The following is a 125501-nucleotide window of genomic DNA, read 5'->3' as shown; positions in this document are numbered from 1 at the left end:
CCCTTTAAAAGATTAGTGACTACATGTTCCACGCCTAGTGTGTCCAGTATTCCCCACAATTCCTCTTGAACCACGCTATCGTACACTCCCTTGATATCCAAAAATGCTAGCCACAGGGGCCTGTGTTCCTTTTCTGCTATTTCTATGCACTGCGTCAGTGAGAACAGATTGTCTTCCAACCTCCTGTGTTTCCGAAACCCATTCTGCAGTTCCCCCAGCACCCCCTCATCCTCTATCCATGCCTGCAGTCTTTCCTTTATAATCTGCATCGCCAGCCTGTAGACCACTGATGTCACTGTTATAGGACGGTAGTTGTTTATGTCAGCTTTGTCCCCCTTTCCTTTATAGATCATGCTCATCCTGCTAAGTTTCCATCCATCGGGAACGTCACCATCGATTATTAGTTTGCTCACTGCCTCTCTCAAAGCCTGCTTAGACTTCGGACCTAATGTCTTTATCAGCCTAATTGGAATGCCATCTGGGCCTGTTGATGTACTACTAGGAACCCTTTTCTCAGCCCTTACCCACTCTTGTTGTGAAAATGGAGCCATTGCACCACTTGATTCGTCCTTGTCTATTGTGGTGCATAAATTACTTCTTTGTTGAAATTTTTCTGTCACTTTTGTTCTTATATATTCAATAGCTTCGTCCCCTTCTAGCCTAGCACCTTGGGCTGTAGTTATAAATCTCTGCTCTAGGCTCGTCTCATTTCTTAGGGAGTTTAGATGGTTCCAAAATTTCGCAGCTGCCTTTCTATCTTTTTTATGTACTTCTGCCAGCCACTGAGCTCCCTTCCTTCTAATCTTTTCATTGATCAGAAGGGATGCATCCCTTCTACAGCTTAGAAAGGTTGCCCATTTTCTTTCAACATCATCTGTCGGTTCACCCCGATGCTTAGCATGTCTGTGTTCCCTAGAGGCTTCCTGACGCGTGCGTGGACAAGTAGCGGCCTCCCGTGGCGATCTCTGTAACGAGTGAACGCGCCATGTTAAAATTAGCCAATGGCTGATGGATGGGCTCGCTACGTGTGATTTTTGGGTATATTACATGATTTGTCGAGAGAAGAGAAAGCAACTTTCAGCTGAATTAGATAATTTATAGGAAATTCCAAGTCACGTGCTGCGCTATAATATTTGGCTCGCGTGTTGTCGCTACTACTACCGAACGGCAGCGTTTTCTTACTACCGAACGGCAGCGTTTTCTCAGCATGCTCAAAAAGTATTGCAGGGCCCCCTTAAAGGGCCAGTAAACAGGCTCCGACTTTTTTTTAGACCCCCGTACAAGCTCGGCAATTCGTAAACTATATATGTGGCCATTCGTAAATTATATATTCGTATTATATATGTCAAAATGCGCAGTAGTTCGATTTCAAAAGGGAGTTTCTTAACTCGTACAAAAGCTTCACAGCAGAGGGCAGCAGTCCGGTCATATCTAGGGTAGCTCTGGTAAACGAGGCTGGTTGTTGCGCCCGGGATAGCGTAACCGCGTAGTGGGTGCAGAGCAAGGTCAAGAAGATTTCACGTACATAACTGCTCATTTTTTTTTCTCTTTAAAGCATGGCAACCATTACACAGAACGCAGCCATATGCGAAAACTTCGCTGACACGAGGCACTTTAACTTTATTAATTGCAGTGTACTAATCCACAATTCAAAATTCTCGAGCAACATCTTACAATATAAGTGTGCACACGGTGGTTGAAGTACACTTTTTTGGGGGCGAAGCTCCTCATGGCGTGGCTTGTGCGTCTCTCGTAGTACGTAACCACCAGTGGCACATACCCGAAATAGCGGTGCTTACGATTTTGACCTCCAAGGTGGTTCCGGTGAGAGATTTCTTCTGTGCGTTGTTGAACAATAAAAGATAGTGCTCAATGCACATGTTAATGGCTGCTAAGGGGGAATGAGAGACAGGAGCATTCGGCCTTTAGGCAACGCACACGCTGCGATCCCCATTAGCAGCTATTGGCATGTACATTGAGCACGATCTGACAAGAAATGGTTGCCACGTTTTACTCGCTGGGTGTAACCTCCTTGGTTTTAGGGAGGTTTAGCGAGCGTTGGGCCGCATAGCCATGAATACAGTGAACTAGTATATACCATGAACTCGAGGTGGTTAAAGGCGGGAAGTAAACCTGAAGCGCAAGCCGTAAGAAAGTGTGCATGTGCCACCTCCCGTTTAGTCCTTGAAATGTCCGCTGGATGGCGGTGCTTCTATATGGAGAATATATGATGAAAAGATGCGAGATGGTGGTACTTGGAGTGCTGAATAGATGGACTAACGGACACACAGACAGATGCATGGATGGACGCATGAATGGACGCAGGCGCGGATGCATGGACGAACGCACGAACAGACGCACGCACGGACGGGTGGATGGACGCATGGACGTTTACACTGACGTACGCAGGAACGGACGGAAGCAAGAACGAATGGACGAACGAATGCTTCGCCCCACTCCCCATCATTCACTCCGTGGATATGCTGCCATTTTTTTTTTTTAGTCATCGTGTCTTGGCACGCCGTTAGCCTCGATCAGCTTTTCTAAGTGTGGTTCTACTGCCTTTCTCACCGTATTCACCAATACTATATACGCATGATTTAGCAGCACCAGCTCGATGTTGGCCAATCAGTGCATGCCCCTCGTCCAAAGTTACGAGCCCCATCGCAGTGTTATGTTAACTTTGCTCGACCGGGGGCGAAGCGTATTGGTATGCAGTGCGTCTTACACCTTTTCTGTGCACGTATTAACATCTGTAATGCCTTTCACCGGACTTACGTCGTCCGATCAGTACCGTGCCACGGCAGTCTGTGGCAACAACCGGTGAAAACGAAAGGTCATCGGTGATACATTGAGCGGAAACACGCCGTTAGATGGAGCGATTCACAGAGGGCTAGAAAGGTCTACGAACCACGTGAGGGCGTGACCAAAAACCTTCTTCGCAACGTTCGCGCTACGTCAGCGGCGATAGACAGCACCGCTAAGCTGAAGACGCATCCATTTAGCGATTAACCGCATATTTTATCACTGGTCAGAAATAATTCTCATCTTTCGCTTTTTCAACGCCCTCTTCGCCAGCCGTGGCTAGGTGCAACGCTACGGGCAATGAGGGAAGTCTGTCAGCGAAACTGTTATCGGTCGCAGACTTTCGCACTCGATGGTTTCTTTCTAACCGCACCCCGTTTCAGGCATATATGCCGACAGCTGCGATTCGACTACCAAAGTAGAAGTGTTGCGGTCACACCGTGCACGGGCACTTGGCGTGAAAACACCCAAATGAAGATGCGCTGCTCGGCAGTATAAAAATTACACGCCGAAGAATAACCCCCGCATTCTAGAACGTCTCTTCACTCAACGCCTCACCTTCACCTGAAGAAGCCGATGGGAGCGCCGTCTCTAAGCGCGGCAAGTCACTGCATATCAGCGATAATCTACGGCGATTCTTCAGTAGCGCAGCGTCATCTTCAGCCGAGCGGGGGCGCAGTGCTCAACTCTTGTCAAGAGAAGGATGGAAGTCGAGTCGAAGAGCGTTTGCGAATACTAAGGTAAGGCTCATATCCGGCGCGCTAGCTCCGCGGTCGACGGTAGATGGCGCGATGTTATGACGTGGACCCGCAGTCTGGCGTGCGTAGATTTGTGAGATTCACTGCACACTTCCTGAGCACTTTCACATGCACCGATCGTCCGCAAATGTCGACGGGTGTCGGCGAGATTGGCTGATATACCAGAAAAAAACTTTGCGCTAAGCAGGAATTCCTGTGTGTGCGTGTTCTGTGCATTTCGTCGATCGAAAACGCATGGAACAGTGTCCACCAGTGATGGCGCCCTGGAGTTAACGTTTGCGAAAGGTGAGAAAACGCTATATTTTCAACCGGTACTTCGGCAGTTCGAAAAGAACCACATTTGTAGTATAAGTAGTACCGTAAGTGTTCCATTGGGGACTTTCGAGCTATGGTGAAAAAGCTAAAAAGATTGTATCGGACTCTGTCCCTAGGACTTTGCCGAACCTGAATGGGGTGCGTGGACGCCTTGATATCGTGGGTGATATTTGGTACGGTTGTGTTGCTCCGACAACTTTGTGGTTGAGCCCAGGTTTCATTCGTGCTAGCGGTGCAGAAGGCACGATCACAGACGTGTTCAGAGTTCCCTTTTAGGGACAGCGTTGAGGAAAAGGTAGTTGGAATGGCTCGGAACAACACTAGAGCAGCACTGCTCTTAGCTGTGCACTTAACTCTCATAATTCTTTGCACTGCACCTAACAAGTGTGTGTGCCGTGGCTGGAGAGTTCTCTTGAGCACTAGTAGCGAAACCCCAGGCACATGGCAAAATGAACACCCAGGCACTCTGTCTGCGTTACGACCGCTAAAAGATGCAAACGCTTCTCTATAATCAGTCCAGTTTCATTACGACAATAATATTACCCGCTAACAAAGCTTTTGGCCTATGCATCTGACAACATAGAAATGATTTGCCTCATTAAGCACAGCCGGAACGCACAGATAAGTTGTCCCGGATGTCGTACGGTCCCCCCCCCCCTTTTTTTTTTTCGTCAAGTTTCAACGAACATTCTGTTCCATCACTGACAAGGAGCTGACAGCTAGGTGGTTTCGTTAACTTTTTCCTACATGCGCGCATATCTTCCCAGTGCGCCGCAACTGTGTGGTGACTGTCCCGGATGTCGTACAGTCTCCCCCCCTCCCCCCCCCCCCCTGTTCTTGTTTTTTTTCCCTTCTTTAATTCTTTAACGCACATTCTGTTCCTTCACTGACAAGGAGCCAATGCATATAATGAATATCGATGGTGGTTCCTCAATCACCGGCTTTTTCGTTCCTCCCGACGCCACCAGCACGCACTCCAAGCGCTTAAGCCCTGCCCATTAACTTGTCATACACTTCAAAGAGGAACGAGCCGCCAGCGGACTACACGGAAAGGTGAAATATAAGAATGGCGGCTGTCTGCCCACTTAGCGAAGAGTGGGTGCGGGGGAGGTATTGTTGACAATGATGACAATGCTCATGTACCTCTGCCCTACTCTGTTGAAATGCTGCCCCTTTCTAATTACGCCGTGTCGGTCTTGCTTCTTCTCCTAGATTTTCTATATTTTATTTATTGTTTGTCCTCCCGTTTCGCTGTTTTTCCCCTCTCTCTCTCCCTTTTGACCCCTTTCCTCCTGTCTCGACAGGCTATAAGAGGACACGGAACATGTGTAAATAGTATTATGCCTTGAAAAAGACGGGGTTCTCCTCGAAACGTCGGCACAATAAACAGTTGTTATGTGAAAGCGCATCTACTTTCACACACACACACACACACACACACACACACACACACACACACACACACACACACACACACACACACACACACACACACACACACACACACACACACACACACACACACACACACACACACACACACACACACACACACACACACACACACACACACACACACACACACACACACACACACACACACACACACACACACACACACACACACACACACACACACACACACACACACACACACACACACACACACACACACACACACACACACACACACACACACACACACACACACACATACATACATACATACATACATACATATATATATATATATATATATATATATATATATATATATATATATATATATATATAAATTAGTATAATATATGCTGAACATTTGATAATGTTCTGTAAAGGGTTCCACCTATGTATACAGAGGAAGATAATGGCGCCTAATTTTTCAAAGCATTGGGGTTTAGGGACAGTGAAGGCAAAATAGAGTTTAAACGGGTAGAAACAACCCGGAGGAGGCTAACTGATTGGTGACTGCAATCGAGGCGCGAGTGACATTCAATCCCTAAACACACAGTGATAGTACTTAACGTTATAGCTAGGTGGCGTGAGCTACCGCCCGAACTTAAGGGCACAGCCGGATACATCCATCCATTCATGTATCGGGAATGGTTTCCCGATCAAAAGGGTACAGCCACATCTATCCATCGGTGGTTTTAAGCCGCCTCAAGTAAAGCTACCTATACGGAAGATCACAATCCCAATACTTCATAGGTGCCGCGTACTTTATTCCCCCCGCCCCATGGGCTCGTGTATGAATTGACGCTGTTTTTACGTTGCGATATTCATTGTTTTATGAAATAACGTACAAATGAAATTCACTCCTGAATTCTTATCGACTATTGAAGATTCCTTAACCGCATAACGTTTCTATATCCATCTTGCACGTGCTAGCGTTTCTATAGCCACCGCGCACGTGCTAGGAACCGCCACAGTCGTGCGTAGAGTCACTCTATATGCTACCTTTAGATGGCATATCTAAAGGTCGCATATACAGTAGCTCTAGTCGTGTGCCGCCTGCAGCGCCGAAGCGGCATGATATTTTGGCAGGATTCGGGAGCACATGGCGCAGACGGCGGCATGCCACTGCGCCGCGCTTTGGTGCTTCGCTTAAGGCGTTTTTGTTCCTATTTGGCTTCAAAAGATGGTAATATTTTATCATCCGTGAGAGAAGCGTGGTGTTAGCGCCGTATGCTTTCTTTTTTGCATACTTCTTGCACTTTCATGACCCGCAGGTCACGGGATCGAATCCCGGCTTCGGCGGCTGCATTTCCGATGGAAGCGGAAATGTTGTACGCCCGTGTTTGCTCGGATTTGGGTGCACGTTAAAGAACTCCGGGTGGTCGAAATTTCCGCAGCCCTCCACTACGGCGTCTCTCATAATCATACGGTGGCTTTGGGACTTTAAACCCTACATGTCAATCGTTCTTGCACTTTCAAGCGAATTCTCGCCAAAGACGGCTACGGGAGGCGACGAGCCCGTTGAGGGAAACTGCACGCGCGAGGGCGTGTCGCTTCGCTCACCGAACGATTATCGACCCTCGGGAAAATTGCTTCGAAAGTTTATTAAAAAAAACTAGGAATATCACTTACTACTCCTAATATTTTGTCTTTTGGGGCCGCTTCATTAGGACACAGCGACAAGAACATCTGCGGGGCTCTCTGCGAATTCCTATGTAACACAGGAAGATGAGCCATTGATCAGCTCTCGATTTTTACTAACCAATCTAACACTTAATATTTAGCTGGTGCAATGTAATGATTTAATCTTCAGAAAAATTCCATATAACGATTACACCTCAAATATTCAGCCAATTCTATTATTTATCTTCTTTACCCCCCCCCCCCTTTTTACATTGTGCCAAATAACTTCGCAGTCAAAACAAGATAATCCTATTCCCTTAGCCTAGAAAACCTAAAGGTTTTGACTTGCATTAAACACCGGCTTTTTGGCCAATCGCCCTTAGTGGGTGAGAGCCTCAAAAGAAAGGATCAAGCAAGCAAGCAAGAATTAACCAGTTTCATTATCCTGACAGATCCACATAATTATATACGTATAAAATCAGATCATTGCTATATTGTAAGAATAAATTCGTTTATGTAAATATTTGTATGCATTACATTAAGCACCACACTTTCCTAGGCTATCGGTAATTTTTGTGTTAAACCTCCATCATTCCAAAGCTGAACAGTAAATTTTGAAACCACTCGATTCTTGGCCAATCCCCCACAGTGAATATGCGCCACTAACAATAGGAGAACAACAACAACAACAAAACCATCGGGTTGACGCGGCAGCAAACTGGCTGGCAGCTTGAAACGGACGACATCAGCGATGGCCCCGTCATGGCCGCTGCAGGGGCGCTATCGTGGAGTGATGCCTTATGTCATATGCTACGCTATTGTTATCGTTCATCACTTGCGGCTGGCTGATCGTGTAGCTTATGTGGACACCGTCGCTCTCTGACCACTGGCCGAGCACGAGAAGCATCGGCATCAGAAAAAGGCGTCGTCCCGCGATTGCTTCCCTGGGCGAGCGGTTGAGAACATCATTCCAAATTTGCGCTCGTTGCCGCTAGAGGCGCCCTCATGAGTTACGCATAAGCAGTTACGCATAAGCATGGGGACCTAGCGTTCATTCGCGCCTTATTGCGCTGGTCACTCAGTGTTGCTGTTTGTTACAGGCCTCGAAGAGGTTTGTAAAAAGGATTGTTATATAAGCCAGGGGTCTCAAAAACGTGAGCAAGCGTGCCGAATGGCTCTCGACAATCTTGGTTGGTTTGTTGGCCCCTAGATGCCTGGCTAAACACACCATGGGGGATAGGCCATGAAACGAACGGTACCTTATTTGAGAAATAAAATTGTTTAACAGCCGAATACGTTTAGATAGGGGCGTTTGAAAAAACAAATTGGTGGAGCACGGATAAAAAATGGAATAAAATAAAAGAAAACAAAGGCCAACAAGCTAATAGGGTCGCGAATAAATTGAGTTGATGCCTAAGTATAACGTTCTATTCGTTTTGATTCTCTCAGGAAATCAAATATGGCTTCGTGGCTAAAGCCCTTTTCAGATGCTTCGACGATTCTTTCAGATTGTTTGTTTTATTTTCACTCTCTACACAAACTTGAATGCTCGTGAACCTTTATTGTTGAAGCGAGAGGGACCTAAAAAGGTCACCGTGTGTTAAAACAAAACAGCGGAACAGAATTTTGGTATTTCAGACTCGCCTTCTATATTTGAGACACCCTGGAGATATATATTGATATTTTTCTCGATTGCGCGTCAAATACTCTTCATAAATAACCTTCATATTAGATAAGGGAGAGGCTTCTTTGCCAGTTTTGTTTAAGCCTTCTTCCTCGCCTCCCCCTCCCCCTTTGTGCCAGCTCTAACCTTCTTCAGTGTCCCTGCCCTTGTCGGAGGTAAGTTAGACGCCTCTGATGTACATGCTGTAAAGATGTTCTTGTTCAGTGTCACGGTCCTTACATGCAGACTGTCAGATGGGCATGTCGAACAAAACAAACACGCATTTCAGATAATTTTTTTAGAACATTGTTTATTCTTTCTGTTCGTTCCTTTTGCCTGGATAGATTCAATTTCCTCGCCAAAAATGGTGTTAGGTATTTCCTTCTTATTTATATAGGAGTACGCGAATATATTCTTTACAAGTAACCTGGCAAATTTGAGATGGCGCGCGAAAACCGCCCGTCGCTTATCATTGTACATAAGGCGTCTGTTCCAAGTTCTTCATAAGGTGTAAAAAGAACATGTAGTGGCCACAATAAATATACCCTACATACCGGCATTACGTTTATACCTAGACACGCGGGTCACATAAGGAAAAAAAAAAAACGTTTCCGCGATTGTTTATTGTGCTCGAATCGCAATCTTTATAGTTCGACCCTTTCAGTTCTTCTTATTTCTGTACGTGTTATATTTCTCTATCTCTTATCTCTCATGCAGACTGGTTAACAATATGAGCAATACTGTCTTGTGGTACGCCTGCGAGGTCAACGACATTATCGCCGTACGGAAACGATCAGTTCTTGAAACTTCAGGGAAACGTGACAACCCCTAGAAGTGATGCATGGGTGTCGCTATCGAAACCTTTATCAGCGATGTCGACTGCAGCTGTGACATTTCTTTTTTTTACGATGAACCGCGACGATAAGGAGAGGCGAACTTCTCGATTTCATGGGTGGTAACGTAACGTAAAACACAGGACAAACATCAGTCAATGCCCTTTCTAATCGTGAGTGCGAGTCGTTAACCACTGAGCCACCGAGGAGCACGTCATGCTCTTTTCTAATTCACTCGCAAACATCTTTCACACGCGTGTTTTGAAGTCCGGCTCTGTAGGAAGTGCTCTGCTTGTGGCCGACTGAGACGGGAAGCCAGGAGATCAGGGCGGGGTGCAGTCTCCCGAGGGAACTACGTAACTCTTGGCGAAGTTGAGGGTGTCCTTGTAGAGGTGAAGATTGGAGCCCACGAGTTCGTTCTGCCTGTCGTAGTTGTAGTCTCCGCACAGTCCGCACACCTTGCCCCGGTAGAAAGGCGCAACCTGAGAAATCGAGCGTGGTGCAAGGAAGCGCGAGTGTTTAAAACACGTAAATGTTAACAATGTTACAATGTAACCTCAGCATTAACGCGTAGCAAGAGTTTTTAGTGGAACTACTGACTCTCTGGACCAAGTTATTAAACAGAAAATGCTTTGAGCCCCCGTTGTAGGTCGCCTTCAAGTGACCTTGAGCTAGGTGCCAGCACCATCATTCGGGCACCGAAAGCGAGAAATCCAAGAACACGGACGATATCGTCCAGGCCGTCAGCCGAAAAGTTTTAAAGAAGGACAGTCTTTGGCTGTCGATCCTTCGTACATGACCGCATTAGATACCCTAGCTACGGTAAAAAAAAAAAGCTTAGTTGTAACGGAAATTCGCTTACAATTGTAAGTCCTGACACGACAAATATTTGGCGTTTCTCAATTACACAGAGCTCATACCATGCGCCTGCAGCATAGCGTCAATTCAATTTCGTGTTAAGGAACAAAAACGCACCAGCATCAACATCTCGCTGATGGTTTCATTCCAGCCTCGAGTAGTTCAAATATCCATTCGATGGCTTAACTCTGCTAAACTTAAGTATTCCAAATGAGTTCTACGGAAACCCACAAGGTGGCGGGAGGATTTTTGCTAAGCTTAAATACAAAAGAGAAAAAATGAAGAGGTCACGTTAACTATGGAAAGTAATATGTGAGGTGTGTCGCCGCCAACTTTATCGCTGTGCAGACGGATTAGACGACGCAATATGTCCGTGCAAGGAAATCATTGGTGTGTGTGTTCCTGCGTGATGTCATGACCAATGGTAGCCCGGGGGTGGGAAGTGCAAGAATTTTTTCGATATATGGCGATAAAGATTTGAGGGAGGCTCGGGAAGGTGGTTCAGCTTAGACGAAGGACAACGCAGCGTGCCATGGAACGGAAAATGTAAGGCGCAACCTTAAACAAGGAGAGAGCAGAGTGGATAAGAGAAAAAAAAGCGTTAAAAACATCGCAGTCAACATCGTGAAAAAATGAGCACAGGTAGGGCATGCAGTTCGAAGCCAATTAAGATAACATTTGGGCCACTAAGAGTAACAGAGGGAATTAGGTGAGTGCGCGAGGAGGAGATGAAAGGTAAGGCGGGAAGACGAGATTAAGGACCGTATTCACAAATCAACCTGAACCTTTCCTCGAGCTTTCCTCTTCGGCTTTAAGCCGTTATTCGCTTGCTGAACAAGTAGGCTACTATACATGAACGAATCTTGTTGCTATATTTTACCCTGTTACCATTTCTGTGCGCTTATAACGCACGTAGAGAGTACAGAAACTTGAGGAAAACGTGAGGAAAGCCCAAGGTTGCTTCGCGAATACGGGCCTAAGAAGTTTTCAGGTCGAGGGAAACGGTGCTTGAAGCAAGCATAATAATACCGGGACGATCGACGAAACTTGGCAGATGTCCTTGCCCTGTCAGCCTTATCGTGATGATAATGAAAGATCAGATAGCCGTTGATGCGAACAAAGCATTGACGCAGCAAAGTGTACCTCACCTGAATGAATAGGACTTTGCTGTTGAAGAAGACGTCGAGTCCGTAGGACTTGGAGAGCAGCTCGTACATGCCGATCTCCCTCGAGACCGTGAACAGTTCGGCGCCAGCGACTGTGTGAGCGTAGGTTTCGCCGTCGCTGACGGCTACCGCGGCTCCGTCGACTTTCACCATGGGCTGGACCCCGTCGCCCGCTGGCAGGACCTCGATTTCCGTGTTGTGTATGAATATCTTCAGAGCCTGTTGTGGTCGTTATGACAGAGGCTCGTTATTACATCACAAAAACTTTCTCAAGTTTTCATAGGCTATATCTATCCTAATATATCATTTTTTTTACCGACAGAAACATCTACTTTTTTATGAAATTTTGGTATCTCTCGCTGACACACGATAACACATTGTTCACACATTGTGAATATACACCAACTAGCCCAAAACTACATCCTCACATGTTTGCACACAGTAAATGACGAATAGTATATATAGTGCCGCCTTTGAGTTCAAGAATGTTTATCATATAGTAGCAGTGACGTGTCACGAACACTTCCTTTCTTCCTTTGTTCCAACTGCAACTTACTACTGAAGACTCACCCTCGAGAAAGAAGGATTGGACAGGGACCTTGCCAAGACGACGAACCTCCTATTGACAGAGCAGTCGCGGGCCACCACCTCGTAACAGTCAGTCTTGGGCAAGTCTACAAGGACGCCATCGAATGTCCTGGCGCTGTGACCTTGAACGTCGCAGTATCCTAAACAGGAGCGAACACACGGGTCGTTAATGTTTGATTGATTGATTTGATTGATTTGTGGGGTTTAACGTCCCAAAACCACGCTATGATTATGAAAGACGCCGTAGTGGAGGGCTCCGGAAATTTCGACCACCCGGGGTTCTTTAACGTGCACCCAAATCTGAGCACACGGGCCGACAACATTTCCGCCTCCATCGGAAATGCAGCCGCCGCAACCGGGATGCGAACCCGCGACCTGCGGTTCAGCAGCCGAGTACCTTAGCCACTAGACCACCGCGGCGGGGGTGAATGTTTGCCAGGCCGTACGCGATGACAATTTAGTACTGAGAAATAATGTCGTTGTGGTAGTGTTATAAAATAAAACCAGTGGCATGGTGGCGTATGGTTCAAACCTCCCTGCACAGGTAACCTTTTGAAATTCTATGATATTATATACACATATCAACATAGATAAAGCTTGATTAAACGCGTAGTCCCCCACTCTTACCACTGCATGCCCCGCGAAAAAATCTGACTAGGCCCCTGTTCTTGTAGATTGCCGAGCTTTTTACGTTAAAGAATGTTATGAACTGAGTGGCTGCTATTGCGTTTTCTCTCACTTAGAAAATTTATTCTTCTTTTGGTTTTTGGTATTTCAAGACTTTTTTCTTCGGTTAACTGATTATTCTTTAAGAAAATTGTAAAACGAAAATCACCAAGGAAAGTAGGTGAAGTGAGAGAGCTTGTGTTTATAGACGTTCTCTCGCCGGTGTTCATTGGTGGTTTTTCTTACGGTATCGGGAAGCTCGCGAGAAGTTCAAAAACTTGAAATGATTGAACTTTATATTCCTGCCGACGCCGCCTTTACAATGTCCACCCCAAAGTTGTCTGGGGAGAACCTTGGTGGACATCCGGTCATAGCCATCTGTCACGCGCGTTCACGGAGGTTTACCATGCGGTTAGGGGTGCCCTTATTGGACGGTGTTCTGCCCCAACCCACTTGACCACACGGAAAGCGTAAACACTGTAAGCAGCTTGTCCTCAACAGTGCACACTTCTCCTTGCCAGCTAGCTTTTACAGCTTGTGCACAAGATCATCGGCTGCTACGGAACGCTACGAACTGACCCAAACCGGCATACACTGTGCCTACACTTGCTGCTGTGCAGGCTTCGGCTGACGCACTGAAAAGAACTCACGGTGCCTGTAGTAGGGCGAGTACTCGGCCAGGTTGGTGTAGCGGAAGCCGTAGAAAATGTGCGGTTCCAGCAGGTGCGTTTTCAGGGGCACGTGTCCGTAGCGGTGCGAGTGGCCACTGGCGTCGGTGACCACCACGTCGGCGTGTGGCTTCCTCGCCGAGGCCGGCACTTGCGACTCCACGTGAAGCTCACCGGATGGTCCGGTCATGTGAGAAAAGACTATCTCGAAGAAGCCCGGCTTTACGCTGTGATGCCTTGTGTACGCCAAGTAGCGCGGTAGCACGTTCGAAAGTGCCTGCGCGAAGAAGCGTTTCTTTTGTTAAAGCCAAAATTTTAAAGTAAGAGTTCATTAAAGTAAGAGTCTAAGAGTGACGTGACCTGCTGTATTAATGGGAACTAACAGACAACAATGGCGAGGAAAGCGTGGGGGATGTTATTTGAAGTAACTGTAATTTAAATGTGAAGAAAGAAAAGTGGACGAAACAAAATGACTTGTCACCGGCAAGAACCGAACCGCCGACCTTCGAATAACGCGTCCGATGCTCTACCACTAAGCGATGGTGGTGGTCCTCGCCCCGTCCACTTTTTAGAGTATAAATGTGCAGTTAAATGTGGGATCGTCAGTCAGTGCCCCCTGTTGCCAAATTACGGCGACTGTGGAACACTCTTTTACGTCTGCTTTGCATCACGTAGTACGTGATCTTATTACGAGATGGCTGCTGACCAATTATTCCTCGAATACAACCTCAAGGAATCATGTCAGCCAGAACGAGACCCTCGCTACGAAATCATACCTTCAATTCAAGCTTCAATAACCAAGAGAGAGGCAGAGAGAGAGAAGGAAAGCGCTTCGCTGCATACAATAGCGTGCAGTACAGTCTCAGCGATGCTTAATGGATAACACTTGCCGGTTTCGGGTTCTTGTATTGCACATCGAGGACGAGCTTTCCCAGACGGCTGCTGCGGTACAGATAGTGGACGCAGTGGTGACCCAGCGGGATGCCTTGCTCCTTTTCCTTCGAGCACTTGGCGTGCAGTTCACGCAGCCTACTAACTCGCTTGGAAGTGAGCGCAACACCGGCTGCGTTGGCTTGTATGTCCTTGGCGTCTTCGTCGGTGTGCGTGTACTTTCCGTTGAAGTAAACCTGCAAAGAGAGCCGAATCGGTGCGAGTTTGGATGCGGTAACAGATGAGGTTAATCTCTTATTTGTCATCGCGCCTTGTTTAGCATATAAAAAAAACTAACGACAGTCTGACTAAAGTGCTGCCCTGTGCTCTGATCTGGACACATTCAATGTCTACCGTGGACGCCTTGAACTTTTACTACCAAGCGTTCACCGAGATTTGATTAGTTGCATGCTCTATCAGAACATCGCGCCAGTTGTCGTTTCTCGCGTTATTCTGTGTGGCATTGTCAGCGCCACTATAGATAATAGTGTGAAATTCGTCAAGCATCACGAATGGACTAACGAACGGATACAACCAGGACAGGTAAAGTGCCTTCGTGAGTTCTTCATCAGGGTCCTCGTTTCAACCACGTGCTGTTTGAATACGGTGCTTTCAACGCTCGGTACATTTCACGCGTGACACATTTAGAAGAGGTGTCCGATGATTTAGAGTACTTGGCACTCAACTGTGGGGGAGCATTGAGTCGTCCCTATAGAAAGCCAAAGCAACGCATGGTGACGTTGCGACTCTGGACAGGCAATGCCATCTTTGGCAGAAAAGTAGAAATCGGGGTTGTATATCGCGTGTTTTCCCTTCCCTCCAATGTGCTGTCGCTCGCTGACGGGCAGAGAGCGCGCGCTGATTTGGGTCACCTCACAATATACCGCCTGCAGTGCGGCTTCGTAAAGATCTCTGAGCTGGACAAGCACTTCCGACGAGCTAATCGAACAAAAGGAGTAAAACTCGTTAGTCAAGTTTATGATGTGGAGCAGACGACGGAAGAGGAAGACGCCCGAGTCACTGCGAAATGCATTTCTCGGGTCCTTCCTGATAATACCCTGTACGACGTACCTCGAGGTAAGTCTTATTCTGCCGAAATGAAGCCGTGTACTCTATTGATGTGCTGTGTTGACGATTATGGAAACCATATAATTGTGTTTTATGTGGTATCTAGCGGTAGATGCCGTGTACTGTCATGTGTAAACGTTTTCGGCGTGCTCAAAAAATAAATAAAAACTAAAATTTTATGGTCATGGCATTAAAATGTCCGAGAAGTTTTAGAGTCGTGTCCTCCGTGCCGCGCATGACCCGCTGACGTCGCCGCGAAGCAGCAAGCTAAGTTTAACCACAGCGAGTCAAGTTGAAGTTCTCTCTCTCTCTCTCTCTCTCTCTCTCTCGCTCTCTCTCTTCTTTTTTTTTTAAATGTGAAGCATTTCTTAGCGAACTTCGGCGAGTTTGAGCGTGTCTATATGTCTATCTAGCCGCCTACGACTTTTAGCTCTCCTGGACGTTTCGAAAATGGTATCGATACAAAACTTGGTATGGCCTAACATCACTGTATGATAAACATGTTTGACCAGTCATAGTATGAAAATCATGACATGTATGTCATCAGATTGCATTGGATAAACTTTTATTTGGTCCTCCAAAACACAGATCACTGTGTTGCGGGCAGCTCCCACGTGGGGACTGAGATGCCAAGCTCCTCAGCCGCCTCGTGGGCTTGGTGGACAGCCCAGAGCTGATCTGCCAAGGACGAGCTGCGGATATCCGCCTCCCATCTGGCAGAGGTGATGTTCGATATATGAGCGAATTTGGTGCAGCCAGAGCATGTGTTTTAATGAAGCTATTTCCCCACAATGTGGACAAAGATTACTTGGGTATAGGTCAAGGTACATGATGTGTAACATTTTCAAAGTAGGGTACATCCGCGTTTGCAAAAGCCTTAATGTAAGTGCTTGGGGCCGGGTTAGATTTTTGTGAGGTGGACATGTATGTCATGAATGTCATGATTTATATTTCATAGTCCTGCAGCTCTTGCGGTGGTTTCGTTCACAAAGCACGTTGCAAAACTGGTATGGTATGGCATGATTGTATGCCGAATGCAAGCGACCGACCCTAACATGAAAATCATGACATGCGTGTCATGTAAGAACCTGACTGCATGCCACGCTCGTGATGCGCTCGCGGCCGTTGCGCTAGCGTCACATATACCAAATTTGGTATTACGGTACGTGTATGGATGACGAATGTAAGTGACTGGTGCAAACATGATAATCATGAGATGCGTGTGATGTCACAACACGACTACATGCCACGCTCATGATGCGCTGGCGGTCGTTTCGCTAGCTTCACATGTAGAAAGCTCGGTATTACGTGACGCGAACGGACGACATAGGTAAATGACACATCCAAACATGATAATTTTGACACGCGTGTCATGTAACAACATGACTACATGCCACACTTATGATGCGCTCGCGGCCGTTTCGCTAGTTTCAGATATGCCAAATTTTCTATTACGTGACGTCAATGGATCACGAAGGTATGATACTTGTGCAAACATGATAAACATGAGATGCGTGTCATGTAACAACATGACTACATGATACGCTCATGATGCGCTTGCGGCCGTTTAGCTAGCTTCACATGTAGCAAACTCGGTATTACGTGACGCGAACGGACGACTAGACATGCGTGGCATGTAACAACTTGACTACATGCCACACTCATGATGCGCTCGCGGCCGTTTCGCTAGTTTCACATATGTCAAATTTTCTCTTACGTGTCGTAAATGGATCACGAAGGCATGTGGCTGGTGAAAAATGACAATCATGAGATGCGTGTCATGTGAGAACATGACTACATACCACAGTCAAGGCGCCAATACATTCCGACGTGACGCGGTGCGCGTGCTCGCCGGTGTTCATTTCGTCGCGTCACGCCGGCGTTGTCACGCCAGGTGCCGGTCTTGCCATTGTTAAGTTTGGCCTGGAAATTCGTCTGGGCAGACGCCATTGTGCGTAAGCCGGTCCACTGGAGAGGCTCTCAATCCCTTCGGCACCCAGTCTGCCAGACGCTGTCGAAGATTTGAGTAATTACCCAGACAATGCGGCAAGCAAAGGCGAGTTCCAGTCTTTCAAATGCGGACCCTTTTGTCGTCCCTTCAAGCAGCAGCGGTGCCTGATGACCCCGGTGATTCATCTGGCGACGGGAAAGCTGTTGTGACCGGTGCCAGAGCTGACAGGAGAGAGGCGCTCCTTTTAATCTCCAATCAAGTAGACGACCGGCCGGCTGCCTATGCCCGCCAGGCATTGTCCCTGCTAGCCAGAGGATGAGATGTCGTGTCGCCACGACGAGAGAGGACAACAAGGACAGCATCTTCCTGGAAGAGACCGCGGCGGCCACCGCAAATCACCCCGCCAGTTAGGTGAGCTGTGCGGCAGACCCTTTGATGTACGCTGTCAGGATCGTGGGAACTCTCGACTAGCGGCACACACACGACGAGGAAGAGCCCTGCTGGCGCCACCTTGCAGTGCAGTGTTCACGACTCAATATTGGACGTTCACGTGGACCGTGCATGCTCGTCCCCCTCACCTGTTGTGTGTGTGTGATTGGTGTACCAATCGGAGAGGAGGAGCCCGACAGGGCTTAAAACGACGCCGCAGAGTGATGGACGTCGCTCTGAACCATGTAACGGTTCAACCACCACGCTCATGGTTTGTGAAACCACTATTCTTTCTTTGCTGTAAATATGTGTAAATAGTGCCATAAACCTGTTCTGTTCCCGTATCCTCCTGCGATCCTTCCTTCGACCCATAACAACTAGTGGCAGCAGTGGGATGCCATCAGCGAACTTCCTCCAGTCGAAACTTTACACCATATACTCGCAGGCGCGCGTCAGCTGCGTTGCTTTGACGCATGCGCGTTTTAGCGCGTCTGGCGCCCCTCCGTCACGAAAAAGGAAGACGCAGTGCTGTCAGGGCATAGATGACGTGAATAGATGACGAATAGAAACGACACATCCCAACATGATAATTATGACACGTAAGTCATGTACGGCATCATTTACCTCCACCTCCAAACATTACGCCGATCTTAGAGTGACATATCAACCTTGCACATTCGTGCTTCGCATATCATAGATTCCCATTGTACGTGGGATCTGCCAATTTCTTTTTCGGCTATCGTGTCATGTTTACTCTATCGTTCGCGAACGAGGCGGTGTTCGTCGGCTGTGACCTGCTGGGAAACTGATACAGCTCTACGCGTGGAGAGCGTCCCTTGGTGTTGTCTGCATTGTTGTGGCAGCCCCAACACAACAATACTTCGGACATCGCCGACGCTTCCGTGGGGCCGTTACTGCGATCGCTGAAATGCAACTTCGCACAGCGAGCGTCTCGTTCTAGCGCGCCAACGTGACGGCGCGGCGCAGTGGTCGGTGTTCTCTGACGGCGTCGCACGCGCTCCCGTTTCGGCGAAACACACTCCCTCGCCTGCGACCTCTCCCGCGTCTCTCCTCAAGTGTTCCGGAGCTCGCCACCAGGGCCAGGCGCAGCGTTGTCGTCGCTCCGCAAACACGAGCTTCGGGTCCCTATCCAAAAGAACGAAGCCCGAACACGCAACGGCAGTGGAGCGAGGAAGAGCCAAGTGGTATTTAACAAAGTAAGGAGTTTTCGAATGGGGACCTCGAAAAGTTGGGTGCGGTGTGGTTTGGGGCCCCGAAGAAATAGCTTCGAGGCCACTTCGCATGCGCAAACCCAAACCGCGCTTGGGTTTTCTGTTGGGTACGCTATTTCTCGATTCTAGCGGGAGCCCCAAAGCCAGCCCCAAAAGCTTTGCGTCACATATACGTGATATCACCCGCTAAAGTGACGTGGCCGATCATTGGGTGAGTATCCAATGCGCCGCAGACCCTTTTGGAAAATTGTTCACTCCTGCTTGACCCAAATCGTGCATACGTAGAGCGCTTTGGGTAGATGGTTCTATTCTAGGTCACTCTACATTGGGGCCTCTATTCGAGAACTCCCTGATGTGCAACGATTTCATCATTATCATCATCAGCCTGACTACGCCCACTGCAGGGCAAAGTCCCTTCCCATGATCCGCCTTTCAACCCGGTCTTGTGCTTTCTGCTGCCACGTTTTAGAGTACTTTAAGAGTACTTTTAGAATACAACGACTGTACATTTAGATCAGTGTTTAACGATTACGAGTACTGCGTACTTGACTATGGGAGCGCTGTGAGCCGTCCCGTGAACAATTTATAGTACTCGGTATTCTACTATGGGAGAGCGTCACTCTGTTCCGTTGGCTTCACACATAGTGAGGTCTGTGTATTTAGAAAAAGAGGTTAACGATGAAGAGTACTTGATATACTCTACAATGAGAGAGTCAAAATCAGTCCCTGTAAATAATGTCATAAACAAGACCGCATAGCCGTCCAGATGCTATGTCTGTGAGGGCTTCCATACTAAACGCCTCGGCCAGGTCTTGTGTGTTTAGAAAAAGTAATTAACGATTTAGAGTACTCGGTACTCTACTATGGGAGAGCTGAAAGCCGTCCCGTGGGCCTTACATCATATCAGCAGAAGAATCATAATATCAGCAGAATATTTCGTCGAGTTGAATAGAGGCGTCAGTGCTGTCAAGACTACCGGAATGCGGCCCCCAAAGGTGCGCTGGTTATTTATGTATTCGTTTGCGCCATCTTTCAGTGATTGATGCTTTCTCGGTCGAGAACTTTTCGGTGATCAGCCACTTTTGATGCGGCCATCTGATCTTTTATCGGGCTGAGTTCTCATTTTACGTTCCAACATACCAAAGTTACTTAGATATGAACGCATGACCATTGTTGTGTGTAAGAACTGAAGCGTTATACGCTTCTGAGCGCCTGGTTAAAGGTCCTATTCCCGGCGTGTAGGAAGGAAGAAAAGTTGGGAAGGAGCATTGTGTAATGCGGTAGGAAAGCAAGGATGAAAGGAAGATAGTGCATCAGGCAGGCTAGCGCAATCCTTCGTCTGCTCCCAATTTTCAGATAGGTCATATGCTAGTGAATTTTTTTATTGCGATAGCAATTATAAATGCAGTCTCGACCTGTTTTTACCGCCGCCGTTATCCACGTATGTGTACATGTAGGTAAGTATACGGGGAAGGATGCCCTAGCCTTCCATTTCTGCGGAGTGAACGTCTCCTATCCGGCTGGGGTCGTCTGCCCGCGTGCTTATCTCGTGAGCGAACTAGGGAGAGGGGGGGGGGGGCTATGGTTGCCGCGCTATTGCGGGAACGATCAGCGCACGGCTCTTGCCCCCACAGCAGCAGGCACTGCGCCGTGCTCCCGACCGGGTTGCAGAAATTAGGTGCCTTTTCTCTTCTTCTAACCACTACCACCACCCCACAGCAGGTGGGAGCTTCTATGGTCGGCGCGCTCAACACGAAAAACCGGTGCCAAAAGTGTGTCTGCGGCGGCCGTCCACATATAGATGCGCTTTAAACCTAACGAACTGCCACCAGCGGCGACACACGACGCATAGCTTTTTGTACCAGCATGCGCTGCCCACGAGAGGCGCTTCTCATCAACGCTCTCGTTACGGACGAGCCTTGTTGTGGTCATCTACAATGGCCGCGCCGCAGGAAACTTGGTTACAGAGCAAGCGCATGTTTACTACAATTAATAATGCTCCTGAAAATGGTAGCCTTCCTTCGCAACACATTCGAATATGGTGCTATCGCATTCAAGACGAGCTGATAGGAGGGCTAGTTGGTATATATTCACATTAAAATATTGGTAACGCAAACTATTGCATTCATTGCATCGCTCTTTTGAAGAAACTGGGACGTTTTTTTTTTGTTTGTTTAACTTACCGGCATTGCGCGCGTTTTCGTGTATTAAGAGATGGGTATAAGTCGAACGCGAGCCTACAAACTGTACCAGAAGTGACGAGTATACACTGTAGACTAGTGGGCTAAGGTAGCTGAACTGCCTCTATTCACTGGCAGCTACATGCATTATAACTTCAAAGCAGCCTCTATTGGCAATGAATGGAAAGCGTCCCTACGTTATGATTATATATAAAAAAGCTAGGCAGCTAGTCGACTGTCTTTTTAAAATAATATGTGATTACAATATGTGAAAGCAAGCTTGACAACATGGACATGATTTAGTCAATGCATGAACAGGTACGGCCAAGTCGAACGCTTTTTTTTCCTATGGCTCGTTTCTCACCAAAGAGTCATCGCCGCAGCTGCTGCCGTAGTAGAGCTTCGCGAATGCCTGGACCTCTTTTCCCTGGTGGAAGGCCGCGGCTTCGGGAAGCCTCGTTGCGTCCGGTTTGGGGAATTTGGCGGAAGCTTCGAGGCATATCTGGAAGCAGTGGCGGAAGCAAAACAGCTCTAGCATCGCCGTCACTCAACCATCTGTCTCAGTTGACGTCCCCGAACACAGGTTTATCTTTAAGTCGAAAGCCTTGGATGGCCTCATCAAAAGCGACGAGTGGCCGTCGATATCAACACGAGTGGTGCAATGAACCACGATGCGATGACGTTGCCCCATGATGCTGTATTGATGGCTTATTTCTGCCAAGTTTGGGACACCTTGAGATCGCGTTGATCCGTGACGTCACATATCGCAAAAAAAAGTTTAATGGTGTTATTACGTCTCAGGGACGTCACATAACCTGAGCTCATACACTTGGCTACAGCCTCGCGTCTGCGCCTATTCACTAGCAAAATTATAACGTCACCACATGACATCGCCACTTGGTCAAAGTTCGATCAGGTCGGTACTGTAGATACTGTGAAACCGCGGGAAGTTTCCAAGGCTTTTAAGGCATTCGATCGCATATGCAGTGCAATTTGCAGAATGATTTCTGAGGGGGGGGGGGTATAGTTGTACAGTTGACTGTGAAGAAAGCATTCGCTCCCGAAGGCATTTAAAAACCACGTTTCACACTGAAAGGAGGTTGGCTACAGCTTAATATAATTTGTCTTCGAACCACCTAATTTTGGTTCATAATCTTCAATACCAGATACCGCGAATCCGAACGGGACAAAGAAGAAGCCAGGTGCATGTCCTGCGCATCTGTGTACCTACTTTGTCCTGGTTAGATTCGGTCTATCCAGTACTCTAGGACGAAGAAGCGAGTGAGGTAATACGTGCAATAGACTGACATGATGGTCTTCGTTTTCGAGTCTTCTTAGGCTAGTGAGACCGCGTGACATTATTATTTTGTTCTATCACTTTCTATAGCGGCGACCATCTTATTGGATACAAAGATTGATGAATTAGCATTTTTTTCTCGTTTGCTCGGCCTAAAGCAATGCTTAAAAACACTACCTTTGTGTGGTTATGTTCGGAAGGTGAGAATGGCTGCCTGTCGTAGTGGAAGAGCAACTTGTGTCGGAAGAGGTCCTTGCTGAACGAGTACCGCAGCTCCCACGAGAGCTTCTTCTGCCACTCGCTGCCCCTGTAGGCTATGTTTCCCAGCAGCGCGTGCGTGTACGGCCGCTCCCCGCCTTCCGAGGTGGGTGCATCCTCCAGTCCGAACTGCGTCAGCCTCTCCGTGTCTTCCGGCTTGTAGAAGTGGTGTGACAGGTCCATCTCCATCTGCGAAAAGGGCAGATTCAAAAATTACGCTCTAGCGTACTCGAATGCCCTCGAAAATCATCGAGCTTGCGTTGTTCTATTCTCACTGTGCAATTTCACAACTGATCATCATCTTGATTTCAACTGTCCGTCTTCTTCATCTTTAACTACGATGTCCTTAACACTCTCTTGTTCCCTGGCCCACTCTGTTCTCTTACTATTTCTTACATCATCATCATCAGCATCATCATCATCATCATCATCATTCGTTTGAGTACGCCCACTACAAGACAAGAACTTCTCCCACGTTCTGCCAATCAACCAGGTCCTGTGCTTTCTGATATCACGTAGTGCCTGCAAAGTTCTTACCTCATATTCCCACCTAATTTTCTGTCGCTTTGTCGCTTCAACTCAAACTTGTGTAAACGAAGTCAACAACGTTGGAAAAAATAAAAATAAAGAATATTTGTCCTCATTCACCAGATTCACGGGGTCGGGCTCGGCCGGAAGGATCCGTATGCGGAAAGTTCGCGGATTCCAACGCGGGTTGACCATTAAGTGCTCGAACTTCTCCCTGAAGTCCATGTCTTGAAAGAATTCTCGTATATTCGCCTTGAGGTCTTTCTTGAGCACGTATCCTTGGAAGTTCAGGGACGCTCCGATGGAGCCGTTCAGGTAGGTCCGGTCGAACTGCAACAAAGAAGAAAAAAATTCTTGGTGTTTTACAGGACTGAACGTCTATCTGTAGAAACACTAGCAAGAATCTCCAGTTATTCCTTACCACGCTCTTGTGGGATACTTCTAAACGCTATCGCAATATTCGGCCTCCGTGTGCTCCGAGTTGTTGAATCATTCGTCCTTGCTTGGCCGAAGGCTGGCCTTCTAGATAGCTCCATTGGTCAATCGACTGTCCCGCAAAGACACTGCTCGTGCTTTGTCTGAGATCTGAACTCGTAAACTTGTGGCGCTCAATACCAAGCCATCGCGGCAGTTGAGCAATCAGCCGTGCATTTGCACAGATGCGCCCGGTGTACTTGGGAATCCCAAAAATGCGGCTTCTCGCCGGCTGAGCGCACCGGTGGAAGTATTGCGCCAAGGTTGTGTCGTCTTTCTAGCAGGGGAGCCTAGTTTCCCTAGAATGCATGGTCTCCCAGATGGCGGGCCCGTGCGCTCGCCGTCTCGGGGGCCATGTATAATGCCTTATATGATTCCGCAATAGCACACTAGAGAGATATCTGGCGCTAGTGTCTATGCGAACCTCAGCGCCCTATGACAGCCTCAACACATGGCGCTTTAGCCCGCATGGGAATGACGAGTAGTACATGCATGTGCTTGCGCTTCGTTCTTTCGGATTCGTGCGGATCTGTGCGGCGTGCAGTCGCTTTGTGGCGAGACGAAGTTCCGCAAAAGTTCAACTGTCCCACTTCATCAACTTGATTCATTTAGACTCACGAGTTCAAATTAACTCGCGAAGTTCAACATAAGCTGTTTATCCGCAAAGTAAGTTACAAAAAACTAAAAGCTCAAACAATGAACGAAGCTACAAGACTGTTAGAAACCGCAAACACCAAGAGTAGGCAAGTCCATGTGCTGCCCTTCCATTTACACGGGGGCTAATCGATCGCAGCGCCACAGTTGTATTTAGTAAATACTGCGGAAGGCAGACAATTATGACGGCACCGACCAAGTAGATATCGTCGACACCGTGAAGCGCGATGCCGGGCAGTGCCATGGGCTGGTCGATGGAGCTGCGATCGTACGAGAGATGGAAGCTGAACGGCACGAAGTGGTAGTTGAACACGTCGACAGGGGGCGACACGGACCGCTTGACGCTCAGCTTGCGTTGCGCGGGGTCCAGGGTCAGTTGCAGGTCCAAGGGCACCGAACACAGCTGGCGCGAGTCGTATCCCGAGCCCAGCGACGACCGGTTGAAGGTGAGCGCAACACCGAGCATCTTGTACGACCGGACCTCGTGCCTGCCAGTAATATATAAAAAAAAGTATTTGAGGTGCACCGAATGAAAGGGAAATGGCGGTGACACGAAGAGATCACTTTATGCAAATGCCTCATTGAATGTGGTCATAAGACGTCTTCAACATCATGAAAACCGAATTGAAATGGTTGAGACTGATACATTATAGTCTAAATACCCTAATGACGGCGATAAAAATATGAAAACAGCGCTTAAACACATGACGAAGGAAGGAAATGACACACACGGCGCCGAACTTGCAAATGGTTGCAACGCCCTGTGCCTAAGCGCTGTTTCATATCTTTATCCCGTAAAACCATGCACTCGCCTAACGTACATGTTTTCTTGACTCTAATGACGTTAGTTTCAGCTTCATAGGCCTATTATTACCAAAGACAAGGCCAATGTACAGTGTTTAAACCTAGCACCGAAATCTCGGAATGTGGCGTCACAATTTTGATTTTTCAGTAATGGTATTGGAATGCAAGTGCAAAAATATTGCTCACACAAAGTTTCTCTTGAAGTCCACCACGAACTTGCCGTCCTCGGTGTGCTCAAAGTCCAGCTTGGCGCGGTTGCCGTAGGTGAACTCGGCCGTCTTGATGTCGAAATAAACGGGGAAGCCAACTTCGGTGGGCACGAGGACGATGAGGTCTTCGACGAGGTAGAAATGCTTCGAGTGTTCCTCCTCCCCGAGCACGTGGCCCAACGCAGCTGCCGGGGGCTCTGCGAAAATGACCGTGAGTCACGGCACTACACATGTAAAGTTAATTTACTTATGAGGAGTTGTACTTTGAGTTATATCCGTGCCACACGGGCAGAAAAAATGACATTTACCTCCTAACGCCTTCAGATTGAAGGTCCTTCGCGTGGTGCCACACGGATGAACGAAATAGCATTCGCCCGAATGCCATTCGTCACCTAATGCCATCGCCAGAACTCATTCGACTGAGAAATGAGTACTCTCGACGGCACAGCTGATGAAGTAATTGTATAAAACGACATTTGATTCGACTGGTAGTAAACTTTTTGCGTATTTCATTTACACTAATCACTTAAACAACTGCTTAAAAACGTCTCTTTGGCTGGTAGGCGCTGTAAAATAGATGAACTCGGCGCCGTTTTATTTTTACGCTGCGGATCGGACTAGCTTTGGCTTAAGTTGCTACACGGTCGGTTGCAACATCTTGAAACAAAGTAACGAACGAAATCTAACGGCAGCATAATATGGTTATTTATACTTTTAATTATTATCAAACGTGTACGAAGCTTGTAAACGCTTCTTTATTTTTTTTATCGCTACTCACCCGATGCTCACGAGGAAAGTGCTGCGATCGACATCATCAAGTCAAATGTCATTCGCTTTGGACGTGTAGCAGCGCCGCCGAAAAAAATGTCATTCGGGAACTGAATGCCTTCGCTACCGAATGTCATTTTCTATGCCCGTGTGGCACGGGTATTTCCTAATGATAATGAATGATAATCAGGCGTGAAAGTCCTAATAGTGACCTAATGAGTTACCCAATGATAATTAACGATAAAGAGGCGGGAAAGTGGTGGATTCTATCCTGGCCGCGTTGGTCGAATTTCGATTGAGGCAAAATGCTTAAGGTATGTGTTCTACGCGATGTTAGTGCACGTTAGGAAACACCAGACAGTCGAAATTCCCGAAGTTCACCTCTGAGGCGTGCCCCATCATGTCAACGGGATTTTAGCTGTATAACTTTGATTATTATTATTATTATTATTATTATTATTATTATTTTATATTATTATTATTATTATTATTATTATTATTATTATTATTATTATTATTATTATTATTATTATTATTATTATTATTATTATTATTATTATTATTATTATTATTATTATTAATTGTGTCCGACTATAGGGACAAATAAAGGTATTCATTCATTCAGATAGTGTCGTGAAAAACTGGCTTCTCCATTATAAGCTTCTTCTGAAGGAGAAGCACGCTTTAAAGGGGCACCAAGCGTTACGGCGGTTGTCAGCGCGTCACTTTTACACACACAAAAAAACAAAGCAGTCATTGGCCAGGTTGATTTACGAGACATGGGAGGCATGGCTACGCGAAACAACCTGGGTCCAAGAGCATCTGTTTTTGTTGTTGTTGTTGTTGTTGTTGTTGTTGTTGTTGTTGTTGTTGTTGTTGTTGTTGTTGTTGTTGTTGGGGTTGTGCCAAAAAATCACAGCATATCCGCGCAGTGAATAATGATGAGTGCGGCGAAGCGTCTCTCTGTCCATCCGTCCGTCCGCGCATGCGTCCAATCGCGTTCGAGAATTCAGACGGGGCGCGGGTAACACCGACGAGACGCGAGTCGAGGAAACCGAGCGCGAGCGTCTTCAACGCGCCCGCCGCTCTGCTTTGGCCACCTACTACCGCGACTATCCAGGAAACGGAGAGAGGCACTCATTCTCCGGGTACCCAAGCACAGCCTTCGCAGCAGCCAATTGGAGAGTAGCGAAACAGCGCCATCTACAATATCCTCACTCAACTGCAGTTTGTATCTACTTATAAGAGACAGCGCCGTCTGTTATATTGTTTGGGAGATACTGCCCTTTCTTTCTCGTCTCTTCTTCTTTCGGTTACGCGTGATGCATGACAAGGTTAGATTAAGAGGAGCTTCTCCCCTAAAACAACCCTAGCTCGTACCTGCGACGGTTATGTGTCATCTTGCGCTCACTAATGATGATAATCATGATTATTTTGTACGTCAGTGGCTGATGCCACACCCCGGTCGGCCAATTCTGTTCTCGCTTAGATGAAGAATCGCCAAGTTTTTGTTATTTATCTTCATATGCACCTTTTACTTAAAGTGTACTTATGAAATTCTGCTGAGCAGGTTTTTCTTGCAACGTTTCATGCCTATTTAAAAAATCCAAGCACATCTATGAAGTGAATGCCGATGATGCGCTGAAGCAGTGGGGATCATCAACCATAGCATTTTACTTTCTTTTCGTAATGACCGTTTTATTTTGTTTTCATAACCTTTTTCTTTTTTTTGTGCTTCGATCGATGCGAGGTTAAATATCAGTGTTGTTACGGTGCTGTGGTCTTTTTTGTTTGTTTGTTCTGGTTAACAACCTTTTCCTAACCTTACTAGTGTTCAGAGATGTTTCGGTTTATTCACATGCACCTGTGCTAGATCTGCTGTAGACGACGGCCACTTACGGACATTGTTGTGGTCTTGAGGTGCTTCGCCCGTAAAAAAAAATGTTCCCCTCACGGTATGGCTGTCTCGGATAGATGATGTATACATACGTGCACGTAAACACCAACTTTATAGTCAGTCGTGTTTGAGCTTGTGCCGTTATGTCGTTGACATTGGAAGCTTTTTCTGATGATGTGAAGCAAGAACAGTCCGTATTAAATGTTTTTTCTCACCGTTCGACTGTAGCGCTGCGAGAGCTGACTCGTCAAGATGCATCAGCTTCACAGTGTGGCCAAAGAGTTGGAGGTTGAGCCGTCCGTACACTGGCTCGTACTCGCGGTCGGCGATAGGAAGCTGAAATCAAGAATATAGAGGCACAACTGAAGCTCCTGTATAGTGACCTTGGATCGTCATATATATATATATTAGTGTTTGGTGGTACCATAGCTCTGAGGATAACGATAGTTATGGCGCGAGAACAGAACGACGACAAAGAGACAAGAAGGACATCAAGGACTCTCGTGTCCTTCGTGTCCTTCTTGTCTCTTTGTCGTCGTTCTGTTCTCGCGCTATAACTATCGTCATGTCGTACCAACTAGCCCAAGCTGCCACACTTCATAGCTCTGTGGTTGTGAGGACCACAGTAAGGACGAGAATGTGTGATTACGATCATGAACCCGATGAATCGAGAGCGCGGGAAAAAACTATGTGTTAAATGAACATTTCTTTTTCCTCTCTCTCTCTCTCTCTTTCTCTCTCTCTCTCTCTCTCTCTCTCTCTCTCTATATATATATATATATATATATATATATATATATATATATATATATATATATATATATATATATATAGTGTGTGTGTGTGTGTGTGTTTCCGGTGCCTTACCGCTTGCTCTACGTGCTTGCGGCTCGTCTCCGAGTCGCTCCGAGTGAAGCGTCGCCTGCCCAGAACGTTCCACAGGTTCCTGGTGGAGCCCGGACTCGGTCCCAACAGTGCGTTCACCAGCCTGTCCATTCCCCACTGCTCGAAGCTCAGCGCGAACACCTCGTACACGTTGCCGGCCGCGTACGCCTGTGTGCTGGCGTAGACGCTGTGCGGCAGGAAACTGTCCTCGGAGCGAATGATTGACAGCACGCTCAGGCTACCGGTGTCGTACTGGCCTGCAAGATGAAGCGGCGATATGAAGTTCGCCAGAAGTAGGAGTTTAGATGAGTCGGCGAAGCAAGACGTTTAAGCTATTTAAGTCAACTCAGACAGCGTAAAACGAGAAAAAAAATTGGCCCCGTATCTGCATGTTACACCGCAAATGTCGTCGATAGACGATAGTCTTGCGTCTTGAGAGAGCGAACAAAACGTTTATTCGATGTCCTGCGCAAGAAAATCGGTGAATCGTATTCTAGAGGTGGTGAATGGTATTCTGGATGCGTCATTTGTGCGTGTGAAACGCGTGGCACGTTTCGATCTGATTCCATTCTGCGCGTGATATTCCAATTTGTTGCTATCACAATCATTTCTTCGGCTTTGCGGCAAAGCTGTGACCTTTTTTGTCCTATTCTCAAGCATGGAGTAGTTTATCGGGCACTGCGTAGCTTATCCTCTCAGAACATCCGTCGTTTCTATCTCTCTCTGTCTGAATTAAGTGCAAAGTGACGTTATAATTGACACAAGAGCTTCATTGCAAGTATATGTGTTTAAGCATTGGCTTTAAATGCGTAATCCGTTAACAGTGACGCTGTTTAAGGTAGCCGTAGGCTGCATGCCTTATCACGATGCGTAAGCGGGTCTGTGCCAAAGAAACTTTGTACGTTCCGCCACAGAGTACTTGTCCACAAAGAAGGAAGGTGAGAGTTATTCAAGGAATAGTAAAACAAAAGGAAAGAACACAACCGCCTGTGTTGTAGCTCGACGTTTACGACGAAATCCGTACAGATTTCACAGAAATAAAAGCTTCCTAATTGCCAAAAATTCGGCCTAGTCCAGGGTTCGAATCCGAGACCGATGCCTTTCTGGGGTGGTTGCTCTACCCACGGCCGCTGGATCAAGTGCGCTTTGATCCAGCGGCCGTGCTCTACCAATAGAGCTACCCAGGAAGCTAAAGCAGTTGGCCACTAAAAATTTTCCGACAACTAAGAAGCTTGTATTTCTACGAAATCCGCACGGATTTCCTTGTGGCTTCCTGCTACAAAATAGGTGGTTGTCTTCTTTCGCTTCTTTAACCCTTCCGCCTCCTTGCGGGTTTTCAGAGCTCACTTACCAGGAATGGTGTTTAGGGCTCTTTGTAGCCTATCAGAAAGCTATCTTCATCATAATAAACGGGCATATGTCACAGATAGTGTACAAATTCCTCTACTCTCAACTCACATTGCAAAGGAAGAGGGAGACAGTATCCCCAAACAAATGGCTGTGAAGCGAGGGCGAATAGCCGAAAACACCGAGCACGTGCAACGAGAGAATGCTAGGGAACGGGAAAGGGATGGAAGGCATACGCCATCGAGCATGTGCCCGTATCGTGTTTGCGACTGTCTGCGGTTTGACGCGAACCTTTCCGCGCTGAGAATTAGCGTCGAAGCCACCTAGCGTCACGTAGCTAAAGCGTAGCAACGACCTACACGCAATCGAAAAACGACTCAAACGCAAACAGATGATTCTTCACAATCGTCAAGTTCTGCTGTTTTAAGGCTCGCGTGGTAAGCTTCGCCAGTTTTTTTTTTTTTTATCAGCTAATAGCGATCCCCGATCTGCACATAAATAATCTCAAACTCTGAAGTATCGAAACGGTCTACTCACGGTTGTATCCAGAACTAGCGTAAACGACCGACTTCATGATGTCCACTGGCTTGGAGAGCCGTGGTACGTTGTCCCACAGTGGAAGCACGTAGCGCAGCTTCTCGACCCTGCATGGCATTTCGGATCGTGTGAGTGAGTGAGTGAGTGAGTGAGTGAGTGAGTGAGTGAGTGAGTGGAGTGCTTAGCACGTCACGTGCACATCGTACAATTCAAGAGGAATCGTTTTTAAGGCCTCTTTCCTAGACGGAACCAAATGAATCCAAGAGAGAATTATCCAATGGTAGCATAGGGAACCAACTTTGTTGCATTTTTAACAGTAGTGTGATAATTATGACGCATACCGAATTTAACTGGAGGCGAACAATAAGCACCCTCTTTGTAAATTGATTCCCAACCCTCAACCATCGATAATGAATATTGTGGGCTCACTGTTGTGGGCCCCGTTGTAACGTTGATGAAATTAAAAAGTAACGTTAATGATCCGCTGGCAAACGTGCCCTCGTTACAGTGGAGACAATGCTAAAAATGGGTTTTGTTTAGTGCTTGCTTTTTTTTTCTTTTTGCACTATAAAATAACTACGATAATGTGTAGCTTTTCTTCCTATTTGAGGGACATTTTTTTTTCACTCGTCATTAAATATATTCTCAAGAATGAGAGAATTCAATACGTTCCCGCTTTTTTTTGGGGTGGGGAGTTGCTTTTTTGGTGATGAGTATTCGCTTATTTGCTCGGCAGCATCTGATAACACTGCAACCCACGTACACGCCCCCGTAAACCCAGAAGTGAAAGGCAGACCGTTTACAGAAACGTGTGGCTTCATTTTAATTTTTGGTGCCGGCCAGCCTGACGTGAAAGGGAGGAAGACAAAGCGTTCTGCTGCGCGAAAGCTCTCCCCCTCCCCCCTGGGGCCGAATTCTGCCATGGCTCATCGTTCTGCATGAGCTAGTTTGACAGCACCGTACTCACAGGTCTTGAAGGCAGGGGAACTTTGAGCCGGCGACGCTACGCAGGGCGCTGCTGACGTACGAGACAAGGTGGTCACTGGGTTCGTCGATCAGGCTTCGCGCCATGTGGCGCAGAATGAAAAGGTCCGGATTGCTCAGGATGATGTTGACGAAGGCCGACGCGCGCACAACGTGGGGCTCGCTCGTGTTCTCGTAGATGGGCAGCACGATTGAACGAACCTGCACAAGTGGGGAATCACTGCTTTAAGAGGACTCAAACTTGGGCTGGTTTGTTGAACTTCGCGCTGGACTGCAGGGCAGCCACACACAAACATACTCTGTGCGAACGATAAAGAAAGTTGAAGTCCGCTGTGCTTTCTTGTTTTTTTTTTCTGTCTATCTGTGGTTCTACTGCCGGTACATCATATATCGTTGCTTTACTGCATTTATCAGTAGTTTTTTTTTTACAGCACAGTCCTCTTTTTTCAATTTCTTTTGCTACCATCTGCTGTTTTAGTAGGGGCCGGAAGAGCTGGTATTGTCGAAACGAAAGCCTCCGAGATCAATATGTGTTTCGCAACTCTTCCGCTAGGGTAAAAATGCGTGCGCCGTGACATCGTGCAAAATTTGAATTATAAAAAAATCTGTGGTTGCGCGAAATGGCTCTTTCTTTGTTTAACGTGGATTACATTAGGACGTGTGCAGATGGCAGTGTTCAAGCAATAAACTGACATGTATGCAACTAAGTTTCTAGCGTCATTTGTTTACTGCTTTTGTGGTGAATCACTTGGTAAAGAAGCTCAACAGGGTATTCTAAACAGCCTTACCCTTTGTTGAACTAAGAGCGAGTAACTAGTTAAGCTGTGAGGCAACGTTATTTTACGCAGCGGAAGCCTCAGAGCCTCCCACAAATCTTAAATCATTGAATAACTGATGGCCCCCATGGATGCAATTGCACGTCTTGTGACGAGTAAGGATAAAATCTCTAGTTTATTCTTTACGTTTCTGTCTTCCTGTCTGCAATACTTCAGTTACATCAGAATTTTTAAGCACAGTAAACGTTTACCGTTCTGCTCAACAGCTGCGAATGTAACGAGGTGTTCATGTTATACTTTAAGGGACCCTGAAATTGTTTTGACGATTTATTAAACACATGGGTCCGATAGACCAAGTTCCAAGGGTAATTTAGAGACTAATTTGAGCTCTCTGCGTAAACTGTGTAATTTACTACAATGCTTTACAGCTGCGAATCGCTCCAGATCGCTGCAGATCGCTGCGACTCAGCCAAATGCATTTTCAACCAAGCGACACGCTCACCAAGCGACACGCTCTGCCCCACTGACGTCAATCTTTCCAGCTGATCTGATTGGCTGTAGAACGCGCAGCATAGACTGCCGGTATTGGATCGGCGGCGGGATTTACGCATATGTGGTTTCATGACACATCGTGACGCAGGTGCCGTGAAGGCGGAGCTTAGCCCAGAGTGCTCGAAGGAAGAGTTGAAGGCAGTTGTGGGCAAAAAGCGGAGCGGAGAAGGAGGGTAATTTTTAGTATTCGTAGCTACGGTAATAATGAGTGTTTCGATTGAACTCTGGTGCCAATGATTGTCTCCAGTAGTGGTGTAATCAAAAACGGGATGTGAGAAAACCGTTTCAGGGACCCTTCAAGTAACGCTGTTATGATTTTCATATCTCCTGAATAGTAACCGCTATTAATGACATATTGTTTCAACTACTTGTGCGCATAGTTGATTGCTGAAGTAGCTGGGACAGCTGGGCGAGTTGTTTCCGGCGCTTTTCTGAAACATGAATTTGACTACTAAGGTTTATTTTGCTTTAAACTTTAGTTTTTAGTGCATTTCACATGACACATAACTTCTTTCGATACAGCGACTTCATGATGCTGTGTAATTCACGAATTTCGTAACATTGTATAACACCGTACGATTGTGTGAATGTTATGGTGCAATTGCATTTGCCTCAAGCACTGAAAAGAGGTTTAGCTTTCGTCAGATGTATTGTCACAACTCCATGTTCTTCGGGCTTGCCGGCCTTGCCACGTGGAGGCATGCGACTTGAGGGGGAAGAGGGGGGTTCAAACACCTCCTAGTTCTTGTTAAATTTTCATATGCTTCATTCAAACATTACGTGCCTACGAAGACACATACATGTTACACAGTTTAAACCCCTCACCCCTTCAACATTGCTTAAAAAAACAAAACTTAAGAACGCCGCTAGTGCACATGACGAACCGAATGGAGTTCTTGTATTTAGAACGTCGTTAAAACCTACCGTATGAATGGCTTGCCCGTGATGTCATTGTCGCAACTTCATAACGTACTGCTTCACCAACATGGCGAGCTCGATAAGGTAACGGCAGAAAACCTTGTAGCGTTTAACCTGCTTCAATGTGATATCGATGTGGTCAGAATTTTTATTGGCCTCTGCGTGTCAATAAGATAACTTGCGAGTGATGTCATGGTAAAGTTTTCGTTTGATGTTCAAGACCTTTCGTATGCCATGCGGTGCACCAATCATAGAGTTTCCCAAAATTAACTAGAGGGCACTCTGGCGCTGCGATCATTCAGTGACCATGGGAATGATGGGTAGTACACACATTTGCCTAGTCTTCGTACTTGCGGGTGGCGAATCGTAGTTACGGCTTCATTTATTGATGTTTCAGTTTTGTTTTGAAAGAAAGATTCAACCCTTTTGAACTTCGGAACCCGATTTGGAAAGGTAAGTTTGAAAGAATAAGGTGGTGAAGCACAATTGCTGAACATTTGGTGATTTTTGTTTTGTGAGAAAGCAGCCCCAAGCCACACGAACACACACGGAGCCAAAAGCAGGCCAGAAGTACGAAGATTAGACAAATGTGTGTACTACCCATCATTCCCATGCTGCCTGAAGCGCCGGGCGTTGCAGCTCCCATAGACACTAGTGCCAGAGTTCCCTCTAGTGTATATTGGGAAACTCTATGGCACCAGTATGGCGGTTTTAGTGACGTCAGTGCAAGCCACCTATAGTGAGCCGTAGGCGCACACTCACGAGGCTCGGGTTCAGGGGCGCCGTCCGCGTCAGAGCCCACAGGGCGGCGACTCTGCGGGTGATGGGCTGGTTGTCTCGCGGGTCGGCGAAGCGCTGGAGGTAGCGCACGGCGCCCGACGTGGCCAGGTTTCCGGCCGCGTTGATGTAGTAAGACACCCGCTGCTCAGACCGGGACCTCACTTCCTCCGGCGTCACAGAGTACTGCAGGCGAGACGGCGCAAAGGAGATGCTTGTACCAAAATGGCAGCGGCATACACACTTTGTACTAGCGCTATTCTCCGTATTACCAAATAGAAAATGAAAAGAAAACCAGAATCGAGAAAAAAACGAGAGAGCAAAATATGGCGCTCTTCTACTATTTTTGAGACCAGTTATCTAGAAGAAAGAGCTGCAATAGTTCCGAAACCTCCTGCGCCGAAAACCTGCACACACATTTTGTACAACTACAATTTACAGTCGTATAAAAACCAATAACAGACCAATGACTAAATCGACAAACAAAAAGAAGCGGGTCAATGTTTGCGCCTTTCGCAACGTTTCAATTGAAGGTAAAGAAACGAATTTAAACTTGGCGTTGGTCTTAGCTCACGCAAAAAGAGTTTGCGCCCGTTTTCTTTCAATACTAGACACTCACGTTGAAGAAAAGCTCGACGATGTGTGGCGAGCACAGCCCGGAGTCAGCCTCGAGCAGATTGGTGGCCCGGTTGCACCTGGCGCCACCTGCCAGCGAACTCACCGCCAGGATGCACGTGGAACGCAGCGACTCGCTCGCAGTCACGAACTCCGAGTGGCACACGTTCTGATGAAGTCGAAAAGTTGGGCACTCTTATTATCACTCTATGGGTGCTCTATTATCACTCTATGGGTGTTCCAGTATAGCTATATGGGCGCTGTATCATCACTCTATTACGGTTGATAAGACACTTTGTAAGTTATTCCACCGTGCCCTCTTAGTATATGGAGAGCTGGCAGTCCTCACATAACGTGCGCATAACATAAGTGGCACAAGTATTTTGGTATTCTTGCTTTTCACTTTGTCTGTAGAAATAATAATGGGTGAATTTAGAATAATTTTGCCGAAACCTGTGCATAATCACAGTGATGTTTTCATCTCGCCTATTTCTTTCCTTCTAGGATTGCTTCTTCCGTGCACAACTAGACCGAAGAAGAAGAATTGCCCGTAAGGTATGTTCTTTTCTGTTAGATCTGTAGAAAACTAGAAGACTTTATACGAATCATGCGAAAGCATCTATTCGGTACTCTATAACACGTGGATTTATTGAAGCAGCTCACACTCGCAAATGCAGGCTCTCAGTGGCCTGCACGCATTATAAATGTACGCGTTCACACGCTCGTATATGCATATGTACTTCCACTGATTGCATGCTGTTAAGATATTGAAATCTAGCGTACTTACGGCTAGCTCGCTCACGACTGCCACACTGAATTCCTTGAGATTGTTAGACAGCTTCAGCAGCAAGCGGTCTGCTTCGTCCGTGCTGAGCTGGCCGGCGTTGATGAGCTTCAAAGCGAAGGAGATGTGGGGATTGTTGCCAGCGGCTGCCAGTAGGTCGAGGAATGCATTCCTGCGTAGAGAAAGTTAAAATGTCTTACAAGCGGCACTCTGAATCGTAAAGCAAGAAAGGGCAACTTAAAAAATTGCTATGCTTAAACATACAGGATCACTGTTTGTCATTATCGATTTTTTCGCGTGGTCTATAGATGAACAAAGGATATGCAACACTCTATTGTCGTGCTGGTTTTTTCTTTCGTTATGGTTCAAGATGCTCAACTCATACAATGTCGCTTAATGTTTTCCCCCATACTTAATGTCTTGCAGGAAAGGTGGGCGAACTATCTCAAACTGATACGTGCTATTAAATCTGTTGGTCGTCACGCTAACTAATTGTTCACCCATTTAACGCTAAATTGTCACGGAAGTACTTAACAGCGTCTCTACGACAGAAATGCATGACAAGTGAACTGACTGCAGAAGCGAAATGGGCCTGCCGGTACGTTGTAGCGAAGGATGATGAATATCGCAAGGGCGCAATGTGAAAACACGACCGAAATAGTACCACTACTAAACAGCCTTTACTAAGGCGAAAGCCTAGCATGTCACATCGAACGCGTAATATGGTCGTCGACGTCGGCATCAACACAATTGTTGTAAAAGGTCGCCATCCCGTGATGATGGAAAGTACTCGGCTACTTCACCCGAAAACAGCGGCACAAATCAGCCTCCAAATCGTCATCCTTTCCCACGTAGCTGTCCTTTAATGGCTGTCCTTGGCATTACACCGTCAGTGGTAAAAGCACCGTCCCGGAGCTTTTAAAATCATAGTTCAGGTACACTGGAGTACGCCTTCCGTCTACTGATGATATGACGTCCTAATGACGTAAAACATTGCCAAAGTTGGTGACGTCATCACGTCACCACGATTTCACGTGATGACGTCATCACATGACGTCGCTATGTCAAACGTGTGCTAATCACGGAGGCTGTGCAAAATGGCATTAGGTGCTGAGAGCTTTCAGAGCGGGGCAGTGGTGGGGTATCACTACATCGAGTAAAACGAAAAAGAAGACATATTTCGCCTTCGAGTCGTTTTATGCTAATACAAAGGGGACTCTGGGATTTTCCAGAAAACAACAGCTAATATGTATATAAGTGACCCCACGTGACAGCACAAATGTCCTTCTCCGCGGGATATCAATCTCCTTGTCATACAGCAGCAACGACACAGTCTGCCGGCCAAGACCTAAAATCCGATGTACCTCCTAAACTTTGCGCTTGAGCCGGCAACCATCATCCGGAAGAACAGCGCAGGTGTCAAAAGGAGGCTAGCAAACTTCATGGAGTGATGATGAAGGCGCGGGATATTTGAATTTTCGACACCTAATTCAGTTTAACTGATGCTAGGGGCTTTGAAATATTAAGCGACGAAATAATAATAATAATAATAATAATAATAATAATAATAATAATAATAATAATAATAATAATAATAATAATAATTGTTGGGTTTTGACGCTTCAAAACCACGGTATAACTACGAGAAAAGTGGAGGACTCTGGAAATTTAGACTATATATACGTGAGGTTCTTTGAGGGTCACCTAAATCTGAGCCCACGCGCCTCGAGCATGGCCGCCTGCATCTAAAATGCGGCCGGGATTCGATCACGTGACCTACGGGTCAGCAGTTGAGTGCCACTGGACTACCGTGGCGGATATACGCAAATAAACGATGGCGATTGCGATGAAACAAACCTGACGTGCTTCTTGGCCCCGTTGGGCGCGTTGAGAACGTGCTGGTTGTAGATGTCGGATATCTCGTCGTACGTCAGGGTGAGCATGTTCGAGAACAGCTGCAAGAAGAGCATGCTGGCGCTCGGCCTGTCACGCATGTTCTTGAAGTCCTCGTCGCTGTACTCGACGGCTGCCAGTCTCTTCAAGCCCTCGATGAACTGTTGCAAGTGGGGCAAGAAAGAGGTCAAGAAATTATGTTTCCTTTGGTCACATTAGTCAGGTTCATTACACAGTTCCTAGGCAGCTTCAGCTTAGGTTCGTTTTGTAAGGCGTAGTATTGTTCGGCGAGTCGATAGAAAACCTCCATGTGTCGTCAAATGGACACCCCTGTTTAAAGAACTCGAAATGAACACTCACAAAAGAAAATAAAAAAGACACAACGCAAGGCGTTAAGAAAGGGACAGAAAACGAAGAATATTCATCTCTGCGCAGTAGTTAAGACAACAAACGTATGTGTACGTATTTGACATAGGGGCAAGTTTTTGTTAATGTTTTTTTTATTTTTTTAGAGATACTGCCAACCTTTTGTAGGGGGTCACTGCAAACACGTGGTGTCTTCATTGTTGTTGCAATGCGATCACCACTTGTTCGTAATTGCAAAACAAAAAACAAAAACATGCAAACAACGCGTGTATCGTCTGGTATTATTGACGGTTTGCGTTCAGAGAGGTTCAGATTAATATTTTTTTTTATGCATAGATGCAATACTGTGAACAAAATGAGCAAAAATGACTATGAATGCTACAAGCACAACTTGAGAAGGTTTCTAATATTATCAGTGTTGCTCCGAGACAGCTATATTTTGGGCGGACGAAGTATTTTTTCCAATATAATTTTTAAAAAGATCATATGTGACATTATTTTTCACTAATTGTTCAGAAAGTATTCAGAAAAAAAATGACTGTCGGTACGATGACGTCTGTTTCTGCCGGGTGTGAGCTTCCTCTACGAGATTGATTGATTGATATTTGGGGTTACATATGAACATGAGAGACGCTGTAGGGGAGGGCTCCGAAAATCTTGACCACTCGGGGTTCTTTAACGTTACTCAAATCTGCATGAGCACACGGACCTACAGCATTTCCGCCTCCATTGAAAATGCAGCCGCTGCAGCCGGAATTGACCCCGCTACCCGCGGGTCAGCAGCCGAGTACCTTAGCCACTAGACTACGCGGCGGTGTCCCCTATAACACACGGAAACGTTTTTTGCCTAAATCCGTTCGCTTGAGCTGGACATGGTGGCCATTCCTGTAGATAGCAATAGTAGAAGCACAGCGTGTCATTGATGGTGCGGGATGCATTGTGCTTAACCTCGTTATTTTGTGGTCCAGCGCGCTTTTCCTCCAAATCACCCGACTCCAATAAAGCAAAGATCTTTAACCCTAGACAGATCAAAGTACCAACGAGGCTTTTGCACACGTATTCGTTGGTGTGATCTTTCGTCCAGTGGGTTGGTATATCCTTGAAGAAACTTTCAAGGTGTTGGTTCTGCTGCATGCGGCAGCTGCCACCGCATAATCCTACATTAGGCAAACCACAGTGCAGAAAAATGAAGACTGTATGGTTCAGGCATCGTAAACATGGAAACCTTGCGCAGACTTGGTAGTTCGTACTAATGCCTCATGCGTTTTGTGCCTGTGGAATCCTTGCTTTAAAAAAATAGCTCTTTTGCACACATGTTGGATGGAGTCGCAGGTACACACAGGGCGTCGTCAAGGGGGAGGCCCGCGGGATGGCTTCATGCTCTCCCATAGTAGAGTACCTAGTACTCTAAATTGTTACCCACTTTTTCTAAAGACACAGTCGTGGTGCTGAGCAGGTTAAAGTTATTAGAGAGTTTTAGTACTGCGTACGCTGCGTACGTGGCGGCATTGCGTACGTAAGGACGCCACGTTCTGCGTAGTGCGCATGCGCAGACCGCAACGCGCACGTATCGCATTACGTACGCAGCCGCTACGTACGCACGCATGAGATGCGTGCGTGCGTACGTATGAGGTGATCGCGCCGCTCTCGAACAAGTTCGCGACAGCGCGGGACTTCGTTTTGCAAAATGGCGGCATCGAAGGCAAGCACCACCACCGATCGGCTCTGTGGCTTAATATATGGCCATAATCTGGCTATAACACTTGGATTGGCTCGCATTGGCTGTCAACAACACGTGCTTCTATTTTGATCTACCAGATGGCGCAACACGCTTCGCGCTCGTTGCGTACGCGGGTACTACGGCGTACTAAAAGCCGATATAGTGGCAAAGGACGCCACATAACGCAAGGTGCTTGCGTGATGCGTACGTAGGACCATTCCGCAGTACTAAAACTCTTTATTTTCCCTCCCGTTATCCGCAATAATCGCCACTCAGGTCTTACGGTTTCTCTGCTTCCGGTGAGTCCGAAATCGTGAACGTAGTGGTTCGGTGCGTGCAGATCCAGGCCCGTGACTGCGTCTTCCGCCTTGGGAAAAGCGTGCGACAGCCGCTGGTGACTTTCGACCTCGGGCAGCGCTGTCTCTGCAGCATTGTCGTTTTCCTCGACAAGCGTAGCCGTGTTGCTGCGAAGAAATCGCTTTCGTTATCAAGGCGACAGCCTTAGATGCACAAGCGTGCGAAGGGTTCCCTTTCGGAAGGGGAGGTACGGTCGCAAATGTACCACGCAGCACCCCCTCCCCATTAATTCAGTGTAGCGGGCAGACTTTGCGCCACCTCTCAGGCGACCAGGAAAGGCATTGGCTCTCTCTCTCCTTCCCCTCCCTGTGTGCGCGACTACGCTTAGATGCACCAACAATGGTTGTTTGGGCATGTTGGTACGACATATTGAAGGGAAACAGCCGGAAAGATGAAAAGCCACACCAAATAGGACACATGCAACAACGCTGACTTGCAACAAAAGTTTATTCGTCCAACCATATATTATATACCTGCTCAGTTGAAACGAAAATGACAGTAGGAGAAGAATGAAATATGAACATCATAAAAAATTGGCAGATCCCACGTACAGATGATGGTAACGTTGATGCTCGAAATGTGTAAGCGGGCGTATTACATATCTAGCGGTGGATGCACGACAAGACGTGATATCACGAAGCTGACGACTCGAACTGACACGCTTAATTATTACACCTTCGCTGCCAGATGGTTTTTTTTCTACGCAGAGATGCATGAATTTTTTATTCATTATTATTGTTCTTTTATGAAGATTTTTCATCACCTCAGGATTCTGCATGTTCCCACTTATTACTGTTCTGTTTCGAAACGACTGACATGGTGAAGACGTGATGCAGATATACAGTCTCGTACTCGGCGTATAATCGGTGCGTAATCTACTTGGTATGTACATGTGTCACCAGGGCTGGTGATCGAGCACCATTAGTACTTAGCTTACGCCATCTCGTAGCAATGGCAGATGCGCGTTAACGCGGTCGTTAGTATGGGGTGTCCGAGGTGTCCCAGGTTGGCGTCGGGTAAGAGCGTCCCCGTGCCGTCTGAGAGAGATTCTCAACTTCAGTTGTAGCTGCACGCCATGCACGCTGGCAATGGCACGAGCTGGCTCTTGGATTTAGGGAGTCATCCCCCCCATCGCTTCAAAATACGTGTGTACCTCGCGCATTGTACGTAAACGTTGCGTACGTGGGCTCCTCGCGTTTCGTATATGGTGTGCCTGCGCAGCACCCCTGCTTAAGCGCCCCCTATACTGAGCGTGGCGTTCAGGTGTTTGCGTAGAGATAGACAGTAGCGTTTGGGAGCGATATAAATGAGACTGTCTGACGATTGGCGCTTCGAGCCATGGGATATAAGGTGTATGCTCCTGTCTCGGTATGCCGCTGGTGTACAATAGCAAGTCTCCTTTTCAACCAATTTAGTGAACGAAAAAGAACCTTTACTCTTCCTATTCAGGGAAATAATTTTTTTAGTCGTGGTTCTTGGCGTCAAAGAGCAAATGTTCGCTTTGTCGAAGATAGATAGATGCTATTTTATTCTTGTCTTAGTTTTTTTTCTTCCTGGAGGCTACACCTATGCATTTGTTGTTCCCTAACAATAAAATTTCACTTGAAAGTAGCGCTGTGTCCTTCGGTCGTCTTACGTAGTTGCCTTTAGCCCTTACAAAAGAGGTGTTTTTATCACGTTGATTGCGTGCGCAACTAGCGTGCTTGTGTTTTTTTTTTCATGATGGTGTTATCACTTTTATTTTTGACTGTCATTTCTGTTTCTTTTCGTTTTAAATGCGCAGATATATAATGCGTGTTCTGACGAATAAATTTTTGTTATAAGTCAGCGCTTTTGTATGTGTCCTCCTTTGCCAGGTCTTCCGTCTTTAGCGCTGTTTCCTTCCGAAAAACTTGGATGCACGCCTATGCCTAGATTCCTCGGCGCTCGAGAAAAGCTACCGTGCCGCGCCAGCACGAGCGATGTGAAAATCACCATCGCATGATCGCGTCACCATATAACGTCATTATTACGTGACACGTCGCCGGAATTTGTGACGTCACCATGTCGCACACCGTGACGTCATGGGATGATGACATTGCGTGTCGCTTGGTCAGGGGGGGAGGGGGGATCCTGGAGGCCCTGCAGGAGCTTTGTGTGCAGGAAGCTCTCCGGAAGCAAGGGGGGTATCATAAAATCGAATTATAAGGAGAAAGAAAAACATTGATTTCGTCTTCGATGGGTCTTAATCAAATGCATACAGGAAAATTTCTTTTATTTCATCGATCGTCTCAGTGCCCCTTCGGATGGATGCACTTTCTTTTTTCGCGTGAAATACGTGCCATCTTTATATGTAAGCGTCTGAGTGTACCTCTCAAATTGCCTTGAGCAGCCATGTAATGAAGGCTGCCACCAGTGCCTTATATGAACACACTTTACGAGCCACCTTTCGAGGAAGTTGTACCACTTCAGGAAGTTCCTGACCTCAATGTAAAAACTGATTTTGGATACCGTTTACGGCACGTTGGCTCTGTTCGCATTCCTTTTGCTTTGCCTTCTTACTTGTACCGTAGGCGTCTGCACAGTACGAAGGTGTGGGAGAGGGCAGCCACGCTCCCCCCTAATACCTTGTCTTTGCAGCATTCTGATCACAAGGGCCTGTGTAGGACGAGGTTGGAAAGAGAGGTTTGAGGGGAGGGGGTGTGGCTGCGGTCGTATTCGCCCTCCCCCCTCCTCAACGGAGAACCCTGGGATGCCTGAGTTACGTTGACAAATACTCCCTGTTTTTTTTCTTGGATACAATACGTCCCTGCCATTCCTCTTCTCCTCTTATTCCTCCTCCTCCTATTGGTATTTGTTCTAGTGGCTATGGCTACGAATAGACGATACCATTTGTTTCGGTAGGTAAACTGTGCGTCTATTCTGTTGTATATGGCCACAGTTTCGTTTACCGTTCTGTCCGTCTTTGTCTTGAGCAGCTCTTTCTTCTAAGCCGCCTCTGAAGCCTCTCCTGATTCGATGAAAAACCCTACATTTATGTGCGTTCCATCGTTTCCTCGTGCTCAAGCGAATGATGCGGTAAAAAAATTAACAAATTCGCAAGCAATGGCAACAAACAACGGCGGTTCTATTCAGTCTTAGCTTTCCACAATAAAACTGACATGCCCACAGTGTAGCTGTGTAACAAGCTTGGCATTGTTGCTAGCGCTGCTCCTCCTGATGCTTTTAGCACGAACGGCCACGCCAGGCAATACTTTGGTCGAAACACATGCGTACTTCAAATAACTTTCAAACACTACCCAATATGTGCTCTAATTTCACCGTCCGCGTCACTTCTTACTTGATTTGAACGTGGAATTTCTTGCCATCGCCGTAAGGCGCGAGTAGGTGGTCGGATGTTCCACAAGCACAACCGATGACGTATCGCTCTCTTGTGCCCTTCAGGCGGTACTTCACCTCTGACGTCGTTGTGAGTGGCAACTGCAGAGAGGCATGTTTAAACTGCATAATGCGCGCACACGTGAACAGACACCACAAGGACTAAAACGCAAACAAAGGCGCCTACGCGCGGCTACAGTGTATTGCAAAGAAAAGCATACACGTTCATATCGCTCGTCACATGACCTGGATGGAGAAACAGCAAAAGATACACTTGGCATACATGTGCCTGAGGTCGGACCTTTGGGCTGCATGCTTATTAAATATAAAAATTCGTTATCAGTGTGATGGAGGGTGCGCTTACGCCTTTTCCCCTACTTCTCCTAATGTAACCAAATATTCAACTGATACATAAACCGATACCAACTAGCCCAGTTAGCAGTGCTACTGCGAAGAGGCGGCGTTCACAGTGAATTAGAGCGGTTGATTGTGCAATGAATTCTGCGTGTGAGTGAGTGAATTTTAAATGAAAAGAAGATAAAAGTGAGCCCCGTAACTGTCTCTCAGGGGGAGGACACCTCAACGATAGCTCACGAAGGGTGGGGGTTAAGGAGGGATTAAAAGGTAGATAGGTAGATAGATAGATAGATAGATAGATAGATAGACAGACAGACAGACAGACAGACAGACAGACAGACAGACAGACAGACAGACAGACAGACAGACAGACAGACAGACAGACAGACAGACAGACAGACAGACAGACAGACAGACAGACAGATAGATAGATAGATAGATAGATAGATAGATAGATAGATAGATAGATAGATAGATAGATAGATAGATAGATAGATAGATAGATAGATAGATAGATAGATAGATAGATAGATAGATAGATAGATAGATAGATAGATAGATAGATAGATAGATAGATAGATAGATGACGGAGAGAGCGAGGCGCAGGGACAGCGACATCCAGAAGTAAGGAGAAGATAGGAAAGATGGACATGGTCGCAGGAGTCCGAGGACGGGGCACCACTCGGCGAGAGCTCTTGTCGGCGTCAGGGTATGGCGTAAGGCGAGCCCAGTCGGCCAGAGCTGCGCTGTCGTCGGAGATCGCGGGGGGGGGGGGGGGGGCACAACCGGTCGGCACGAAATCCAGCCAGCGAGTCTAATCAATGCTGCATTTCGCGTCAACGTTTGCCGTTTCATATATTTCTGAATTGGGTGCAGTGCTCGCCTCTGTTTCTTGTGCTATTTTAGTGGTCAATGGGATGAACCTCTGCCATTTTACTCGTCAGCCGGATGGCGTTCTTACCCATTTCCGAGACTTGCAGTCGGTGCACGGTTTTCCCTTGAGCGTTCCCGTGAAGTGGTACGGTCGCTGTTCGCACTTTTCGATGTCCTTGATCTTGGTCACCTCCAGACCTTCGCCTCCCTCCGACAGGACGTAAGTGGTCTGGCATTGACCGTTGAGGCCGTCCTGCCGTGGTACGTGCAACAAAGAAAGAAATAAGTCAGAGTTGGTTTATTTTATCGAATTGATATTATGGACACATAATCAACTTGCGTGGAACTTGTAAGTAAGGTTGTTTTAGTGCATTGTTTTTTTTTTTTTCGTCGCGAGTTTACGAACGCTTGATTGACGAGGAACGTTCACCGAGAAAGTTGGTAAGCGCACCGTGTCGCTTTCTTTAGTTCCTGACTTTCTTCTGTGTTTTAATAACGTTACATGTTCGTTGTTATTATATTACTATTATTATTATTATTACATGCAAACAAAGCATAACGAGAGCAAATATTGGAGGACGATTGAGCTTCGCATTCAAGCGTATAACGTGAAAGCGTAGTAGGTCCACCTTCGCATCACCTTCTCGATCGGCATTATGAAAGCGGCGAACGCACGAAGATTGGAAGACGAAGACGACACACAAAATACTTGTGTCGTCACATGCGGTCTGTGTGTCTTCTTGTTCTCGTCTTCGTGTGTGCTCTCATAATATCGCTGTACTACCTATAGCTGGGACCCAGCCTGTGTCTCAGTAGGTAGTCTCTCTTCGCTTTTCGGTCGACACCTCAACCATGTCGCAAGGAAAGAAGTGTCTGTGCGAATATGAAAGTATCCTAGAAGTAGCCCGTATACTGCAAGTACACTTGCAAAGCGCCCACTACGCTATGATTCCTTCTTTTGGGAATCGGCGAAGTACCCAATATACGCGTCCGCAAGGAAAAGCACGGACTTACGCAGCTGCTCCTTGTGCTGGTTTTCGCTGGCGATGAAGATCTGAGCGTTTTGTAATGGGTGGGTTTTTAAGACCCATCACTCCTTGTGCAATGCACGAGTCTCGACGCGTGACGCAATTCTACGCTTCTACCACTCAACATTACACGCGTTATAGACTCCTCTCGTCGCATGACATTCGTACAACATTTTTTTCACCCTCAATACCAATTAGTGGCGTGGCTCTGTGGTCGAGCACCTGCTCGTCACGTCGTAGACCTGGCTTCAAACAGCACTCGGTCACAGTCTTTTTATAGTGTATTTGCATTTTTCTCGAATTTTCGCATACGGACAATGCTGATTTCCCGATCATAGTCAACAACGCCCACACCGACGCCCACACTGACGCCCACACGACGCCTACACCGACGCCCACACCGGCATTTTCGCGAAACGAGCTCTTTAATGCTATCGCGTGAACGGTCATTGAGCAGGGGGACAAGTGCCCCCCCCTGTGAAGGGCTTACTCGAGAGAATATTGAATGTATTTGAGGATAGGAAAAGACAACGAAATGAGCATCTATAAATAGGCATCTATGAATAATGACAAGGGACAGAGTGCGACTATATTAATGAAAAAAATATACTTTATTATTGAAAGCAATAGCGCGAGGAATTGTGGTCAGCTTACAGGAAACCAAATGGTGAGATAGGTGGGAGTCGTATATCTTAGCTCACATAAGCCACATTTCTCTACGTAAACTTTACTGTACAGCACCGTATCGAGCCCTCTCATCAAAGAAGGTATCTTCAACGTGCAGTGCTCATGAGGACCTGAAATTCCCCCGGCTATTCAGGAGCGTGGTATCCATATTGATTAGCGCCAATCACGATAACTTTAACCGGGCGGACGGTATAAGGCTTGTTCAACTTAGTTCATTACAACTCTCAGTAGCTTTACGTTAATGAGATTCATCCGCTCTGAATTTACTAGCTCATAAGTCCAGTATAAACTTAAATTAATCTATGGTATCACCCCAGTAGGTTGTTAGTGTGCATCACTGTCGGGTCTGCTCCGATCTCATTTGTGTGACAAGAATTAACCTGCATATTAAGCAAGTTTTTCATTGTGAATTCGTTTTTTTTTTTGTAGTGTGCTTGCGGGTTATTACACTGCATGTAGGATGGTTCGGTGTTAACCAAACCTGAATTCTTTAGCACACATACCTCAGTCACGACGAACTCGTTTCCCAGTGGGTTAATCTGGCTTCGCTTGGACAGGTCCAGCTGGAACAAGCTGATGATGCCCTTTTTGACGTTGTGGGACCATATGGGCTCGTCCTTGCCCAGTTCGGCGTGCTGGAACTGCGTAAAGTGGTACCAGCGTAATGAACAGGCGCGTAGCGCCGATGCCTCCCACCGTCATCGCCAGAAACGTCTTTCGCAGTTTTATGGAACTTCTACGCGGAAGAGCATTCATAGTAAATGTGCCGTAATTTGTATTCAGGGCTATTAAAGCACAGAAACTTCATATATCATTCCTCCATTTGTCGTTTCACAAACCAGAGGACAAAAGAAAGCTTTTCGGCATATGCATTGGTGTGAGGCTTACTGAAAATAAATTGCATGCTAGAAGTGTGCGCGGCGCCCATGTTGTTGTTCTGTCCTCCGTTTTGTTCCCTCAGTTTGGTGAAATGGAGAAGTTGGCAATAGGCTGCGGAGCCTGTCTAAGTTCAGTGTCACGCAGTGGAAGTGCGCTCATTTCGTGCAATAACAAAACTGAAAACGTTGATTACGGGCTCATCCAGTCTTCGAGCGATGCTAGAAATAAACACTTACAAAAAATAGGACAGACGGGGGTAGCAGCTGGGCTGGTATCGTTCCTCTCCCTCTCACCTTTACGTGCCTATTCATTTATTTCTGCATTTCTCTCTCTTTTTCGCTCTTTCTATCTTTCTTTCTCGATATTTCGTTTCATTCTCTCTGTCTCCCTATTTCTCGCTTGCTCTTTCTGTCTCTTTCTCTCGGTCTCTACATCTTTCTTTGATTCTTTTCCTTTCTTCTTGCTCTTCCTGCCTTTCTTTCTCTCTGTTTCTAACCATCTTCTTATGGTATGCTTTGTTTTATTTATTTATTTTTTTGTTCAAGAATTACTCCGCATCGCCCTTGGGCGTTACAGCAGGGGGCTTTACAAGAGAGATACAAATAGATCTTCATTTACACAACATAGGTACTTGTTCTTCAGAAAGCTTGTTCCATTCGGCTACACACTTCGAAAAAAAAAAAGAATTCGCAAACATGCACGTCCTGGGCCGGTAGTCATGAATTTTGTGTTTATGATCATTACGCGTAGACACATAAAAAGTGTATTTAAATAATTATCTTTGTTTATGCCTACCTTGTTATATATTTGAAAAAAAAACAGTTTTAGCCTTTACTTCCGTCTTCGTGAAGACAACAATTCCCTATTCATTTCTTTTTTGCATCACTGCGACACTGTCCATTCTACGGTACTTGCCCAGTACGTACCTGGCTGCTCTGTTTTAGATACCTTCTATTTGAGAAATGAGACTGGCTTCCGATGGATCCCATAGTTGGCAGGCGTACTCTAACATAGGTCTAACACGTGTACTTCGTTTTTGCACTTCGTTTTAATTCAACTTCGTGACATCTTAGGTTTTGTTGAAGAAAGTTCAGCGTCCGTTCAGCCTTACCAACTGTCTCGCTGATGTGCTCATTCCATGAGCAGTCAGCAGAAAACACGACGCCTTGGTACTTAGAGACATGAACTGTGGTAAGAACCTCCTTATTTATAGAATAGTTATTTATCATTGGTTTACTCTCTCTTCCTTCCTTTCTTTCTCCCTCATATCGGTTCTCCTCTCTCACTTCCATTTCCCATACCCGGATATACGTACCGCGAGCTACGCATGGGCAGACGGACGTACGGACGGACGCACGGACGGACGGACTAGTGAGTGAGCTCACGTGAGCCCACTAGGGACATCTCACTCCAAGAGCTTCCACGTCTTCTCCGGCGCGCCAGCTGAGCGCCGTGTGACGTCACTGCTTTTCGGGCATGCGCAGCACGACCCTCGATAAGCTACGCGAAACAGCTCAACCTCGGCCAGTGTTGCATTACGCTAAAAAAGGGTTACACTCTGCTCCACTTAACTCTCGCCTGCGGATCGTGTGTACTTGGGTTATAATTCCCGCTCACGAAAATTTCTTGTTCTTGAATTTATCTCTTCTTTCTGTATTTATTTTTACCGCTGTACGTACTCAGGTTTTTTTTTTTTTTTTGGCTCGCCGCCATCGGTTCGCATTCATTTATCGGCGTAAATATTGCCTCCTTGATTGAGTAGTTGAATTTGCCCAATTTCTGAAGTACATGCACGTTCGTGATGATGAAGGTTTTCCGGTTACTGTAGACATTTTACGACTGGTTATAAAAACTTCGCCGTCAATACATCGTCATCGAAACCGCTTTACGTTTGAAATTTTGGGAAGGAGTCGTATGAGAACATAGTTTTAAGCTCATACCGATACTTATTTACTGATATCGTTTACGTTCACTTTGATGCTGTAGTAATGATGTTCAGAAGGGGACTTTGGATTGCGTGGACCAGAGTGCTTGTTCTTGCTTTTTAAAAATATCTATTTTCTTGTGAAGCAATCGTAAATTATGGCCACGATTTATTGTGAACCAATCGTTTAATATTGCCACTCAATTGCTGTGTCTGGTTCGCGGTCAAGAAAATTACACGGGGTTGAAAGAAAATGTCACACCACACAAAAAAATGCGAATGGAGACAACTTCATACTCAAGTCTCATGTTTAATGATGTTCTGTTCCTTTAACGTGGACCTAAACGTCGTTAAAACATCAGACACACTGTTGAGACCTAGCTGTAATGCTGCTGCGTTTCTTGACAACTCGTGATGTTGTTTTCGATGAAGAGAAAGCCGACTTGGTTAATCAGGTAAGTGGGTAAGTAACCGTTCCCAGCACGGAACGATGGAGTGCGCGTATACTTTTCTGAATGAATGCGTGCGACGTGCCTTACCCGGCCATCCTTGAAAGCAGCGGCGAAGGGCCGTTCGAGGTAGTTGGTCAGCTGCTCGTGCGGTTGAAAGTTGAAGGTGTGCGTCTTCAGGTCAATTGTTTCGGCGTGAAACGTGTCGACCACGAAGTCCGAAACCTAGTACGATCCACGTGGGTGTAAGAAAAAAAAAAGATATTAGTGGAGCAGGTGTTACGCGTCAGTGCAGTAATCGCTTAAAAATGTAGTCAAGAGTAGGCTTGGTCGAACGCGTGAGTTTTCAACTGTTCTTAATTGCTCAGCTTTGTTCAGTTAACCTAACACACGTATGTAAGAGATGAAAAAGCGATATGGAGTCTTTGTGATATTATTCTGGGAATAGTTTGGAAAACGAACGCGGTTAAATTTTTTTCGTAAGTGAGCAATGTTCATAAAGCTTTTTTTAATGTTAGCATTTATGCCCGTAGATCTTTAATATTTCTAGACTAACCCTGAAATTCTACACAAAATGTCTGCGGAAGAACCATTGAACACAGCAAGCTGTATCAAATTTGCTTCCTGACTATTGGCTGTATAGAATCCGCTTTATGGCTTCTTACCTCCCTGTGTCCACTCACAAGGGCATAAGCAAGCTTTCGTCGTCTTCTCTATCAAGTTCAGAGTGTTAAGCTTAAAGATACGAGGTAACTAGAAAGTAGATCCACACAAAATTTTATAGTCCGAATGTGTAATCATTTTCTTAAACCTTTAGTTAGCGAGAAAAACCGGTGCTTAGTGTCAGACGTGTTGTTGCATCCTCATTGAAAAGGGGGAGGCAACGATGTTATAAACTTTAATTGCTGCTGCCGGGTGACGCGGCAACCCAGGATGAGAAAGCAAAGTGAAGAAATGGATTGTGATGTTAAAACAGGGACCAGTATGCTTACGTAACTAAATATGTCTTTTTTTATCTTAACGAACTGGAGGAGTCAGCTTTACAAAGAGCTCTACAATAATCTATCAAACCTACTAATATAAACTCGTTTTCATAGAATGTAATCATGCTAGAAGTTTCCTTTAAAATCACAACATTCTAGTTGGTCGTGACAACCGACGTTAAAAGTCCTATATGTAGCCTTTTGTTGGAGCTGAAAAGAATATAGCCAAGAATAAAGGTGACGGGTGTGTTAAGACAAATCTATCTACAACAAATACACATAGAATCTATGAAGCATAAGTAATCTCATTACGGGTCCAAATATTTTCGTAGAAACGATTAGAGCAATGCAAAATGCTAATCCGCTGCCTAACTGACATGCAACTTCCTGAAAAGCCTGCACTTAGCGCAATTCATTAGAGGCTAAGCTCTTTAGCGTGTGGTTTGTTCCCTTGTAGTAGTAGTATGTTGAAGCAGTAGCCACTTCTAGTTCATTTTCAGAATTGCTCAGTAGATGGCGCTGTGTGCTATGTCCTTGAAGATAATATCACTATATTGCATTAGTGGTTTTTGTATTAAAGTTCACAGCATATCCACGGAGTGAATAATGACGAATGGGCCGAAGAGTCCGCCCCTCTGTCCGTCACAGACAGACAGATGCTTCGCCCCACTCATCATCATTCACTCCGTCGATATGCTGTGATTTTTTTTTTCGGACGTCGAACGTCATCGGGGGGCGTCAAGTGTGCGACGGCAGTGCATATAGTCGTGTCACAATTAAGGAGGATTAGAAAAAATTGCTGGAACGGAAATCATTGCCTAGGAGTGAAACCGTGCCTTTGGCACGATGGCAGCTGCAGCGGCCATATTACGAGAGGCATGATGTAGTATCACCGTTAAGAACAGAGCGTATCCCTCGCACGCCCAACGAGTGCAATGTGGAAATTTTTCGGGTCACACAGTACTCCAAGTGCGTCTTAGTGTTACTAGTTTTCTTTAATGTGCCTCTTATTGGAGGCAAAGTTCTTGGGAAGTTCAGTCACGCATACTCGTTTCGGAAACAACGATCTTTTAATGTAGAACTAACGTAGAATTTACTCTAACATATCGACGCCACTTCATCTTTAAGTAGGCCCTATCACAAAACAGCATGTTTCCGCCATCTTGGCAGTGGCAAAAGCTGGCTTCACTTCTGCTGGCAAGGCACTGCGGGAGCTTCCACTCCAGCAATTGTTTTAATCCTCCTTGGACACAGTGCACAAATTTTTGAAAGGGCACTTTGCGGAGAAGCGCTCTTACCTTGAAATAGGTGAGATCACCTTTAGGCTGCACAGACACTTTACTGCGGAAGGCGAACCCGTTTGAATGTCGCGGCCGATCGAGGTTGATCGTTTGAACCTTTCCTTCGTAGTTGTACACGTACTCCTTGCCATTCTCGAATCCTGCGAGGGAAGTTTGGCAGGGTAACAGTCGTTTGCATGTCGGTTGTTCTTGTTTTTGGTCGCCTGATAACTGTGACCCACTTTTGCTTCCTTGTTGGTTGGTTGCTTGGTTGGTTGGTTCCTCAACTGTTTTGCTAAACCCATTCAGGGGGATATGCCATAAATCGGATGGTGCCTTGCTTATTAAACTAATTCACTTCTTGAAGGAAAGAGTTGAATTCAATGCTTGCTTGTCCATTTGTACTGGCACGGCTGGTGTACTAGCTTCTACCCACTATGAATGATTGCCCAAAAGAGCCAGCGGTTCATCAAAAGAGTATACCCTACAAACTCTGGCTCATACTCACACTTCGGGATTGGCCATGAACTGGTTAGGAAATTCTGGAATTTAGCTCCAAACTTTGAATACGTAAGACAGAAGTATAAATGAATAAATATGAAGATTAGAATAGAAAGTAGCATACATTTAAAGCTATGAATCCGAGAATATGGAGAAGTGATTGAAGTAAATGTAAACGTAAAGACGAAGCCGGGGCTAGAGGAACGTTCACATTTTTAGAGATAGAAAATTGTATTCATAGTCATACGAAAAAATACTACAATAAAGGAATTCGTTTAATATTAAATATAGCTTATGATACTGTTGGTTTTCTTAAGTACCGAAAAGTTGATGCTGTAATGCTGACCAGGCCCGTATCAAGAGGAGAAAGAGCGGGGGGTGGTATACGGATTCTTCAAGGACTTCAACAAGTGTACTACGCCCCCCCCCCCCCCCCCCGAAAGAAATTCCTGGCTGCGGGACTGATATGTATCAAGGCATTAACATGGTATCCTCCCTGATTCACACAGGAATTCTGAGAGGAACCCGGCAGATGTCCTTTTTACTATGGTGGAATGCCGATACACCGTGGAAAAAAATATTTTGAGATTATAGTGGAATTTCTAGACTGTGATGAAAATTTCGAAGTACCTTTTCCTTTGATTTTTTGAAACGATGACAGTTTAGTAAAAAGTGGTCGATGTTTGCAAGTTTGTTATAGCTAGGACATAATGGGGATGGCCCCACACCAGACCTGTTTACATGAAAGTTAAGCGGAGTAATATGGTGTCGTAATTTTGTGATGCATATTTCCTGATGATTGGTGGGCCCATGCTAACGGGAGGGGGGGGGGGGGTGTTTGTTTTAGCTTTGCGTTCTATTCTATAGATGTAAATCCTCGCAAGTGGCGACGCGATGTCACTCAATCTCTTCGCTGCATTGTGCTCTGCACTGCAGCAGTCAACTATAGAACAAATCATGTCCTAGCTATCGTCGGTTAAAATGTCCCAACTTTACCGAAAAGTTCTGTCATCGAAAATTTTTCGTAATTCTGCGCAATCTTACCACATTGTCGGCTACCTTAAGAAAATCTGAGGCTGAATTCACAAAGGTCCTCTTTCATGAGTGCTCTCTGCGACCAGCTACTCGGCTTCGCTGATGATACTTCCTGTATTATGATTGGCTGAAGTTTTCTAGTGAGAGCATTTTTTGTGTGTGTATAGGGCGTTTCTGTGAATTTGAACCCGGCTACTATACAAGACAAATGAACAGGCGAGGTGCAGGCAAGTGCCTTTCTACGCTTTGTGGGCTGGGGTTTGATTGATTGATATGTGGGGTTTAACGTCCCAAAACCACCGTATGATTATGAGAGACGCCGTAGTGGAGGGCTCCGGAAATTTCGACCACTTGGGGTTCTTTAACGTGCACCCAAATCTGAGCACACGGGCCTACAACATTTCCGCCTCCATCGGAAATGCAGCCGCCGCAGCCGGGATACGAACGCGCGACCTGCGGGTCAGCAGCCGAGTACCTTAGCCACTAGACCACCGCGGCGGGGCGGGCTGGGGTTTGAGCTTTCCGTATTTCAAATCTAAACATTTGCTTAAATCACGGTTTGTTTCTTCTATCTTCATTGCGTGTAGCTTTTGGCCTTTCAGGTCTAGAGATTTTTCGAGACAAATCAGGAACGTTGGGAACTGATCACGTCACCTAGGGTTCAACATCATAAGTGCAACAGCTGTAGTTTAGTTATCCTCCGGTGGGCGCTGGGATTAAAGAAACAGCGATGATTCTTAACCGCACTTACCTCTCGCGACCTCCGCGCTCAGCAGGAGCGCCACCGCGAAGAGGACCTTCATGACGGGCGAACCCGTCCGACACGCCACAAAGAGAAAAGCCGGTCCTGGTCACCGGAGTCCCCTTAAGTAGCCTCGGCCCTCAGATGGCCCGCAACGTGGCTGTGAAAGGGACGGCGCAGCTCTGGAGATGATAGCCGCCTCGGTAAGCCGCCTGTGTCTCCGAGGTCCTCGACGTGGCCGTGTGTCGAGCGCAGTTTGTAGACTGTTTGCCGCCGACTCGGTGGCCGAAGCCCAGGCGCCCTCCTTTCCCAGCAAGACACGACAGATACTCCTAGTGACCGAAGTTTGTTCTATGATTCGCTAGTTGCCTCGTCGACAGGGACAGTTTTTTTCTAACGGCACGGACGATCCGTTACGAAATGCCTCCTTAAGCAGTGATGCATGTATGGCTGCTGTAACGCCATCACCACCGTATCGTATGTCTCGATAACGATTATCGCGGGGGAAAAACACAGTTCGTTTCACCAGAACCAAGTGAGAGGCACGCGGATGATATGACGCTCCAGTGACCATTGCATGCTCTGGAGTAATGAACAGTCAGCGGAGCGTGCGCCTTTCTGACGTAAACGATGGGTTCAAAACGCAGACCTTGTTGTTGTGCCTAGGGATCAGTGGCTTGTCTCTTCTTTTTTTTTGGGCTGGCCTTGCATCGCACTGACCTGGTACAACTCCACAAGCTTGAGATGTTCTGGTTGCACGCCTTGGCGACGCGAACTTTTTGGGGAGATAAAGCGCGCACGAGGTAGCGTTGATGACCTTTTTACGCTTAATTCCAAAGTGTCGAAACAACTTGTGAAGAAATGTTGAAGTTAGTGACGCTCGGTTTGTCCGGAACATCTCCACTTTCCTTTTTATGAAGTGAACCTTGCAACATCATAGCATTTGGTCACTTCCGCCTCTCGTTACGACCATATTTTTCAGCGCTGGACATTATCCGTGGCTTCGTACGAAAGTAGTAAATCTTACTTACCTCAGCATGTACATTTCTGTTAGCTCGCGTTTAAACGTAAGAAGCCGTCCACCGAAATGCGAAACCACAGCAGCGCAGTTTCTTGAAACATGCGGCCAGCCATTGCGTAACGTGCGACTTGAAAGGCCTCCACGACTTGCCTGCCTGAGCAACACAGTTAGCCTAATACAACTTGAAACTGGCTCCTGTGTGGCCCACGGTGTGTGCCGTGTAGAGTGGCTGTGGCTAGTTCCATCACGCTACTTGAAAACCTGTGGGGTAGTGCGTTGTATGCGGGTTGATTACGGAACAGCTCCGAAAACCCGTGCGCGCGTTTCTTGTATCGTGTTTAAATCACGAACTATAAATTCAAAAAAGTGGGGACAGCACTTCTGCTGTGCCGGCTGGAACGCCGGCTGGGACGATTAATTTATTAGCAGTGATTAATTCAATGCCCGATGCAATGCCAAAATTGTGGGACATGACCGCGAAATAATCACTTTTGTTACCCAAGATGGTGTGTGTCAGTTTAAGGTGTTGAAGCATCTCTAAACCTCATAAATGAAGCCACCTCTAAACCTCATCCTACTAGTTACCCGCCGAAAGCGCACTCGCATTTGCCTGTTTCATAAAATATTTTATCATAATCCGAAACTCCGTTCCCGTTTAATCCAAGCTGCTCCCTTCATTTCTCTTTGCCGTAACCACCAACAAAAAGTCACAGTCCCCCATTGCAACACAGTAACATATGCCCAATCATATCTCCCAAGAACTTGTAATGAACGTAATTCCCTGCCTGCATCAATAACAAGCATCAATTAATCCATTCAATTTAAGAATGTCCTTAAAACAATGATTACCGAATTACCCCCTGTATGTTTTTTGAACAGTTTATTTGTATTGCTTTGTGCCTTCACCATGTAATAAAAATAAAATTAGTGTTATCATTTGCTTTATTATGATGTGAGTTGTTAAGAGTATTCATCCTTGTACCCCAATTAGTGACAATATGTTTATGGCATTTGCTTTGTATTCCTTGTTTTTTTTCATTGTTGTGCATGCCCTTCCCTTCTGAAATGTACTGTGTACCCTGAGGGTAAAATAAATAAATAAATAAATAAATAAATAAATAAATAAATAAATAAATAAATAAATAAATAAATAAATAAATAAAAGGTAATGGCCTAATGGCCTCCGGCTTCCGAATGCTTCGATAACCTTTGAGCGTACGATGAATACCCTAGTTCTGGCACTGATGCTGATTAGTGATGAAGATGCGGACGGTTTTATCTTGTAATAAATGTATACGCTATAGCCGTTTGCATCGCCCGAGTTCGGGTAGGGCCTTCACGTCTGCCAACGCTTTACATGACCTCCATTCCGCGTCTATTTCCAAGTGGCTGCGATACGTGCATGCAAGTTTGAAGAGGGCTGTTGAAATCTCTCGCAACGTCAGTCAGTACATGTCAATTAACGTTTAGCAATTTATAGCAATAGATATTGGGGTCTCACATCCCAAAACTAGCATATGATTATGAGGGAGTCCTGTGAGAACTGCGTAAATGTTGACCCACCTGGTATTCTTTCATGTGCTTTCCAGATGTAAGCTCGCGGGATCCACCGAAATGCGGCCGGAGCCTTCCGGTCAGTGTTTAGGAGCTATAGTATCACCCATAAACATGACATCACTCTTATTTGATAGGCGTTTGCAAAAACCCCTCTTTTGCGCTCTTGTGGGCTGAAGGCCTTATCTGGACCTCTCCGGAAAGCCTCTCGCCCGCCTGTCGGGGTACCTTCAGTGCTGTCAACAGGTGCGTTCAGTACCTCTTACATTGCTGCGAATTCCAGCCCATATCAAGTCCCGTTTTTGGTGGAAATCGTAGTGGTATAGGGTGTCCATGCAAAGCAAACTGGAATAGACTTGTACGGTCGGCCAGCGTTACTCGATTGTGCAATCATGGAACGTGTTGTTTCCCCTTTATCAATGGAGGGTCATTTACCGAGCAAATAATGTACGATGTGGAAGGTGGTGATAGGGAGGACGGGAGGACTGCACATGCAGCCCTTCTGCGGCGACCCAGTGAAGCGGTTGCGAGTTTGCGCTGGTGCAGTGTTTTTCCTCTCTCCGTGTATTGTCGCGCTGCGTTGAAGTTCCGCACACTGGTGCCCGTGGCTCGTGCGGAATTTTTTTCGTGAAGCGCTCGCCTCGTCAACTGTGCCTCAATCTGACAGAATGTGCCGTAGTTGAGGTTTCCTTACCCTTTAATATCTTTTTTTCCTATTTCCATCCTGCTCTCTTGGTCTTGGAATTAGCGGCGGCATCCCTGATAACATTGCGCGCTGCTCTGGGCACTGCAGCTACTCCGTACCGTGGACGTTGTCGACGGCAACCGTCCGCGTTCCCTTACCACTGCCCTCTTGGGTTACACCCCCTGGTACTGGCGGTTGACGCGCGATACAGAGCGCTGCCGCGAACTAGCTGATAAGCAAGGATATAACTTTGTTTTCTCTTGATTTTTTTTTTTGCCCCAGTCAGAAGATAGAGCCAACTCTACGAGTCTGCTTTGCTGCTTTCGGCGGAGAAATGTAGTTATCTTATGCTGCAGCTTCTGGAATTTACCGAGACGGCATGTCATTTTGTTGCGTTCACTGTCAAATTCCGAACCTTTGTTTAAATTTTTTTTCAGACAGCTTCCAGAAAACTCCGACCAGCAGCGCTGATCAGTGTTCGGGTAGGTCATGTGGAAATGTCAAATGTCACTCACCAACGTTTTTTTTTTGTTTTCACGAAAAGCACCAGAGTTTCGGTAAGGCAGATAATGTTTAAACTATTTCATGGATGGGTTTCCGCGCCGCAATATTGGGCTGTTAACGCAGCCATTTCGTATTTTAGAGAATGGAACTAGGGCTAAGGCAAACATGTACGCATAAATACGGTTCGGTTGGTGCATTCGACGATTATCCATGCCGATTGCGATATTTATTTTATGACTTTTTTTATTCTATCTCCCGTTCTTTACTTCTCACTTCATCTTTCATTATATCACCTTCTCTCTTCTCCTCTTTAGTTCTTTCTATCTTTTTTTTATATTGTCTCTTTTTCTTCTCTTTCTCTCTGGACATTTCTTTTTTTCAGCGCTGTGCTTAATGATCTCCACTACTTCAACTCGCCCAACTTTCAGTACTGTTGATCTCCACTACTTTCCTTACTCCTCACATCAGAAAAAAAAAACGCTCGCACAACGAGTTGTAGTGATGTAGTGAACCAGGCAACTTCATTGCATTCAGTGTACAACGTTGAAGGTTTGTCCCTTACTTTACGTAACTAATCAGGGGGGTAGGCCGATCGCGTTGTTTTTCTGTACCGTATGGTTGATTCGGTGTGACTAATGCCTCTTGTGACACAGGTCGGATCGGGCGGGTTCCAGTGCTTCGTTGGACAAGACACCTGCTCTTTCGTTGCCGCGGACACCAACGTGTAAAAGCACCCCCTTAAATGTTATCTCGATGCCTTTTTTGGTAGCTTCTTTCAGTTATGCTAGCGACTGGTGGCAGAGCTCGTTTGTGGGAGTCCCTTGATAAAGTTGGGGCATTGCTGTCTTATAGTTTGAGAGAATTACATCAATTGCATCTTGTTAGGCGGGTTCATTCTTCAGCTTGATGCTCTTGGCAATGTTACGCGTTAAAGAGTGCCTCTTTTAGTCAACAAGAGGATTGGAAGGAAGCACTCAGAAGCGGCGATCTTCTTTAACAACTAGGTTCTGTGAAAAGGACCCGCGAACGGGCGGAGGATCATGGTGTTCTGGCCCCAACGTGGGCGCGACCCGCAGCTACGACTATGTGGTTCATTAGGACCCGAATAAAGTTCGTTGACTGACTGACTGAGAGCTGTTATGGACAGACCGAGTGTTTACTAGTGGGCCTGAACAGCTCTAACTGCTAGCTCCTTGGGCTATTCATTCTAGCCGAAACCCAGAGAGAGCTGTCATTGGTATATATTGGCAGTCTTAGGGGGACGTGCCAACAGAAAAGTGCATTTGGAAGACCTGACAGAGCAACGTTACGTTAAATAACAGAGGAGAGAATACTCACCGCGGCAATATAACAGAGGAGAGAACGTGCACCGCGGCAATTGCTCCTCTTCTCACTAACAGTGTCTCCGAGGCGAACACGAATACTGCAGTTGCTGAGAAAAGCGCGTATGAAGCGCCTTTCTTTAATTCCCGTGGATCGTAGTTGCATGAGAACAAATTTTCGTATGACGTAGTCATAAGCCTAGAAGATGTCCATGAATACAGCAAGGGTAGAAAGGCTATCTTCTCGATGATGTTCGATATGGCTTACGTGGTCTAATATATTATTTCGATTGCACAATGACTGCCTAACACCATTCATGTATGTAAGAACCTTATTTTTCTTTTCGACAAACCTATTCAGACGGTGCTATGAACGAATTTTGCTATGACATTCTAATCGCATGGTGTGACATGAGGCCGAGTGACATGAGACCGGGTGACATGAGGCGAAGTAAGCGTATCTTGTTTCCAGCGCATTAAAATGGGCACTAGCCAGGCAAATTTTAAAGTCTTCAAAATGTTTTCTGTGTTCCACAGTGCACTGAATATGCCCAGGAGTTCTTGTTTTCGAGGCTTCCGCAGATTCACGAGATTCTGATTACTGATGGGATCAGGACCTAGTACACTATGTCGCCTCAACTGCTAAGCGCCGACTCTAATTCCTGAATGGAGCCGCAGTTTGTTGTCGCTCCTTCTGGCTTACCACCTCACGTCTCTTCCTCTTTTCTACACCTTTACTCCTACCCCTTTTATCCCTCCTCACCCCCATCCTTTGTGAGCTACTGTTGAGGTGTCGCTCACTGAAGCAGACAGTTACGGTGCTCACTTTTCTCTTCCTTTTTCTCTTAAGAATCACCTTCTCTGGAGTCACTGCTCTCTGTTTTCTATTGCAGTCACCTCTCTCCAGTTCTCTGATGGTGCATTCACCACAGAACTGGAGAAGGGCTGCATGGGATCCATGGCTTCTGACGAGCTTCGGGATGAAAAGGCATCCGCGAATTCTCCCCCTAACAGTGCGAGAGTTTTCCCAGGGTTTCGATTCATTCATTTCATTTGTTGATACAGTCAGCCCGTTTCGGAGGGCTATTACAGGAGTGGAAAGTAATCGTATTTGAGCAAGAATGTGCTTAAGAGAAACACGAAAAAAAAAGTTTTTGTTTCTGGAAGACATATCGCTTCACAACACCTTCCGAAATTCAGATAAGAAAAGCATTAAAATTGCAAGCTCATCAGTGAAAGCAAAAAAGCAAGCATTACTGCTGAAACACATATAAACAACTTATGAAAGCACATAATAAAAATCATGGTTTATATTGCAATGTTCAGGGCAAGAGCTTCAGAAGGTTTTTATGGGAGGAAGTCTTTTCAGAAAGCGTCTCAAGAATTCTCCTCACTATAGCGATTGGGATAAAAGCTGACAAGCTTTCGCCGAATGCAGCTTATTGCGGTCGTCTTAATCTTAGTGTCCCTACAAATTACGGTGCTGATTCTATTCGGTGCTGTTTTCAACTCTCGTTAACTCTTTTTCCTCAGTAACATACGCACCGCTCTCTTACAAGGTGGTGCGGAGATGGCGTAGCTTCAAGTTAGCGGCACGGAAATGCTCCGTCAGTGACTTTGATTTCGTAGCCGCTTTCTTGCTGCGCAGCATGTCAGCAAATAGGCCTCTGGTAGCTTCCTTAAGAAGTTCTCGATAGGTGTTCAAACGTGTGACCGAGGAGCACTAGTGTTCACATTTTTTTTTATATCCAGCAACATTCGTAAATATACCGAAAATGATCGCTCCCGTTTCAGTTTAAAACAGTGGTCGACGAAACCGTGACATTCACAGATTGTATTACGAGATCAACAACACTGCTGGAATTGGGGGCCTCAACAGTGTTGGTTTTTTTTTTGTCAATTGCCACGCCCAGATTCTCCGATTTATAACTTGAACAAATTCTCGTCCTGGTAAGTCTCTTATCATGTCGCCCCTCAACGAATGATAAGTGAAAGTTCATTAGCATTCCCTCTTTTCCTCTTGGAAGGACTAAGGCCCGTATTCACCGACCAAGCTCGGCCTTACCTCACGTTTTCTTCAACTTCCTGTACTCTCTACATGCGTTATAAAGGGGCGAAATCGGTAACCGCGCGGAAGATAAGGACAAGACTGGTTCATGAATACTGCTCTAAGTTGTTTATCGAGCTCAATAAAAGTAGAAAATCGATAAGAAAATCTCGAAGGTTCGTCCTCGGAAAAAGGCTCTCGTGAAATCCCTCATCAAGGATATCTGCCGAAGTTGCCCTCCTCCACGCATATATTTTGCGAAGCCAGAAATAGATTTCGCGTTCAAGACGTTTTCGACAAATGCATAAAGGATCGTGTGACATTTTTTTACCATCATCACCACCGGTTGACTTAGGCCAACTGCTTCATAGCGTTGTCTCGGGTGTATCTTTGATAACGTTCTTCACCCTAACTTTTGCCTATAAGTCCGCATATCTGATTCTATCGTTTACCACCACCTTCGTCTTGTTTTTTCGTGGTCAGGATGATTTCCCTTTCTTCCACTTCATAAGAAACCGTACGAGTGACTCTCTAGACCTTATCTTGTCATTTGTTAGTCGAACACCACAACGTCGACTTCTATCCGTATCGCGCCACTCGGCGCGGCAGACACCGCAGGCCACCCGAGTTCAATAACTCCCAAGTTCAATGTCTCGTCAACAGGCGCTAGCACGACTGGACGACTGGCGACGATAGATAAGATATGGACGCCGTGCAAGAGATGACATGCCCTTGTTGCGACTGCAGCTGGGAAGTCAATAGGTCTGAGGTCTTTGTAGACATGGAAGGCTGCCCTCGCGTTGCACACGTCTTGGTTACGTAAACAGCAGTGATGCCTGAGCCTCTTACAACTCAGTCCTTGAAGAGTGAGAAGATACAGGATGACAGGAGAGAGGAGATTAGAAGGCTGTTGTGACGGTTTCCTTTTTATAGAACACGTAATAATAGCCTTGTCACTCCTGGTTTATCGGCATTCCCGTTTGCCTTTCAACTCTCGTTCAGTACTTGGGAACTCAGCGTCGAGAGCTGTTTTTGTACAATGCCAATGTTACTGCTAATGCAACAAGGCCGCGTCGCCTGTGTGTGTTCACGCTCGAGTGTCGATTGACAATCATCTTTCGTCATAAAAGAATAAACGAAAAGAACAGAACGCTGTCCTCCATTGAGCGACCAGGAATGTTATTCCGAACGCCATCCAATTACATAATTGGTCGGGCCTGACTGACTGGAAAATGTCGACATTGCAAAATCTGACAAAATGGCGGAATTCGAAAGCGTTCGGCATATCACACCAAATTGTAACAGCATACTTCGGTAAGTGCCAGTCAAAAGCCACCAGCCAGACTCCACAGTTGGATGACCCTATAAGTGCTCTTGGCTCCTTGCGGCGCCTCGTCTGCATTCTTGAACTTCACTATCCGATGTAATGTACGTTAGCCGATGTCAAGCTCTGTTTGGTGAATAAGCCTGGCGACAGTTGGACTGCGTGTTACATCGTACAAGCAGTCCTGCCAATACGCTGTGCACAGGTGTTCTTCGGCACTGTGCCTCGCAGTGCTGCTACGTTTGGCATCGTTCATCGTTACGGCACTCTGAGCTCGATGTTCGCGTTTTCTTCAATTCTAAAAAAAAATGCCGGAAAAGTTTAGGGGTTCTTCACTTTCTCTTTTCTTCACAGGTTTATAGTGCTGAAGTACAATAGACATGTGTTATTCACTTACCCTCTGAACGCGAGGTGCGTCCAAGTAGCAGAGAACTCCACCACATACGTGTGTTTCATTGCTCGGTCTGGAAATTGTTGCCTGAGCGCTAGAACTTCAGTGTCTTCACTCGGCCACAGTAATGTAACACTCCCAGTGGGATAATATCGTCTGTCGGAAAACTGCCTAACACCGCTGAGGGCGGAGTGGCTGAATTTTTTAGTGCAGCTTCGTGGAGCAAGGCATGCACAGAAAAAAAAAAAGGTGTTGCTGTCGAGTCGTGTCACCACATGCCCCGGAGTGACTCTGCACTCTTTATGCGGGCGCTGCATTCATAATATCGAACAAAGACAGTACTTTCGAAATCACAATATCCTTTATTTCACTAAATCATCGTCTCCCAAAAGGACAGTAAGTGTACCCAGTCACGGCGTCGTTTGTAAGTGAAGTCGTCGCCAGGAATACTTGATTGAAGAACACGCCAAGGGCTGGGAGGTTAAAAATCACAAGTGGCCGCGCCCCTATTTTCTCGAGACCTTGGAGGTTTACTTGGAAAAAGAAAAAAAAAATCACTGGAGAAACGGGGGACTAAACGATTGAGCCAGCAATCGGCTTCTAAGGTGGTGACTGCGCAGCACCGCTGGAAAGGGGTGGGGGAGTCGCGGATCTCAGGGTCTGTAGCAGCTCTCCGGGAAATAGACGGTGGTCTTGAGGTACTGCCTCTTGCGGCGGAACTCGGTGAGCGGTCGCACCGATGCCTGCTGCAGCAGGTGCTTGGTGGTGGCGTCCCGGGCCGGCAGGCAGTGGAAGCCCATCTCGGTGCTCATGAGGCGAGTCTCGACGCACGTGTCCGAGCACTTGGGCAGAGGGGTGAGCGAGAAGCACACCTCGCGCTCCTTGCCCTCGCCGCGTTCCCTGGTCACGGTGCGCATCACAGTGCACTGCTCACCGACTGCGTTGTAAAGGAAACCAATGAGTACGCATCGCTGTAGGAAACGGCCGTTAAACAACACAAAAGTTCATAGGCATTTACCGTTTTACGGAATTTCTCGATTGATTGATATCTGGGGTTTAACGTCCCAAAACCACTATATGATTATGACAAACGCCGTAGTGGAGGGCTCCGAAAATTTAGACCACCTGGGGTTCTTTAACGTGCACCCAAATCTGAGCACACGGGCGTACGACATTTCCGCCTCCATCGGAATACGGAATTTCTCGCATTGGGGGGAAAGGGACGTCCTGTTTTTCAGAAGGTACGATTTGTCAGCTCTACCCAGTAAAGAAGTGGTTGCTGTGAATATCACATTCATTTCGTAATATATACAGAACATTCTTAGGTTTTATCTTTGCTTCAAAACGAAAAATTGTTAGGGCTATCAAGACATTGTGTACCGATTCCATTCGCCTAAAAATTTGCTATTGTACTTCATCAGCTGCAAACGTGTCAGAGTTGGTGGTATAAAGGCCTTCTCTAGAACGAAGCGTGGAACCGACAATGACAGTCTAGAAAATTAGAGAAGCACAGAGTTAGCAAAAAAATTGTGCCAAACTAGCCAAATTTTAGATACATTTCGGTGGTCGCGGCAAGTGCCGTCTGTGGAGGCATTGTACACTGATGATGAACGGCAATCCAATAAAGAAGGCTCCTTCAAGTGTTCTCTGTTGCTATAACAGCGCTGGGTAATTGGGACGGCATTATGCTCTCCCATAGTAGAGTACGATGTACTCTAAATCGTTAAACACTTCTTCTAAACACACATTAAACTCAGTTGCAAGTCAGCGCTCGTCCTGTGTTCTGTGTGTCTCCATTTGTCTTCGTCTAAATTGCGCCGAATCATATCCAATAATAAAGAAAGGAGTTGCGCCTCTGCCGCCTCAAAGGAATGTTGGAGGAAAGGTCTCAAAGCATAGCGAATGACGGACGTCAACAGGTGCCAAGGTGCTGTATAGAGCGCTCCCGCACTTTTGGACGCTAAAACTGGTTTTTAAGCCTGAAATAGCTGTACAGTTAGTCGGGAAATGAAAGTGAAATAACTGAAAAATGACCAAGAGAAAATCGTCTTTTTGTGTAACGCAAGTATCGGAATTGTGTTTACGCCCGAAATTCCTGTAAAAGTAAAACACAAAAAAAAATTTGTTAAAACACAGAAAACTTCGAGACAGGAAGAACAGCTTTACAGAAATATTGTGGCAAGAGAGCTGCCAGAGAATTTTTCAAAAAGTGTTTTTTTTTTTACAGTGAGACAGAATAACCATTGAATGGAGACTGAACTTTATATCAATGGTGGAGTTAAAACAGGGGCGGGGTTCTCCCTAAAAGTTTTTTTGGGGATGGAAGTTTTGGGAGTGGGAGTGGAGGGCGAGGTTGGGGCGAGCGAACTTCGCGAGTTCTCAAACTCGCGAAGTGCGGACACCCTCTACAAGGTCAACAAAGTCGCGGGATATGCTCTCTATAGCTTACCATTGTAGGCGCACGGGTTTCGGTACTGGGGCGCGTTGCAGTTGTCCGACGGGATGACGTAGCTGTTACCGAACGTGGTCGAGTTGGGGTGCAGGCACTTGTCAGGCCCGGTGAACTCGTGGAACTTGTTGAAGTTGTAGTCGCCGCAAAGACCGCACACCTTGCCTCGGTAGAAAGGAGCAAGCTGAAAAACAAAAGTGGTCGCGTGACGTTTCAGTCTAACTCATAAGAGATCACCTTCGAATGTTCAGATATATCATTTTTCAATGGTGGTTACGTTCAATTGAAATAAACAGAATGTCAAGAGCGTACAGCTTTCGCAGTGCTACGGTATGAATCGTATATATTTTTTTTACAATATTTACTAGAGGAAACTATGGCGCTACGATATTTCAGCTACCATGCGAATGATGGTAGCTTGTAGCACAATAATGATGGTAGTACATGCATCCGCCTATGATGGGTGCGGGCGAAATGTGCTTGGTAACTAGCTGTGAGTAACTTCAGAAACATGTTTTTTTTTTCTTGCTACACTCAACCGATAAGGTTTGTTTTCGAAATTCTCGCAAGCACGCATTGATGCCGAAAGCCCTCGATATTATGCATATTGTACACGATCGAAGTAGGCACTTTCCAACCACAACTGGGTCTTATTTCATTAAACTCCATGAATAATCATTGACGGGAGGAGTGACGCCTCGTGGCTGTTCAACGCAGAGAGTCGAGCGTGGTGTATTTTAGAAGAAATATTTCGAATGCAAAAAAAAAAGAGAAATTATAGTGAAACGTCTCTTGTCTGCATAAACGCAATGCTTACAACTCAGTCCATTGCGCATAGTCTTGCGAATGAAGTTTCTAAAGAAACAGTGACTCCGAGTAGTGTGGACTTGTTGCACGTACCTGGACAAAGATACCCTTGCCGTCGTGGGTAACCCGGACCCCGAAGCTCTCCGAGAAGACCTTGTAGACGGGCTGGTGTCCGTAAGTCTCGATGCGGAAGAGCTCCACGTCGCGCACTCCGGTGTTTACGTACTGACGGAAGGGCTCCTCCGGCGTCACGGGCACCTTCTTTCCGTTCACTCGTGCGATGGGCACGCTGTCGTCGGACACTGGCAGCACCTCGATCTTGAACGTGTGCAGGAACATGCGCATGGCCTGCAAGGGAGCCACGAGTATGTTTAATTTCACGTATAACCAGTGGCGAGTCTACTGCGATAAACTAACGGGCTTGTGAGAAGTGGTTTCTTCCTATACATTTTAAAGAAAAATGAACAGTATCTGTGCCTTTCTTTTTTTTCGCTGAGTCCTGACCGGCCATGTATGTGGCCCCATTTAGGGAGACGCAATGACTCCCTCTTGGTCACACGACTACCCTAAGAGAGTATAATGATCTCTAAATATAGTGCGCGTGTAGCTTTAGAGCGAGTCATTTAAGTTCCAAGCGAAGACTCTCAAGAAAGTGTTCGAGGACTCTTGTTTTCTCATACTGTACGTGCGCGCTCTCGTATTCATAATGAGCCTCTTTAGCCATTGACGACACGAATTATGGTCGACCATGTAAGAATGCGTGTAATATACATAGTTTGATGTCATGGTTCTGAAGACCACATATAAAACAAGGGAAAGTGTTGAAATAAGTTGTTTTCATCTTGCAGGAATTAGTAATAATGAAAACGTATATAATTCTTTAGTTATTGTACAGTCACTGTACTGTGGCATTTGGTATGAGATAACTACTTGAACGAATGGCATAATCGAGAACGCGCACGCGCACGCTACTGCTATGCTGGGCACTTAATGTTAGTTATCCTTAGATCTGATTTTTTTTTTATTTCGAGGAAATGAAGAACACTTGTGCTCTGTCTCCTTCGAGTGTCCTTTGAACGTTTGCTGCTTTTTGCACTATCCGCAACTTGACAGTAAAAACATATTAGGTTGGTTGTAGTTCCTTCCTTCTGCCTTGATTCAATATGGCAACGAAAGCTCCTTTTTAAAGGCGTCTGCCAATCAAAGTCTGCCAATCGAAGTCTGCCAAGGCGACTGTTGTGGTGAAGCAAGGAGAATAAACGAAGTCGTCGCTTACCTTCGGGTAGTTAACGTTCCTGGTCTTGGCCCCTAGAACGAGGAAGTGTTGATGTTCTGAGCAGTCCTTGGCCAACACCTTGTAGCAGTCGGTGTCGGGCAGTTCATAGATGACTTCGTCGAACGTCTTGATCATCGTTCCTTGCACGTCGCAGAATCCTAGCAAGTACAAAAAATATCAGAATCATAATGTGATGCTGTAATATAGCTCGTATCCACACTGTGGCATTTTTTAAAGTAAGTCATCTGAATTTTTATGTAGTGTAGAGATGAGAAGGTCATTGTATCTGGGGCATGCACCCACACCGGGGGACTGTCCCTGAACCGTATTATTTTGATGATGATGATACTAATGATGATTATTATGAACCTTAGATGATTGGCACCCACTCGCTAAAGGGGATCCGCCAAGATTCGGGTGGATCATACAGACGGGCTTTGGTAATAATATTATTTTGTATGTGCTAATGTTACAGACGCAAATATATGAAAAAGTTAATTATGAAGATCCATATGATAACAGAATGACCGGCGTAACTGGTAGATCACATTGTCGCAATATTATTTTGATAGTTCGTTTTCTGTGTGAGGAAAAACATCCGCAGCTCTCCAATATGTGTTCAATAATTATGGCCTCATTACAATAATAGCAAGAAGGAGAGATCACCAGTCCTGCTCTGTGCATGTTCGAATTAATATTTGGTATTCTGCATTGCATTTTGGTCATTACCACGTCTCTTCATCTTGTTTCACACTTTTACCGGCTCAAAGGAAACTGAAGGTGCTGAAAATCTAGTGAAGAAGCGAGACTTGGAACAAGAAAGCATAAGTAACTTTGTCTTCTTCAGAAGAATTTTGGTTGATGTCCATGTTTCTCGCTTTCTTGTCGACCAAATGTCTAGCAAGCTTTTACTCGTCACAATATATTTTCGCCACTTCTCTAGTGTAAAAAATATGTATCTTCTATATCGTGGATGCTATTATTTATAATTTTCTTTTTGTCTACGTTATGATTCATTCTGTAATGAAATGAGCTTTGAGAAAATGCAATAATGCTAGCGATGCATCTCTTGCCACTGCCTCGTACGTCGCGAATGCCATTTGTTTAGGACGTGCTAGAACTTAGCGCTTCGCACGTGCTGGGTCATTGACCTTAATTCATATGTAAAAGGTTTCGCAGAGACCTCAAGTGTTTCATCGAGACTTATTGAAGCGCTGTTGTGAGGAGATCGGGGATCCAACATTAGCTGACATTTATTTTCTGAACTGCCCGCGTAGCCTGTATGGACGTCATTTCCGTGACGGCAATGACGTGTGTCAATCTTTAGTGGACTCTGGCGTAAGTAATCTACATATCTAGAAGTAAAAAAATTGCACGTTTGCTCCGAAATTAGTCAATACTTGTGTTATCGGAATGAATTCAGCATATAGCTACTGAAGGCCTTTTCTCGACATGTTCCGAGCGGACCATTGTTATTGATTATGTCGTAATATTGCCGTCATGTCCCGTCGACGCAAAAAAAAATATAAGCGCAGACATCGCAAGACGCTGTGTCCACTCTTCGCAGAAAGAGAGGCTGACTTCAACGAAATAACGGCCACTCACTGTGCCTGAAGAGCGACGAGTACTGCTCGAGGTTGGAGTACTCGAAGAGCGAGTAGAAGCGCGGCGTGATGAACCACCAAGGCAGCGGTGCCTGCTTGTACTTGACGATCTCGTTCGGCAGGGTCACGTGCAGGTCCCAGACGTCGCTGAAGGCGCTCACGTTGCCGATCACCTTCATCTTGCCCTCGGGGTTGGTCACATCGAAGTCCTCCAGCTGGTACAGCCACGGGAAGTAGCTGTAGCGGACGTGCCTCCTCAGCTCGTGCATGTACTTGATGAAGTTCTTTGAGAGCTGCGCATGTCAGAGACAGTGTTATGAAGGCCAAGAGACGGAATCGGAAAGCAGCAGCAGCAGCAGCAGCACATCTATGAAATGTTCCGAATACTCTTGGGAAACAGGCAACTCACCGATCGTGGTATATACGACGCGTGAACTATACTAATCCATTGTTGACCATCGGAAAAATCTCATGCAGAAGTCTGTTGGATAGTTTTAAGCGCATGATGTCAAAACTACGTTTAATGTGATTGGGTTCAGCAGATCACCCGCTCACTGCGTACTTTGTGGATTCAGTGACCGAAAATTCAAGACTGAATTCAAGTTCACATCTGGGGTGTCGATTGCCTTTTCTTGCTCATTTCGCCCAGGTATCCATGAGAACTTAAATAAATGTGATAACCAAGTAAATAACCAGCAATGGGAAAACATTACACTGCAACGGGAAAGGTCCGAAAGAAAATTCTGAGTAAGAGGTCGCAGAAATATCAATTAAAGCGTCTAACTAAATATGGCGTCACACTTATGTTTAGTATACGCTTATCAAAGGAGCATTATTCTGAACGTTCATTTAGAAAGGCACTGTGTTATGTAGCTGATGTCGATGGTCATTGCTCGGCAGCGAACGCCGCGATGCCAACCGAGATGCTTTGGCTACACATCAGACCATGGCATAGACCAGCTAATCCGGTGTTTCCGACAACGACGCGCCTACTATAACCAGCTTGTTGTTCTTGACCGTAAAATATAATTTTTACTCCATGCCGTGGTGGTCTAGTGGCTAAGGCAACTCGGTTGCTGACCCGCAGGTCGGTTGATGGAACTCCGGCTGCGGCGGCTGCATTTTTGATGGAAGCGAAAATGCTGTAGGCCCGTGTGCTCAGATTGGGGTGCACTTCAAAGAACCCCACGTGGTCGAAATTACTGGAGCCCTCCACTACGGCGTCTCTCATAATCATACGGTGGTTTTGTGACGTCGAACCCCACGTATTATAATATTTTTTATGAATAAGCTCTTTATAAATACAATCAAGGCGTTGACACTAGCGTAGCGTGCCAGGGAGATAAGCCGAATCAATCGTTGCTTCACTTTTCTGTTGATTTTTTTGTTGATCACTGTTCATTTTTTTTTTTGCTTCACTTTTCATTCACTCCTAAAGTGCTGTCACAAGCATTGGAATTTCGGGTCAGATAATACAACAGCCAAATAACAGCTTCGGGTGGGTAGGTGACGCGAAAACACAGGATTCGTTGCCAAATGCATTCTCCCAAGCAGGAAGCGAGAAAGTACATGCGAAGAGCAGGGTCCTTGCAGTCCTTACATTTGGCCTCAACTGGGGCTACTTACGCGGAGATTAGGGCGAAGCGGGCACTCACGTGTTCGTACTCGATGTCGGCAGTGAACTTCTTGAGCGTGGTCACGTCGAACAGCAACTCGTCGCAGGCCTTGCTCCAGTGAACGCCGTTGGCCTTGTCGTGCGAGCATTCCTTCCAGAGGTCCCTGTACGGGTTCTTCAGGAACTTGCCGACCGGCTCTTCGTGGTCCCGGGTCTCGAGCAGGTGTTTCTGTTCCTCCGTGTGCTCCCATATGGCTCGCATCGTGATCTGTGAACGCGGATGCAAGGTACTCGCAATGATATACATTGACACTGAGTAGATTGGAATTCACAACGTATTTAGGCACTGTGCCGCGTAGTGCGCAAGTTCAGCTGTTCTGGTTATTCGGGATGTATTCTCAAGATGACCTAGCGCTTCAGTCCACTTCGGCAATTCTCAATACGTCCGACCGCTTTTTTCTTTTTTTTTAGTGAATGACTGAAATGACTGAATTTCGACCCATGCACAAAGCTTTGAAACCTCAATGGATACCGAGGAGTGGACACAGAGGCAAAAAGTACTTATGAATAGGACTTTCTGTGCCCTGTGTCAGAGCCCCGCTATCCTGTATTCAAGATTATAACTGGCCCAGCAAGGAAATTCGGTGAAGTTTTGCAAGCACGGCTCCTGGTAACCGTGATAATCAGGGCTGAAAGGAACGGTGAAGTATCGCGTAATACGTTCTCGCCGGAGAAACGATGAACTATGGGCGACGCTGTCTCGGCGGAACACGTGTTTCTAATTTGTGCTTTGTCGATCGCAGTAAATTGAAGCGACTTCCCGAAGATGGTTATAGGCATTTTGTGTGACCGGTTTCGTTAAAGCGCGCATAAGAAACGGGTGTAGGCTTGGCTTGATGGTCTGCAATACTGTTCCTTGTCAAAGGACAGGATCCTTGCACGCTGTTCCATGGACTGCCTTTAGCATGTGAGGCCTTCGCTTCTTCGGGTCATCTTTGTCATGAGGTGGACAATGAATGTCTGTCTATCTAGCTACAACGCAGTATCTCTTTCATTTGTATTTGGAATATTTTATTTTCAACTTTTTCTTCATTTTTTATGGATTTTTATAAAGTTTTAGTTGATTTTTACTCACTTTTTTGCAAGAAAGTGTAGCGAACCGCTCAATACCACTCTAACGAAAGAAAACCTCTGTGTTACTTTTTGTTTTGGTTATTCTTGAATTTCCAGGTAATTGACTCTCGTTAAAGAGGTGTACGTTAACTTTCTTCTGCGTTCCACGATGCTACAAGATTACATTGACTTGCGAATAAAGTTCACGTCTGTCTTTAAATAGTCGTACACGTGGTGAGTCAGAACTCACAATAAAGAATCAAAAGACATTTTTTTCCAGTGTGTACAATGGAAAATTTCTGTAACTTTCGGTCTTAGTTTTTCATGTTCTTTCTTTTGTTCCAATTTCTGTAGCTGTGCCTTTTTTTTTCTCAGTCAAGTGGTCACAATTCGCGAACTCACCTTCTGGTCAGATTTGCAGTCTTTTCCAAAGTTCAGGTTGAAGTTTGTGCTCACTGCGTTGCTGTCGGAAATGAGATCCAAAATTCCTATCTTCACGTAGTCGGGTTGCGGGAACTTCATGCTGCCATGGAAACAGACCTAAAAGAAAGACCAACAGGTAAGCAAACCGTTAGAAAAAACACTGGATTGTGCGTGTTTTACGTGTCATATGTATGACCATTCCCTGTCACCGATTTCAGCGAAAGTTTGTTCATTCAGTGCATCCTATTCGGCATCATTTCGTTCAAGAAGTTTCGGTGACATTCAGCGACGCGTTTTCTTCGTTTAACACGGGCACCAGATACGGAAGAAAGTGTTGACCATTGACCAGATAGACACGCCATGGTGGTCTTGTTTTCAAGGCACTCGACTGCTGACCCCGCTGGTAGCGGGACCGCATCCCGGTGGCGGCGGCTGCATTTTCGATGAAGGCGAAAGTGCTTGAAGCTCGTTTATTTAGAACTAGCTGCACGTTAATGAACCCCAGATGGTCGTAATTTCCGCGGCCCTTCACTACATGGTCTTTCATATTCATAGGGTGGTTTTGGGACGTTAAGCCCTATCAATTATAATTATAAATTAGATGGTAGTGCTATCAACATATAAAGCAGGCATTTATATAATGATGCTGCACAAGGCACCCAACTCAACAAAAGAAACATTCATAGCTTGCCGTCTATTTCTCCATTCGGTAGATTTCCTCAGCGCTGCTTGCGTTATCGTTGTTGACCTATGTAAAGTGAATTTCTTATAATTCTGATAAAAAACAATCTCACACGAATTATTAGGTTGTTGATAAAACTCTACAATTCGACATTTCGACCGACGCAATCTCATGCCAGAAGTACGGACTGTAATGCAAGTACACCGAAGAACTGGCCCCGCGTTCAATTAAATATTACAGTGGTTTCAAGTCAGGTTGCATTCATGTCACTGTATGACTTCCAAAGAAGTTTGCCTCGGGGAAGGGGGGAGGGGGCGTACAGTTTAAAACGTACTGCTGGAATTCACCCACTAATTCGTGTACGCGGTACATACTGTGTTTGCACTGCGAAAATTCGAATTACGGGGATGTGTTAATTCTTTGCCGACAAAACACAGCGTTGGCTCCGCTCGCTTTTGCTGCAGGCGTTTTACATGTCTGCTCTCGGCTGTTTTGCCAGAAGGCTTGCAGCAGGAAACTTCGTTTTAAAGCAACGCGGAGCGCCCATAAGTTATAATGTTTTCTTTGGTCTACGCGCTGCAACTTTCTCGTCGGGATAACTCGATGTAATTACTGCTTCGTGTTTTTACACCAACGTGACGTTACCCCTTGATGACGTTACGGAATGACATCGTCGCTTGTAGATAAAGAATTCATTCCTGTCGAATGGCATTGGCATGTGCTCTTCAAGTAAGAGCGAGCAATTTCTAATGGTATCCCCGGTTATGTTAGCCCCCATTTATCGCCTGGCTTGCTACTCCAGGTGTCACTGTGACATAGCTGGGAACAAACAAGCTTGCGCAGAAGCAGAAACGGTGCATGCTAGCGGCGCAGTCGGATCGATTTCCATTGCACAGTTTGACAACAATGCATTGTGGTTTATAGGTCTGCGAAAACCTTTATGATACGATTATGCGATGACCATGACTATCGCCAAAAGCGTCTCCACAGACTTGATTCTGTTCGTGCTTTTCGGTTTACTGTTGTGGTTAAGGAGAGACCAGGAAACACTTCTGCATAGATTGTGGCTGCGTGTCGCATATACGTAGAGATACTTTCGGAACATTTGACAGAACCAATACTCTAACTGGAGTATATCCCACGTCACAGACTTTGCACTAAATCATGCGCGTGTGCCCTCAATATGCGAACGAAGGACAGTCGCTTAAGGGCGTCGCAGATCATCTGGGCTCCCGACCATTTTCGAAGGAGAGGCCTTTGGATGCTTGAGATCATCTAGACCAGGCCCAACGGTGTTTAAACTGCCTTTTAGGGTGCGTAAAGGAGACAAGTTGAAATGCTTGTTTTATAGCTAGTGCTAGTGTATAAAACCTTTCGCGAGTGCCCTGCCCCCACGCAGCAGTCATTGAGTTCACCATGGTCAACTATCATCATACCTTTCTCTTTCTATCTCCTTTAGGCACTGCACCGTGCTCCCGACCGGGCTGCACAAATTAGGTGCCTTCATAATCTAACCACTACCACCACCATCCTCTCCCTTTTCTCCTTGCCACCGTGAAGAGTAGCAGGCTAGAAACCTGCTTTTCATATCGATCTCTCCTCCTTCCTTGTCACCAAACATCTTCTACACCAGTTGTCGGATGATGATTACGGTATATACAATGATGCCATATGTACACGAATAATATGCTTAGTCACCACCACATGTAAGCACAAAATACCCATTCACGCTGCTTTAGGGGAAGTATGTTCGTACTCGGTCAAAGTTCTCCATGCGACCAGCGACGTCTAAAACTTGCACCAGCCTATTCAGTGACGTTGCGCGCTGCCCTACACAACGTACCTTTACTGGATCGGTCTCGCCAACGGCGAACGGCGTGCGGTCGTAGATAAAGTTGACGTTGTGCAGCAGCAGGTCGCGGGTTCGAGTGTACACCAACTCGGAGACGATCTTGCGTTCCCGCTGGCCCCTCAGCACCAACTCGCCGTCGACGATGGTCGTGTATGAGCGAGCCTCGTCGCGTACCGAGAAGGCCGGGTCCCCGATCTCGGAGGCGTACTTGGACTTGAATATCTGGTTTCCGCGGGTCTCGGGAGTCAGGAACTTCCAGCCGAACTTCAACTCGAACTGCGCAAGAGAAGTCGGTTCAACGACGTCAGTATTGCTAATATTAAGAAATTCATGAAAGATCTCCCAGTGTATTGTCCCAGTGTGATGTCATTAATGGAACATTGTGCTGTAAACGACGATTGACGCAATCGTAGCTCACAGATTATTCTTGAATGCGTGAGTTCAGTTGATATTATGGCAATATTTAAACGCATAGCGCTCTCGCTAAATGTTGAAAGTCAAATTAGACGAACAGTGCCGAACTTTCTTATTTTAACCGCATTGCATTTGAACGTAGTATGCAAACAAATCTGAATTGGTAGTATTTAAATTCACAACATTTTTTTTCATAAATGAATAAGTTGCGCAGATATTGCGGCACTACTTACATTGTCCAGAGCGTTTGCTCGTACCTTGTGAAAATTAGCGCAAACAAATGGGAGACACGAGACGAGGACACAGTATAAGCCCTGTAGCAACAACTGAAGTTTCCTGAAACATATCATCGTTGCAAACTCGCCCACATCTTTATTTCACTCGTATCGGGTCAGGCGTTTAGACTTTTCAAGTTGTATACAACTGCAGTTTAAAGACTAACGTATGATGATTATCTTTGGTATCTACGTATAAACCTATATGGTGTCGGCGCATAAACAAACTCGTTCTACATTAAGCGATATATTTGTCTTTCTCCCATAGCTGGTGCTTCTCCTGCTTTATTTTTTTTATGAGCGCCATGTGCAACGAAGGCAACATTGTGTTCCACTTGACTTATTTTTCACCGGAACCCACCTAAATTCCAGATGCCGCATGGTACAAATGACATTGCTTAAATATGCATCTACCTTTTTGTGACATATAATATATTATAGCCATTTTTATTCATTTACCGCCTACAGCAAACGATCTTGTAGAAGCCCCGCCGTGGTGGTCTAGTGGTTAAGGTACTCGGCTGCTGACCCGCAGGTCGCGGGATCGAATCCCGGCTGCGGCAGCTGCATTTCTGATGGAGGCGGAAATGTTGTAGGCCCGTGTGCTCAGATTCGGGTGCACGTTAAAGAACCCCAGGTGGTCGAAATTTCCGGAGTCCTCCACTACGGCGTCTCTCAGATTCATAAATGCAGCTATGCACGCGGAATTATGGTGGTTTCGGGACGTTAAACAACACCACATATCCATCTATCTTTTGTAGAAGCGAATACCGCAAATCCTCGAACATTCGCCACAATCCGCCTCGCTTTAATATCTGCAGAACAAATGTGTTCGCGTGTTGTGTGCCCATGCACGACGCTAACGGGTGCTTACCTCGTTTGTGATGTCTCGGTTAGCTGGCGTTAGGATAACGTTGAGCTTCCTCGGGTGCCACATGGGGTTCTCGGTGAGGTAGTAGTACTTCTGGCGGAGGTCGCCGAAGTACCAGAAGTCCATCCACGATCCCCAGAAGTCGTACGTCTCCAGGAAGTGGCCGTCCACTTTCAGGCCGACGCCGAGCATGTCGTGGAAGTACTCCTTCTCGAACTGTGCGGCAAAATTAAAAATAAAAAAATCATACGTCTGTTTCATATCGCTTTAGTAGAAACCACATGTTTCACACTTGCGTACAGCGGTGCGAAGCAATTTTCGACTATATAACCTTTGCTTTTTATTCGAAAGGAAGCTTCACTTGTGGCATGAACGCCACTGTGGACGTGAACTTAACTTTTCTTCGGCCACTGTTTCAAGAATATTGGCAAATCAGCAATGTAACTTTCCAGAAATTGTTTCTAAGTTGAGACGTTCGTTCTACGAACGTCTCAACTTAGAAACAATTTCCCTGTACGAAAACTCTACGAAACTCTACTTCCCTCTACGAAAACGAGAAAAAATGTGGACAGGACGATGTAGAAATTATTCGCTGCCGTAATCAAAGTCACCTCCTCCCTCTCCCTGCGCGCGGTCCTGAATTTGACTCAAACACGAACTCTATCTAAGCACTTCTGGGCTCGTGGCCAACTGGAGTTTTACAGTCGCACGCTTTAAAATCATTAACACGTTTTTTTACAAGACAGCGGAATCGCTGACAAGTATTAAGAAATAACGAACTTTCATTTGTATAACACATGTACTTAATATGTGCAGTATCATGTGACACCCATCATGTGTGTGTTGTGAAGTGAATGACGTGTCGATTATTATGTACACACGAGGGAATGCATCTTCATGAGGACCAGACGTGTGCTCTGCTGTTTTGTGCTGGGTGGACCGAATATTAACGAGGGACATTATCAGAGACTTCATTCGTTGACTTTCGAACATTTCTTTATCATTATGTTGGGATATGTGCTTATAAGTGTGTCTTTGCATATCTGTGCCCAAGTGTTCTATTTTCGATGCACTGCTTTGTATGTTTTACTTCAAAATACGTGTTCAGGTTTCACTCAACGGCTAAGGAGTAGCCGGCGCCGTAATGGTGCGCCAACATCTCCTTATATATCATATCAGTAAGCACTGACCTTGTGCAGATCTTCGGGCAGGAAGATGTCGACGCGGGTGTCCTCGTGAGTGACAGGCAGGAAATTCTCGAAGCTCTCGACGAAGCTGAAAGGCTTGAACTCGTAGTGGAACACTTCGTGCGGCGTCTGCGGCCGCCCGTGGATCTTGAACTTGTGGTCGACGAAGCTCAGACCGGCGTCGAAGTTGAACGGTACCGAGATGGCGCTTCGGCTGTCGTAGCCCACTCCGACGCTGACCTTCTCGAAGGGCAGCAAGACGCTCGCAGTTTCAATCATGTGCGTATCGTACCTGTCGGAAAAACAAGAAATGAACACGGTTCAGCCGCAAAGGGGAAGGGAATGTGAGAGCAACAAATTGAAATGTTATACGATGTAAAACCAGCAGCGAACTCCTTTAGCATGCGATGTGCCCTGTAGCTCAGTAAAATTCTGCCGTAAAAAAAAAAAAGGAGCCGCTACAGCGAGTGAAGCCACCTTGATGATGTCTGTCGTTTCACCGCAAACCGAGCTGTTAGAGCACAACATGTACAGAGGCGTGAGCTGTCTGTTAGTCTCTGTCAAGATAGGGTGCGCGCGACTGCGTCCTCAATTTTGAGGGAAATTGCGGGCAGGTCTGTTCATGTGATTATTGGTGCCGAATGGAACAAGCAAGGTTTCACAAGCTCAATTGCGTAAGCCAATTTTTTTTTTAGTGCTGAGGCAGGGCATACGCTAGTTTTTACAATCAATGACCGATTCAAAACGTTTAAATCTATATATTTTATAGTCACAATAAATAACGCTATGAAGCCTCACCACCGTGAATGATGATGGACAAATCGTCTGTCCAGAAATAACTGCTTGAGCCAACGCTGGATTTGGCTTTAAAGCCAGCGTGGTGTTTTCTCATGTAAATATATTTATACATTACCTCCCATTGAGCGCTTTTCTTTTCCGATTATGTTTCAAGGGTGATCCGATTTCCCTGTTCCCGTCGCGAATCGCTTCCGTGAAATGCCCCTCGGTCCTTCTACTCAGATTCACTGGCTTGGGCAGGAGAGGAGAGGTGTCTTATTCTTCGCCCCCCCCCCCTCCTTTAGAAAAACAATTCCGGGCTACGCTTCTGGTCATATTAATTGTCATATAGTTGCCGCACTCTTTCTGTAACGAAGCATTGGAATTCAAAGTGAAACTATTGTTGAGAGAGGGTACATCGGAAACTGGAGGACTTGTGAACTTACAGGAAGTGTCCCTGCATCTTGACGCCAATCTCCTCGATGTAGCTGCCGTCTGGGGCGACCTTGACGTCGAACTTGAAGTCCTTGTTCTTGTAGTTCACGAAGAACGGCTGCTTCTGCTCCAGGTAGAAAGGCAGACCGAGCTCGGTTGGCAGAAACAGCGACATGTCCTCGCCGATCAGGAGTTTCTGGACCTTGAAGTCCTTCATCTCACCAGCAAAGTTCTTGATCCACGAGAACGGGTCGGCTCCTGGGCATTTTCGATAGAAAATTTTACGTGAAGGGAAGCGACGAGACGTCGCTGCTGACATTGCGGGCTTCTACGGTTTTTATCAGTGAAGTGCACATTGCGGAAGTTGGCGTAAAATGTACCCTTGGCTACAACACGGTGGCTATTTGGGCTTCATGGTACCTCCTCGGTTTGTACAGCATAATTGGCAAGAAAAAGCATTTCTTTGTACGCAGAATGCTCCAAGGTGACAAGATAGGACAGATCACGCTTCTTCCTGCGCCTTACGCTGGAATCAGCATCCGCATTGTTGCAAAGGTACCCCACCGTACTTCTAGCCGGGAGAACCTTAATCGCACTTTTTTCATTCTTCTTGGGCGTTGCGAGACCTTATGCTCATATGACGTAGCAAAAGTTTTCTCTTTAGGCTCATCTTCAAGTGTACCATGTCCTGTACTATTTTAATTTCTGTTCCTCGGGCATTATGCACGCTTAAGATGTTTTTTTTTTTTCTTGTCGGATACTCTTGGCTAATCTATAGGTAGTGATCTTAGCAGTCTGTTTAGCTCTCATCAAGTATAGGCTTGCGCAGTCAAGAAAATGTTCCCACTGCCCACACTATGTTGACACTATTTTTCCTGCGCTAGCGAGCGTGTACACGTGGTCAATGAGCGGCAATGCTGCAACTTTGTGGTATGAGCATCTCGCACCACTTAGCCAGCGTATTCTGCTTGTCGATCTAGAGCCCAATAGCATGATTTGTATTGAGCACAATGTCACGCCGGGCTCACCTTCAGTGAACAGAGGAGCCAGCGCGGTCTCGTTGAAGGTGAACGACATGATCTCGTTGTTGAAGGCGGCCACCCGGAATGTCACGAATGGCTCTCCGTAGTCCCGTGTCTTGATGTGGAGCTGTTCGGCAGAAGAAGAAGGACGACGACAAGATAACGTACGTTACGCGTACTACGCATCCATCAAAAGCGTTCGGTCGCTCGCGAAATGGTTGACACATGAATGAAATACGTTACTCGTTATAATGCTGTTATGACGCAAGATAACACAGTAACGCAGATGCACCAGGGAGATGACATGTCGCTGCACTTTCGTAGAAGTGTGGCAGTTTGGGCTAGTTGGTATGACATGACGATAGTTATAGCACGAGAATAGAACGACGACAAATGTGGCACGTGAACAGGTGTCGTGCATTAGCAAGCCCTCCGTGTCTCTGTACGAGAAGGAACTAAGGTTCCTCGAAGGTTTCGGTGCGCGCAAGTAGCTATATTACATTTACTTTTCTTTTTCGTTTCCGTACAAACTCTTCTTTGCCTTTTTCTGTGATTTTGTTTTTTTCCCTTACTCATGAATTGCTCTTGGTGCCACATTGTTTTTGTCACGTGGTTTACTGTCTCCTCTATATGTTTTCGCGCTCTGCGCAGTGAAGTCAGCTGGAAGTTAGCGCTCGTGTCCTTCTTGTCTCTTTGTCGTCGTTCTGTTGTCGCGCTATAACTATCGTCATGCACTTTCGTGTTTTTTTTCTACAATACTGCATGGCGTGTTTGTAAAAAAGAGTAATAGGTAAGGGAACTCGAAACATTGCTTTCAATCATTCGTTCACTCTATTTTTCAAAGATACGAAGGTTATGGCAATACAATGACACAAGTAGGGGACAAGAATCCCTCTGTCAAGACTACTGACTACTCCACGCTCTTTGACGCCATGCTGCGAGAGCTTTTTTTTTTAAAAGTGGCCAGTCTGGGTATCCTCCGACTCTTGGACACGGTAGCTTCGATTCGAGTGAAGCGAAATGCAATGGGACTTCTCAACGAGAGAATTGTGGCGCAAACTACGAAGGAGTAGGAAAACGACAGATGACAGGATAGACTTCGTTCTCAGTTTTTGCCTCAATTGCATCGTTAAGCTATGCACTAACTGACCCAAATAGCCGTTCTTCCCAACATTGCACTTTGCTAATGCGTTAGCGCCCGTCAGGTCCGATTTGGGTGCACATTCAAGGACCATCGGTGGGTCACGATTAATCAGCAGTCTGCCAACGTGGTGCGCGTCATAATCATACTGGTATACCGAAGCTTTGGCGGAACGAGATTCAGAGTTCCCCAATCTAGGCTCTCCACAGGATGTTTGTTCACTCACGTTTTGGTCGATCTCCTTGACCTCCTTGTTGAGCGAGATGTCTCGCGTGGGCCTCTTGCGTCCGAAGAAGTTCCACAGGCTGCGCTCCGGGTGCACGTCGCCGGTGACGCGGGGTCCGTACACCTTGTCGAGCAGCTGGTCGAGACCCCAGGCGTCGAAGGTCACCTCGAGGCTGTCGTAGTTGAAGTTGTTCTTGTAGTCGTTCATCTTGAACATCACCGTGCGCGGCAGGTAGCTGTCGTTGGCCATGACGTACGAGAGCGCCGTGAAGCCGCCGTAGTCGTACTCGGCTGCTCGACGAAACGAAAACGCCAAGAGTGCGACATTAAAAGCCGGTGGCAAGTTATTTTTTCGTGCACTTTGTTTCTTCTCATCTACATCACCATTACTTATAAAAACACCCCCTATACTTTCCTTGGCATTATTGTCTGTTAGTTCTCGTGCATGTTTTGTTTAACAAACAAAAAAACGAGTCCTTAAACATACACTTTTCTTCAGTGGTATATATAAGCAGCAACATGTCATGAGCATGTCATGAACATGTCAAGACCTTTTTTTTATTCAGTTATGAGGATTCCGTAGTGCTTAAGAACATGTTCGTGCTACTAAGAATGTTTTTTTTTTTTCGTTCAATACGTGAAGGCTTGGGAGGTGTGCGCTTGATCAAGAAATATAGCCGAGATGTCGAATAGCTGCAGTCGTCTACCTTTATACGTATAGTTAACTTAGTTCTCGATAACTGTTAAGTATAGTTTTTTTTTCTTTTATTGAAAAAGTGCTGTATTACCTCGATACAAGTAACTTTGACTTTTTAAATGCTATCATTCTAAATGTTGCATTTGTATGACGCATGACGGCTGAACGTCACTGCATTATGCTTCATTAAATTGATAAATTGACAGTGAAAGGCACACTTTATAGTGGCGGTATAAGTTTTTTTTTTTTCTGAAGAAATCGATTTGGCTAACCTACACTTTCCCATCAGTGACAAAGTAAGGAAATGGCAAGAAGTACACTGCTTGCCATGAGGCTTCCCTTCTTTTTAATCAAGGATATATTATACATAATGAAAGCCTATGTGATTGTACACGAGTAAAATTCGTCCGGGCGTTTTACCGATCCATGTCAGCCTGTTCCACTGTGCGCACTAAACAACAAATCGAAGTGAAATAAATTGGAAACGTGAGTTATTTTTATTTCGTTTGATAAATCGTCTCTCTTGGCGTTCGAAGCACTGAATATTTTGTTGACTCATTACTGGTATTGCATCAAACAAGAAAATATTACTGGCTTGTTAATAAGCAAACTGCGCTACGCCCAATGTGCGATTGTGCATAACTTACGCTCGTATCCGCTGTTCATCATGATTTTCGAGTAGGTCCATTCGTTGATGTCTTTCAGTACATCGGCCTCCTCGATGATGGGTATCACATATCGGAGGTGCTGGGACCTGGTTTGTGGGTATTGAAATTGCGTACTTTAATGGTACTATGGCTTGTAAAGACAACCTTCAGAACGCCTGTAGCAGCGTTCACACTCTCCAAAAAAAAAAAAAAACTCTGCTCTCAATTAGGAAATTGTCTCATCCCGTTAATTTCGTGTACGACTAACTGCCCAGTTTCCTAATGAAAATTGGTCTTCCTTCTCGCTATATATAACCTTAAGTTGTTGTTCTTGAAGCACTCAATAAGGTCAACACATGATGCATTAGGAATGGAACGGGGACAACATCAAGAACTTTACTAGTAAATACGCTGAAAATATCAGTTCATGTGAATGTGCACCACTGTACGTACGGCTTCTTACACTGTGTATGTGAAGCCGCTGCGACATTTTGAACTTCCTACAACGATTTTAAAAAGTTCTTGAACAAGGGGTGTTGCAAGAGGCACACGTTTAGACAATTACGTTTGTCTTCTTCAAGGCAACAAGTGCTTCTAAGCACTTGTTGTCTTGAAGAAGACGTTTTCGAAAAAGAGCAGTCCACGTTTTAAACGTTGGCTCCAACAACACTTCGTTCAAATATTTTTTATCACTTCATGCTTCTATATTTAACTGAACTTCTGCCTTATTGCAGTTTAGGTCCTGTCTATCAAATCGGTCGCGGCGGCACATACAAGATCTTATAGCGCGAAAAACAACATTTAAAAGTTAGTGTTAACTTACAGATCGAAGTGGCATGGGTATTTCGACTCGGCGAAGCTCTTGAAGAGTGTGTAGACGAACGTGATGACCTGAGTGTTAGGCTCGCTTGTGACCAAGTCGGCGGCGATGGACTTCAGGAGGTAGAGGTCAGGATGGGTCCTCATGACGACGGAGAAGGCGGCGATCCGGATCTCGTGTGTCTCGGTCCAGTTTCGGTAGATGGGCAACAAGATCTCGCGAACCTGCGTCGTCATCACAGTCCACGAGACTGAATGATTGCACGCATGCAATACCAACGGCCGCTTTCCAGCAAATTTATGTGTTTCGTGTTTGTAAGCGTCAAAGCCGTCTCTTTCTAAACGCTCCATTCTTGAGTGCGTCACGTGGTTTGGCACTGCTTAAGTAAGATCAAATCTATAAACCGTCGAAGACAATTTAGGTACAGAGTTTGATAACAGCTCACTATAGGGGAATTGGTTGGATTTATGTGAGCTGCAACATATGACCTTTCAAACGGATTGAAATGATGACTAGTACTGGATTCGCCTGTGCTTCGCGCTCTTTCAGCTGCGTAAAGATCCGTGAGGCCCGAAATCGTTCTGTCAAAGAACAAAGCTCGGTGAGATTTCAGAAGTTTCACTTCCCCACCTTGACCCTCATAGACTCACTAGTTTGAATCAGCTCTCGTGCTTCACTAAGCCATTCTTTTACCCGAAACAAATGCCAAAACACTGCAATAAAGAGATTCGCAGGAGCGTTCTAAGCATGCTATCTCGAAGACTAGGCAATTCCGTGTACTAAGCATCATTACCGAGATGGCTGAAGAATCAGCGCCATTGTTTTACCGAGTAAATACTGTAGTAAACGCTATGAATTGAAGCACGGGGGAAAACTTACTTTTTTATTAGATGATCGTCAAACTGTCGCAAACGGCTAGCTTATCGGGATTCTAACAAAGGTATTACAGACCGTAGGTCGGCTAACTCAATCTTGAGTCGACTCACTCAGATTGACTCAAACTCACATCGAGCTGTGAGTCTGAGCGATATCGAGTTGAGTAATATTTTGGTGAGTTTGTCTCGTTGAGTAAAACTTGGATGAGTGTGAGTTCGAGTGAGCCATAAGGGCGTGGTACATTTTATGAGGGAGGGAACCTGGCCAAACTCTAAATTTTTTTGTTGACTTGTGTAATACGAACTGGTCGTCTCTAGCTTCTTACATTATTTATGTTTCCCTTACGTGCTGTCATGCAGGCGTGAGCAGTTCTGCCGGTTGCTCACCTTCTCCGGGTACAAGAAGGCGGCCTTGGTCATGGACCAGATGGCGACCATTCTCAGGTAGGCCGGGTACTTGTTGGTCTTGTCGCGGACGTAGTGAGCCAGGTACGGCAGAGACTCCTTGACGGCAAAGTTTCCGGCCACCTTGATGTACATCATTTTCTCGGCCACAGTCATCTCGCGGTCGTACACGGGCACCAGGTACTGCGAACCAAACGGGGCGGTTCCGTTGCGCGTCAAGAGCAGAGGCCGACAACTCGGCCATCTTGAAGAGATCGTCAATCGTCATCAACGCTACAGTCGTTCAATCAAGAACTTCGTGGGAACTGCGTGTAAAAAGTCGCATACGCAGCACGTAAGCTGCGAACCGTATAGGACGTGGGCGTGACAGTGGTTTGTGTTATTGCGAGGTGGTTTGCCGCCCGTGAGGCGCGGCTCTACGTTCTCTACTAGTTGTCGCCATGGCAACGCCGCTTCTCAGACGCGCAATGCATTTTGACTCGCAAGCAGCACAGAATACTTCGGTAACAAAGAAGGAAGAAAACAAGAGAGAGAGAGAGAGAGAGAGAAGGTGGAGATGTTAACCAGACACATGCCAGGTTGGCTACCCTACACTGCGCAAGTGGGAAAGGTAAGTGGAAAGACATGAAAGAGAGGAGTAATAAAGGAAAGTAGGGAATGATCTAGTGGGCTGACGCGTATGTGGGGGTGGCACCATACAATATTCAAAGGCGTTCACACAGGTCCGTATAGTTCCCGAAAATCACAAAAGTACTTTAACAGCCTCGTGAGCCCTTACGGGAGATGTGAACGGTGCTCCAGCAACATCTGCACGGAGAGTGGCTGATAGTTCAATCAGAGCGACGCGTCAGAAAGTTTCCCGCCATGATTTCGAAGGCTTTGGTGGGCGTGGAAGCGTCAGACTGTGCGCGGTAAAGTGAAAGACTTTGTCATCCAGCTTCAGGGCTCCTCCGCTAGGCGGCGCCACATCCTGGATCAGTGTCACTTTAAAACGCTACTTCAAAACATATATCCTGCTTACATTCTGAAAAAGACGCTTGAATGCCTCACTATTTATACCTTAGGTACTTTTCATTCGCGCCAGGATTTAATAACGCGTTCTTTCCTCCTTTCGACGTCTGTCCCTCCAACAGAGAGTGGGGGCGTTATACTGACGTTGTAGTATTTGGTGGCGACTTCGGGCGTGCAGATCACGTGGTCTTTGGCGTCGTTCCAGGTGTTGTGGTAGTTGAGGATGCAGCTGTCGTGCACTATGTTGCTGAGCGACTGCAGGCAGGCTGAGTGCAGACTGAAGGTCTCTCTTACGTAGCTTGCCTCGCACAGACGCTGCGATGATTGGAGGGGGAAAAAAAAAGGTCATGTTACAGGCCATTCAAGCAGAAAACATACAGCAAGAGAGAGAGAGCTCCTTATAAAAGAGCAGACACTTCTGCCGGCTTATATAGGGCGCGCACATGCTACACTGTATAGGGGAAGGGTATTGGTGACAAAAATGTCCTAGGGAGGAGCAGGGGCAGAAAAAAAAGGAAAAACAAAAGAAAATATTATTTATTTATTTATTTATTTATCTATTTATTTATTCATTTGTTTATTGGTACCCACAGGGCTTACAAGAAGCATTGTACAGCGGAGGGGCTGAAGTAAATGAAAAGAATATGATCAATACACGTACAAAGAAAAGTTGTGAAAAAATGTTACATCGAAAGTAAAAATGTGGTACCATTAAATAGAGTACGAAAGTTAACAAACAAGATAAGCTTATAAAAGACCTAACAAAAAACAGAACGCAAAAATACACTTTTACGTCGCAACTAAAGCGAATTATGGTCGTGATATCTTCATGTCTCCACGTTAAGGGGAGGATGTAGGTTACGTTAGAGCTTATCTATTCGGTAAATTGGTCAGAGAGATTCGGTCAGAGAGAGACACTTCATCATCGACTCTACCTCATAGTGTCTCAAGAAAGACTCTTTATTATGGGTCTTAAAGGTGGGGAAACTAACTAGCCTACGTCTAGTTTACTACCTCACACATAGAGAGGGGAACAACAGAATAAAAAAAAAGACAGACGAAGAGAGACACATTCGAACGCACACTTCACACCGTATCACAGGTGTTTGCTGAATTCTGTTGCCTCCGAGAACTGCATGAGGGTTGGTTTGATTCTAGGAAGCTCAATATAACGTATACGACAAAAGAACTGAACGGTGAACAGCTGCTGTTCGGGCATTTTGTGAGGATTTTCCTAGGACAGCCATAAACAGGTTACGAGCTCAGGTTGCCGTTGTCTTCTGATTTTAAATTGAAGCATTCTGAAGGAAAAGTGCGATAGAATGAAAACGTCTGTTATGCACTAAACTTTCGGTCGCTGTAATGCCTACAGTGCAGTCGCTCATCGAAATAGCTTCTTTTAATATTAAAAGCGTTAACGTGTGCACGATATTATTGGAAATGCTGAGACCTACGTTAAAGCTTTGTTGATATATATGGCAGATGAGTGGCAAAATTATCCCCTTGTGTTTCCCTGCCCGTGTGAACCCACCTACTATCCTCGGCTTAGAGGGAAGTATTGTTCTCTGACATAAAGAGTTCTCGACAGGATTACTCGTCAATTTGAAGGCCTTCTGAGTTGTTACGTATGGCCCTTATACTTCATACTCGGGTCTCTATCGCTCACTGTACTTCAGGTGCCGCACTGGGTTTTCCCTTTGACATTTCTGTGCCATTTCTGGCTCACTCTGTAGAACTCTTTTTTTTTTTCGGGCGTTCTCTACCGTGTCACGGAATACAGCGAGATACCCCAGAGGTTATTCCTGTCATCAGAGTAACTTCGCGTCGAATTTCACATGCAGCTTTACAAGACAGCGTAGAACGTTAGTGCACTTACGTAGAATTCGTCGAAGAGGATCTCCGTGGGTTCCCGGATGTGCTTAGGAAGGTTGATGAGCATCTCGGCGGCGGCGTCTTCGTCGAGCTTCTTGCTCTGGATCAGATGCTTGGCGTACATGAAAGACGGGTTTGTGCCGGCGGCCGTCAGAACGCTGAGGAAATACTCCCTAAGTGGGCAGATTAAGGCGGTGATGTGAGACAAGCGGGTGAAAACTTTTAAACTGGCTTTCTACAACCACGATTGAAGTCCGTGTCTATACGATGACGTGATGGTGATTACGAACCCCTAATCTCAAGACATCGTTCTGTTTCCGAAATGGGGAAGTGGGCAGAAATTCCAAACCTCCGAGGCTGATGACGATACTGTTTCTAGATATGCTGCGACGTAGTAGGGTACGAGTTCACACCACAATGAGAGATCAGGCAACATGGAACTCATTCATCGTACAAATTTTTGATCATGATTCCTCGAGTATTAGCAATAAGCGAGAAGCATTACGGTCTTTAGCGCTGAACTACTGTGTGAGATACTTTGTCAATGGCTAAACTCTACATGTTCATATACCCTAAGGGCCCATTTGAGCATTACACTGTGGGGGGGGGGGGGGGGGGGGGAAGTTACAATACAGTAAGATTATGTTCAGAAAAGAAATATTTACACAGAATACGAAAAAAAAATAAAAATAAAAGGTAAACGCAGAAAGCAAAAGTTCGCATCAAAGAAGACATAGTAATGCATTGTAGCACTCAGTAAGGCATTAATTGAGGTGTGCGATAAGTGATGTAATATTGGTTCTAGACTAAACAAAAGAAAGCCACAAAAGGTTACAGTTCTACATTCCACATCTCTTTTAATTTGCTTTGCTAACGAACGTGTCGTGATAACGCACAGTTACAACATCGCTTGGTAGTTTGTTCCAATGATAAATCGCAAGAAACAATGGCGAGTCACAAAGAAAGTTAGTAAGGGCAAACAAGGGTTGTATAATGAAAGAAGACGTGGTATATAAAGGAAGGAAAATAGGAGGAAAACAACGCCAGGGAGGTTAACCAGCCCATAGGCGGCCGGTTTGCTACCCTGCGCATGGGAGGGGGACGGGGAGATGAAAGGATAGAGAGGATGAATGATAGAGAGGGAAAAGAGATAGACACATCACATTAGGCAGCACGCGCGAACCAAGTGAACGTACTTGTGGTACTTGGAGCCAGGCTCAACGTAGCGGTGGTAGAAGTCGTCTATCTGGTTGTAGTCGAGCAGGACGAACGAATAGATGACTTCCAGGAACTTGATGGGCAGCTTGTCCTTCTTGATGGCCTCCTTGAGGTCTTCATCGCTGAAGTCCCATTCCACGAAGTTCCTGAATAGTCGGCCAACCTGTCGAGAAAGCACGAGTGCCTCCATATACGTCATTTGCACCTACCGCACAATTTACGTTACAAAACAGAAGTCACCGTGAGTCTTGTTGTTTTAGAAAAAATCATACTCTTGGTCAGTGTCGTGGTGCTGGTGTTCCTCCTGGAGAGAAAACTTGCGCCCGAAAAACTCTTGCATCCCCAATCTATACACAGTCCTTAATTTAAGCAATACTCGGTGGTTTCCACAACCCTATAGCTCATCTCCTGTTCCTGTCCAGATAAATGTCACCTTGCTTTCTGGTACCCTGTCTTGTATGAAATAAAGAATAGCTTGAACTGGAAATGATCTACTGATGATATTACTCAACTGACGCTACCAGTAACGGCATCTAGTACGAATATATTTAGGGAAATGTACGACGACCTAGTTATACAGTTTTCATCTATTTCTCACAAAATGAGTTGAACTCTGTTCAATTTTCACCACTCTGCAGCATAGTCTACCTTTTCTGTTATTAACAGCAAAGACAAACGTATTCAGCTGCTCTGCTTGCAAAAGGCAAGACGTCCTTACCAAATTTTGGTACCATTTACTCGCTCAGCTGTTCAACTCGCAGCCTACGGCACTTTTATGTAGGCTTAAGGGCTACTTGAAGCGCAGTCGCCCTCCATATGATTGGCAACATGCCGCCCCTTGGGAAAAGTAGTGCGAGCACTGTACGATGGCGCCTACATAGAAAACAACCACCGACGTAAACATTGTTTCAACTACTGATATTCCCAAGACAAATGTCACGCCTGCCGGTGGTACAGAGTGGGTTGTGAGCTCTCCAGTCAAGGCCATCGTGTTAAGCTCATGAGTGCCACTGCAGCTGTAATGAGTGTTAATGGTGAGGAAATGCAACTCATGCACTGAGAAATCAGTTACAGAATCTGTCCGTCGTGTTACTCTGTTGCCAGTCCATAGGGGAGACGACGAGCGACCGGGTCGCCTGAACCCCATTTAGACGGCCCACATGGCCGTGTGCGAGAACTGACGCAACTTCGTACGGGGACCTCCATGGGTTCGGTGACTATTGGGCATAGTGACCCTCTCCTTACGTACCATGAAGTCACGGCACATTCTCAAGTGGCATTGCCGTCCCACGGTCTCAAGTTAAGTACCTTATAGTCCTGTGTGCTCGGGATGCTTCAAACGGGTTCATACTTACCGAGAAGCTTCCTGAGCCCACTCTACAGAGATATATCCTCACTGATTGTGAAGGAGCATTCTGTGCTTTAGCCAACGTGGCCTGGTAGTATAAGCTGTTCCATTACTTCAACAACAGGGAGGACTCGGAGGAGCCGATCACGAGCTTTAAAGAGGAAGTCCAGTATACAACGCTGTCCACAGGGCCCGTGAGGGAGGGGACATGACCTGTGTTTTCAATAAATGTTAGACGTTTTAAAGTATGATGTACTCGACTAAGTGATTTTGAGTAGACTCGCTCGCTGGATTCCGTGCCGACCGGTTGTGCTCTCGCGATCTCCGACGTCAGCGTACTCTGGCAGACTGGGCTGGCTCACGTCATCTACTGACGCCGATCTCCGACGACAGCGTAGCTCTGACCTACTGGACTTGCCCTACGCCATCTCCTGATGCCGACAAGAGCTCTCGCAAGTAGTGCTCCGTCCTCGGACTCCTGTGACCATGTTTTCATCTTTCCTAACTCTCCTATTCCTCGATATGTCCTCGCTCGCTGTCCCAGCGCATCTTTCTCTCTATATATACTTTTAACCTATCCTTTTAATCCCTCCTCACCCCCATCCCTTGTGATCTACCGTTGAGGTGTCGCACCGTGATGCAGACAGTTACGGGGCTCACGTTTCTTTTCTTTTCCCTCTTATAAACATAAACACTCCTCCCCCCCCCCCCCCCCCATTTTGAGTACTTCGTACTCAACTATAGAAGAGCAGAGAGCCTTTTCTGTATAGGTAGTTTCGAAAAGACCGAGCTGCAACATCAGACACATCGCATTTGGATTCGACAAGAATAAGCTAAAAGAGCGCTAGGGTTCTTTCTGGTGTTCTTCTGGTGTTCCTGCTCCACTGGACGTTAACAAAGTGACTTGTCTCTATTCCTTTACAAAGTGCCTCTATTCTGGGCGTAATACGGCTTTTTTTTTATGTGGGCTGCACTTTCGGCAGCGGGTCAGTGGACGCCAGATCGTTGGGTTCTGAAAAACTTATATTAATAGGAAAAGATAGCTAAGAGATTACACCGAAACGACTGCGTACGTACCTCGTCAACGTTGCCCTTGAGTCCGTACGTAGCTACCAGCTGGTGGGCACTCTTGAGATCTACCACGCGCTTGGTGTCGTGGTCTTCGGAGAATAGAAACGAGAGCTTCGGGTAGGTCAGCATGTCCTCGTTGAAGGTCAGGTCACTGACGCTGTCACGGATCTCCTTCAAATAGAGTGTACGGCTGCAGAGAGTGAACGTAAACAGCAAACATGATTGGGAATTCTTGGCAAGTCTAGCGCACTGCATGCAATCACAGTGATTCGTGGTTTTTAAGAATTAAAGGAACGCTGAAGACGATTAGTAAGTCGACGCAGATTGTCGAAATAATGCTCCAGAAACCCCGTAATGCTTGTTTCGTTCCAATGAACAGGCTTAGTTTGAAAGGAAGTCCTGTTTTTAGTGACCCGGATAGCGTTAGCGCACCGTTGTCATTAGCGTATCGTTAGCCCGCATTACCGTTAGGGGAGAACTGTGTGCGGGCTTTACTGCCCGCATATTCTTTTCGTGTGTTTTCTGAATGTCTAACAGGTGGTGAAAGTCGTGTTCTTCATTTACAAGATTTTATCGATTGACAAAGCGCATATGGTGTATAATGTTGACATTTGGATATTATCAAGCATCGACCTTTTACTATTCCATATATTTTCGTTTGCCTTTAGTGTCCTCTTAGGTGATGGCTCTTTTATCTGGAACATTAAGCTTCATCGACGAAGTGCTGTGGTCAACAAACCTCAGTGGTGGACACAAGATCTAGTCGCGTTAAACTGCTGACAATTAAATCAACTAAGATTTTCAAGTATTGGTTTATCTCTATAAAGCTGCATGTAAAATTATAGCTACCAATGTCTTTAGAAATAGCTATTTTGAGCGAGAATCGTATTGCTTTCCTGACTGGTATCGATTACTGATTTCTTCGCTTTCCGATCGTACCCACAGCATGATATGAAATCCAGATAATTTCTAAGATATGCAAGCATTTGGAACGATTTAAGCTTCTGGAGTAGTAACAAAAAAAGGCACAATACTCTTAGCGAAACTTTCTCTACAGCAACGGGTTTTGATTCAAACTGCATGACGTACTTGAGAATGATCCTAATGATGTTTCCCTCCGGCGTGTAAGGACTGTACATAATCTCGCCATCACCAACGACGTTCTCGATGATGAAGTTGTGCCTGGTTCCTCGGATGTCGTAGTGGTACGCGGCGTTGGATGTCAGCGGGTGCTGCGAATATTAGCAACCGAAAACGGCCGTTGTACCGCTCGGACGATTCGAGCACAACAGGCAAAGTTAAAAACATCACACAACGTACCTTTACAAACGCACGATTCCCTGCTGTAACGGGCCGAAGTTACAGTAATCGAATGTGAGCAGCTTTCATGTTCAATTCCTTGATGGTAACTTTCACTTTGTCTTGTGATCAGTTCACTGTTTTCAGTTTGTTTCTTGTTCTTTCATACGTAATTTGGAGAGGTTTATTATACACGGTGCTATGCGTGAAGGTTGGAGGCAAAGGAGCCAATATGGCGCTCAGTAGCTGCCTAAGGCAACCTCGTGCCAGCATAACAAAAGCGTTGTCCTGATCCGCGATAACTCCTTGCTGATATCTAAAGGATGGTAGGCAGGTAGGTAAGCAACTTTATTGATACATGAAATAATAACTTGAGGGGGGGGGGGGGACAGATGCCAGATGAGGATGGGGCATCAAGCCTCTCTAGGTGGCCGGAAACTTCTGTGCTTCGGCGACTCTTCTATAGAACGTCAAATGACTTTTTTGTAGAAAATTAACTGGACTATTCCTGGCATCCGCAAGTAGAGCGAAACACCCCTGAACTTATGGCCTGGCACTTTTTAACTACTTCGTCATCCAGTTCATTTCATGCACTCTAACGCTCGCAATATAGCTGGAACGTGAAGAATCCTTCGTTATTCAGGGATTTCGTTGTGGAGGAGTTTATTGTTGAGGCGTTTGACGATTTCGTTCTATAAATGTAAAAAACAAAATCTCTTGGGACACGCAATCTTTGCCACTCACAGTCTCGTCGCCGGTGCAGTCTACGCATCGTGAACCGTGGCTGACTTTGAAGAAGACCTGGGGAGTGTTGCGGCACTTCTTGTAGTTCTTGATCTTGGTCACGTTCAACACGTTCGCGAATGGGTTCTCGGGGTTCACCGTCTTCTGGATGTCGTACACAGTTTCACACTCGCCGTAAAGGCCGTCCTGCGTTGAATAAACATAAAAACTGGCATCTAACAACATCTTACCGATTTGTATGATAGTTTCTTTTACCAGACGCAGTTAGAGTGATGAAACTAATTACGTCTTGCTCTAATGCACTTAGTAGCTTGAAAAATAACATTGTGGCTTGGTAATTTAGTACTAGAACGAATTACTTCAAGCGAGAGATATCAAGAGGATAACTCATTACTTTCTCAATTAAGTTAGTCTACGCCGCTCCCGCGCCGCAGCATTTTTAAAAGCTTTGCCGCATTGTCAAACCGCGCTGTGGTGAAGCATATTGTAAATCCGAAGGGGCGCTCAGGGACCTTGGTTGTGTGGCTTGGAGCTCGGCAGCTTGAATTTCTCGTTTTATTCTTTCTTTCCAGTTATTTCGCGTTCGATTACCTTTCGAGATGGATGCCCAGCAGCCAAACTTCGCTGTTATAAGTGATACTGTGACACGCGGGGATTGTAGAGAGTGGTTTTTTTTTTTTCACCATAGAAAACATACGAAAGTTGACGGTGCCAACCAATATATTGCCCAAGCCGGTATTTGTATAAGTGGGTTCTACTTATTTTGCCTAAAAAAACTGTATCACGGTTTTTCGATATTTTTCATAGTCCCTTGCATGCGCCACCTTATATCGTTCCCGCAACACGCATATCTCACCGCACGAGCCATTTGCTTCAAGTTGCTCGGCCACGTTCCCGGACTTGTACCTTTTCTGCCTCGTTTTTTCGCGCGTACCGCACCAGACTGGAACGGCCTTCCCAGTGAAATTGCAACCATTCCCTGCCCATCATCGTTCATGGAAAATGTCAATAAGCACTTTCTATGTTGAATCTTTGGTTTCCATGTTTTGTCTTTACAATTACCCACCCCTTATGTAATACCCCCTCGCGGGTCTTTAAGAAAATAAAATGGAATGAAATGAAACATTCCAGGTAACGATCATAATAGCGGCCAACTGACCTCGTAGACCCGATACATGCCAGGGAGCTCAGAGCGGACGCCACCAACGCAGCTGCCTCGTTCGCAGTCGGCGTAGAAGGCTTCTTCCTTGGGCAGGATGGGGTTGATGGCTTCCAGGTCGACGTTGAAGAGACTCACTATGGCCTTCTTCATGTTTACCGACCATATTGGTTCTCCCCGGGTCACCTGGATGTTCATTACCTGGCGCGCGGAGACACGAACATGCCTTGTCACAAACCGAGCAGGGAATTGCGTGTCGAAAAACCTAGTGTTCGCAGGTTCGTGCTCGCTCGGAGCCTTCTTCCACAACCTAACTACTTTTTTAAGACCTCATTTATTCCCTACTAACCGCCTATTCTTGTAGAAAATAAGCGTAAATTTAAGGCTTCGTTTACTTTTTCAAACAGCATATTAATCAGAACTAACAGACAAGGAAGGAAGTAAAACAGGAGGAAAAGAACGTCAGGGAGGTTAACCAGCCTATAGGCAGCCGGTTTACTACCCTGCGCATGGGAGGGGCATGGGGGAGATCAAAGATACAGAGCAGAGAGGGAAGAGAACTAACAGACAATGATGCCAAGAGAGGTGTAGGGGGCGTTATTAGAAGTAATGTAAATCTTAAAAAAAAAAGTGGACGAAAAGATGAATTGCCACCGGCAAAATCTGAACCTGCGACTTTCAAATAACGTGTCCGATGCCCAGTTAGTGGTAGAGCGTCCGACACGTTATTCGAAGGTTGCAGGCTCGAATCTTGTCGGTGGCGAGTCATCTTTTTGTCCACTTTTTTCTTCTTTTTTTTACTTTTACAGTACTTCAAATAACGCCCCCCCCCCCCTATATTTCACTTAACATCATTGTATGTCAGTTCTCACCTATTCTTGTTACTCTATTTTAACATGTTGTGGTGATTTGTGGCGATAAATGTTAGATTATTTTATGGGGTTATTCACACTCATTCATGTTATTGACATCATATAAGGAAGGAGATGTCTGCGCACAAATAAGGCGCAGGTTACTCCTTGGCCCTTAGAGGTGTCTAACATGGAGCACATAGGGTCCAAAGTTTTAAGAATACCAAACGCACAGCATATACAATATACAACTGATCATAACGGACAAGACATAATGGAGCAGTAAAAAAAAACATATTCCACAATCACGTATATGGGTATACATGGTCACATGACTTTGTTTAACGTTTTTTTTTTTCATTTTCAGTTTGATGTACTTATTTTGTTTGTTTCTGTGTTTAACTGTGTAATGCTGAGTTTGTTTTTTGTTTCTTTTTTTTTCTTTTTTCTCGTGACGTATAATCAGCTACCATTCCTGATGTGGCCCTCTCACCATGTACTTATCCAGTACGCTTCTAATGAGGACATTTGGCGGTATTTTAATAATAATAATAATAATAATAATAATAATAATAATAATAATAATAATAATAATAATAATAATAATAATAATAATAATAATAATAATAATAATAATAATAATAATAAAGTGAACAATTTCAAGTGTTCGAGTCAGTACTCCCTTAACTAAAGCTCGTGTTCTAAGCGCTTCGTATATCTTCGTTAATCACTACGTTTAACGTTTGACTTATCACGGCAGAGCGACCATAGTCGCGTTGTCACGCGAGTGTCTACAGACATTTTTACTTACCTTCCCGTGGTCGTATCGCACCGTGAAGGGCTTCTCGATGAAGCGGCTCAGCTCGTCAACCATTCTGTACTGGAACGGATGCTCGCTGAAATACTCGACGTCCTTGTGAACCCTGTCGAACTTCATATCGATCACCTGGGCGCGAAACAGAGCTTATTAGTGCCTGGAACAACGCAGGGCACATGCGTAGGCTTGCGCAGGGTTTTTCATTGGCGGGCAGGGGGGGGGGGGGGGTGAGGGGTTGAAGCTTTACTAGAGCCTCGTTCACCCTGCCACCACGTTATGTCACACAGATTGTTGGCAGGCCATTCGGTACAGACCGAGCGAGAAACAACGCGCGCCTATACGGTACAGAAAGATTTACGAAGCTCACAGACACAGTGCTGTGTAGGTGTGCCTCGCGTAACTTTTCGTACCGCCCAGGTGCGCTGTTTGTCGCTCACATTCGATCTTGTCCGAACGAAATGAACATTTGCAAAGGATGTGTATATGAAAACGGATTGGTCATGTGTTTTTCACGAAGCACGTAAACAGCTTGTCTTCGCCACCTCGGCGCTGCGATTGTTCCGGTTATCATTCGCGTTCGCAGAAAACAGCCACATCTGTATCGACCAGGACAATCTGCTTGTTACAGAATTCACGTTCTATCTTAATGACAGGTAACTCTACATCGAACGTAGATCTTTGGGGACTTTCTTATAGACACAATGCCAGCGTGAAAAATTGAAACTTCAGAACATCGTAACCCACATCTCATGATAAGCCTCTCATTTCTAGAGGCAGTGATATAGTGTAGACACGAAGTTGTCCCTGTTTATCTACCCCTTGCTTATTTTACATTGTTGGGTTACATTAGATAAACCCACCTAGATTGCAAGCGGTAGATAACACCCTCTCACTGCCACAACGTCGCTTGGAGACACTCAGCTCCGCATATTCGTCGAGACATCAAAACGGGACAAGCTTCAAAACACCTCACATAGTCACTCATCTTAACGGTGATGTCCGTAAAAAAACGATAGCATGGAAGGCCATGTGCGCTGTGCTTACTTTTCTTCCTTCTGTGCTATCGTTTTGTTCGCGCACCACCGTGTTAAGATGATTTACCAAGTCTCCCAGCAGTTCGTGCACCTGACGTAGGAAGTGTAGTGTGTCCGTCTCCTACCGCTTACATAAAAGATGAACGACTTTGTCACTTTCTGTAATTCCTTGTTGTTTTGTTTCTTTTCCGCTAACCCAGCCAAAAATTTCTGCGCTTATCGCGAACATGGCTATGGCTCTTTCATCAATGTCTTTTACCTTGGACGTGACCAGATGGTTCTTTTTTTCCTTTTTTTTGGGGGGGTGGGGGTGGGGGGGGGGGGGCTCGTGCGTGTAAATATGCACACGTAAAGTTTAAAATGTTTCGGGAATGGGTTTATGTTGCCCCCCCCCCCCATTTCCCTCTTCTATGCCATGTCGATTTCTTCAAATGACATTGGCGCTGAGCCCAAACAGGGATTCTCGTAAACAGGCAGTCCCATATTTTTTTTTTTTTTTCAAGGAACAGCTTCCCGGACTACATATCGTTTGTAACGCCGAACGCAGCATCAATAATAATTCATCATCCTACTCTTCATAAGTACGTATGGTCGCGTGGAGCGACCAATAAAAAAATTGATTGCACCGAAGATGGGCACACTGTGGTTCGGGGCGTTTTTCGCTCACTGTGGTATTGTCTCGGAATGATTGAGCTTGATGGGGTGAGGACAGCATGATTTGAGGAAGAAGAAAGCGCGTAGTTGCCGTTATTCACTGAGTAAACAGAATGCTCGCCTTGAAAATGAGATAGTCCCTCTTAGGCTGGACCAAGATCTTGCTCTTCAGGACGATGCCGGAGGCTTGCTGACTCATTCCTGGCATGAACGTGTGCAAGTGTCCGTAGTAGTCGTATATGTACTCGCGTCCGATTTCATAACCTGTAAGAACCCGGTACGTATAGGTGTCAGTCCCCCCCAGCTCCAGAAAAAGAAACAAAAAGAAGTTACCTAAGCGATTCTATAGTCAGCAACTTGTGCAAAAAACAATACAGTTCCACCTCTTTCTGATGAAAACTTGTATAGAGAATTATCGGTTATAGTGAAATAAATTAGTGGTGGGAAACACTTGGTTATAATTACATTTATTAATTGTATAACGAAATTGTTAGTGCGAGCATCGCCGCCATGTCGGCTTAAACGAAGATGCGTTTAGTTTTCGTGCTTCTGGTGGCTTTAAATTTATCCCTTTCAGTTGTCCTTTCTTTTGGAGCAACTGAAAAGGGCTTTAGCCACTGGAAAGTTTTTCAAGCCGCATGCGATTTTCTAAAGGAACCAAACGAATAGAATGCTAATATTAGACATAAGTTAACTTTATTTATAACTCTATTAGCTTAGTTGTTGGGTTTTTTTTCTTTATGCTATTTTCAATTCATGTTCTACCTATCTGTTTTTTTTTATAGCATCCCTATCTAAACGTATTCGGCTGGTAAAACAATTATATTTCTAAGATAATGTACCATTTGTTTCATGGCTGATCCCCCGTAGTGGGTTGCGCCAGTGATCTAAGGGACAACCAACCGATCCGATCAACTAATTACTCGAATGGGAGCCTAAAAATCAAGTTAAGCATTGAAAGACAATTGACAACTACGTTTCAGGTTATGGCACTAAAAGTTCAGTTCAAATGTGTTCACATCCTTCATCAAATAAATGTAAGTTCAGGACTGTCGCAAAACGAACCTTGCTCTGCCGTTATGTCAGCTTCTCATGGTTCGGTCTGCTTAAGTTTAAACTACCACAAAGGTACAGGTAAGAAATGCCTTGTTTACGGTGAATTCTGAACTTAAAATAATTAGTTTTATGTATCTAGCATTCTCAGCGTGAGTAGGATTGCTGATTTCAAAGAGCCGATTTCTCGTTAAGTCGATTATCGAATATAGTTGACCCTTTCATACCGAAGTTAACGCTATTCATTTTTTTTGCGTCCCAAGAAATGTAGGTATGTCTGAACTCATTTTAACCTGGGCAAGTACTTGCTGCTTGTCACACAACTAATTTTATCTGGTTCGTTACGTTTTGACATAGTAGAGTGATTCATTTGCGCTCTGTAGGGAAAGGAGTGATTGTGTCGACTACGTAAATAAGAAAAAAAAAAGCACATTTTGGGCTTCCTGTCGTTCTGTTTGGAAGTGCTCTCATATGCTGACATGTGCATGCCGTGCGTCAGTTTAAGTTGTCTGATAAGGTAATTTAAACTCCACTTAATGTTTAAGTTACCAGCTTTATTCAATTATAGAGCTGGTATAAATTTAAGGGGTCGTTTTCTTTGTTAGGCACAATAATGAATCGAACTAATCGACATTGACGCCAAGGAAAGTAAATGGCATGGTATTAGAAGTAGTTTTAATGTAATTCTGAAACGATATGCACATGTGTACTCTATAATGTAGACGGATAAATGACCACAACCGCACCTCAGTGGTAAAGCATCGGACGCGTTATTCGAAGGTTGCGAGTTTGGTCTTAGCTGGTGTCGTGTTATCTTTTCGTCCACTTTTTTTTTTGCTTCAGATGTACATTAAGATTACTTCTAATAGCATCCCCTATACTTTCCTTGCCATTTATGTATGTTAGTTATCAGTAATATTCAGCTTTATAAAGAAAACGAAGAAACTCATGTACTTTGAATAAGTGCTATTTCTGCATAAGATAAGCTCCACTGGCTTCAATCTTTTATTTTTGTTTTTGTTTTAATTTTATACTGAGAGATATCGATTCATTCTATTTTTCTTCATTTAGTGTTTTTTTATTCATTAACATCACAAGAAACAGAATTGCCTTTCGAATTCCTGTAATCTTAAACATCATGTAGGCGCGATTACAGATTATGAAATCTTACCATTTCCGAAGGTGAAGGTGACTGTTGGTGAGAAAAAGAAAAAAAAAAGTCGTGCGTTAGTGACATGCTGGGTATGCTTTACAAAACGTTAGTTGGCGTGAATGCTAACCAGAGAGCCTCTTTTTATCACGGACGTGCCTTAGAAAATGCAAGTCACTAAAAGCACGAAACAATGCTGCTTTTGTACCTTTCTTTCAGGATAATTGAGTCCAGAGTAATCCTTCTGTCTGATTAAACTGAAACGGCTGCATTGGATAACCTTATATATGCGGCAGCAATTTATAAATGGCTTTCAAAATTATCAGCTTAAGGCTGTGATATTCCGTACTTGACACAACGCCAACATGGATGATATGACGTCGGCTAAATTCGAGGAAATAACGTTTGCGTCATCAAAAAGTAAGTCCCAAACTAAAGTGCTGATAGCATTTATACCCCCTACCCTACCCTCTTCCCACATCGCCATGTTTTGATTACGGTGTTGTCTATACGGTGTGCTGCTTTAGGAAGTTCACACAGATCCTGGGAAAATCCGAGAGACCGCTTAAACGAACATTCTCCAGAACTGGATCGTAATATAGGCTGGACGCTTCTACGCGCCCTCTGTAATATGGCCGGCTGGAAACTACATGCGGCATGATGAGCGAACATCCTGAAAACTGCTGATTGATATGTGGGGTTTAACGTCCCAAAACCACCATATGATTATGAGAGACGCCGTAGTGGAGGGCTCCGGAAATTTCGACCACCTGGGGTTCTTTAACGTGCACCCAAATCTGAGCACACGGGCCTACAGCATTTCCGCCTCCATTGGAAATGCAGCCGCCGCAGTCCTGAAAACTGCTAGCGTGGTACAGTACTTGTTGTGGAGCTAACGGGACGTTTTCTCATACGCTGTACGACCATGTGGGCTCAGTTCATTCAGAGGGTAACTTGTGGTCCTAGTGAACTCGCACTCACCTGACTTCTCGACCCTCGGCAAAATGCTAAACAGTATCTACTGTTGTGAGAATGCGTCTGAGATCATTCCTACTTTCCTCGGAAGGAAAAGCTTACGAATCGTTCTCAGTCTACTCAAAACCTAACTTTTGCTCCTGCACCGTGATCAGGGGCAGATCCAGCCACCCATATTAGTGGGTGGGGGGTGTGGTTACTCGAAGTAAAGCCGGAGATGGCGTGTCCACAGTGGTCCCACTCTTTATCCTAATTGATAATGGGAGGTTACCATCAAGCACTGAGGAAAAGTAAGGGGGGGGGGGGTGCTGAGACAGGCTTTCCAAGGGACTATCATTGCCCCTACCACCACCACCACCCCTGGATCCGCCACTGTCCGTGATGCTCTGCACATCCACAAACAATCTTCCATCCATGTCACAACCACCGCTCGATTCAGCAAAAAAGACCACGCTATTACGAATCTCAAAGTACTCACCGGCCACAGCCGCAAGGGCTGCAAGCCCCAGTAGTAGCCGCATGACTCTTCGTCTGTCACTTCAGGACGGAGCTCAGACCCCGCGCTGTGACGGCCGCTGTCTGTGCAAGGCAGGTGGACGCTTTTTTATATCAACCGCCCCGACGATCCACGTGACCCAGAATGACCAATGGGAGTCTAGCGGCTGTTCGGACATGGCAGTACAAGTGTGATAACTTGTATCCAAGAGGGCCTCTCACAAGTCTTGTATCGCTTCCTTCTGTGGCGCGTGCTCGCGTGATAAGCAGTCGCCCTCCGGCTGTCTTCGAGGGTCTCAGACCCCTTCACGTCGGGTGACGGAGCTCTTTACTCCTCCGTGTCCGATAGAAATGTAACCCCTCGAAATCACGAAAGAAAAAGAAATGGGCCGAGTATCGTCCCGAGAGGAAGCTTTCTCTTCTTTTTTTGTGGTCAGTGTTTTTCCTATTCAAAGAGGGTGACGGCGGAACGAGCCTTCTTGAGCGAAATCTCAGCCAAAGGGGTCGTCGACTTTGAATTTAGTTTCGTTGTGATAAGTGTTGCTCTTTGAAAACGGAGCCAGAGCCTACATGTGATCGCTCCGTGCTCCCGAAATCAGGCTCTTGTGCAGACAATCACGACCGTCTTTCTTTCTTTCACTTTGTTGTTTAAACAGGAAAAAATACTCACAGGGTGTCTTATGCATTCATTTAAGACGGCTGAAGGCCAAGACCATCGTGTTCTTTTTCTCTGCTGCTTCCTCCGAGTTATTTTTGCTCCTAACATGCTTTTCTTACTCCCTCTAGCGCGCGTCCCGCAGTATGCCACTAAAGTTATTTCAGTCAGTCAATCAGTAAATCCAATAATCAATTTTCAATCAATCAATCAATTAGGGAATGGAGGCACTGCAAGTTTTCTGCGCCTCAGCTGGTTATGCACTGCCTCCACGATAAGAGCATTTTGACCAAGTGAGGATGTGAGACCAGGACGTCCCTGTTCGTAACGTCATGATGGCGTCAGGAACTTTTACGGTCTGTGACGTCACATGATGGGTTCGTCACGTAATAATGGTTTCTTGCATCACTCGTATATGGACCTTGCCGACGCTAAATTTTCGCGTTTGATGAGTCATCCCAGTCTTTCGCATCAGCACTCCGCTTAATATTTTGCTTTAACACGCTCCTTGATATACTTTTTTTTAATAAATGTATGTAAGGAGAGGTTGGTGCCAATGCGTGGCGCCGGCTACTCCTCTTCTCTTGCACAAAAGTCAACATCGCACATTTTGTAGCAAACACAAGGCCATACATATGTACATAGCACAACACTTACACAATGAGTTCACGTTTTTTCCACACTGAGTGTCCACACCACACAGAAATGGGATACTTCCCCGGGACATCGTCATCATCGCCTCATCATCTGCCTTTCAACTCAACCCACCATTGCTAAACTTCGCCGTGCTGCGATCAAATAGTGAATTAATGAATGTACCGGAAGAAACGCTGCCTCGCGATCACCGCCATGTGCAACGCTATATGAGGCCCCGAAGCCGAAGAATATGATTGCATGGACACCGCGTGCGCTACTGGCGAAGCAAGCGACAATCTTCGTGTACGGCACCACAATGAATACGTGCATAAGGTGCAGGCGGGCCCGTGCGATACAAGCGTCCAGGTCGACAGCAATTCGGCCTGTGCTTTGCCGAAAAGGCCACATGTAAGAGAAAATAAACAGAGCCGAGGAGCCAGATTCGGAGGCTATCTACGACAATCCGTCAAAAAACACAAAGACGAGCTCACGCAAGTTTCAACAGGCAGCATTTTATGGCTCAGGTTGAGAGTCGGCACTGTACGACGTTAGACTTGCACCACAGCGCCTGTTCAGACACACCGGCTGGTGTTGCATGATATGCGCCGTATATGCAGCTCTTTTGTTTTGTGTTGTTTTGTTTTAGGGGCGAAGCTCCTTATAGCGGCACCCGTTCGTTTCTCGTAGTCGTAGTAGCAGTCGTAGTGTGTAACTAATCTTACATTTTGACCTCCAAGGTGGTGCCGGTGAGAGATTTTTTCTGTGCGTTGTTGAACAATAAAAAATTCGCAGCGTGCGCGTTAACTAAAAGCCGCATTATCCTGTCTCTCATTCTCCCTTGGCAGCCATTGGCATGTACATTGAGCACTATCTCACAAGAAAGTGTTGCTACGTTATACTCGCTGGGCATAACCTCCTTGGTTTTAGAAAGGTTTAGCGAGCGTTGGGCCGCAGTGCCATGAATACAGTGAACTAGTATATACCATGAACTCGAGGTGGTTAAAGGTGAGAAGTAATCCCGAAGCGCAAGCCGTAAGAAAGTGCGCGTGTGCCACCTCTCGTGTAGTCCTTGGAATGTCCGCTGGATGACGGTGCATATGCTGAATATATGATGAAAAGATGTGAGGTGGTGGTACTTGGAGTGTTGAATAGATGGACGAACGGACACACAGACAGATGCATGGACAGACGCACGGATGGGTGCACGGACGGATGGACGCATGGACAGATGCGGGGACGCGCACGAATGGACGTGCGGACGCATGGACGGTCACACCGACGGGTGCATGGACGGATGGAAGCAAGAACGAATGGACGGACGGATACTTCGCCCCACTCTCCACTATTCAACCCTTGGATATGCTGCCATTTTTTGTTGTTAGTTTTCAAGAACGTTGTTCAGTTGGGACGAGAGGCACGCGGTCTGCATCGTGAGGCGAGCAATGCTTAGAGCACGTGGATTGTATCCCAAGCCCGAAGGGAGGGAGTACGGAAGCCTCGTGGGTGGTCTGAATTTCTGTAAATAGCTTTGTCTATCTCTTTGGGCTCAGGGAGCCGGGCGTCGTTGCTCTGAGGTATTGAGGCTCGATGCTGGGGCGTTGTGACACCGTCCGGGGCGGTGGACGCCGATCGCTCGGTAAGCTGCTGTGTGCGGCGAGCGATAGGGCCACCTTACAGAGTGGGTGTCTCCTTGCGGCTGCCTCTTTTGCGCCTAGGCTGGGTGCCGGGTGGATTCCAGTTGTCGCCAAGCGACTCATTAGGCCTAAGGCTCGGCGCAGCCGGCTGTCGCACGTGGCACAACTAGGTGGATCGTGGCGTCAAGCTGTTACATTCTGCTTCCCTCGCTTTTTATCTTGCGATGCACGAGTTGGAAAAAGTGACTTTTGTTTTATTTTTGAGCTGGGCGTCTCGGCTACCGCCGGTGTATTATCTAGCAGTACTGACCATTGTACCACGTGGGCGAAAAGGCCGAAGCTCCCTTCCCTAGGCCCTGCTCCATTGTTTCTGTCAAATGTTTTCGAATGTACGCAGCGAAAGGGATGTAATCCACGGCTGCCTGTCTTCTGCACATCGTCAGCGCCGCTGGCCAGGAATGCGGTCGTAAGGTCGAGCGATGGAGATGCCTGGGACCTGTGCAGCTGCCTGCATTCCGGCGCCCTCGAGGGTGCTGGCCGCAACCGGAAGACGTTTCGGCGCGAGTGACGGATCATTGCGCCGACGGCAACGTTTCTGTTGCGGGACCGGTACTGAGGTGAAGTCGCAGAGCCGGAAAGTGCAGCAGTGTTGACCGGCGATGGTGTTGTGGTGCACGGACATTATGAAGGGATATGCGTGGTGATTTTTAGTTAGATATTGTGTAGCTGATTTCTTTGTTTTTCGGAATAAGGTTTGAATGAAGGTTGGGGGGATGTGGGGGTGCTGACACCCCTTGTAAAGTTGTTTGCGCTGCGTGACGCACGTGTCTCGCCCAAAAGCCGCATTTCGGGTTACAACCACCGGGCGGTATGTCGCGTTGTGTTCGCGTTGATCACCACTGTTGCAAATTGTGTAGAGGATGAGGAGCGGTATTATCATCATCGGGGATTAGAGCAGTCTGTGAGCAATAAAGAAAAGGTCGACGGGTAGGCTTCATCGTGGGCACGGCGACTCGTCCTTTCCTCAACATTTTGGTGCCGAAACCCGGGAGGAAGGACCTTCGGAGGTGAACCGGAGCGGCCTTCACGAATTTTAGACCGCGGTCGTATAGCCCCGAAGACTTTTGTGAAGCCGCCGTTGGTTGAAGCTGATGTGCGAATCCAAACCGTTCCCGAGAACCAGATCAAGAAGCATGACACCTCGACATTGCTTGAAACTTCGTGCTGCGAAGCGTTTGTGATGGACATCACGTTGACTGCGACTTCACCTAGTGACGTGACCGGCCAGTGATCTCTCACGTTTCCGACATTGGACTGGATAATGGAGGCTCTGTTCGCAAGACGGGATGAAGTGCGCAAGGCCGTCACAGAAGCCATCGCCAACATTGAACGTCTAATACACGTGGAGCGTCCGTCGGTAAGTGAGTTACAATATATTCATCAAATTTTGATTGAGCATTACAAAGTTCTCAAAGAAATCGACAAGGAAGTAGAAGAAGCAGTTCATATCGATCGCTTGGAAACTGAGACGGGCGAAGCAGAGCTTTGCGAACACCAGATCATTCTAGCCAAGGTCAGAGTGGGGTATAAGATTGTGGACGTATTAAATGCTCGACAAGCTCGCTTGGAGGCCATGGGGTAAAGGATTTGAACAGAAGTACAAGCTGAGGTGCACTCTTCGCCTGTGGTGCCACCATCTTGCCTCTGATTCTTCTGCAGCAATCTTCTTTTACGGAAGCTATAAGACTAAGACTTATGACGAATCGCTGAACGCGCTGGAAGCCGAAAAGTCACTGATTTCACCACTGTAACAAGCATCCGAGCATGTACAGAACAACCACGACTTCCAAAGAACTGGCCCACGCCTTTAGAACTACCGTCAGCGTACACTATGAATGAAGCAAAGGGCACGATAGTTACAACAACTCAAGTACATATGGTGACGGGACAAAGTTCTACTAATGAAAAGCGGGAAGCCTTTGAAGTTCTAAAGGGGCATTCAAGGGATATCAAGAATGGGTGCAAGCCAAGGCCAGCAGGTTCAGATGTTGCAAGTCTTCGCAGCCACGCGTACAGATGTCTGACAGAAGCAAATCAAGACGCATTGAAGCGAAAAGAAGCAAGAGAAAAACTGCGAGGTCAAAGGAGCCTGCTGCCTGTATTAGTCCTACGAGTAAGCTACAAACATCAAGGGGGAGAAGGATGTGAACCGTACAAGCTACCTCGCTACCAATTAAGCATATTGAGACTGGGCCAAACCGGCGAATGAGGCAATCAAGCCCGGGATGGAGGAAGAAGGATGATGCTCTCAATGTCAACGCAGCCAAGGCAAGAAATTCAAAGGCAAAATTTCTCAAAATAAGCTACACCAGAAGCTCGCAGAAAAAAACCATGTTTCTGCCAACGAAACCTGATCATTGAGAGCGCAAGTTCACTGAAGGCGACGCGTTTGAAGGCACGTATATGAAACAAGCGTCGGAAGCACCGTTGGAAAACCAGATGCAAGAGCCAACCCGGATTGTTCCACGTGGATTGACTTAGACCTCATACTATTAGTGACGAACATTGTGTGTGTTGTGTTTACAGCAACTGTGATATTGTTCATCATGAGGCCACACTGGGGAGCGTGGAGGATGTTGCAAATTGTGTAGAGGACGAGGAGCGACATTATCATCATCGGGGGTAAGAGCAGTCTGTTAACAATAAAGAAGAGGTGGACGGGTGGTCTTCGCCATAGGCACGGCGGCTAATTCCTTTCCTCAATATTTTGTTGCAACATCATCCACGCCACCCCCCCCCCCTCAGTAAATCGAAATGCATAGAAAAGGATGAGCTGCCGTCTCCATGGCGAAGCCCACCCGTCGACCTCTTCTTTATTGCTAACAGACTGATTGAATCCCGGATGATGATAATGCCGCTCCTCGTCCTCTACACAATTTGCGACAACCACTATCATCATCATCATGTTGTAGGGCCGGCGGTGACCCCTGGCGGAAGGGAAACCTTGGTGGCGGGCGAGAGTTGAGCGTCTCTCTTCTGCGCGTGGCGGTTGCCGCGAACGGTAGTCTGTAGCGTGGGTCCCCGGCGCGTGGCACCGCGGGCTGCGCGTCGGGGGTCCTCGTGGTAAGTCAAGCATTCGCGACGCCGCCTTGGGTATGTTATTGTGTTTGACATGTTTTGGAGTGTAGGGTAATATTGTGTAAGGATGTTCTAGCGTGTTGATCATGATTTATGTCATAATAATTTGGCAGACGATATCGTCGTTCTAAAATTAGTTAAATAAATGTATGTTACTGTTTGGTTTGTACCGACCGCGTCTGCTGTGTCCGTTCACTGCACGAGCGTGGCGCTCGCCATTTCGAGACCCTACATTCCTAAAGGGAAAAAAAGAGAAAAGTGAGCCCCGTAACTGTCTGCATCAGAGTGCGACACCTCAACAGTAGCTCACAAGGGATGGGGGCAAGGAGGGATTAGAATGATATATGTAATAAAAAGTATATATAGAGAGAGGAAGATGAGAGCTAGGCGCAGAGACAGTGAACGACGGAAGAGGAAACAGGAAAGACGGTCGCGGGAGTCCGGGGACGGGGCACCACTCGGAGAGCTCTTGTCGGTGTCAGGAGATGGCGTAGGGCGAGCCCAGTCGGCCTGAGCGGCGCTGTCGTCGGAGACCGCGGGGGCACAACCGGTCGGCATGAAATCCAGCGAGCGATCACTAGCGTCATCAGTACGGACAATGGACAAGCCTAGATCCTAAGGTGGTTTGCCCCTGAAATCATCAGTGGATTAGCTCAGCTACGCCAGGATAAAGAATATATGTAGCGTGAGTTATGGACGGACGGACGAACGAGTCAAGCATGAATGGAGAAACCACGGATGGACGACCACACATGGATGAACCACGGATGGATATATGGACTAACGAACCATGGACGGATGGACCAACGATAACGGATCGATGGACGAACCATGAAGGGACGGACACACTATAACGAGCGATCTCACGGTGATTGAAGCGCCATCCAACTAGTGACATGCGGAGATTCCAGGCCTTCCGCGTGCCTCCTATGCGCCGTGTGACGTCACATCTCCTCGCGCATGCGCAGAACTGTTCACCGTAAGCCACGCGAAACTTCCCACCCTTTACCAGAGTAACGTACCGCCGCGCCCACGTCTGTGTAGAGCACGCGAGGTCCTGGTTTTCGCTCTGCGGGGTGAAACCTCGAGGCAGTTTCAGGCTCTAAAGTGCTGTATCAGAAGCATGTGCGGCCTAGCTGTCAGGCTTACCACATCAGAGCCCGAAACTGCGTCGAAGTTTCGCCCGGTGGAGCGAAAACCAGCTCCTCGCGTGCTCTACATGGGCATGGACGCGGCTGTACGTTACAAACGAGCGTGTGTCCTGTTTTGTGGTCAGAAAACAGCGGCAGCTGCTGAGTTTAACCCATTTCCACTCTGGCGCCGCATGGCAGGTCGCACCAAGGTGGTTTGAAGAACGCACAAGTGTGCAATAGCAACGCCTCCTACCATAGTCACGGGCAGTGGTCCTAAATTTAAGTGTCACCAGTTCGAGACTCTTCTTTAGCAACGTCGCATTCAGCATTTGAATTCATCTGTCTTCTACCCGCAAACGAATGGACAAATTGAGTGATTCAATCGCGTTCTGAAGGAGCAGATTCAGATTGCACATTTGGAACAGCGTTCCCCCAAGCAAGTCTTTACTGAATGCTTGGCTTCGTTCAAGTTTTCACCGCAGGGCACCGCAGGAGTGTCTCCTGCTCAACGTCTTCATGGTAGGCAAACTCGAGCTGCTCTCGACATAGTTTGCTTACATGCAACACCCCAGTTCCCCCGAGTCAACAACTTCGCGCCAGAGTCTTTTCCCGTCAACAAGCAATGAATCATTACGGGGACAATCGTCGTGGTGTTCAGTCCCCGAAGGTTCGAGTTGGCGACGCAGTCAAAGTTCGTGTCCCAGGCAAGCGTCCCAAGTATCGGGGCAGGTACAAAGTCTTGGAACAGGTCAGCCCAACTTCGTTTTGGTTGAGTGATGGCAACATGTCGAACTCCCCTCGTATCGTCATTTCAGATACGAATTCGGCTTCAACGCCTCAAACTTCTGATCATCAGTCTTACACCCATTCGATGTACTCGGTAGATTTTTGCATGTGGCCTCTATATTCAGACATTTTGTCCTCAAGGGCGGAGGACCTTCCAGTAGGTGTACTGGTAAACATACACCAGGTGAAACAGTTTACATTGAGTCTGCACCAACGTCAGAGTCTGTCGAACCGGGAATTGCTCCGGAAAGTCTTGCTGCAGCTGAAGCTGCTACTTCATGTAATGAGACCGTGACCACAACTACAGCATCCGGCCCAGTGCCTTCTTCGCCTCTTGACGGTGCCCTGCAATCGCCAAGCCGGTGTCAAAAGCGCCGCGCTCGAAGGAAGCGGACTAATCATCGCCGCTTCGCGGACTATGTTCTTCAATAATGTGGAAGTTCTTTTTCATGCATACCAAGTGTACTAAGTGTTCTTGTACGCGCTGTGTTTTCTTCGATGTGCTGTGCTGTGTATACTGATTGATTGTATTTTCTTATATCTTTTTTAGGAGGGGGGGGGGTGTTATGTTGGGCTGTTCTTGTCAGTTTCTTATTCGGTTCCAGTTGCCGTGTGGCGCCTCGCACGGCAGCGATGTATTGTGACATGCACCTCTTTGCTGCGTATGAGGCGTACGTGTACAATGTCAATTTTTACGAAAGGGAACACAGCGACGCGTGGCCTGCGCGCTCCGGCGGCTGCTGGCAGCGCGTTCAAGCGGGAGTGATAGCAACCACATTCTCTTCTCGCGTCATCTCGTGGCGAGCAAAACAAGGTGCCAATGCTGATGTAGAACCGCTGGCAAGATTCCAACCCCCTCCCTCTTCAAGGCGATTACCGGCTCTTGCGTAATCGCCTTGAATGAGGCGGGGGTCGCAATCTTGCCGCTCAGCAACGAATGGTTGCTTCAGCAACGAATATGAGCAACGAATGGTTGTTTTGCTCGCCGCGAGATGGCGCGAGAAGAGACTGCGGTTGCTCTCGCTCCCACTTGAACGCGCTGCCAGCAGCCGCCGGAGCGCGCAGGCCACGCGTCGCCATGTTCTCTTTCGTAAAAATTGACTCTGTACATGTAAATAAAGCAGGTGGTGACAAGCCCATTTTCGGATGGACGTTCTTTCTATATTGGTGCTCCGCACCCAAGTCGTAGGTGGCTGCCGCCAGCAGGGTCAGAGTGCGGCGACGCTTCGTTTTTATTCGTCGGCGTCGCGGCTGCAGCTCAACCCCGACACAACAGTTTGCTAGCGAGTTTCTTGATTAGAAAAACGAACTGCTTGCGCCGCACAACCGTTCTTATGTCGTTCTTATGTGGTTCTCAAAGAGAAAAGAAGAGAAAAGTGAGCCCCGTAACAGTCTGCATCCGAGTGTGACACCTCAACAGTATAGCTCACTGGGGATGGGGGTAAGGAGATATTAAAAGGTATATATAGAGAGAAGAAGGAGAGAGCGAGGCGCAAAGACAGTGAGCGACAGAAGTAAAGAGAAGATAGGAAAGATGGACACGGTCGCAGAAGTCCTAGGACGGGGCGCCACTCGACGAGAGCTCTTGTCAGCGTCAGGAGATGGCGTAGGACAAGTCCAGTCGGCCAGAGCTGCGCTGTCGTCGGAGATCGCGGGGGCACAATTGGTCGGCACGAAATCCAGTAAGCGAGTCCCGTGCACAACCGTTCACTGGCCACTTGTATACATATAAACGGTTTCAAGATTGCCAGCGTTGTACCCCCCCCCCCCCCAAAAAAAAAAAAAAAACTTCCATTGACCTCATTTACCAGCTCCTAACTTCAAAACCGAAAGCATGTCCTCCAGCTTTTTTATCAAGGGTAAGGCCCAAACCTCATAAGCGCGAAAATGCACGCGACAGCGACGAGCGACGCTATGAGCGACGAAACAGGGCGTTCGCGCGACGTGTCGCGTGCTCGTTTTCGCGCGATCGCTCGGTTCTCCAGATTTGGAAACCGTCGCTCATCGCCCGGAAGTGCTGGGCTCAAGCAGCCAATAGCGAAAAACTGGAAAAGACAAAGACTACATAGGTGCACGTGACCCTGCCCGAGTCACGTATGCGCAACGAGAAATAACGCAATGTTTATTACGCATGTGCATATAAAAAAAGTGCTGCAAGGCAGTAATAAACACTCTCCGTTTCATTACACAACAATATATCTTATTTTTAAATTGCATACCGCTCGCTACGCGGTTTTCTTGGTGCGAGTAGACGGCCTCATGCCAGGAACAGTGGAATTCGCTCGCCGAAGCTGTCGCGTGAATGAGGTTTGCCTGCGCTAGCGACTGATCGCGCGAAGCCGATCTACGTCTTGTCGCTGTCGCGTGCATTTTCGCGCTTATAACGTTTGGCCTTAAGAAAAGTATCTCTTTAGTTTAACAGATAAAGGAACGTGCGTGAAGTTCAAAGAAATCTCTTGTCATTTTTATGTAGCTCAAAAGAACATTCATTTGGATATATTTTGCCAAATAAGGAAAGGAAAATGTAGAAAATGAAGGGGCTCTTTTGTGAAGCTCTCTTTGCGCATGGATGCTATTACGGGACATCGGTGAACGAAACCGCATGTCAAGTCAAAGAGTCGTTTTGTGTTACTGTGTGCACTGATTATTTCCACGGGACGGATATGCTCTGAATAGTTAACCTAGTACTCTGAATTGTTAACCACTCTTTCTAAACACACATGTTTCTCCAAGTTAGTGCCGGCGAGAGATTTTTCCTGTGTGTTGTTAAACAATAAGAATTCGCAGCGAGCGCGTTAACCGTGGACTGCGGCTTTCTGTGTCCAATCAAAGCCTTCTATCCCTCCTTGCCCACCACCAGTGATGGCATGTGATGGCATGTACCAGTAGTGATGGCATGTACCAGTAGGAAGCACCGGTCCATCTCTGTGTGCTTTCCGCCTCCCCAGCTTTGTCTCCTGCGCAACGCCATTGCCAGTGTAAGCGTTAGCGCGCCCGCTGCTTCGCATCTACACATGGTTCCCTTTAGCATGAGGTGGTGTAATTTTTTTTTAAGACGAGACACAATTATAGTTTTCTAAGCACAACAAGACAATTAATTCGGAGTGACGAGCCAAATTTTTTTCCAGCTGTCGCACTAATAACAGAACATTTTATTAGCACGTGATTGATCCCAGCAAACCACATTTTATCACTTTCGTGTCGCCCCTGCGTGTAACTATTGTCATGAAGTATGAAAAAAAATGCCGCCATATCCACGAAGTGAATGATGATGAGTGGGCGAAGCTCCGGAGGTAAACCTGGTAAACCAGGAATCCTCCGTACATTTTGCCCACTCGATTTTATTGCAACGCCCCCCCCTAGCATACGTCGCCGCACTATATCGAACGATGACACGCGCCATATGTGGCATCATTCCTATTTTATAACACCTCGCATCTTTCATAATCAACTACACGTACCGCCGTCTAGTTTATAACATCTTGCATCTTTTGGACGAACGGACGGACAGACGGACGGACGAACGGATGGACGGATGGATTGACGGACGGACAGATGGACGGACGGATGGATGGACGGACGGATGGACGGACGGACGGACGGACGACGGACGGATGGATGGATGGACGGACGGATGGACGGACGGACGGACGGACGGACGGACGGACGGACGGACGGATGGATGGATGGGTGGATGGATGGATGGATGGATGGATGGATGGATGGATGGATGGATGGATGGACGGATGGATATGGCTGTACCCTTTAGATCGGGCGGTGGCTAGCGTAATACTTATAACTGAACGAGAGGTGGCTACATACAGGGGACGCACAGCCCACGCCTTAAGGAGCTTCGCTCCTAAAAAAAGCAAAGCATATCATAACTCTGCATATAACTCCTACTCGCATTTATGAGCGCGTCTTTTTTTTTCGTCTTTTTGGGCGTTTTAAGTGCGATAAAAATACGGTATTTAAAGCTCTAGCAAAGCGGAGCACAGCTGTCCTCTGCGATCGTCTCATGTGTCGAAGATAGCGTGGCGGTCGTCCACGCGCTTTCAAAAGCAGTGAGCGCGCCCGCGTATCGTTGCGTAAGTACCGTGTGCACCGCTGCCCATCTCGTGTCGCTCAGTTGAGTGCCTTTGCGTCTCTGTCGTCAAGTGGAATGCAGCTCAGCGACGGCGTGCTGAACCTCGCGCGTCTGCACCGTGCTCTGCGGCACATAAATATTTATGCAGCCTGGCTGCGAACATCAATAAAAGTGACGATGGGAACATTTTTTTTTTGCTAGGCCTCACGCTTCAAGTGTACGCTCTGAGGGAAAAAAAAAGTCGTTTACCGTCTTTTCAATTTTTGTCAGTCGTCATCATGTATAAAACTCCGTTTAGAGGCCCCCTAAACAGTTCTAACCCCGGTATTCACAAACGCTCCTCGACTCGACTTTGACCCTTCACTTGACAGAGTTGCGCACTGCGCCGCTGCTCGGTTGAAATGACGCTGCGCTACTCAAGAATAGCAGCAATCTATCACGTATATGTAGCGACTTTCCCTGCCTAGAGATGGCGCTCCCATCGGCTTTTTCAGGTGAAGGTTGAGCGTTGAGTGAAGGGGCGTTCTAGAATACGGAGGTAAATATACCGAGAACAAGTGCGTTATTTTCTGCGGGCGTTTCCCGTCTTCCCGTTATTATTCGTGACGTCAGCAGTTAGCTCATGTGATGTCAGGACAGAGTAAGCTCTCGATTGGTCGATACACGAGAGACATTTGTTGTGAATCGTCTCTCCTGCTCTGCTCCGCTACGCAGTCCCATACGCAGGCTGCCTTGTCTCTCATGACTAACGAATGCGTGATAAACTGGTTTCGCTTCGTTTTTTGTTCTTGTTTATTCTGCGACTGTGCAAGCGGAAATAGCTGCGTGTAGTCGAAAAGTGCGAAATCACGACTCACGCAACGCTTATTAGTGGCGACATTGCACGCATTTTGCGAAGGAATAAGTGGCGAGGAGGATGTTGCGCTAGTAGGAAGAGTAGTGAAGGCGAGCAAGAAACTACTGTCTCGTCTGGGAACTATGTTACAGGTGTGGTTTAAGGGTCTATCAAAAAAAAAGGTACTGACAGGTGAAAAAGCTGTAGGCCCATGTGCTCAAATTTGGGTGGTGGTCGAAATTTCCGGAGACCTCCACTGTGGCTTCTGTCATAATCACGTGGTGGTTTTGAAACCTTAAACCTCACATATTAATCAATCAAAAGGGTACTGGCTCTGATTTCCGAAGGATAGTTTACTTTGACATACAAATATCCTAGCTGTTGTACTCATGTATTGTACTCATTGGCTCCGCGCAAGTGTGAAGCTTAGTCAACGCTGAATTATTCTGGCATTAAAATTTATTTCCGTACGATGCACTTACCCACATCGACACTGTCGTCACGTTAGGCTACAGCAGGGGTCTCAAACTCACTTTAACCAGCAGACCGCAATATTGTCACTCAAGGGCCGGGGCAATAAAATGCGTAGATGCGAAGCAGCGGGCGTTAACGCGTATACACTGGTAAGAAGCCTGTGGAGGCGCAAAGCACGCAGTGATGGACTAGTGTTTCCTATACTGGGACATGCCAATCGCTGCTAAAGGGCAATGAGAGACAGAAGACTCCGATCGGACACAGAGACCTGCAATCCGCTTACAGTTAACACGCTCGCTGCGATTTTTTTTTTATTTACACGACAATTCTCTTACGGGATTTCAGGTAAGTGGACCGTGAATGGTTGTGCATGCGTGAGCAGTCGGCCTTTTTCAATCAAGAAACCCGCTAGCAGACGTTGCCTGCATCGGCGTAACGAGGTGAGAGAGGTGGAGCGATGGAGAGAGGGGGGGGATACTGTAAAGACTTTTTCACGTTGCACTCATTCACGTTGCACATTATTCTATGAACTCGGGGGCTCGGCCTTTCATTCGACGTATAAAAAGGCCAGCTGAAACTTATCGTGACAATGCCCCTTCAAGGAAGTTCAGAGGAGTGTGGAAGGTTGAAACGATGAAATATCCGTGAAGCGCCCAGAACCACTCGGCGTTGCCTGCATCGACAAACCGCACCGGCTCAGTAGAACAGTGACCATGGTGCTGGGCTGTTGACCCTAAGGTCGTGGGTTCGATGGAGGCGAAATTCCAGAGGCCCGCGTAATGTTCGATGTCAGTGCGCGTTAAAGAACACGAGAGTGTCGCAATTGCCGTAGCCTTCCACTACGGCGTCCCACACAATCATATCGACGCTTTGGAACATAAAAGTCCAGTTATTATTAATAAACCCCGATACTCAAAGACTTGTGAATGACATTTGAATGTCATTATAACTACTTTGGGGAGGGCCAAGAAAGTTGTTGATGTGTCTCTTAAAGGGAGTCTAAAGATTTATGTGGGCTTCGCAGCTGTTGAGCCGAGCCTGCAGGAAGTTCGGAGCTGGGTGGTATTTTTGTTTTTAGATGCCAAACAGCTCTTTGACTCACGTGTGTAACGCCGTACGTGTGTGCGTCGGTTCAAACGCACCGCATTCTCCTCGCCGCACGTGTTGGAGTGGTGCCAAGTAGGTCACGCCGCAGCAGCACGGTGACGTCACGCTCCCCTCGCAGGTGCGCGCTGACGTCACTCTCTCACTCACCCGCAGCACGCTCGCCGCAGCTGCCGGCTCCTCCGCTCGCTCGCGGCACACTTCTTTCTCACTACAACGAGTTTCGCTTTAAATCGCTCTTCCAGCACCCGCGTCGATGACCGCTAAGCGCGTTTCTACTTGTATTTCGCTTGACTTGACGCTTTGCATGACTCGAGTAGATGCGGTGAAAGCAACAGTACCTACAACCAATGGTGGGGCACAAACCAACATCAGCGTCCCACCACTCGTTGAAGGCAACGCTTCTCCATCATTCAGTGAATAAGAATAATAAAGGTGAAATAACAATTAAGCAGATTGAAAGGGGGGTTCGATCGCGCGAATGCTGTAATTATGCAACATTCAAATTATGCAACATTCCCGCGATACTTCCACCACTCTGCGAAGCATTTATACTCCAGTTCCTTCGGTGGGAACATGCGAGTGGATCTTTTTTTTTTTTTTACTTTTTAGCAGCTAGCCTCTATTGACGCATATGCGGTAGTTTTCATCTATTTTAACGTAACCATTATTGCTGCTTGCTTACATTTTGCGAATAATGCTTTGGAGCAAAATGTGGAAACACCGGGCTGTTTTGAAATTGCTTGCCTTTTTATTAATAGTGTTCGAATACTATTCGTATTCGATTCACACTTCGAATCAACTATTCGCATATAGCTATTTGTTATGCTCCACCATGGCTTACAGATTCTTCAAATCCGTGCCGCTGGAGCTTGCTTTGATAAGCTTCTTTGACTCTGTAAGTGCTCGCCTTATCAACGACTCGCTGGACATAGCGAGACCGTAGGAGTGAGTAGCTTTCCTTTCTTCGTGCTCATCTTGAAGCGTTATCAGGAAATATCGGTCATTCATCGCGCGTCTGAGCCAGTATTGTGGCGGCATTGTTTGGCTCCGCTTTCTTAAACTCTTGAGGAAGATACACGTAGCTACTTAGCAACGCCTATTTTGGGCTCTTACTCGACAGTAGCCGACATGAAAAACTGATAGGGTCCTATGTTCAATTGCTTCAAACGACTTTGAGGCTAAAGCCGTTATTTTTTTTTTTTCTTCTTCGTAGTCGTTGTGGTGATCCCTCCTACCCTCAAAAGATCTCCTCATCTGATATGAGCTATCACTGAGCTTCAAACTGCTGACCGTGTCTTAGATCAGCAAATCGACATTGCAAATGAATTCAACTCATTTTACTGTAATCAAGCTTTTTCTAGTCCACCATTATCGCCGAATAAATCTGAGGTCCACTCTTCACAATCATTATACTTTTTCCCAACAGACTCTATTAAAATTATCAGCATTATTTGTAATCTTAAAGTAACCTCTGCCGGACTTGACAGAATTCGCTCGCCCAATAACAAACACTCATATTAACCATGTTGTCATTCCTCTATCCCGTCTTATCAATCTAATTTTCAAGACAGGGTCATTCCCATTACAGCTAAAACACGCTAAAATAGTACCAGTGTTCAAGAAAGGCGATAGAACTTGCATATCTAATTATCGCTTCATAGCTATCCTATCAGTTTTAGTAAAATAATAAAGATATGTACCGAGAAACGCATCACTAATTGTGTAAATTTTCCATATAACTACTTATCAGTTTGGTTTCCGGCCTGCTTTCTCGACCAATCTCGCATTGTTATATTCCACTTATGAGATTTTAAAAAAGCTATTGATTCTGCATGGTAAATTGCCCCGCCACAGTAGTGTAGTAGCTAAGGTACTGGGCTGCTTACCAGCAGGTCGCGGGATCTAATCTTGGCTGCGGCGGCTGCATTTTCGATAGAGGCGGAAATGTTGTAGGCCTGTGTGCTCAGGTTTGGGTGCACGTTAAAGAACCCCAGGTGGACCTCGACTACGTCGTCTCTCATAATCGTATGGTGGCTTTGGGACGTTAAACCCGACATATCAATCAATGTTCCGAAAAAATCGTCCTAGTCCACGTATCAAACACAAAACCAGCGCCTTTCCGGTGCGATCGCTCTACTATTTTTTTTTGGGGGGGGGGGGCAAATGAGAAAATTTATTTCTCGTGAATCCGCATGGGTTACCTTGCGTCGCGCTTCACACGGGTAGCTGTCGATTTCCATTTCTCAATACTTGGTGGCCACGCCGTAAGACCGTCTTATTTCAGCACGGAAATTCGCCTTATGGGCAGAAAATATCCCCACGAAGGGGCGCGAAGGACGGCAAACACTTAAACAATTTTTTTTTTTAGGAAGGATGGGGTGGGGGCGCTCCCAGTTTCGCTAAAGAACGGAAATGACGAAAGTAAGAATAGCGTAAAACTTGTCCTTCCGACATCGGGAGTCTCGTAAACGGACTTGTTACGGCGCAGGAGCAGACTGACGCTGAGTAGGGCGCCGTCCGCAGGCCGACCACTCACTACGTCGTCCGCCAGTGTGGTACGCCCGCACTCAGGCGCATATCTATTCTTAGAGAGTGCGCCTTCTTCGCTCGCAAAAAGAACAAGAAAACGTTGCGCGATCGGCAATCCGACCGGATAGGGTTTGTCGCGTACAGCATCTGAAGAGGACACTCCACGAATGATACCAGCGGACGTGTTATGACTGCAGAGACAAGGTCCTTCTCGCTGCGTGTCTATGAAACCTCCACGCGTTACACAACTTGCGCGCGCGCGCGTGTGTGTGTGGTTTTTCTTGATTGGGACTTTTAATTCCAGTGATTTACGTAAGAGATGCTTCTATAACTCACACATTTCAGTGGCGGCGTCGTACACGAAACAAAAATAACATCTTCTCAAAGGGAACCCTGATGGGGTGCGAAGCAGCAGCGTTGCGCACGGCGATTCGGGGGAGAGTGCGCGGCGCTTTCGAAACGTTGCTGACGACGACGACGTCGAGGATTCGCCAGCGTTGGCCTTCCGCAGTCGGCGCTGCCGCTCGGCTTCCTTGGCACGCGTTCCGTCAGTATTGCCGACGCGTTAAATACGCTCTCGGTGCGTCTCCTCGGTGTTACCCGCGCACCGTCTCCGTTCTCGAACGCGATCAGCGTGCTTGACTCGTACCTCGTCGGTGTCGTTGGTCTTCCGCTGCCTACGCTTGCGTTCGGCTTCCCTGGCTCGCGCTTCGTCGGTGTTCAGGCGTGACGTCGCCATTCGCGAACGCGATCGGCTCTGCTAACCCTCGCAATGCCGGCGACGGCCGGGTTAGGCCAAATTGCTTCGGCGCATGTTTCGGCGGGCGAAGAAGCTTCGCTTTCCGGCATCCTTTCCATCCCAGATAAAGAACCAAAAGATTGGCAGATCCCACGTACAGTGGCAATCGATTATACGCGAAGCACGAATAGGAAAGGGTGATATGTCACTTTAAAATCGGCACAACGTTACGGGGTGGAGGTAAATGATGCCGTACATGACTTCCGTGTCACGATTATCATGTTTGGGTGTGTCGTTTACCTTCAACATCTATTCACGTCACGTGGTACCGTATTTGGTATATGTGGCGCTAGCAAAGCGGCTGCGAGCGCATCATGAAGGGCCCAATTATATTCACCTTTTTCATAAACGCCTCCCTGGGCGCCGCCATAGCCCTCCTTGGGCTGTCCAAATTGGCGCGTCCCCTCGAAAATGCACTGGCAACGCTGCACCCTTAGCCTTTGTACTCCCGCGCACAGCCCATCATGGCGGTGTTTTTTTTTTCCTTCCTGTGAAAAGGTGTATACTCCAATGTAGCGTGGTCACACGTGCACGCTAACAGTGACGCTACGTTAACAAAACGCGAGCACTCTATAGTCTGACGCCGGGCGCGACCGACGCGACCAGCGTTCGTCGGCGCGGCCCGACGGCAAACGGCGTCAAATTCGCGCCGATGCGTTACCCAGACAACACTGCGTCTCCCTGTTTTCGTGACGGAGGGATGCCGAACGCGCTGAAACACGCATGCGTCAAAGCAGCACAGCGCGGCGCGTGCCTGCGAGTATATGGAAAGACCGGTGCCTGGCCACGCGCACCGCGTCCCGTCGAAATGTATTGGCGCCTTGACTGTGGCATGTAGTCACGTTCTCACATCACACGCACCTCATAATTATCATATTTGCAGCAGTCACATACCTTCGTCATCCATTGACGTCACGTAATACCAAATTTGGCATCTGTGAAGCTAGTAAAATGGCTGCGAGCGCATCATCGGTGTGACATGTAGTCATGTTGTTACATAACATGCATGTCATGATTATCATGTTTGGATGTGTCACTTACCTATGTCGTCCGTTCGCGTCGCGTAATACCGAGTTTGGTACATGTGAAGCTAGCGAAACGGCCGCGAGCGCATCATGAGCGTAGCCCGTAATCATGTTGTTACATGACATGCATCTCATGCTTATCATGTTTGCACCAATATCATACCTTCGTCATCCATTGACGTCCCGTAATACTAAATTTGGTATAAGTGAAGCTAGCAAAACGGCCGCCAGCGCATCATGAGCGTGACATGTCGTCATGTTGTTACATGACACGCATTTAGTGATTATCATGTTTGCACCAGTCGCATGCCTTCGTCAACCATTCACGTACCGTAATACCAAATTTGGTATATGTGACGCTAGCGAAACGGCCGCGAGCACATCATGAGCGTGGCATGTAGTCATGTTGTTACATGACCCGCATGTCATGATGTTAGTCTGTCGCATGTGTTCGCCATGCAATCATGTCATACCATACCGGTTTCGCGACACGCCATGTGGATGAAACCACCGCAAGAGCTGCAGGACCAAATGTAAGTCATGGCAATTATGACACACATGTCATGATTTTCATGTCATGACTAGTCAAATATGTTCTTCATACAGACATGTTATGCCATACCAAGTTTGGTATCGATACCATTATCGAAACGTCCAGGAGAGCTAAATGTCGTAGGCGGCTAGATAGATATATATGTTCAAAGTCGCCGAAGTTCGCTAAGAAATGCTTCGCATTAAAAAATGTGTTCACTCGATCTGCGCTCGAACGTTGCGAGTGGTGCAGATGGGGAAGCGACAGAAAGGTGACATGTGGCGAGCGCGTGGCTGGCGAGGTAACGATTGACGTGCACTGCGAGAGAAGGTGTGACCTACTTGGCACCGCCCCAACACCTGCGGCGAGGGGAGCGTGGTGCGGTGCGGTGGCATGGAGACACGGACGGACAGTGTTACGCGGGCTATCAAGGAGCTGCTTCGCACCTAAAACATGTTGCCAACGTACAGAAATGTGGTCCTCTGATGTGAGCCAGGACTCGCCAGAAGCTCTGCAAGTTCCCCCGTTATGAGTGCTCTGAATCTGTGTAATTTGTACGTTTGCTGCTGTTTTCTGCTAAATAATTAAGGCAGCTTCGACCTAGTGGTACGAAGAACGAAGGAAATGCGTGACTGCCCTACCGCGGTTATAGCGCTCGACTTCTAACCCGAAGGTAGCGGGATCGAATCCCTGCTGCGTCAGCTGCATTTTCGATAGAGGCAAAAATGTTTTGATGCCCGTGTACTTAGATTGGATTGGATAAACTTTTATTTGGTCCTCCAAAACACAGATCACTGTGTTGCGGGCAGCTCCCACGTGGGGACTGAGATGCCAAGCTCCTCAGCCGCCTCGCGGGCTTGGTGGACAGCCCAGAGCTGATCTGCCAAGGATGAGCTGCGGATTGCCGCCTCCCATCTGGCAGAGGTGATGTGCGATAAATTTAGCCCCGTATTCAGAAACACTTCTCGACTTTAACTTGACTTGAAACCGTCTTCAATGCAGCGCGTTTGCAACGCGTCTGTGCTTTTGTGTTGCCTTGGCACCGCCTAAAGACAGCGCGTTCGGAACGCCTTTGTGCTGCGTTGAAGTCGATTGTCAGTCAAGTTCAAGTCAAGCAGCGTTTCTGAATACGAGGGTTAGATGCGCGTTAAAGGGGACCTGAAAAACTTTTTGAGTAACCATGGAATTAATTCATCGGAAAAGCATATTACCTCAGAAATTGAACGCCGCAAAAATTTTAAGAATACGTCCTGTACGAGCGGAGTTACAAAGATTTGTCACACGCTACAATCACATTCTCTCTTCTCTCGTCCCGACGAAAGCGCTGGAAGCTGAGCAGGGAGGGGTGGGAGGGGCAAACAAAAACCGTCACTCGCGCCTCGTGACCTTGAGCATTTTTAGGGGCGAATATCCTTAGGGCGTGGGTCTGTACATCCCGTGGGGTTTGTTGATGGTGATGTACGTAGCAACCGGTGGCACATACCCGCTCTAGAGCGGGTATGTGATGCAGGGGATGCGAGATAGGATGGGGCGGTACTTGGAGATCCCTGCGAGAAGACCTTGACTCTTCCAACAAGGTTACCATTGCCCTCCTCAACCTCTGTTCTCATAATGCACATGTGTATTTCAACATTGATATCGCGAACACGACCAATAATTGGCTTATCCAACTTGTGGCTGCTAGATATGCACTCAGATGTATATCGTATGACCGTATGATACCAACCATAATCCGAGGAACATGCGTTGACCTAGTATTTGCAAATTTTTCCACCAAAACTTTTACAGGAACTGCTCACCCTTCATTTCACGGAGGATAAAGCCGTCGTAATAAAGGGACATCACAAGCCATCCAACGTCTCTAAGAACAAATAACGGTTGCTTTCTACATATACACATACAGTGTTTCTCATGATGTCTTTACACGTAATGAAGGACTGGGCGAATCAATCACCGAAGATTCACGGTTTTGCCGATGATTCTCCCCGGAGCTTCGCCCACTCGTCATCATTCACCCCGTGGATATGCTGTGATTTTTTTTCTTTTTTTTTCTTGGAATACGCGGCTTTCAGTGCGATTGCGCACGCGTGGACAACTGACGGCCTCTCGCGGCGGCCTCTGTGACAACCGAGCGCGCCGGGTTCAAATCAGCCAATGGCTGATAGATGGGCTTACTGGGCTTATTTTCCGTGATTTGTCGAAAGAAGAGAAATCAATTTTTAGCTGACTTTGATAATTTATTGTGAATTCCAGGCTGCGTGTTGCGCTGTAATATCTGGCTCGCGTGTTGTCAGGAGCCTCTACTACCGATCGGCAGCGTTTTTTGAGCAGCCATGCTCAAAAAGTGTTGCAGGACCCTTTAAGGAACCCCAGCTGGTCGAAATTTCTGGAGCCCTCCACAACGGCGCCTCTCATAATCACACATTGGTTTTAGGACGTCAAACACCTGATATTATTATTGTTGAGAGCACAGCTGGTCAGCCTTCTTCCTTCTCTTCAGTTTTTTTTTCTTTCTTTGATAATCTCCCTTCTTTTTCTCTCTTTCGAGTCATTCTGTTGTTGTTTTCTTTTTATTCCTGCTTTTCTGCCCCCTTTTAGCCTAACTGTGTCTGTCTCATTGTATTTATTGCTTGGTTTCTCCTTCATTTTTTAAACTTTTGTTTAAACAAGATTTTGCGTGCGTTACACTAAAATACGACAGCATATGATAGTCCGGGCCCCCAGAATTGCTCCGTACTTATTATCATCATCAAGGCATTCCAAGAACTACGTTTGAATTCAATTTCGACGCAACAAAACATCCGACAGAGGAGTTCTGGTTACATCGAGTCTTTCTGGTGTGGTCGCACGTTCACGCCTTCCGCTGCATACCTCAGCAACCCGGATACCCTGTGAATATTTGAACGAATTAACAAACTTTATTGAATGAAGTTCTCTCGGGCGAGGCGGGGGGGAAGAGGAGATTGACCCCTGTCGCATCTCAAGCGTCATATTTGTGTTTACCATTATTCGCGCAGTGGTTTTCCCTTGACCAAGTGATTACATTCGCGTCATGCGTGAAGATCTCATTCGCACGCATTTTCCATTAATATTAGTTGATCGGTAAATTAGCGCCGCTCTCACATTCCGCCCTTGGTAGAGGTGCATGAACTCTGTCCGTGAACACAACTGGTTCTTTCTCATCAATATTCCGCAAGCGAACCTCCCGCTAACGAGTGGTCGCAAAACCGTTGTCGACCGTTCGGCGGTTCCTGCATAATTCGACCCTTCAGACCTGCGTCTTGTTCGCGTGTCTTAAAGAGAGTGATCGAAATTCAGGCAACAATTACGGAAGAACCGAAGGTCACTCTTAAGCACTGCGCGTGTCAGGTTCAACGTCCTTTGACCTGCATTACTTCCGCGATGCATAAACCACTCAGCTGCTCAAGAACGGCATGAAAAATCTGGCAAATTTTTTTCCCGTTAAAAACGGCATGAGATGTAGTGAACTTGGCCCTTGTAGTGATTGCTCGAATCAGGCTATTTTTAGTGTTACTGTTAGCTCCGTGAGGATGCAAGGTGGTCTGAGGTTATATTAGCCTCGACATTCTTATGCTAGCATACAGAGGTTACTTAACGATACCTCGTCTATGGAGAGGGGGGGGGGGGGGGGGGGGCATGGTCCAGGCTATATATGATTTTCATGCGTTAAAGCTTCAGTTAATTCCGCACTCCTTACACTAACAGAATGAAATCGTTTGTAGGAAACACTGGGTACTTCTTGCGATCATTCATAATTGGCCTTTGCAACCAAAGAAGCCGAAACATCGCTGCCAGCAGTGAGATAGGTATTCTGGTTTCACCGTGGTTTGTGGAGTTTCAGATTTCACCGAATAGATTTGTTGCTTTGCGTTGCCTCATACTACAAAAGCCGACTCGCATCTCGAGCCGTTGTCTAGATATTGTCGTTTCATTTGGTGACCACATAGCGTTCGTGTTCATAGATGTTACTGGTGGCACCTCACCACCATCGTTGATTTTACCGCAATCATTTAATCACAGCTGAGACTGTCTTGAACGATATTTATTTATTTGTTTATTTACAGTACCTCAAAGGCCCCAATGAAGGGGTTTTACATGAGGGGTGGGCTATTACAATCGGTTAAAGGAGTAGATGCTCGATCGCTGCTTTGAAGGTGATGATACTGGAGTGGTGCGCAACGTGAGGAGGAAGGCCATTCCCATCTTTGCGGTCTTG

The 125501-nt window shown here is 46.4% G+C and overlaps 2 protein-coding genes across 2 annotated transcripts; both read right to left on the bottom strand.

Annotated features, from left to right (window-relative positions):
- Nucleotides 1–9145: 9145 nt before the first annotated feature.
- Nucleotides 9146–54976, bottom strand: LOC119181388 (vitellogenin-6). Its single transcript, XM_037432617.2, has 25 exons — nt 54693–54976; nt 52424–52566; nt 50233–50367; nt 47394–47531; nt 45264–45428; nt 43908–44047; nt 40515–40695; nt 38110–38306; nt 36256–36424; nt 35473–35637; nt 34839–35039; nt 31814–32031; nt 30847–30953; nt 28945–29219; nt 28293–28413; nt 25390–25609; nt 24596–24887; nt 23392–23601; nt 22663–22932; nt 21553–21690; nt 14289–14525; nt 13381–13675; nt 12047–12204; nt 11459–11695; nt 9146–9934 (listed from the first exon to the last, which is right to left on the bottom strand). The coding sequence occupies exons 1-25, from the start codon at nt 54742–54744 to the stop codon at nt 9776–9778; spliced, it is 4623 nt and encodes a 1540-aa protein (XP_037288514.2). The 5' UTR covers nt 54745–54976; the 3' UTR covers nt 9146–9775.
- An 8897-nt stretch (nt 54977–63873) lies between these two features.
- LOC119181338 (vitellogenin-6) lies at nt 63874–102012 on the bottom strand. Its single transcript, XM_037432553.2, has 27 exons — nt 101878–102012; nt 100446–100466; nt 98343–98485; nt 96528–96662; nt 94866–95066; nt 93707–93892; nt 92753–92895; nt 91670–91853; nt 89223–89407; nt 88031–88199; nt 86299–86469; nt 85126–85326; nt 83867–84087; nt 83044–83150; nt 81701–81990; nt 80340–80460; nt 79323–79569; nt 78103–78391; nt 76916–77128; nt 75344–75628; nt 72798–72935; nt 71323–71550; nt 69669–69960; nt 68064–68221; nt 66881–67135; nt 65981–66164; nt 63874–64468 (listed from the first exon to the last, which is right to left on the bottom strand). The coding sequence occupies exons 1-27, from the start codon at nt 101918–101920 to the stop codon at nt 64185–64187; spliced, it is 5094 nt and encodes a 1697-aa protein (XP_037288450.2). The 5' UTR covers nt 101921–102012; the 3' UTR covers nt 63874–64184.
- Nucleotides 102013–125501: the final 23489 nt, after the last annotated feature.

Source organism: Rhipicephalus microplus, chromosome 10 (assembly GCF_043290135.1).
Source record: "Rhipicephalus microplus isolate Deutch F79 chromosome 10, USDA_Rmic, whole genome shotgun sequence".
Classification (NCBI taxonomy): domain Eukaryota; kingdom Metazoa; phylum Arthropoda; class Arachnida; order Ixodida; family Ixodidae; genus Rhipicephalus; species Rhipicephalus microplus.
Note: the sequence above shows the minus strand (reverse complement) of the source record. Positions and strands in the feature narration are given on the sequence as shown.

Coding starts and splice junctions, on each gene's coding strand:
- LOC119181338 (XM_037432553.2), bottom strand. CDS start 101,920: ATGCGGCTACTACTGGGGCTTGCAGCCCTTGCGGCTGTGGCCG. Junction 93,893..94,865: donor GCATGTATCGGGTCTACGAG/GTCAGTTGGCCG, acceptor TATTCAACGCAG/GACGGCCTTTACGGCGAGTG. Junction 71,551..72,797: donor ACTGCAAATCTGACCAGAAG/GTGAGTTCGCGA, acceptor CCGCGTTCACAG/ATCACGATGCGAGCCATATG.
- LOC119181388 (XM_037432617.2), bottom strand. CDS start 54,744: ATGAAGGTCCTCTTCGCGGTGGCGCTCCTGCTGAGCGCGGAGGTCGCG. Junction 12,205..13,380: donor CTCGCCCTACTACAGGCACC/GTGAGTTCTTTT, acceptor GCTCCTGTTTAG/GATACTGCGACGTTCAAGGT. Junction 9,935..11,458: donor GCAAAGTCCTATTCATTCAG/GTGAGGTACACT, acceptor TCGATTTCTCAG/GTTGCGCCTTTCTACCGGGG.